General features: G+C 41.8%; 3 protein-coding genes across 8 annotated transcripts; 2 read left to right on the top strand and 1 right to left on the bottom strand.

The window, feature by feature from the left end:
• Positions 1–6,712: 6,712 nt before the first annotated feature.
• On the top strand, positions 6,713–43,010 carry arhgap29a (Rho GTPase activating protein 29a). 6 transcript variants are annotated; one of them, XM_056434082.1, is made up of 23 exons: positions 6,713–7,063; positions 8,232–8,628; positions 24,370–24,513; positions 27,295–27,391; positions 28,091–28,163; positions 28,556–28,616; positions 28,954–29,100; positions 30,250–30,314; positions 30,419–30,529; positions 30,637–30,717; positions 31,261–31,458; positions 32,081–32,218; positions 32,391–32,581; positions 34,539–34,708; positions 35,397–35,525; positions 37,591–37,689; positions 38,004–38,170; positions 39,027–39,215; positions 39,648–39,785; positions 40,077–40,312; positions 40,477–40,780; positions 40,892–40,997; positions 41,125–43,010. In XM_056434082.1, the coding sequence occupies exons 2-23, from the start codon at positions 8,331–8,333 to the stop codon at positions 42,048–42,050; spliced, it is 4,068 nt and encodes a 1,355-aa protein (XP_056290057.1). In that variant the 5' UTR covers positions 6,713–7,063; positions 8,232–8,330; the 3' UTR covers positions 42,051–43,010. The 6 variants fall into 6 exon arrangements, with proteins under 6 accessions (XP_056290057.1, XP_056290055.1, XP_056290052.1 ...); XM_056434080.1 differs by having other exon boundaries at positions 35,394–35,525; XM_056434077.1 differs by having other exon boundaries at positions 35,394–35,525; positions 40,889–40,997.
• A 368-nt stretch (positions 43,011–43,378) lies between these two features.
• LOC130205902 (retinal-specific phospholipid-transporting ATPase ABCA4-like) lies at positions 43,379–81,950 on the top strand. Its single transcript, XM_056433435.1, is given in 54 exon segments — positions 43,379–43,484; positions 43,924–44,035; positions 44,434–44,527; positions 44,626–44,767; positions 45,005–45,144; positions 46,853–46,980; positions 48,474–48,671; positions 51,332–51,421; positions 52,373–52,607; positions 53,180–53,319; positions 55,148–55,264; positions 61,511–61,708; positions 63,602–63,807; positions 63,890–64,063; positions 64,223–64,445; positions 65,541–65,762; positions 66,191–66,395; positions 66,480–66,557; positions 66,709–66,894; positions 67,417–67,594; positions 67,684–67,815; positions 67,913–68,052; positions 68,141–68,278; positions 69,446–69,624; positions 69,797–69,899; positions 70,307–70,512; positions 70,913–70,967; positions 71,120–71,200; positions 72,110–72,285; positions 72,726–72,850; positions 72,988–73,086; positions 73,176–73,365; positions 73,598–73,692; positions 73,990–74,022; positions 74,262–74,367; positions 74,504–74,578; positions 74,730–74,920; positions 75,073–75,250; positions 75,342–75,445; positions 75,936–75,968; positions 76,459–76,521; positions 76,523–76,604; positions 76,692–76,842; positions 77,267–77,320; positions 77,323–77,368; positions 77,526–77,646; positions 77,747–77,809; positions 77,907–78,013; positions 78,416–78,557; positions 79,041–79,175; positions 79,312–79,415; positions 79,482–79,574; positions 79,722–79,971; positions 80,704–81,950. Coding segments are annotated over 53 exon segments (6,990 nt in total). The 5' UTR covers positions 43,379–43,484; positions 43,924–43,969; the 3' UTR covers positions 80,824–81,950.
• An 85-nt stretch (positions 81,951–82,035) lies between these two features.
• On the bottom strand, positions 82,036–97,181 carry LOC130206664 (very-long-chain enoyl-CoA reductase-like). Its single transcript, XM_056434719.1, has 12 exons — positions 96,975–97,181; positions 88,599–88,649; positions 87,840–87,942; positions 86,805–86,908; positions 86,335–86,450; positions 84,947–85,052; positions 84,595–84,667; positions 84,459–84,502; positions 84,309–84,366; positions 83,076–83,164; positions 82,930–82,975; positions 82,036–82,845 (listed from the first exon to the last, which is right to left on the bottom strand). Exons 1-12 carry the CDS (start codon positions 97,179–97,181, stop codon positions 82,718–82,720), a joined length of 1,125 nt encoding a protein of 374 aa, XP_056290694.1. The 3' UTR covers positions 82,036–82,717.
• Positions 97,182–111,326: the final 14,145 nt, after the last annotated feature.

Here is a 111,326-nt window from a genome sequence, read left to right as displayed (position 1 = left end):
GTTCATTTGGGGGGCTTGCAGATGCATTGAATTTGATTTAATATAATAACATTTGGGTTTCCTTATATCAACTGTGTTTTTCTTTTACGACCATTTGAGCAGAGAGAGTTAACACCAGAATTCGCAGATCCGCCCATTCCCTTTTTGTGTGCGTATTGTACCTTTTCCACCTTGATTGAGTTGCTAAGGGCGAATGAAACAACATAACCAAAAGAATGACAACATTTAGTTTAGATGAAATACCGATCGCGTTTTCAGCCTATAGGCTATACGTTGTTTTCTAAATGTTTGAATGTGGAGTACGTGTGATCGAATACAATATTGTTGACAACACCAAAAAGCTACATAAAAAAGCTACCCTTATACTGGAGCTGCGAGCGTGGACTGGCACTTTATGACATTGCGTAATCACTGCCAGAAAGCAGGTCGAAGTACATCCGCCCCGGAGCGGGCGGCTCCAGAATCCTACATAGCGGAGTTATTTCCCCACAGACCCCCGATGGCAATGGCGGAGCCGCAAATCGTCATATTAAAAGTCATTGTAGCGGCACAATTTTTTTCAAGCTGTTATTTTAAGGTACAATTGTTACATAGTGTTGCTTTAAAATCAAGAAATCTTACGTTTGGTAAAAAATTATTTTGATTCGACTTTAAAAGAACCATTATCATCGTTACCATCATCTATCAATGTCTTGTAGCTTCAATTTCAAATAAAAATGTTGAAAATGCTTGAGAGGCTGAACACTGGTCATCTGTTTGAAACTGTCAATATTGCCACCTTGCAAATTCATTATTTTAAATGGTTTGAATTGAAATATAAAATAAAGGAAAGGGGGAGTTGCATTTAAAGATACATTTTTAGAAATCGGATCTCTTTTTAAAATGATATGATGATTTAAATATGTAAATATGTTGTTCCAGTATGATGCAAAGACAGGACAGGTCTTGCCTCATCCTCCACCAACCCGCTCCTTTTTTAGTATGAAACACTCCCTCAGTATGCCGCTTCTGAGCAGAGAACAGAGGCCGCGGTCGGCTTCGATTAATATCCACTGGATTCCATAATGCCACATAATTACAGAGGTTTTGTATATTGAACCCCTGTTGGGAAAACACTAATTTATTATACATATGCAGTTTTTGTGTTCATGGCTGACTTAAACAAGCACCCTCATCAAACGACGGTTATTTTGCTGAAGTATAGCTCGCATTCGTGCTGTGAGCTCTTTGGGATTGTTGTGCTTCTCAAGTAAAATTACCCCATTTCATTTAAGAAGTGCTGAGTTGTTACTTAAGAATCACTTGATCAGTTTTAAGCCACAATAGCTGCTCAAGGGACGGTTGTGTCAGTCCATCACTATCAGCTAATAATTGGATTGCCATTAAAAAAAAAGTACATCCATGGTCCACAGAGGATTCATTTGAACGGCTTTGGTGATGGTTTTACTTTTGTTTTTGTGGTTCTGTTTGTGGTGCAGCATCTCTATACGGGTCGGATGAATTATTGTGAAATGTGGAACGGATATGTGTTTTATTTAAGTAATTAAGTGTAATAACTTTGGGGGATCAGTCATCAATTTGTACAAGTTGATACACTTGCTGAAACAAGGCAATCAGCCTCAGCTGTTTGTGTGTGTTTAGTGCAATTAGCAAATGTTAGCATTAAAACATGAAGCCGTGATGTGTGCCCTACTCAGGCAGCTGGGATGGCTTAGTTGGGAGAGTGTGTCCCACCCTCGGACCAACCAGCGGGAAGCGATAATATGATTTCCCAGTGGGTTCCCAGCCACTCACAATGTGTCTGTTGGAATATTTTGTTTGTTCTTTTTTAAACAAGCTGAAGGCACCGCTGCCGAGAACTGAATACGAATTGGTCCCAAACTTAAAACTGTTTAATATTTTTATTATGATGTTATTATGAAGCCACATAGTATCTCAAACATTGTTTATCTTCTTCATTACAATGATGTATCACACTTAAGATGAGAACAACATGTGCACAAATAATAGCATTTACAAATGGAGACCTTACGTGTCAATGAGACAGATTCAATTCCATTGATTCAAACTTTTTTCATTTTAGCAAAAGACTTTGACCTTTATCTTTATAACATTTATTTTAGAGAAGCAAAGGCAAAACTTTGAAATAACATTTCATTAGCTAGAAATTTAAGCTTTAAAGTAAGCGTTGGGGAAAGAATCTCACTTGTTTTCTCCTTTCCAATACAATATTATTATGTTCAATAGCTAACACATGTCCCACAAAAGTGTAAGTGCATATTTTACATGTTACATTTTAAAAGTGAATAATATAGTGAATATGTTTTACACATTTCAATTGAGAACAGCACAAACGGGCTCTAACCAGAGCAGAAAGAGAAGTGGGAGGCCCCGGTGCACAACTCAGCAAGAAGACAAGTACATTAGAGTCTCTAGTTTGAGAAATAGATGCCTCACAGGTCCTCAACTGGCAGCTTCTTTAAATGGTACCCAAACGCCAGTGTCAACGTCGTCAGTGAAGAGGCGACTCCGGGATGCTGGCCTTCTAGGCAGAGTGGCAAAGAAAAAGCCATATCTGAGACTGGCCAATGAAAAGAAAAGATTGGTATGGGCAAAAGAACACAGGCATTGGACAGAGGAAGATTGGAAAAGGTGTTATGGACAGATGAATCCAAGTTTGAGGTGTTTGGATCACACAGAAGAACATTTGTGAGACGCAGAACAGGTGAAAAGATGCTGGAAGAGTGCCTGACACCATCTGTCAAGCATGGTGGAGGTAATGTGATGGTCTGGGGCTGCTTTGGTGCTGGTAAAGTGGGAGAGTTAACACCAGAATTCGCAGATCCGCCCATTCCCTTTTTGTGTGCGTATTGTACCTTTTCCACCTTGATTGAGTTGCTAAGGGCGAATGAAACAACATAACCAAAAGAATGACAACATTTAGTTTAGATGAAATACCGATCGCGTTTTCAGCCTATAGGCTATACGTTGTTTTCTAAATGTTTGAATGTGGAGTACGTGTGATCGAATACAATATTGTTGACAACACCAAAAAGCTACATAAAAAAGCTACCCTTATACTGGAGCTGCGAGCGTGGACTGGCACTTTATGACATTGCGTAATCACTGCCAGAAAGCAGGTCGAAGTACATCCGCCCCGGAGCGGGCGGCTCCAGAATCCTACATAGCGGAGTTATTTCCCCACAGACCCCCGATGGCAATGGCGGAGCCGCAAATCGTCATATTAAAAGTCATTGTAGCGGCACAATTTTTTTCAAGCTGTTATTTTAAGGTACAATTGTTACATAGTGTTGCTTTAAAATCAAGAAATCTTACGTTTGGTAAAAATTATTTTGATTCGACTTTAAAAGAACCATTATCATCGTTACCATCATCTATCAATGTCTTGTAGCTTCAATTTCAAATAAAATGTTGAAAATGCTTGAGAGGCTGAACACTGGTCATCTGTTTGAAACTGTCAATATTGCCACCTTGCAAATTCATTATTTTAAATGGTTTGAATTGAAATATAAAATAAAGGAAAGGGGGAGTTGCATTTAAAGATACATTTTTAGAAATCGGATCTCTTTTTAAAATGATATGATGATTTAAATATGTAAATATGTTGTTCCAGTATGATGCAAAGACAGGACAGGTCTTGCCTCATCCTCCACCAACCCGCTCCTTTTTTAGTATGAAACACTCCCTCAGTATGCCGCTTCTGAGCAGAGAACAGAGGCCGCGGTCGGCTTCGATTAATATCCACTGGATTCCATAATGCCACATAATTACAGAGGTTTTGTATATTGAACCCCTGTTGGGAAAACACTAATTTATTATACATATGCAGTTTTTGTGTTCATGGCTGACTTAAACAAGCACCCTCATCAAACGACGGTTATTTTGCTGAAGTATAGCTCGCATTCGTGCTGTGAGCTCTTTGGGATTGTTGTGCTTCTCAAGTAAAATTACCCCATTTCATTTAAGAAGTGCTGAGTTGTTACTTAAGAATCACTTGATCAGTTTTAAGCCACAATAGCTGCTCAAGGGACGGTTGTGTCAGTCCATCACTATCAGCTAATAATTGGATTGCCATTAAAAAAAAAGTACATCCATGGTCCACAGAGGATTCATTTGAACGGCTTTGGTGATGGTTTTACTTTTGTTTTTGTGGTTCTGTTTGTGGTGCAGCATCTCTATACGGGTCGGATGAATTATTGTGAAATGTGGAACGGATATGTGTTTTATTTAAGTAATTAAGTGTAATAACTTTGGGGGATCAGTCATCAATTTGTACAAGTTGATACACTTGCTGAAACAAGGCAATCAGCCTCAGCTGTTTGTGTGTGTTTAGTGCAATTAGCAAATGTTAGCATTAAAACATGAAGCCGTGATGTGTGCCCTACTCAGGCAGCTGGGATGGCTTAGTTGGGAGAGTGTGTCCCACCCTCGGACCAACCAGCGGGAAGCGATAATATGATTTCCCAGTGGGTTCCCAGCCACTCACAATGTGTCTGTTGGAATATTTTGTTTGTTCTTTTTTAAACAAGCTGAAGGCACCGCTGCCGAGAACTGAATACGAATTGGTCCCAAACTTAAAACTGTTTAATATTTTTATTATGATGTTATTATGAAGCCACATAGTATCTCAAACATTGTTTATCTTCTTCATTACAATGATGTATCACACTTAAGATGAGAACAACATGTGCACAAATAATAGCATTTACAAATGGAGACCTTACGTGTCAATGAGACAGATTCAATTCCATTGATTCAAACTTTTTTCATTTTAGCAAAAGACTTTGACCTTTATCTTTATAACATTTATTTTAGAGAAGCAAAGGCAAAACTTTGAAATAACATTTCATTAGCTAGAAATTTAAGCTTTAAAGTAAGCGTTGGGGAAAGAATCTCACTTGTTTTCTCCTTTCCAATACAATATTATTATGTTCAATAGCTAACACATGTCCCACAAAAGTGTAAGTGCATATTTTACATGTTACATTTTAAAAGTGAATAATATAGTGAATATGTTTTTACACATTTCAATTGAGAACAGCACAAACGGGCTCTAACCAGAGCAGAAAGAGAAGTGGGAGGCCCCGGTGCACAACTCAGCAAGAAGACAAGTACATTAGAGTCTCTAGTTTGAGAAATAGATGCCTCACAGGTCCTCAACTGGCAGCTTCTTTAAATGGTACCCGCAAAACGCCAGTGTCAACGTCGACAGTGAAGAGGCGACTCCGGGATGCTGGCCTTCTAGGCAGAGTGGCAAAGAAAAAGCCATATCTGAGACTGGCCAATGAAAAGAAAAGATTGGTATGGGCAAAAGAACACAGGCATTGGACAGAGGAAGATTGGAAAAAGGTGTTATGGACAGATGAATCCAAGTTTGAGGTGTTTGGATCACACAGAAGAACATTTGTGAGACGCAGAACAGGTGAAAAGATGCTGGAAGAGTGCCTGACACCATCTGTCAAGCATGGTGGAGGTAATGTGATGGTCTGGGGCTGCTTTGGTGCTGGTAAAGTGGGAGATTTGTACCAGGTAAAAGGGATTTTAAATAAGGAAGGCTATCACTCCATTTTGCAACGCCATGCCATACCCTGTGGGCAGCGCTTGATTGGAGCCAATTTCCTCCTCCAACAGGACAATGACCCAAAGCAAACCTCCACATTGTGCAAGAACTATTTAGGGAAGAAGCAGGCAGCTGGTATGCTGTCTGTAATGGAGTGGCCAGCACAGTCACCAGATCTCAACCCCATTGAGCTGTTGTGGGAGCAGCTTGACCGTATGGTCCGCAAGAAGTGCCCATCAAGCCAATCCAACTTGTGGCAGGTGCTTCAGGAAGCGTGGGGTGACATTTCAACAGATTACCTCAACAAATTAACAGATAGAATGCCAAAGGTCTGCAATGCTGTAATTGCTGCAAAAGGAGCATTCTTTGACGAAAGCAAAGTTTGAAGAAAAAAATGAATACTTCAAATACAAATCATTATTTCTAACCTTGTCAATGTCTTGACTATATTTTCTATACATTTTGCAACTCATTTGATAAATAAAAGTGTGAGTTTTCATGGAAAACACAAAATTGTCTGGGTGATCCCAAACTTTTGAACGGTAGTATATATATATATATATATATATATATATATATATGATGTCCATATATCCCAAGCACAACTGTGCTTTATTTGTAAAATATAAAGATTCACTCACTTGAGTATATTCGCGTCGGCCTTATTTGGCTGCATTACATTGATTTCACCAGCAGGTGTCAGTGATGAACCTTGCGTTACTACTTGAAACCTCCAGATTCATTTTAGGTGCAACTGGATACAATCCTTTTTGTTACCATATTAAGTTTAGGAAAGTAATGAAACAAAAAACCCAGATATTTTTTTTTATCAGGTGAATGTGCTCATGTCTAAAAGTGTCCTGCCTTCCTGTCTCTGTAACCGTAGTGTTGTATAATGCATCTTTATCTCTGTAAATTAAAGCAAATCAGGCTACTAAATGCATATGATTGGACTTTTATCAAGACTGCTCTCTTTCAGTGAAGTCCTGATATTTAAGGTTTCACATATTCCAGGCTGGTCGACTGGAGTCAATTTGAATAGAAATGACAGAGATAAAAGAGATGTTTGTGTTCACAATAAAAGTCATACAACACGTCACTCGGTAAACGCCGTTTGCAGAAATTGCCATTTATGACATTTATTTTGAAAGTCCTAACAGGAAGTTTCTTGCCGTATTGAGGGCTGCTTACCACTTTAACAACTCCAGACAGACACCTGTTGTCAAAGGAGGACGCCGCACAACATCTCCAACACGCTAACACACGTACGAGCGCACGCACGCGCACCCCCCCCCCCCCCGTTCCCAATCACAAGTCACCGCCTACATCACACGAGGAGAGGAGGCGACTCAACGCGGCGGCGCGCAGCGGGACGGTGAGGGGTTTGGGGAAGATAAGGAAAGCGCACTGCTTGTGGAATAATTTGTCCTTTTCAGGATTTTTTTCCCCTCCCGGCTGAAATGTTTCGGGATTCCACTGCAGGTGTGTAATGTTATCTGTTGATATTTTGTGTAACATTTGTTTGTGTTGCTACACAAACAAATATATTTAGGAAGAGCTAACGTTGGAGGACAGAGAGAGCGATGTTCATAGACGGTGGTTGTGAGCTAAGTTACTTTTTTACTGCGAAATTCACCAGAAGTCCGTTCAAGTATTACACATATCTTATGTGCTGCTTCTTTTACCGGCAAAAAGCAGACGTGTTCTGGAGGGCCAGCCACTTAAAACGTGTCTTTCCTCTCAACACAACATTCTGAAACGTGTACCTCCACACTGCTCCTCGGGTCCGAGCGTGAGCCGCGATGAGGCGGTCCGACTGGAGGCGAGTCTCCGTTTCATGATAAAAAGGCTCTTGGTAGAATGTGTGGATGCCGAATTAACTGACCGTCCGTAATCATCCGACGGGTTTAATTGGGACTTTATTCGTCTCGTTGTATTAAACAATAAGCAATACATCCCCACATGTTGGGCTTATTGAGCAGCGGTGTGGTTTTCTTCATGAGCGTGACCTGTACACGGGACGGCCGCTTACACTTGAACGCGTCGTAGATTGCGCTGCATTCAAGTCATTTTATCTACAGGTGGTTTTCCTCCTTTTTTCCCCCACATTGCTTTTTGCCAGCTTTGTGTTGGCAATCTAATGTTTGCACCAGTTGCAAAGAGGCTGTAGATTAATACAGTAGGAGTGCTCTTACATGTATGTCCTAGGTGAACGTACGACTAACTCCACTCCCAGGCAAATCACAGTTAAAGACTGGTTTGTGCTGCCTGATTTATTTTTGGGGCTGTAATTGGTATACTTATTGTATTAAGATCAAGAATGCGGAGACTTGTTAGCGCGACAACAACTTCCCCTCACACATTGTTCCAATCGGTATCATCCTGTGACATATCCCCATCGAGCTACACGTCTCAATCTATTGGGTGATCCATTCAAAACTCCCTGCACACGTGTTGTTGTTTATTTCAAGGGGAAATATAGAACATCCACATGTTGGATGTGGTCAACAGGGTTCTGATCCCCCATTTCCAGCTGTGAAGTCCAGGTCCGGCTGTGCGGGCGTCTGTCCTGCTTAAGAACCCGCCTGGTAACGTGGCCACCTGATGCAGTCGGTACCCTCATGCTGTTCCTCCTCCCTCTGTTTGGCAGACGTCTTCGTCCCCGTCGTGGTGCAGTGCTGGGTGTGAGAACGAAGCTGACCTGCAGGATAACCGTCCCCAGGCCTCAGGGCCCCTGGACCAACGAGACATGCTGGCTGCGTTGCTGCGCCAGAGTTCTGGAGGAGGAGGATGCGGCGGCGGCGGTGACGGCGGTGGATCCAAACTCTCTCTCGGCATCTCCCGACTCTCCAACTCCAGCTCGGGCTCGGCAGGCTCCGTTAGCGTGGGCCCCCGGGGGCCGGGAAGGGCCTCCAAGGACGGCTCGCTGAGCTCAGACGGCCCAGACGGCCGCGCCTCGGACCCAGTCTACATCATGCAGCTGGTCAGCGACGTGCGCACGTTCGCCGACGTGCTTCTGCAACTCAAAGAGGTTTTCGTCTCCAAAGGTATGTTTAGGAAGAGTTTAGCAACATCCACACTGTGTGATACCCTGCTGCGTTATTTGACCTTTCGGCCAACACAACGTGCTCTTCTAACCCCTCTACGACCCCTTAGTTGTGCTTCCGCCAATAACAACTCTTCAATTCTGACATGAAAACATCCCTTGTGGGGTTAAACCCTGCCCTCTCTGATTTGTTATCATTAGTTTTGCCTCATAATTAAGATGAGTGTCTCTTCCAGTCGAGGTGATAGTGTAAGCACAACCAAAAAGAGGTTTCTAACGGGATACAGCTGCCAGTCGACTCTTGTGTCCACACTGCTGCGTTCCCCACCGTGTGCACACGCTCTGTCCACCTGGTCGGTCCCGCTGTCCTTGGCTGCGCGGTCAGTCAACTCGCCTTATCGCACTTTTACTTTGGTTCTTGCCGTCCTTGTTTCCATCTGCGCTGCAACCCGTTTACGAGTCTCCCTAAAAGCTGCCGATGGAGGATTTGATAGATGGCTCTGCGGTAAGACGTCTCAACGTTCTGGTGAGCTTCTCAGTTCAACGTAGGAGTAACATTAACAGGACATGATAAGGGTTGTTTTACACTGTGGAAAAAAACGGCAGCAGGAACTTCCGAAGCTTTCTAGACGGAGTAAAACCCCCTCTAAGGCCGTAAATAATAGGCCTCCCTTCATCTGTGATGAAATAATTTCCAAACCACAGAGGAGTTTCGAGGCCGACTCCCGTCTGCGCGGCTGTGTATATTTTGTGTGGGTTGTTATCACATTCCTGACTTTGTATGTTCGGCGTTGGCTTTTGGACCAGACCCAGATCTGTTGATCCCCAACCCTGCGAAGGCAGGTCTAAATAAGATGAGGTCAGTAAAGGTACTTTACCCGGCTGGACACCTATTTTCTTTATTATTCTGAATCTTTTTAAGCTCGAGAGACTTTTCAGTGACCTGTGGCACGCCGACGATCAAAGCAGCAAGAGAGCCACGTCTGCAGCTTTTACGGAAGAGGAGATTTAAGCAAGAAATGTATGCGGAGCTTTCCCAGCTTGTGACACAGCTGTGATTGTGGTCTGTCCACCGGCAGATCAAAAGTGATCACGGAGCCAACGTGCACAGACAGTCGACTGTTATGTTCCGAGGCCGCATAGCTGTCATACTAGACACTTTGCGCTCGCTGCTCGTCATAAGAAACCGGTTTATAATCGCCTCTCCAAATAACAATTGCATAGAGCCTGAGAACATAATATGTCAAATGGGCAACAGAAAGAATGAACTCAAGATCAACACAATTTACAGGTCTGGTACACTTAAGCTCAATTATGCAAATGCAGCCACTGAGACGCCAACAGAGTGTTCCCATTAGTGGGCTTGTTTTGGCTAAATGCAGGAAAGGACAGATTTGGGGAAATTGGCGGATTCCACTGTAGAAAACAGAGCCGTCCACCCACCTCTGAGGAAAGCAGCAAAGAGACCTTTGTGTCCCCAAGTAGTTTCAAACTGCAGGGAAATGAAAAGAAGAAGAAGAAGAAAAAAAGTTAAGTTGGAGCGAATGTTTGACAAAACTGTGAATTTGACTTTGGGCCGCGATCCCACGCCGGCCTCATATTGATGTCTGTGGATTTAATTGTATTGGCCTTATCAAGAGGTCTGTTCTTGTCGTCAATGAGCGTCTTCCAAGTGCCATTGTTGAGGGATGGCCCTCTCCAGCCTCTTTAGGAGCGCTTGCTAGCAGATTGTTGGGAGTCACTGACTTGTGCTGTGATTTAAATCCCCCTCTAATTTACGACCGCATTGTCTCCGCAGAGCTCCGCAATAGTTCAAACCTCTCATTACCCGGGCCACTCTCTGCACCTCGCCGCTTCCTTTTTACCGCACGGGGCCAAATAGCTGAGGGCAATATCCCGCTCCGAGCCGTGTACCCCTCGCAACAAGTGCCCGCATTCGCGGTCCACGGCGCGAGGCTGGCACCCCATTGTCCCCGAGCATCTGCAGAGGGCGCGCCGCTGCTCGCTGGCCCCTTTTTGCAGAAATGAGACTTTCCCAAGTCAAGAATAGCTGTGGCCTGTGGGATTTCTCCCCTGGGAGGGTGAGAGAGAGAGGGGGGGGGGGGCGGGGGAGCAGCCGCAGCAATGAACATCAACCTTAAATGGCAATCGCAGTGCCGTCGCTGGTCGTTTGTGGTCGGAGGGCAATGACGCATGACTGGATTTTGTTTTAATTTTTTTAAACCCGCGCCTGAGCAACGACTGTTAAATGCTCTGAGCGCTCGGTGTCGGGTCAGCGTCGCCAGCGTGCGACAGATGATGGAACGTCGTTCCCTTAAGGTTGTGACCTTGTCCGGCGGCCACTTGGAAAGAGACGCGTCGGTATTTCGAGGCGATTATTATTTCGGAGGATCGGTCCCGACTGGGGTCGGCGAGGACGTTTGAAGACCAGGTGAGCCGTGGAGGTGGTCCCCGTGTGGCTTTTGTGTTTGCCGGTGAGCGAGGCCCCTAAAGCCCTCCATCGCTGGAGTCGCACAATACACATCTGACCTCGTTCCACATCGGCTATTTCAGGAATGCGGTTGTGTTGTTGCGGCTGTGTGACGGGGACAGGTGTGTCATCAGGGCTTTATTGCCGAGCAGGACGGCGGCCAATTGCGTGCGTCAGTCGCTGAGGAATTAAAAGGGCGCCAACAAAAAATTCAGTCAGTCGAGGACGAGGTGTTTCAGGAACTGATCCTTTTCTGTTTTTTTTTATGATAACAGGATACTGATGACAAGTTTATTTTTCTTCTTTTTCTCAATGTGATAACTTCATGATATTCCCTTTCCCCCCTCTGTTGTTTTTCTCTTATGTTGATGGGTTTTTCTGGGATACACTGTCACCACTGTGATTATCATCTTCCCCGCTAGATATCTTTAAATGAAGGCAAATCTGCTTAACGCAACCCGTTGTTTCATCTCACTGCACCTTCCACCTCCCTCGTCTCACTTCCTCTGCTCACCCACAGCTCAAACATCCACACATTGAAAACACGCCGACAGCGCAACATACATTTTGTTATCGAGTTTTGTTATTATAAGTCCATTATTTTTATAAATACAATTTGATTATCAACGCAGCGCTCACACTTCGGGACTATCCTAACCTGGCTGCTGCTGATAGTCGGGTTCTCCTGAATGTTGTGCCATCCCACCAGGCCTACTTCAGAGTAAGGATGGCTGTGGAATAAGCACGCTTGAAAGCAATTTAACTCAATTCAGTTCATTTTGTGTGTAGCCCAAAATTAAAATTTGCCTCCGAGGGCTTTACAATCTGTACACATACGACATCCCTGTCCCAGGACCTCACATCGGGTCAGGAACAACTCCCCAAAAAACATTTAAAAAACATTTCACAGGGAAAAAAGGGAAGGAACCTTCAGGAGAGCAACAGAGGAGGATCCCTCTCCAGGATGGACAGAAGCAATAGATGTCATGTGACCAGAAGGAATCATTACAGAGTTACATAAACACTCTCAATTAATATGACAGATGTATGAATGATGTGTCGCAATGGACCACGATCCAGATTTCCACAATCCATGAAACAGAAGGAGGAAGAGAGGCGGGGGTGGCGGCGGTGGCGGCATCAGCAGGACCAGGTGAACCTGATTCAGCCCTAACTATAAGCTCTGTCAAAGAGGAAAAGTCGTCTCTTACTCTCTTATGTGGTGTCTGACTGCCTCTCTCGGGAAGGTGGGCTGGGTTCCATAAAAGCTTTGATAACTGAAAAGGCTCTGGCTCAATCTTTTTTTTTTAAGACTAGGAACCACAAGTAGTCCCGCATTTAGTGAGCGCCGCTCTCTCGTGGGGCAATATGATCAATGATATGATCTATGATATGATATGATATTCCTTTATTTGTCAATATGGTTTTACAAGTTCCTTAAGATATGATGGAGCATCAGCAATCAAGGCTTTGTAGGTGAGAAAAATGTTAAATGTGATTCTTGGTTTTACAAGCAGCAGCTAATGCAGGAGTAATGTGATCTCTTTTCTTAATTGTTGTACATATTGCAGTTTAGTTTAGTTTATTAAGGATCCCCATTAGTTTACACCGTAGTGGAGACTATTCTTCCTGGGGTCCAGGCAAAAAAACATTACAATACAAATACATAAAATGCAGTACAGCATGATCAATTATCACAAAAACACAGACTTTGAAAACATTTACATTAAAAGTAAAATAATAATACCTAAAATAAGAACTACTATAATTTCCTTTCTGATTATTGCTGCCTTGCGTTTCCTTTTGAAATCACATTTATTTCTTGTTAGTCACATGAGGGGAGCACATTCCAGTGTGCAATGGCTCTGTACATTACTGATTTCTTAAGTGCATTTGTTCTGGGTAGAGGAAAAGTACAGTGACCATTTAGTGCCTGTCTAGTATTATAACCATGTCGTATTAGTTAGCAGATGAGCACTCCTTCGAATGGCATAGATACCATGAATCATTCTCACCACTGTACTATTAATCTGAGTGGACCATGACAGTGTTTCATCAATGGTGACACCCAACAGTTTGACTTCTTTAACCTGTTCCATAGTAGCACCCTTTAATGAGAGGCTTAATTTATTATCTGTCCTGAGAGCATAGTAATGCAGTAATCTAGTCCAGAAGTAAAAACCCTTGAACCAGTTTTTCTGCATCACGTTAAGACAAGATGTGCCTGATTATTTATTTTTTTAGATGTTACGTCGATGAAAAAATGCAGTCCTTGAGATTTGATTCACGTGGGAAATAAAGTCCCCATCAAAGATTAAGCTGAGATTTTTTACACTGGTGTTGGATGCCAGGGCAATGCCATATACAGAAACCACATCACCAGATAATTGATCCCTGAGGTGTTCAGGGCCGAGTAAAATAAATTCAATTTTGTCTGAGTTGAACATCAGGAAGTTGCAGGTCATCCATATTTTTATGTTTAAGACATGCTTTTGCTGATTTGCGACCACTTTCAAAAGGACACGGGACAAAGGGAAGACTAGAGATCGATCGGTCTGTAGTTAGCCAACACCTCTGGATCCAGAGTGAGCTTCTTCAGGAGAGGTTTAATTACAGCTACTTTGAAGGAATGTGGAACATGGCCTGTAGGCAAAGACACATTGATAATATCCAACAGAGAGCTGCCAATTAAAGGCAGAACGTCTTTAAGTAGCCTCGTCAGGATGGAGTCCAAGAGACTAGTTAGAAGTAGAAACTGTTGAAGACAATTGATCAGGGTTGGTAGGAGAAAAGCCATCCAAAAAATCACCAGGGTATACAGCAGTCACAGCTCCATCATTATCCACAGTTTAATTGCGTCAGTGTTGATGTATGACTCATACTTATATCAGCTGTGTGGTTTTTTTCCTTGAGTCATGAAGCACTGACTCATACGTAAGTCAGTATGGCTTGTGAATGCAGTTCTGGGTTTTAATGATTAACGGGCTCCTCCTAAGAATGGTCCGCAGGTGTCTCGTAATGTTCCTCACTGTAATGCACCTGAATCTTATGGCAGAGAGACGCATATTTATTTTTTTGGGTTTAATTTTACTTCACCCCTTAGATCATTGGCAGTAAAGAAAATGGTACAATGGTTGTGTTGATGTTGAAATTGACTTTACATTCATGTGCCTCTTGTTGAAGTGTGCCGTGGGAAATGAGTGTTTTTTTTCTTCTCTTTTTGGAAGCCCTGTTGACTATTCTGCAAAGATGCTGAAGCTTTGTGGGAAAGTGTTTCTGGTCTGGGTCCTTAAAGAAAATGCTTAAAAGTTATGTTAGCCATTTGTATCCTAAATCACCCCTTGTGAAATACCAGCCTAAAATTAGCCCTGCTTGGGCTTTTCACAAACCATTCCAGGCCTTCTTAATGACTGTAACTGTGCTCTGTTTAGACAGTCTGTCCCACTGGGTCTGGGATCCACTGTACAACCCTGCACGCTCCTCATTGCTTCCAAAAAGTTCCTTTTATGGCTCTTTTACTGCGCCCTTACTTGAAGCCTCTGTGTATTATCTCAAGCACCAGACAACTAGTCTTCCTTACCTTAAATTCTTCTCTTGAACATCATGTTACATTCTTTTTTGTTTTGCTAAGTCTTGATTTAATCATACTTTGGACACTTATCTCGCCAACTAGGCTGCCTAACAGGATTTATTGCATTACCCTAATTGTTGCGGGGTGACCTATGTTTAGACGCACAGCTATTGTCTCAACACTAATTGATGGTGTGCCCGGGTTAGATCTTTGGATTGCTGACGCCTGGGATTAAAGTGCATTGTGACATATGGCTGGTTCATTAATCCCCTCGGACGGGGGAAAGAAACCATGAAATCATAAATTGTAGCTGAAAATCTTTCTTTTAGCAAAGCACAATGCGTGCAATTATGTCCCGCTGCATACAGGTGGCACAACCATGTTGACTTGTCAAGTTTAATTGCCCGACTGTACTCGAAGATTTGTACGTTGTTTTCAAGTGAGCTCCCTCTCTGTGTGTTTCTCTCCTTCCTTCCCTCTGGTAAGATTTACGGTTATGGACCCTTTTTTTTCTCTCTTCTTTTGCTGTGGCAGCTTTGTTCCAGGAGGTTGTCGATGTCTGCCGCGCACTAAAATAAAGCTTTAGGATTCCCCCACTACAAATGAGAAGCCAAGGCCTGGGGGCTCTGATGAGGGGCTATACTTTTGAAACGTGGTCGTGGAGGCTTCTGTGAAGTCATAGGGATATTAATTGTTGAAGCATTCTCAGCATCTGGCATGGCAGATTTAAACGACACACATTTGGTTGCGTGATCAGAAGAACCTCCCCTCTTGCTCCATCGGATTAAGGCTTTGAAACGAAGACTGCAAATGTATCCTCGAAACGAGATTAAATATCCCTTGAATCTGTAGCCTCTATCCCTGCATTGGATTAAAGTCGTCTAGGATTAGACAAGACGGCACTTATTTGACATCCTTCATTTTTAAACCTCTGTGGTGCACATTGTACGTTCATTTGATTTAGAATCATCCACTAGTAGGGATGCAAAGTTTATGAATTTAATTGACTTTTTGCAATTTTTTTGATTTCTGACAACTCATTTGTAGAGTATAATTTATTTAAATTTAATTTAATTTAAGAGCTAAAAAAAAAAATGATGCTGTTGAAACTTCAATTTGAAACTAAAATAAATAATTTGAATCTTGAATAAAACAAACATTCAACATTGCTCCTCTGGCTCAACAAGCCATCACACATTGAGTCGAAGATTCTATAAAAGATGCACATTTTGCTCTATAAAGAAAAGGACGCTAAACATCCATTGCATTTAAAACTATTCTTAGACCAGCTGAAGTGAAAAACATGGGCTGCCCTGATCTCTTAAGTCTGTGTTTTGTTATGTGGTGAGAGGTAAGTCCACTGTCTATTCACTAGAACCGTGTTTGCTGAGTCAGCTTTGCAAGTAATAATTTGTAAATGCGAGTCATCAGCCATAGTTAACTTGCGTAGAGGATTGTTTTTTTCTCTCAGTTTCAGCATGTCACCAAGGTAAGTAATGGGTTTCATCATACTATTGTCATATGGAAAAAACGTGGCCAAACAGCCCAGGCACTAGCCCAACTGTGTTTACTCGGGTCACGACACAGGAATCCCAGCCGCCATATTCACTAGCATTGGAGGGAGGTTTTGGTAAATAGTTTCTTATGTTGTGTAGGAAGGGGCTATTTTTAGCATAATTGGCCTTTTTTTTTTAGCCCAGAGCCAACCTTGGGGCATGCTTGCATGTACCCGGGTCAGCCCCATGCTGGGTACAGCTCATAACTCGTTAAAGACCAATGGTGCTGATGATTGAGGAAGGAGGACAACCAGCCGGTCTCTCTGTCCACAACATTCTGTAAGTTTAGGAACCCAGTGCTGTGCTCGGTGAAAGGAACAGAGTTTGATGTGGAGGTAGACGGACTGAGCGTGAAGCAGAGCCAGGACCAATTGGAGTCTGTCCTGTCCTGTGAGACTCAAATTAGGCCCCATTGGGGTGTAGAAAGGCCAAGGGAGGAAGGTGGACTATTGGAGTGTGATTGAACTTGCCAAAGCATTCGACACACTAGCAGCAATACCCTCGTCTCTCTCTTGAATCTGCTTCTCCAGCCGGATTTCGGCTTTCTAGAACAAACCGTGTCTTTTCATCAGAGTTTCTCACTTTGCAACTTTCATCACTAGCAATGAGTGGAGAAAGGCTCATATACTGTATGGAGCAGGCCTCTTGGCTTTATATGTTTAGTGCCGTTGACAGGACTAGCCGATGTCGATCAGCAGTGCCTCCTCAGCCCTGAACACCTTCACTCCCATACGCCGTTCTCTCCTCAAGCTGGTAATTGTAACCATGGTAAGAAACAAAACAGTGCCCTGTGACTTAGGTTTTCTTGAATTCTCGATCTTTCAACTGAATGAATTATTATAATGCTTGGTATATTCCGTCCCAGTTCCTTTCCTTTAAACATTTTTAAAGTTTTTCTTGTGAAACAGTTCAATCGCACAAAGACGACTCTCTCAGGATTAGGATGCAAGTAAGCAAAACAGTGTCCTCTTGTTCATTTTAACAAGAGGAGCCCTCCCCACACCTCCCAGTTCTGCCGCTTGTCAGGTATACTAAAGGGCCCATCTTTGTACTTTGGACAGCTCTCCCAGCTCTCTGGCCTGCTGATGTTGCCTACATTACACAGCTTGGGGGAGCAACTGTTGTCTCTTCAGCCCAATGCCTGACGTTTGGCTGCCAGCTCGAGGATGCAAGGTGGGGGGGGATTTGCACTTTCTCTTAAAAAAAAAAAGCATAGTTGGAATGCCAGCCTTCAGAGCTTTGCATCAACAGTCGGCGTGATGGTGTTGATGTGGGGGGATATCCAGAGAAAGGTTGCCTGTCTTTCCTCACTGTGACAGACAGTTCCAAAGAGAAAGGGGGACAACAAATTATTCACTCCACACTGGGTATCTCATTTATATGCAAACAACTAAAGAGAGAAATATTCAAGGGTAAACGTGTCTGTTGACTAGAAAGAGATCTTTCAAAATGTTGCCTGGCCACACTAGGATTTAAGGATGATGATCAATTGGTTATGGGATCTTTTACTGGATTTTGCAATGTGTCGTTATGTCTTGTGTTCCTCTATAGCTGTCAAACTTAATGCCACGACATTTCCTAGCTTCAGCCTTTACTTGTTGTCCTCTGAGCTAACGGCTACAAGCCTCACAAAGGCAGTAACCTGCAGAGTGGGAACATGAAAGCCCCCCAGCTAGGTGGAAGGTGCTGTGCGTCTAGCCGAGGGCTCTCTCTTTTTAAACACCAGCTCTTTGTGCATGCAGTCATGGGAAAAAGAGCTTCAAAGGTGAAGCAACAGGGAATGCATAAGCATCGAAGTGTAGGAAGGCAAAGCTCTCCTGCCTTTTACCAGCTGCATGTAATCTGTTTATCCAAGTGGATCGCCGGTGGTCTGTCGACAGAGGTGGACCAGGGCCACTGACCACAGGAAGTATGCTGGAGGATATCAAGGGATGTATGGGCCACCCATTGCAGTGACCCTGCCCAAGTGTTAAAGGTTAAGTGGACCCATTTTACGAGACCCCCTTATAGTCAGGGCAAGAGGTCAAACTTGGATTGAAACAAAAAGGAATTTTTCGCAACGCACATAAATACCTTATTAAAGACTCAGTGCTCAGAGTGGTTATTATCAAAGAATGTGGCATTTCACCCTAGCCCATTGAAGAAAAATCAATTTCAACAAAGCAAAGGTTATTGAGTCACGTCGTGATTGATTGAAACATTTGGTTGCTTGTCTATTGAAGAAGGGGGCAAGTCTCAAAGGAGCCCCTTGAAACCTAGCCATACCATGTCTATTGATGAATGCACAATTTCTATAAAACAACTGCCACTACAGAGTTCTTGTTGGTTATTGAGGGGCGAGTAGCTGGAATGTCCAGCTGTGGTCTGACTCGATAGGACGCATTGAGAGGTTGTGACTGACATTTGTCATGGCTAGCCTGACATCCTGTTTAGCCCCCTCTGCCATGAGCCGCTTCCATTCGATCGGACATCACTGCAGACCCAGTTGTGACATGTTTAGTGATTTCACACGTACTTTGTGAAAATAAGCACCCCTCCGTTCCCTCAAATGTTTTGAAGCATAGATAATAAACTGCTCCCATGATTTGCAATGCATGACTGAGCATAGCTAGGGCCAGAGTGAAAGGAATGTTGCCAAGTCATATTGTGGCAGGCCCGAGTTGAAGTTTAGTGATAAAAGAATCAAGTCAGCGATGCTCCAAGTTTCCTGACAGACTTTTTTCTCATGGTGCTCATCAAGAAAAAGCAACACAATCTTTTTCATCATTGATGGCCACAATAATTAAATACACATCAAACAAACCAAATGTGGCCCGATAAAACATTTGAGTATCGCATGGATTGAAAGTCAGAATTGACACCGTTGCTTAAGACCAGTACATCCCACCTGGTTGGACTGTGTTAAAATTAGACCAGTGCATCAACCATGCAGTTTAATATTGGACCTGCAGAAAGGCTTGTACTTGATTGTTATAATGTGGAATTATATCTTTGGCATCCCACTCTAGTGACCTGGCGGTCAGTTGTCAAGAATATAGAGCTGGAGAATAGGACTCTGGCTCCTGGTTTCATGCTCAACAACATCGTCTCCCCACATGCTGCATAGACCAAATCAACTAGTGGGAGACTATCACCGTATCCTTGTATATGTGTAGCTCCATACCATTTAAATGTCAGAGTCTCTGCACCAGAAGAGCATCAGAATGTTTTGGTATTGAGGCGTCATCTTGATGGGGAGTGATCCGAAAATGTTTTCATTATGGATCCCCCTCCACCCCTCGCTTCTGCAACTCCCGTCCCCACTCCCAAACAAGAGGCTGGAATGTTGGGTTTCCATGACGCTAATGAAGTAAAAACCTGGCAATGTCTTACTGGCAGCCCCAGAGCAGCTCCTGATCCGCGGCCTCCTTCTCATCAGGTCTGATCCCTCTGTAGCCTTCATTCACCACGGCTTATTATGCCCAGGAATGTCTCTCACTCGCTCCCTCTCTCATAACCCCCACTACAGCAGGGATGTGGGGTGCAGGGGTAAATCTGGGACAAATCCCAAGGGAGCGTACTACCCCAAACCCCCCCTCCCCCTTCCAAAACTCCTCCTCTGTCACTCCTACGACTAACCATCACACATGGACAAAGACACACACACACACACACCAATCCCTCTTTCCTGTGAAAAGTGAAAAGCTGCTGTTGTGATTTATTGTTCCATAAATGCTTCATGTGGCAGGCCCATGAGGCGACCAGCCCACTGTTTGCTAGTGGCCCCAGGGACAATATTGAGTTTTCGGCACTTAAACAAGTCCCATCTGTGGTCTTCCCAGGGGAAAGCGGAACGAAGCAGCTTGTTTGTTTTCCAGTTTTCAGCCTGCTGATATTTGTCATTGCAACTTTTTCCACAAAATGTCCCTTTCCAAACTGTATCTGGTCCCGTCTTGACCATGGCAACACCACTGCTGAAACTTGTCGCTCTCGTCAGATGTGGGAACAAGTCTTCTCTTTGTGTCCCGTGCAGAATGGCAGTTGACGGGTTAAATAATCAGCCTCTGTACATTATCCTGTGTCCTGCTGGGCCGGTGGACGCAACCATAATGTCTCGCTAATTAGCCTTCATTTCTGATGGCCCAATAGGCCACACAACCGCCATTGAAGACTGGAGCCCATGGAGCTTTGCAGAGGAAGACCCTCTGTCTCGTGGGCATTCACGGTTTAGGCTTGTCCTTAATAAACCTCTAGGATGCCTCCAGGATTCAGTTACTCGGTCGATGAATGGGGCGCATAGGCTGTGTCGGGATGATTTGGGCCATTGTGTGTTTTTGTCATTGAAAGGATAATGTCCATAAATGGGATCTAAACTGAACAGGACCAATTAAGGGCTTACGGGTTGAAACGGCTCATTGTAAACGTTGACCCTGATCAAATTATTGTGGGTCCATGTCTCTGTATAAGGCCGGGGGAGACGATGTCTTTTGGGCAAACTGGTTATGTTACAGTTAAGGATCAACACTACAAAATCAGTAAGTTAAAGGAAATGCATTTATTAAAATACTGGGGTTTTGTGCATTTGTTTTAAAATGTAGTCTTTTTTGCAATCAACAATCCGAACATCTAAATGAAGTTTGTTTTCTGTAAATGCAGTTTTCCTGTTAAATATTTCAATTCCAGATCATTTTTCATTTGAGCCAGTTTAAAATTCAGAAGACACCATTCGTAAGGTTTATTTTGGAAACCGAATACAAAGAGCACATGTCGTACCACAACACAATCACTCACAAAACAAATCACACATTCTTTCTCTTTTACACAGGATTGTAATTGGAAAATAGCTGAATCCGTACATAGTAATCCAAGCGAATAATGAAGAGAATGACCTGTGTACAACCATGTGCATTGATCGCAGAGACGTTTTGAGCCTCAGTTTGGTGCGTGGCTGTGCCAGAAGCACACTGCTGGCCCTTCTCCTGCCTCGTGGGGAGTTGGGCAGCAGAAACAAAAGGACGAGAGGCTTTCATCATCAAAAACCACGAGGCCCTTGGCACTAGAAGGAGCTGTGCATGACATCTGATGAAGATGGATGAAAATGGTCGCTATGGTGAAGGATAGGACTCTCCAGGTCCTGAAGCTTTTGGCAAGCTACGGGCAACGGGGCATGTTGGCATGGGGCAGTTCATGTGGTAGTGGAACAGACTGGGATTTGTGATTGCCTTATGTAATCATTTTGGTGTGTAGCCCTGGGGGGGAAATAATAATAATAATAAAAAATAAGCCACAAAGATATCTATATTTTTATATAGATAGATAGATGTATACTTTATTGATATATTTTGCTAAGTCAAAGTGTTGCGGTGCTCCAGGTGTGTTCTGGGAGTTTAGTGATGGGTTGACGCGTTTGTGTGTGGATCCTTCGCAAGTGCTTGATATCCGCCTGGAATTGCATTGAGGCCAACTTGCGGGATCGTTTCTGTGAGTAACTGCACCCAATCACTCCAGCGCTTTGGGTTTATGTTAAGTGGGTCATTGTTGATTTGCAGGCTGCGCTGACGGGAATGCATTGAAGTTGTCAGCAAAGCAGCAACACGTATGGCCATTTGCCACATTATCATTCACAGTCTCATTCTTTGAGAGAAAAAGAGGCGTCCTGCCATAGTGCTGGAAGGAAGTTGAAACGTGGAAACAGAAAACACACGAGTGTGACGCTCTCCAGCTTTATGTTGACGTGGGGGGGATTTTGGCCGCCGCATGTTCTGTGCTTCACACCGTTTGTTTTCGTCATTGTTGTGACCCGTTGATCACATTTGAACGTGTCACCTGCTGGTCAGTTGGTGGTCAGTTGGCTGGATCTCTGGGCCAGGACTCCGTGAGCATTGTCATGGCGGCCAAACAGACCCAGCATTATTAGCCCCACTGGCGGCACTATTTGTCCCACTCCAAAAAAGAGGGCTGATGAATAAAAGACAAAATGGGAGACAGCTAAAGTCTTTCTGATCCCCCTACCATGAAGAGGTAATCCAGGGGTGATCGTCAGCACAAAGCTTTGACTGCCCGTATCCATTCTGTGTGTGTGTGTGTGTGTGTGTTTTTACATTTTTTTCCTGTTTACTCAAAAGTTAAAAGGAGATCTGACTTGGTATAAACTACATTTTACACATAATGATGATCTCATTTAAAGTATGACGAACAACCTGCCGAGCAGCCGACTGTATTGGAGTGAGATTGCAGCTTTGAGTGTGTTTTTTGTGTGCGTCTTCAGTTTCCTCTTGTGTTAATCATCTAAGCCAGCCACACTAGCTGTGTCAGATCCCTGTGACACTACAGCACTCTGTCTGTTTCTAGTTGTAAAAAGCAAAAAACACCTGAACTGTAGTTTTTGTTCTCATTTCCGTTTAGTCCTTCGTGACCTTAATCCTCAACAAGGTCAACTGATGGCAAAGTGTTTTTGTCCCTTCTTATACACTACCGTTCAAAAGTTTGGGGTCATCCAGACAATTTTGTGTCTTCCATGAAAACTCACTTTTTTTTATCAAATGAATTGAAAATTGAATAGAAAATATAGTCAAGACATTGACAAGGTTAGAAATAATGATTAATATTTGAAGTATTAATTTTGTTCTTCAAACTTCAAGCTCAAAGGAAGGCCAGTTGTATAGCTTATATCACCAGCATAACTGTTTTCAGCTGTGCTAACATAATTGCACAAGGGTTTTCTAATCAGATATTAGTCTTCTAAGGCGATTAGCAAACACAATGTACCATTAGAACACTGGAGTGATAGTTGATGGAAATGGGCCTCTATACACCTATGGAGATATTTCATTAGAAACCAGACGTTTCCACCTAGAATAGTCATTTACCACATTAACAATGTATAGAGTGTATTTTTGATTAATGTTATCTTTATTGAAAAAACAGTGCTTTTCTTTGAAAAATAAAGACATTTCTAAGTGACCCCAAACTTTTGAACGGTAGTGTAGATGGTGGTGACTCACTGTTAGTAAAGACCCATCTGGTCCACAACAACCACAGACCCGAGATGCCAAGTTTCCTGAGGTTAACAACTGCTAATTGCAGACGGAGCACATCAGGTCATGTTTAGTTATGCACTTAGCACTAGTTCAGCTCTTTGTGTAGGGTTGCCGAATTGTGTGCAATCCCTGCGCCGTGGCTACTATTCGTCTGTGCAACTACACCATAAAGCAATCTGTCATGGCTGCCACGGTCACTCTTTCAACCAACAAAGCTGGAATGTCATGTAGAAACCCTCGTGGTTGCACCATTCACATAAAGCGGGGAGAGTTCTAAATAGCTGCGTTCTGGGTTGAGTCTGCGCAGGTTTTATATCACATGAGTCATTGTTAAGTTGAAATACGGTAAATGTCCCGTAAAGAAACAATTCCTTGCATTAATTAATTGAAAGGCCTATATGCCCCATGTTCTATTGCAGGGGTCAGGAACCTTTTTGACTGGGAGAGCCATAAAAGCCAAATATTTCAAAATATATTTCATTGAGAGCCATATAGTATTTTTAACATATAATAAATTAAATATGTCTTGCTTTTAATGCGACTTCTGGTGCTGCATGATGCTACGGGGGGCGAGACGGAGAAGTGTTAACGCGACACGTAGAGACAGAATGACATGCTGTTGTGTAGATACAATCAATAACAGACATTTAGTTTAATAAAAGAACAAAGTCGTCTTTAAGAAAAGGGACCTTACATTACTTCTGCTGTAATCTGGAGCGATAGAGAAAATTACAGGGGGGCGGGCGGAGATTTTTTTTTTTTTTAAACTCAAAATTGTCTGGGAGCCATATGCCGTCACCGGAAGAGCCATAGATGGCTCGCGAGCCATAGGTTCCCGACCCCTGTTCTATAGCATTACAAACATGGCCAGTTGCTCATCACTTGGAGCAGAGAAACACTGGATGACACTGATCTCTTATCATCTCATGGGTCAAAGGTGAACCAGGCTAATGGATGAAGACCGACTAGATGCTTGGACACTGTCAGACAATGTTATGACTGTCTTCACCAGTTCCATCATGTTAAATAGTTAATTGACAGCCACACTTGTGCCTATTACAAGATAGACTGACTGCGACGCATACATGAACTGTTGCACTGAACGTGTGTCTTTCTAACCTTCCAGAGCACCAGGACTGCCTCCATCAGGCGGCGCACGAGCGTCTCGGGGAGCTGCTGCGAGTCTTAAAGTCCATAATCGGCAAGCACCAGAGCCTTAACTCGGTGGACATCCTCAGTTCAGCTGGAACCGTCATCGCAACGGTTAAAGGTGAGCTATGAAGGCCAGATCTCCCTTAAAGAAACGCATGCATAACTCACAGCTTCTCTGTAAAACATAGCAGCCACTCCTCCACTCTTCTGGCGGTCTGTTTTCTGTCTCTGCTTATCTAATCCCCCCCCCCCCCCCTCTTTCTCTCTCTCATCGCAGTGTTCTCTCTTGTACATTCACTGTTACCGTGTCCTCTCTCTCACACTGATTTCTCAAGTCTGACAAAGAACTTCCCAGGGAATGTTTCTGAATAGTTTTCTTATAGCCTCCAGGCAATTCAGCGCTTCTGCAGTCAATCAAGTGCTAAGAATGCAGCAGCGTGCTGTTTCACACCCAATACAGAGAGTAAGAAAATCATATTTGGGAGTGAGATGCCTGACTCGAGAGGCAGGGAGAAGCGGGTGTCTTTTGTGCTTTGTCTGCCAATCCTGAGGGAACTACAGCGTGGAATCGGATTCAATCTCTCATTCTGAGATTATGATCTGGCGTGCAGGTCCAATTCTTAACTTTGCCGAGAGACAAGAATTCCCCTCGTGTACCTCATGTCAATTTGCATTGCAGAGAAGGGTTTGAAGAGGCTTTTTGAAGAGCTTTCACCTCATGAGGAATGGTGACATGTGGCAGTGAAGAGAGCCTACAGAGGCTCTCTGCATAACTGAAGCTCACCGTAACTGAAATATTTGGAATAGGTTCCCACAAACATGGGTGTGTACAGGCATGTGTGCATGAAAGTCATATCTTCAGCAATGTGACGCTTTGCGTGTCATTTAAACATGTTGATGCACAATCGTATGACCTTCTTCATTAAAGAAGCCTTAGAATTGACAGTTTAGTAGGCGTTTCTGTAATAGGCCCTTTGATATCAAATTATTTGACGAGAGTACAATGTTCAGCGTTTTTTCAAACATGTCGTCTTAATAGCAGCTAAGTGTTAGTGTCATAATACATGAATACCAAGTCATGCGAACAGGTTTAATATTCACACCAGCTGTATTCATGTAGACTTTTTATCATTCTGTGCGGTGAAGCATGCCAAGGCGCCTTTCCTGCCCCTAGGTGGCCAGCGCCGCTCAGTCCTTGACCCTCACACAGCAACGAGGTGGCATCAGATGTACAGACAGACCAGTATTTTTGTCGAGCCACATCTCAAAGCTGCGGATGTTACACAACATTAAATGATATGTTGCTATTTGTGGAGGTTTGGTTTGCATGTGATTTGAGGAAAGAATGGAATCTTGTGATTTGTATAGATTTTTATAGTAGACTATGTATTTCTACTTCATTACACTCCAAGCTGAACCTCAATCCCTTCCTCCATCATGTGACATCACATATCCAGTCCCATGCCCAAGTAGTTGCACTGTCACATTATTCTGCATTGGAGGAGAAATTCCTCCTGGACCTGAATTCCGCGTAGGGCTTTGCAGCTGACGAGCGTTTTGAGAGTGTTGTGCTTTTCCACTGAAACAATACCATTTTCCCCGATGATGTAACTTCCACATTTGGACCACTGGTTGGGGCCTGAGCATTGTATTCCACCAAGCCTCAGGATGTCCTGTTGGGGGTAGGGTCTGGACAGAAGAGGAGGAGATGGAGCCACACACGAGAGTTGTGCGCTTTACATGGTGGCGGCTACCGGAGCTGGACTGGGCCCCATGGACACTGGACCTCCTTTTTGGATCCTTTTGTTCACCCGTCGGACATAAGCTTAATACTTCCTCTGAGTGAAGAATTTTTACATTTGATTTATGTATTAGTGCTCCTTTTGATGGATTAGTGCTCCTTTTGATGGATACCTTTGTATCCCCTCAAGAACAATAACTTGCTTGGTGGCCTGTTTAAAGTATTTGGACAGAAATCACCTGGAAGTATTGGTAACTGTTATGATAAAGACATCTAGTAGAAATACTGGAGAAAGTTCTGAGGTGGGTAATTGATAGTTTATATATATATGTGTGTGTGTGTGTAGCACAGTATAAAAGCCTTTCGGTAAGACCCGGATTCAATGCGTTCAAGCTACTGAGGAAGCCTTTTAGCGTTTGATAGGCAGGTGCTCTTCAACTTTCGAGGACTTGGCTAAAGAGGGAGGATTTTGGATTTTGAGCGCTGATGCTGTTGGGAGCTTTCTTACTGAAAGATAAGTTGGAGGTGAACTCGACCCAGCTTGAAGTTCCTCAACATTCCTTTTTTCTGCCTACTGCGTGGGTCTTTGAACTCTAGACATCTCCATTGTTCTATTGGAGAGGAAAGGCTGAGGAAATCACGGAGGCAGCGGACTGGTCGGTGACATCACTGATTTATTGCTTGGTGTTTCGGTGCATTTTCTGAGCATCTCTCTCCCAGTTTATTTTCTCTCTGCTCAGTCAGGACAGGAAGTTTATTGTGAAGACTGATTACAGCCGTATTTACACTGTTGTTTCCCCCCCATTCTGTCCTCAGTCATCACCGTTTAGATTTTCAGCAGGAAACTACTGCCTTTCCCGATTATAGCCAAATATAAATACACTTGAATTTGTTCGTATCTTTTCTGATTTAAGGTACAATGTTGTTTTTGGATGTCTCTGTGGGATTTTCAATTTTTAAATGTCTGAACATTTGAGATATGAAGACCAGAGCATGATTTGAAGAAAAGAGATTATGATGGAAATCATGCTTTTAATTATGAACCATGAGAATCGTAGCTGCAACACTGCTTTATCAGTGGAGCCAGTGCAGGATGTCTTCATAATGTGTGGTTCAGGTTTTCCACCCGCTCAACCCTACCTATTCCTTATTTGACAGGGGTGAATTTTAAGGAGGTGAACGAGGAGAACAAACCGAAGCTTTTCGGAGAGATCTACGCTGCTATTGACACATTGGCGTTCACCTTTGGCAATGTGTAAGTATTATGTCATAACTGGGATTGCAATTCCCGTGGCTTATTTCACTTCTGTGGGCTTTCTTTCTCAATCAAACTGCAGACAAGTTGTACTTTTATTCTTAACCAAGGGCAAGTTTCTCAATTCTGGGATTGCATAATTAATCTAGGTAAATGTGCAAGGCAGTAAACCGGTTACATAAAAGCACAAATTATTAATACACAATAGTAACAACCAACAATGTAGATATAGAGAATATTGAAAAAACAACTGAGCCTTAATATGGCAAACTGAAAATGAGAATAGATCCAAAACTAGATAACTAATTAGTTACAGGTTTCTTAATTTTATAATTAAAGTGACACTGATTTTGCACTTTTCAAAGTCAAATAAAAATTACCATGTCATTTCAGATTGGGCTTAAAGCGTTACAATTTTAAACAATTCTTGCATTACAAACTGGAAGAGTTTTAAACTTTGTTTGCAGGCAGCGCCTCAAGAAAGATGCTGTTGAGTTGGATTATGGGAAATGTAGGATCTCATGTGTTTGGGCCTGGTGTATGCTAGAGACTAAAAGTCAGGATATCTTAGCCTCTGCCGAATATATTCAGACAATTTTTAACCTCATGTGAGTCCATCTACTTCAATGAAAATCAATGAAGTCCACCTTGAAACTAAAACACAAATCCGTTTATTGATACTTGTCTGTTTTCCTTCAGAGTGTCTGACTTCCTTATGGGAGATGTAGAGAATGGATCGGTGTTGGGGCTCCCCCTAACTAAGAGAAGCAGGGTAAGAAAAGTACAATATCTATTGTTTAGTGGTTCTGTCCATCGTCCCCAAACAAACTAATCATTCAGCAGAAGGGAGGTATCAACTTGGCACCAACCACCCACCAGAACTCTACTTAGCATCACAGATCAGAGGCTGATAATGGTATATTCATATTATCTTCATACCTAAACATGCGTTTAGTGTTGGTTCATTCATCGTCTCATGAACGCCATGAGTTAAGGGGTTAAGTGAGCGCATGCGAGCTGCAAATGATAAATTGATATTGTTGTTTTCCTGTTGTCGGTTTCACATCAGCTCTGAGGAAGTCATGGTTCTGATAAGAGTAGTTTAAAGTGTCAGCAGAGCGTACGTCACATTGTTGATTCTTTTTTTTCTTCTTTTTTCTCCAGTCTTTTGAGAACCTCTCTGTGGAATCTGGAGGATCCGGTCCAGAGAAAGATGATCCGCCAGGTAAAACGAACACACATCTCCTGTACGCTGGCACTGCTCTATAAAAATGTTGGGCGGGGGGGGGGGGCTGTTTCACTTTTACTGAAGTGTTGTGGGGTCATCTGGGATAAAAGCACATGTAACTCTCAGGTCTTGATTACCAGCCACCTCAATCACTTAACACACTCAGCAGTCAGTCGCCTGTCAGCATTGCTTATCCTCAGATGGTATTAGCTCAGCCCACGCTCAGCCCAAGGTCAGCGGGGACTTCTCTCGCTGACATGGATGCAGCAGTGGTGATGGGCTTGCTTAAACCCAGATGTTTACATCCCTGGTGGGGTCGTGGTGGTTTTCACAGCGCTGTCGCAGCCGGTTCGTGCAGATGAGGTGGACAGGTCGCTGCAGCGGCAGGACAGCGGGGTGGAGTCGGCGCTGCTCTACGCCAAGGCCTGGTCCAAGTACACCAAAGAGCTGCTGGCGTGGGTGGAGAAGCGTCTCAGCACGGGTGAGTTGGGGCACAGCATTTGTGACCTGCAAAGGAGGCAACAGCAAGTCATGGACCATGTGCTTAACTTCGGTACCTCATTACATTACAAGTCTAGGGAGTCGCTACAGGGAGTCTTCATGTGCAGGTCATGCACAACATCCAAAACACTACAGGGAAAGTAAATAGATGTTTCTCATTGTTGTGATCAATTATAAGGATTAAAACAACGATTTTATTTAATGATCCCTCCTTGATGTGTTTTTTAGACATATAAGAAATACTCTGCTTCTAAAAATATATATATATTTTTCCCCACAAACAAAGTCCATTACCTCATTAAAAAAATCAAAAATTAGCTTCTAGAAAATTCTCTATTTGAATATCCAAATATTTTTTTATTTCAAACGGTTTCCTGCTCGACACGGTCTAATTGTGCTGTCACCGAGAATCTCTCTGCCTTCAGCAGATGAATGTGAAACAACCTTCTAGTTTCTAACTGCACGTCCAGCATTCTGCACCATGAAGGTCAAACATCCAAGTGATGGAACAATAAACAAAACCTATTTTTAAATGGAGGAGGACTTTAATGTTAACTGATTTTTTTGTTCGTTTACTTTCAGTAGTGTTAAATGTCTTAAAGGGATGGTTGTGATTTTTTTCACGTGGGATTGCAAGAGGTACTTTATCCATTACATTTTTCTCAGTCACCTGAGCTGGACTTGAAAGTCGTATCCAGGCTCAAGGTTGAGTGTGAAGTGTGAGGGCTTTTGTTTCGGCTCTCCGGTTAATGAATGGTCCGTCTAATGCTTCGTCACTTGGCCACTCAAACAGAGACACAAAGCACTCAGTCAAGCCATACAGAACATTTCTTATCGGGCAAACTTACATGCTGTTTGTTTAACACATCAACGTTGGTTAATGGTTTATGTACTGATTAATGATAGCGATTTTTTTAAAATTTTTATCGTGACTCAAGGACATTGTGCGCTTTAATCAGCAAATACTTTAGTCATTTTCATTTGGTCGTTTAAGGATGCTCATTACGTTGATACAATAAGAGTTTCTTTAGCACAATGCAAATATACGCACTCGCATGAATTACCTTTTGTCTGCCAGGAGAGAGTGCATGATATGAAATTCAACACAACTTTTTTGGTCTATTTGCAGATATTGAGTGTGCAAAGAGTTGCGCCAAAATGGCTGAATCTGCCAAGACGCTTGCAAGTCAACAGGTAAGTCGATGATGCAGTCATTTCACTCGCGCCAAAATCACAATTATGCTGCTGTCCTCCCGCTGTCAGGGATTAAGAGTACAACGCTCTCCTTCTCATTTAAGGATTTCATGCCTTTTCGTGAGATCTACATGGCTGCCTTCAAAAATGACATTGAATACAGCCAGCTGGTACTTCACACTGCAGCAGTACTCCAAAGCAACAAATTCGTGCAGGTAATCCTACAAAACAAAAGCTGCATTTCTGAACTGGGACTTGTTGGGGTTGTATAATGGAGCTAAGAGGACTGACTGTGTTGTGGGGGTTATGCGTTTCTTTCCAGCCTCTCCTGGCCAGAAAGAATGAGCTGGACAAACTACGAAAAGAGGTCAAGGAGCAGTGGCAGAGGGAGCAAAAGAAAATGGTGAGTCGATTTCTGTGGAGGGCCATGCACAAATGCGCACAGAATCTAAACGTTCCCCTGACCCGGGGGCTCGGTCCAAGGGCGCTCTTGAAATGCCTAAACCTAAACTTTAGTTTGTCATATCACCATGCAGCATGCCAAACAATCAGCCCATTCCACCTATGAGAGAATATGCATCATTAACTCTGCTAATAACACATAACAATTGTAAATGATTTGGAACTGAATAGCTGTTTAACATTTAATTAGTTGAGTACGACTAGTTAGGCGCCCACACATAAAAACAATCATTGAAATATGTTTGTGTTATGTATGTGATACTGTATACATTTAATTGGTTCTGGATAACATTGTTGAAATGTTCATTATGGTTGTTAAGTAATTATTACACATTATTATTGATTTAAAAGAGGATATATACACTTAAAATACATATCTTTGTGTTGGCATTGTTGGACCAGTCATTGATTTAGTAGTTTCAGTGGACGGATCCAGAGGCAGTTTGACCATCTGTGTTTTAATTCAATATGTGCGTGTCTCCAGAACGAGGCAGACGGTGCTCTGAAGAAGGCGCGGCTGCTGCAGGTCCAGCGGAAGGATGAGTATGAGAAGGCCAAGGTGTCCACCAGTCGCCTGGAGGAGGAACTGATAGGAGGAGGAGGAGGAGGAGCAGGAGGAGGAGCAGCGGCAGTCAAACAGCTAGAGAAGAGGCGCAGGCTGGAGGAGGAGGCCCAGCAGAAGGTACAGCACCTCCTACGGTTGGCCTGTGGCTCTGCTAATGTGGTACATTGCACATGTATGATGGCCCTGAACTCATCTTACAGTCTTCTTTAAAAACGCTGTTTCTGATGAATTACATTTTTGTATGTTGCAGTTGGTTTTCGTTCCATAATTACACCTAAAGATCATTGTTTGGCATTTCAATAGTACATTTTACTAGGGGTGTGGCTGGTGGAGCTGATGGTACACACACACACACACACACACACACACACACACACACACACACACACACACACACAATGTTCTTCATGCATATTCATGTTTTACTCTTCTTTGTTGGAATTGATTCGAAGTTGAAAGTACACAGACACAGAAAAAGGTGGAAAGTTATGATGAGGACTTTGGGCCATGCTCCAATATTTAATGCCATTTCCACAAATCAGGCGACCCAGAACAGAGACAAGCCCAGTTGCACTATTCTAGTACATCATGTCGACTAAACTGTGGCTCGCCAGGTCAGAGTTCATATCAGCTGTTTATATAAGCTGTCATCAACTATGGACCATGTGACTCAGTAGAACTAAACTGGCTCAAGTCCTATCTTATTAATGTGATATTAATGGTCTCCTTTCTGTTGAAGGCTGATGAGGCCAGGGAACACTGCACAGCATGTCAGATTGATGTCGGCGACAAGAGAGTTGATCTGGCCAATACCAAGAGTGAGATCGTCGCTCAGATCCGAGAGATGGTCTCCCAGTGTGACCTCACCCTCAAGGCCGTAAGTTACAATTTCTTATTTATTTCTTTTACTGAAAAAGTTAATCGCATTTTTTTGTTTTTAAAATGTTTCAACCAACTCTAATAACAGAAGTAAGTTGGACAGACTAATGGGGGGGCGGGGACACTCGATACCTGATACGCGGGTTAATGCTGCACGTCCCTTGTCTCAGGTGACGGTCAACTGGTTCCAGCTCCAGCAGGCCCAGGTTGTGTCTCTTCCCGTCAACCACCAGAGTCTGTGTGAGAACGCCAAACTGTACGAGCCGGGCCAGCGCTACATCGACTTTGTCCGGGCTCTACCCACCGACGGGCCTCACCTGGAGTCCCACTCGATTGATTCAGCCGTCACACAAAGCACAGGGTGAGACACCAAGACACTCCTGCTCAGGAGCACATGGGGTCAGAGGCTCGTGCTCTTGGCGGTTCAATCCCCGCCCTAGTCGATGTGTCCTTTAGCAAGACACTTAACCCTGAATTGCTCCCTGTAGCTGTGTCTAGGTTGAATGAATGCAACATGATTGTAAGCTGCTTTGGATAAAAGCGTCAGCGAAATGACATTTAATGTAATGGAGTCACAGTCCATCGTTTTATAGAGTAGGTAGATAGATATACAATAGAAGAACTGGAATATCTAATGCTTACTATTGAGGGATTGTGATGACATTTAACCACGCCAGCCTTCTCAGTTATCAGTGTTTGTTTAATTTCTCATATTTTATTTGTGTAAAACAGATGAAGTGGTAGCTCACAGATGAGAGGGCTTAACAGTTAAATTCAAAGTCATTTAATTCATTTTAAATGTTCTATCAATTTTAAAAGACTTCAGTCTCTCCACACGTCGTGTTATTATACAATTAGTATTTTTATACCAACAGTTCAAAGCTGGCATCTTAGGATTCTGTGGGAACGTGAATGTTTCTTCGCGGTCAACAGGTGTTGTAGATACAGTGAAATAACTGTAATGGCCGGTGATACTGTAGCCCTCACTGGTGAGAGGAGGATGGATTGAGTGAGGCAGCTTGTTTTGGAAAGCGTAAAACGATTGGGTTGGCCAGGGCTTCCTGTGGAAATGACTGCGGTCACGGGTGAGAGGGGCAGTGGGCTTCCCATCGGTGTGGCTTAACCTCTGTGAACGTTTTCAGTAGCTTTCAAGTTAAATACACAACAATGTGTCTGACTACCATGGAAAACATGGTTGTCATTTTACATTTCTCTCTCTCTCTCTTCTCTCTCTCTCTCTCCCACACACACTCACACACTGATGGAATTTAGAGAGTGCTTTGTTCTTACTTAGTTTTCACACCTCAACTCTGATCAAAAGAGTTCAGCTATGTTGAGAGGAAATGGAAAGATAGATAGATAGATATATACTTTATTAATCCCCAAGGGGAAATTTGTCGTCACAGTAGCAGCACCAATAAACTAAACACACAAGAATAAAAAATAAAATATAAAAAACAGGGATGAAAGATATAGGAGTATACAAAGTAAAATATTAAATAAAATATGTATGTATATGTATAACATATATGCATACACAATACACAGTACTAATGACAAATTAAATTAAATATAAAAATATTAAATATTAAATATAGACAGTGTGCAAAAAGCAAAGTGTGTGTATGTGTGTAGTGTAAATGAAATGTGTGTGTAGTGTAAATAAATGAAATGTGTGTAGTTAAAGTAAACACACAAACCCACACACGCATGCTCACATGCATCCACAGAATTGGTTTTAAAAAGGTTAATTATAGACCACTGATCTACATACTGTATATTGTGAAATACTTTAGGATACTTTGTTAACAATGACTGACCTGGATTTGCACATCGGCAGTTCAAGAGCCTATCAGATATCATCGTGAATTACAAATTAACTGCAGTCTTTGATGGTAAGGTGTGGCTGATCTCATAATATCATTGCTATTCAATGGATGTGTCCAGTAATGATGGGATTAGGAAATGCACTTTGCATTTTTATCACACAGTATTGGAATTAGAGATCTAATTTTAAATTAATCTAATGAGTGGGATGTAATTGCAAGACAACCCTTCTATACTGTATTGTTGCTGGTCTTAAATGTAAATGATGTGAAATGTCATATCCTTCAACACAAAAGACAAAATACATTTGATTGAATGCAATTGCTCTACTTGAGATGTCTCCCCTTTGTCCTGTTAAGATGATATATAAATTATTGTAGGCGATATAGATAAAATCGCTTTAACTTGTCTTATATGCATTCTTATAGTTAGTATAACTCTATGAAGAATGTCTAACATCATTATTTTCATTCCATCATTTTCCTCCCAAGGATGATGTTCAACAAGCGCTCGCTAAGTGGCAGCCACTCGTCCCACAGTAACCTGTCACAGGCCTCGGTGACCTCTGACCTCCTCGGTGCAGATGACATTGAAAGTCCCATCACTGCCCAGCATGCCAGGATTGCCGAAAGGCGCTGCAACAGTAGCACTGACATTCAAGGTACGCGGGCTTACATCTCGCCCCACAGCTCCATCTCTGACAGTCTTGTGATCGTTTAAGCAAGTGCCTGCTGCGATGTTTTAGTCCAGAGGGACAGTGATATCTTCTATATTGCCAACATGTTGTGTAGCCAAGTAGAAGACGATTGGCTTTGTGAGTAACATGTACACATTTTGAATTATGAAGTGAAGTGTGAAGGTAAGCGAAGCATTACACTGTGGCCCGTTTGCTCTATTGTTACCTCTTTTGTTCTGTTGTCCTTGTGCATTCAAGTATGATCCTCTCAGATCTTTGTAAGCAGCACTTCTTGCGCTAAGTGTTAGTGGTAAATGGGCTCTTGACTTTTAGGCCAATTTGAGGTGAAAAGAGTAGTACGCTACTGAACATTGCAATCACACATTGCAGGCTTTTTAATAATAATATTTAGATATTTTATTTGAATGCAGGTCTGTAAGATATGATCATTAAAAACAGATGTGCACCTTGCATACCCAATGAAACAAGTCTGATGATGACTTTCAAGGGCCATAAGTTCTTTTATGATCTGTACTGGAAACCAAGATTTCAGTAACATTTAGATTTTTTGCTTTGTCTGCAGAATAAGAAATGCAAAAGTAAAAACCATTTACGACACAAGGGGGCTGTAATATTGTGCACGACAGTGTTGTAATTTGTCTTTATCCAGCAGCACTGCGGATTCAGGCCTCGTTCCGTCCCTGGGCCTCGGGCAGCCAGGGTGGAGGTATGTGCAGCGACTCAGAAAGTGCTGGAGGGAGCAGTGAGTCCCGGTCCATGGACTCACCCACTGCAAGCCCAGGTATGCCCATTCAGGACAGCAGCTTATTTAACCCTTGTGTTGCCTTCGGGTCAATTTGACCCGATTCAATGTTTAACCCTCCTGTCGCCTTCGGGTCAATATGACCCGATTCAATGTTTAACCCTCCTGTTACCTTTATATTTACTAACATATTTTACCCTTGAGGTCAATATGACCCCAGCTATTAAAATCTCCAGAAAATTATTAGAATTAATATTGTTTTCCAAGTTTAAGTGTGAGGTACTTTATGTTTGTTTGTTGACTCCCGAAAGAACACCGACATTAAACATTGAATCGGGTCAAATTGACCCGAAGGCGACAGGAGGGTTAAATATTGAATCGGGTCAAAATGACCCGAAGGCAACACAAGGGTTAAAGAGTTTAAAGTTGACACACTTTAAACTCGTGTTTTTGACATTTTATTTTTCAATGGGCATGTTGTTATGAATTGATTATTGGCTTCAACCATACTTGCGTACACTATGCTGTAATCAGGGTTTATATTTCTTGCCCGCTTATGAAGAGACTAATTATATGACTGCTTTAATATTCTACATTTACATGCGGTTATGTTGAGATGTCAAATAAATAAAACCACATTTACCGCCAAACCAAGAAAGCCAAATCACCTGTTTTAACTCTGTTGTTACACAACACTTATCTGTAATTATCAGGGAGCAACTGCCTCACGTCATTGACAAAGACACCTCGCATTGCAGAAGAGAGGCAGCATAGGCATTCCTCAGTGCTGACTGTCTGAAGAACCCTGGGGCGTGCACATATTTCTTTTCTTCTGCTTATGAACTTGATGTTCAGACCAACTTTGTTGGTATGTCATCTCGGAGTCAAGTCGCTTAGCAATTACTCACAGCGGTGCCTCTTTGTCGTTGAACAGTAAGCGAATCTGCTCGTCTGCAACGCGCACAAACACACGTTTTGGTGCAGGTTGAGTTGTTGTGCAACAGTTCGGATGCGTCACAGACCATTTAATGACCTTTTGCACAAATCTGGATCCTCATCCGAGTGTTTGCAGAGGAGACTTTCTCACAAAATGTGTCTGTTCGCAAAGATTGATATGTGTTGCCCCAGGTGGGCGTCTAGAGTTCACAGTTAAAGAGACAACCTTCCACTAATTAAAATGTGACATATTATACACGCACTGTTAAATGTTTACTTGACTGAATTCAAAATCTTTGAAACTCATGTTTTAACTAGTGCTGTGAAAAATAACGCGTTAACTCAGTTAATTAAATTACAGGATTAATTAGTTAATTTTTTAAAACGCATTTAACGCATGCGCAGAATGAGCTTCCAATCCGTCTGTTGTTGGTCGTCTCTCCAGCAGCATGTCATTCTGTCTCTACATGTCGCGTTAACACGTCTCCGATCTCCGTCTCGCGCGCCGCAGAGCTCGGATGCCGGCGTGTGCGCGCACATCGGGACGAAAAAAAGTCACTTTCAGAGCACCGATGCTGGCGCGCGCACTGGTGAGCAAGTTATGTGCACCCCTGTGAATAAATGCAGGGCTCTCAAGTGTCTGCGCGCATCGGGACGGAGCAAAGAAAAGTCACTAGCACCCCCCCTAGTTTTAACACAAGGATTCTCTCGTTTACCAGTAAGATACAGACTCTCCTCGGCTGGGGAAGGGTGGTAGATTGACAATACATCTAGAAGAGGAGGTGAAACCTTCCAGCTCCCCCCCCCCCCCACACACGCATCCAACATCCCCCAGAGTGTGAACGGTGTAGGAAGTCATCCTGATGAGCCTCCTTAATGGGCTCATTAGAAGATCAACCATATTATTAAAATGACCAGTCAATGGAGGTGTGAATCGCCAACAATCTTCTCCTGGTAATTTGATTATCAACAGCATAAAGTCAACCACGCCTTTTCTCTTGGCACTTTAAATTCAGGAAGGTTGTCCCATTCCAGCTCACAGTAGTTCTCATTTCCAGTCCCACCACTGGACTGTAGAGTTGACCACAGGAGAGAGAAACAAGTAGAATTGTCTCCGATATAGCAGAGGAGATGTGGACTCACTGGTGTGTCCTGCCTTACTGCTCAGGAGACTTCAAGAGGAGGTTACCCAGAACCCCCTCAACCGGCACCATGTCGTCTGCTGATGACCTGGATGAGAGAGAGCCTGCTTCACCCTCTGATAACGGTGAGTCAAACTGAACACTGGGAATGTTCTCAATAGGATTTTAAATGGATTCCTAAACTAAATTGCTTCTGTCCATCCGGGGAGAGGGATCCTCCTCCGTTGCTCTCCTGAAGGTTTCTTCCCTTTTTCCCCTGTCTATTTCTTGGGAGTTTTTCCTGATCCGATGTGAGGTCCTGGGACAGGGATGTCGTATGTGTAATTTTGTGCAAATTTGTGATATTGGGCTATACAAAATAAACTGAATTGAATTGAACTAAATCCAAGAAGAAAGGAAACGTGTTCTCATGATTTGTCCTTTCTCTCCTTTCACTCAGCATGTTTGAGTGAGATGGTAATCGAAACGGCCAGCTCCCCGGGTCCCTTTAGAAACACCCAGATGTCCAAGGCGGCTCAAACCCACAAGCTGAGGAAGCTTAGAGCGCCATCCAAGTGTCGAGAGTGCGACAGCCTGGTGGTGTTTCATGGAGCAGAGTGCGAGGAGGTAACCTTGTTTATTTAGTTTTAGAAATAATGGAACCAAACACCCACCATGAGCCCCTAGTTGGACCTTTGCTAAACATAGTAAGTCCACAGAGTATTTCAAGTTCAACTTAACCACTGCCAAAGTTACACAGTGGTGTCTTTATCGCTCACGGTGAGCAAAAATGAAACAAAAACAAAAGAGCTAGACCAACTCGTCCCACATCAGAACTTTTGAATTAAGGGAAAAGTTGAAAGTGTCCACAGGCTCTCCTCGGAGACCAAATCCCACAACTGGTCCCAGTGGGGGATCGGCAGTGGAAACTGAAGACATTTTGTTCGTATTCGAAAGGGGTTGCCTCCATCTCCCCTGTGCCCCTCGGTTTATTTTAGATCCAGTTTCTTTCCATATTTAATAGGTACACTGATACACAAGACCATAACAGAACGGTTACTGGAAAAACATTTGTTTTAATTGGCTAAGTAATAGCTGTAGACACAAGACATACGAATATGTATTGGAATCACTCCATGGCATTCGTTCAAGGGGTTCCCAGACGTGAAACTTTCCGTGTCTTCGTTTTACGGGCTAGTTCACAAGAAAAACATGCCCAATCATCTTCATGCCCAAGCTAGAAGGAGTAAAGATGTTTTTTCTACATTAGTTGCATTTACAGTCGGTGGTTGTTTTTGATTGGCTGTGTAACTACAAACTTAAAGCGTTATCCTGGTTGTATTCCATTGCTTTAGCAACTATAATGATGAAAATGTTCAACTGGGAACAATTCAGTTCCATCCTCTATTTTCATCTCTGCCTGTCAGCAGTATGAAAAAGTCTTTCACTTTTATAACGAAGATACTTTCCCACATGTTCGCAGTGTTCCATAGCCTGCCATAAGAAGTGTCTGGAAACCCTGGCCATCCAGTGCGGCCACAAGAAGCTCCAGGGGAGGCTGCAGCTCTTCGGCATTGACTTCACACAGGCAGCTAAGAACAGTCATGACGGCATCCCCTTCATCATCAGGAAGTGCACATCAGAAATCGAGAGCCGAGCTCTCAACTTAAAGGTAGTTGCAGTCAAGTATAAGATAAGCATGTATGATATGGTGGTTCACAGTTAATATCCTGTTAGGGTGTTGCTTCTTCTTCTGGTTTGTCTTTGACCTTTTACAATACTGTAACAAATACATGTATAATGCAGTGGTTGGGCCGGTAGATGCTGCCAGTGTTAAAAGATGAATGATGTTTTCTATGGAATAATGACATCCTAGTTATATTTGAAAATAAAGCACACACTTGCTATTAAGTTTCCTCAATTCAAGATATTTTGTATAATTCTTTGACCCACATTCCTAAACCTAAAGATTGCACCCATTTGATTTAAATCCATAAACTGAATGGTGTACAGTGTATCCTATTAATGATAACCCAGCGTGCATCATGAAAATTGCATTTAATTTTCTTCTGTTTCGAATGACTTCATTTGTTGTGCTGTGAAGGGTATCTACCGCGTGAATGGTGCCAAGTCACGGGTAGAGAAACTTTGCCAGGCATTTGAGAATGGCAAGGACCTGGTGGAGCTCTCCGAACTTTATCCCCACGACATCAGCAACGTACTCAAACTCTACCTGAGACAGGTGGGCTGCTTTTGAAACCTTATCCTAAGCACAATAAATATTTTGTAAGTGGGTCATCCAAATGAGGATACGAGTTGGTTAAATGTTTTGCTTTACAGAACAAACTCACCGCAGTGGTGTTTATTTGCCTTAATATTGTTGGTACATAACTCCCCCTCTTATCCCCCAATTGCTTATATCATTTCTAATTCGGTCCCACTTGTCTAATTACTCAAATCATTCTATTGTCTCTGTTTATTATTAGCTACCTCGTTTCATTTGTTTTTCTCCCTGTCTTACGTTCCTCTGCAGCTTCCAGAGCCGCTCATCCTGTTCCGATATTATAACGACTTTATCGGCCTGGCCAAGGAAAGTCAGAGTGTCATTGTGGAGGAACTGGAAGCATTGAGACGCAGTCCCACCCAAGTGACCCCGGCCCAGGTCAGCGTGGATCTTAACCGGGTCCTCTTCAAGATCAAGGACCTCCTGAGGCAGCTGCCACGAGTTCATCACAAGATACTGCAGTTCCTCATCGAGCATCTGCATCGGTACAGCGGCCTCAGTGAATTCACCCATAAACACGCGTTTCATAAATGCGTCATTAAAATGATCACTTTACAAGTAGGCTTGTGCATTTCATGCTTTAAAATGTTCTTAGAAATCATTCAATAGAGGAAAGATGACTCCTAACAATAATCCGTCCTCTCTCCAGGGTGATGGAACAATCAGACGAGAATAAGATGACAGCCAGCAACCTGGGTATCATCTTTGGCCCAACGCTGATCAAACCGAGGCAGTCGGACGCTGAGGTCTCCCTCTCCTCCCTGGTGGATTACCCATATCAGGCACTCATTGTTGAACTTCTGATCAGACACTACCAGATGATCTTCGACACGCCCCTCAGTCCACTGAGTCGCACCTCGCCGCCAAAAATTGATGCTCAAGCTCGCCACGCCCACCACGAGAAGGAGCAGCAGCTGAGCAGGCACTCCAAGTCGCTGGGAGACATTAAGGAGGTAATTAGTTTATTTATTGTGTGGCATGTTTTCGCATCAATATCACTCACGGAACATTCAACCTTAAAATGGTTAATCATCGCTTTGCTGTCTGTCTTATCGTTGCAGCAGAGCTCTAAGGTGTATAAGAGGTACTCCTCCATAATTCCTTCATCCCACTTATTGTGTGAGGTCGAGGAGACCACGCCCCGCCTCATTGGAAGCGACTTTGAACCTGGTTAGTATTGTTACAAAGATAGTAAGCCCAATAATTGTATTTTTGGCTGCTGGGTATTGTCTATATGACCACACTGTTTTACTTAATATGTTAATATTCAAACAATTGTTTATCTTTCTATTCAAAGTTGATGAAGTGGATTTTGAGGCCTTTAATGGGGTTTTGGAATCAGGCGTCCCTGAGTTCCCAGGGGCCAGGGTCCCGCTTCGTCACCCTCGCAGCAAACTCTCCTCCCGGCCAGTGAGCCTGCCAGCTGAACGAATACTCAAAGTCCAAGTCGACGAGAACAACACGCGGAACGGCACCGATCAAGAAAGGAAGGGCGGCGGTTGCGACCAATCCGTCAACGAGGTGGACGAAACCGACACAACTAAATTGCGAGCGGGCCCGCATTACCGGCGTACATTTATTGAGACCCAGACGTTACGCAGAACATGGGACAAACAGTACAAGCATGATGCGGCTTCCAGGACTGTCAGAATTGTGGCCAGTTCTCCCACGGAGAGCACAGCAGTGGATGCCAGCAAGTCGCCGGCTTCTGTATCTTCATCATCTTTCTCCCTTGGCACTAGTAGGAGCATTAGCTCCATCTTCCCGAACAGACCATACACGGTTGCAGTGCGACCTAGCAGGAATTTAAGAAGGGAGGACAATGTAACCAGGTACATTCCTGTCACAACGGCTTTCAGGGCTCCCAGAACTCTACAGCCCCCCCCAGGGACCTTCTACAAGCCCCCGTCGGGGAGCAAAGTTAAAGAGATGCAGAACTGTGCATTAGCTAACAGTGCAGAGGAAGAGGAGGAGGAGGAAGAAGAAGAGGAGGAGGATGATGAGCACGAGGACGATGATGATGAGGAGGAGATGGGGATTGAGATAGAGGTGTCCGTAGATGAGCCTCCTGAGGAAGACGATGAGGCAGAGCAGGCAGCCATGTCTCAGTCTTCCAGCTCGAGCCCTGAGGAACTGAACCCCAACCAGGCCAAACCCCTGTACCAGAGACAACGGCCCAAGCGCCTCCAAGAGGTAGAACATCGAGAGGCTCATTTTGTGTGATCATCTGAGGGTCATCAGAGATATACAAAAAAAAAGTGTGCCATATTCTAATATACAAAGAGTAAGAAACATCTGGCAGTTGACTGCAATTTACAGATGTGCTTTGATGGAGGGCACCGTCTGGACAATTAAGTGGGCCTTCGGTCCTCAACAGACAAACAAGATGCACTTAAAATGCTGTATATTCTTTAACATGATTCACCAAGATTCCATCTACCAATCCCTTGTTCTGTATACTCTGACAACTGGTCAGGATATTTATAATTTTATTTTTTTAACTGTGCAATTACATTTTTATTTGAACATTTGTACCAAGTTCTTACGGGCTCACTATGTATGTTTATATACCAAAAATAAAATGTTTGAATCGATAGTGCATGTAGCCACCACACTGAACAAAGATGTGGTGCTCTTATAAATACTCTTCCACAAAACTCTTTCTACCTACTTGGAGTCTGAATATTTTTGGAGCTGTTACATTTAGACTGTAATTGCTAATGTTGCAAAACACTTCTGTATAAAGCAATATAATGACCATTGTTAAATGCTGTACTGGGTATCTGCATTGGCATTTGGTCATGTTATGAAGCACCAGTTTCAAAGGGCATACACCCACTTGTTTTTATACTGTTGAACTTGTATGGTGTCAACTCACAGATCTGAAAAGCTTTTAGAAATGCCACTGGATTGTATACTGATATTATCTTTCTTATTTTGATAACTTTTACATTTCTTAATAGCCAAAGCTGTTTTTCCTTTTTACAACTGAATTATTAGTTTTATCAGTAACTTAAACCTTACAGGTTCTTTATAACAGGAAGTACATCATTTATTTAAATGGTATCTGTTTTTCATGGTAATGTACAACGTTGACAGAATGTTGAAAGGTTCAGTGTAAAAAACAAAAACAGGTACATGAAACACCCTTTTGTAACTTATTAAAATATATCTGACAAATTTCATGACGGTGTGTCTTTTTCCATCCGAATAAAAAAATGTGCAGCAACTTTATTTAACTGAATAATTATTCCCATGATTACTATAGAAGTTAGGCAATTGTATTGTTTTCGCAAAAACAATTTTATCTGTTTTACAGTAAACTGCTTGATTTACCAAGCCTGATAATCGATAGAGATGCTAATATACGTTAAATTGCAATTCAATGTTTCATATTAAATGTGCACCAGTTGTAGGATTATAACCGGTGGGATTATGCAGTATAACGTAGGCCAGGTGGTTAGGTCATATGGGCCTCTGATAATGTTCTCATCGGTTACTAGTCTCCCAGCACTGAGAAGATTAAAATCAATCTGCTTAACTATTCACAAGGTCTGGATTCTAGCTGTGTAGCAACCCTGAGGAGCACTCGCTCGAATATGTGGCGTTACGCTTCATATATTGTGTATCGCTCCACAGTGCAAGTGTTCTTCTGAGGTGAGTGACATGATATTCTGGGTTAGAGCCATGCTTTGGGATGTATTCAATGTATAACTGTTGAGTAATGTGGGAGCAATAACGTGACACAATAGTTGCACCTGACCTAGAATTCTGTAATGTTGCATGTACTGGGAATGTGTGATATTCAGTGTAGTGACTTTAACCATGAATAGCTCGGGGGGGGGGGCGGGGGGGCGTTTGAGCATGTGGAAAGGTCTATTGTTACGCTGACCATGTGAAGTCTCTTGAGCTCCTTGACCTCATTACAGAGCTTTTACTAGCCCTCGCATGGAGTACTAACAGGATGAATGCATGGACACAAGGAGTTCATCCACAACATCTAGCTTTCCAAATACAAATGAGTCTTTATAGTTTTTTCTATGAATTGAGGTAGCTTCATTAAATTGTAAGTGTAATTTGGACGGGTTGAATACAGGTTTTTTGGCTGGTGCCAGCCCCTGCGGGGGTGAAGAAGAGGTGCCATGGGCTCAGGAAGAGAGGTCAAACTCCTGCTGTGGAAGAACTGGACCATTCGCAGGAGGCAGAGGGTAAAATCCACTCATCCATCAGTTCTACGCTCCATTTATCCCTCGGGTGGTTGCAGTTGCCTGAACTATAGGAATTACTTCTTAATTATGTTTTATAGTCCGCTAGTCCTTTTAAATGTACCTTTTTATGCTTAAAACAAAAATTTACAGTAGGAATATTAATGAGCCATAATGCATGTGAAGTGAAAATATCTAATCGACCTACACATTACTGGGGATTTATTAAAGAACTCTATTGTAGCTACTCATCTGAGTTTGTTTTCAGCTTTTTCATGGTGCTGGGGCATTATTGCCTCACACTCTAGAGTTCCCTTTTTCTACATCTTTTTCATCCAACAATCGCTTCCGAATACCTCACAAGATGCTGTTTTACAGTTTATGTTTTACTCTCCAACCAGATGCGTTTCTTCATGGAGATTATGTGGCCTGTTATGCTATTCATGGGGCTAGTGTGGCTGAGACGAGTGAATCCACTCTACCGTCAACATGAATGTATGAAAACATCAAACACATTTGATCTATGAAGTATGATGTCTTTTTCAAAAATATTCACAAAGGACTGAATACCAACAGTATCTACTTTCCCCCAGGCCACTTCCCCAACAAGGCCATGCCCTCCACAGGGATCCTGCCATGGATCCAGGGAATCTTCTGCAATGCCAACAACCCTTGTTTTCAATACCCCACCCGGGGTGAATCTCCCGGCCTGGTGTCCAACTACAACAACTCCATGTAAGCCTCACCCTGGGCATGTTGGAGGGAAGTTGTTTTTAACTGGAGGTGTTGAATTACATTTTGATCTGAGATGAAAGTGCAGAATTATGGCATGAAGTCGATGAGAATATGTTTCTGGTATAATGATGGAGTTGTTTCAAAGCATCGGTATATGCATACAATCGTATGTGAAGGTCAATGCTGTTAATCTGCTCTCCGATGAGAATAATGTGCGTGATTTGTTCTTGACTTCAGATTGGCTCGGTTTTACGCGGACGGCGAGGAGCTTCTTTTTAGTGACCCACAGTTTCTTCAGCTCGGGCGCCTCTGGAAAGAACTGAACGCTATGAGTAACTTCATGGACACCCTGCGCACCCATCCTGAACAGGTCTCAGGTCAGTGCTCCAGCCTTTCATCAACACAGTGCACACATATAATTGTCTGTAGAGGCAAACGCAACTTCAACTGGAGCAGATGTGACTTCTGGATTAGTTTTTTTTCTCACTTTAACGTTTCTATAAACGTTAATTTACAGCATGACTTTGTATTGCAAGCCATACTTAGTCTGCTACTGATTTGTTTCTGTTGTGATTGCTATTATAAAACATATAGGGGATTTCTATGGGCTAATGTTGAGGAATAAATATAATATAATATAAAGTCAAGCACCGTCTGGTCAAAAACAGCATCACAGTCTACATCATATTTTACACATTTTCCCATCAGTCATAGCTGTGAAGCCAATAGCAGGATCACATGACATGGGCTAAAGAAAGAAGCTGCTTAGTTTCACCACCAGTGTTTATTTGGTGGGAACGCAATTCACGCGCCCTCCATCCATGCGCCTCTCCATGAAAAAACAGACTGTAGAAACACAGATGCACCATGCAAACTGTTCCGTTAATGTCAACATATACATCTCTGTACTGTCTGTACAGTATGCTTCCCAGCCAAATGAACCTTTATGATGGGATTGGAATGAAGCCGAGTGCATTCCAGCCTGTGAATGATTACGTCTGGTTGCTCTCTATGCTGCCACTCTCATGGAGAAATATGTCGATGGCCGAACAGAGCTAACGGAGATATGGATCCACATTCCACACAAGTTCCCATGAGGCCCTGGGAAAGAAAACTGAATTACGTTGAGTACCAAGTTATGTAATTGTTGAAAAAAACCCTAATATTAAACAGAAAACCTTGAGTGAACATGTGTGTTTTATGTCCAAGGCCCTTGATTGTGTATGTTTACATGTTAAATGTATGCGCGCATGCACCTTTTGTCCATGCGTCTATTGCTATATTACCCATAATGACCTGTCCCTAAAGAAAGGCACGCTGTATGATGGCCAGTGATGGCACTTTGGATATTCTTAAAGGAATATAACTTTTATTTGCTTTCTGTTCTGAGTTGGATGAAAATAACAAGTTTCACTCAGCCTCATAAATATGAAGCTTAGCTTAGTACAAATACTGGAAGCAAGTGGGAAACAGCTAGCCTACCAGCACCTGGTAAATTCAATGATTCACTTGTTTTAACTTGTTTGTTTAATTCATACAAGAATCAAAGCATTCAAATGACAGTAAAGAGACTTTTGTTTCAATGATCAGTGCATTATAAATCTTCACTTGGTATGCGCAACCTCACCAGTCAGTTACCATCAACAGAGAAGGTATAATGTTGTTATTCGTCCTGTTGGCTCACTGCTCTGTCAGGTACTTTTGTCCCACCTCTTCTTGGATAGAAACAGGACTTATATTTACCTCTATTTCATTTCTAGCTTTTTGTTGTTGTTTCAAGAGGGTGCATGAAAAAAACCAATCCTTGTCAATCAAGAGCTGAACCTGGATGCTGGCCACACCAGCAATATGCTCGACGGAGAACTTTATCCATGCACAGGCATGTCACTGAATATAATGAGGGGGTGCAGAGGTAGAATTTCTTCATCCTATCTTCCTAAACTTTTAATACAACAGGTTTGTCACAACTTGCCCACAAAGTGTGTCACAACGTATAGTAGTTTGGGTAAATTCCTATATTGGTGACTGGTCTCCTGTTGTTTGAATTGGAGCATTTTCATTCACTCCCTCTGTCTCTCTATGTAGGCTGAGGCCTAAAGGTGGAGACTATCCTGAAAGACGACGAGACTCTGACATCATTCCTGCTTCGAGACATTCCTCTATCAGAGTCTGTGGTGTATCAGCTAGTCAATGCCCAAATCAGGCCTGAACAGGTAAGCACACGCACACGCACCTTCCTCCATCGCTTTAGGGAAGTTGACCATAAGAGCAGTGATTTCTCTCAGAAATTGAGCTACAACAAAACGTTTGGGCTCAGAGGTCATCTGGAACAAGTCACAGCCGATCACACACATTTGGAAATACAATAACTGTAGAGGATAGTGCTTGAGCCTAACACTCCCTGAGCCACTTCCCCTGTTACCCAACAGAGTTAGGTAGCGAAGTATACATGTGTCACATTTCAACATTATTTTAAACATTCGTTTCGTGTTGGAAACAAACGAAGAAGAGAGGACTATCTCCATCTGTCAGTGTTGACCCAACATTTTATTTTCCACACATTGCTCGAATCAATTCTTATGACTACAAAGTCTCTAAAAGTAAATGCCTTGTAGCGCCTCTGGGAACATCGACTCGCTGATTCAACGGTATAAGGAATGCTGCCTGAAGCTGTTCCGGTTGAACACTCATGTGTTCTCTTTGTTTATTTAAAATAAAATTGATGTCTCCATGCTTTCACTGGTAACACCTTATTAAACTTCACATCAGGCAAAGTCTGCAGGAATGTGGATTGACAGAACATTTTCATAAAGAGCTGAAAATGTCAGCAAGAGAGTCCTCAAACACTCGATGATTTGACAGTGGGACCTAAACTCTCATGGATTTGGCGGGAGCTTGCCACAAAGTCCATGAGAACGTGAGTGTGGAGATTGGAACAATTTGTCGAACTGCACACCTGTGCGTCACCGAAGTCTTCCACAAACTGTTAGCTTTACAGATAATGATAGCCATGTTATTGGTTTACACTCATTAATATGAGATGATATGTTAACGTTCATCATGCTAATTTTGGTCGAGTTGCTTTGGAGGAAGTCCAAAAGGAACTGGCGGTCAACAATAGCCGACGGACTTTGTGACTTTCTCTCTAGATTTAGGGACTTTTTGAGCTGGTAACTAGCTAACGTTGTTTTCATTGAAAAGGAGTTGGTTACATTGGGTTGAATATTTCGGTTGGATAATGAAAAAAATCTAACCTAAGCTACTCTAGCTAGTTTCTAAACATAACCAACCATAGCTTCAAGTGCACACAATATTTATAAATAAGCTGAAAGTGAAACTACGGTTTTTGTCAAAGGATTCTTTGGCATTGAAGAGAACACCAATACGTTTGTATTCAGTTCCCAGTCAGAAAGGGATGTCTAACGGCAAGGCAAAGCGGTGACAATATTCGCAATAGAGCTAAGACTTAAACTGATGGTGTTTGTTAGGTGAGCCTTCCAATTACGTAACTAAAATGTGCTTTGCTGCTGCCCCAGTTGCCCCAGTTGATGCAGCAGTTGACTCAGTTGATGCAGGAAACAACCAGATAGAAAATACTGCCCTGTGAAGTTCCCTAACAGATGTCCAAGTGCAATGATATCAGTATTTAATGCCTTCCAATTTAAACTAACGCATGTCTCCTGTCCACATCATTTTTTTCTTCCAGTTTGCCTTTGGGGTCCCAGCCTTGCATCTGAAGGACATTGCCTGCAGCCCGACCCTGCTGGAGAGATTCCTCATCTTCCCCGGCCGCAGAGGACTCTACGCTGTTCGCAATGCCATGTGCATCCTTACTCCTCAGCGGCTACAGATCATCGAGGACAAATTCTATGCTAATATCGACTTTTTCAAGCTCTTCAGACTGGTCAGTGTTGTCTGGGATATTGCCATCATGTATTATGTGCCACGGCTTATTGCTAAAAGCCACAGCGTATTATTGAATGGTTTAACATTTTTTCTAATTTAACTTATGAAGAAACACTGTACAATCCAAAGCGTTTATTCCACCCAAATTAAATTGGGAGCCCTTTTTCAACATTTCCACACTGCTCACACCAGTCGCAGCCATCCACTGTGGTCTGTATAAAGTTTATAGAAACATCATTTTAAATGAATAAAATGCGTACACAAGTTATCAATTTAGTTTATAAATTTGGAAGACCAGTATAGAGCTGTGGTTGGGCAGGTCCCATCTGGGCTGTGATGTTTTTTTTAGCTTATTTGCAAAAATGTTCAATGGCTTTTCACCAAATGCTGAGCCAACTGCTGTCATAAGGAAATATAGTATTAGGCAGGATATGACATTTGAAAAATAGTTATCAAACAGTGCCATGTAAGCGTTTATTAATTAATCTTGATGACAAGTCATAGAGCATTTGTTTTCTACCAATGAATGTAGAACACCCCCTTGTAGGAAACCTATTTAGGTTCCCAAATTACATCATATTTTCATTGTCTGCATTTTACAGCAACATTTCTTGTTCATCATACTTAATGCTATCCCTTATTACTCTGTCGCACAGCTTTAACTTTGTATCATATTTAGTACATTCCATGGATTAGCTCATGGTTTCGGTTCAGGCCTGACTTCACTTTGGCAGTTTGTACTCAAAACAGCTGAACCGAAACCTAACAAGTCCATACGGGCCCATCATACCGCAATGATGGCCAGGAACATACCAGGTGATAAACAGCTGGTGTTCTTTTTATTAGGACTCTGACTCAGAGGGTGGGACAAATTACATTTCTCAGAGAAATGCAAGTTGGCATGTGTCTTAAATAAATAAACTATAAACTACTATGCTCCAGGAATGTTGAACGTTGCATTACAATAACCCCAATATGTACATTATACATACGCATGAAAGATGTATTTTAAGTAGCAGTAATTTAATATTTCAAAAGGGCTGGAATATTTAACATATAGACACCACCTAGTAGGTTGTTGTATCAAAAGGATTATATGCAAAGTGGTTATAGTAATACAATAAGTAAAATACACAACCATAATAATTTACTACATGTGGGAACTTAAACTGAAACACTATTGGAAAGATTGAAAACAATAATAACAATTTCAACTCCAGTTGTTTACCTGTAACTTAATGTCTTATTCAAATACATTTTTAGATTAGATACACCAAGACAACATTTCAACCTGCAAAAAAAAAAGAAAAATGTAACCTCCAAAAATGATTGAACTAACACCACTTTATAGTCGCGAAGACCATATGACATTCATGCAAGGTCTTATTTACCTGCAAGAGGCTTGATTAAGACGGTGCTGAAGTTCGGCCAACATGCTTCAAATAGGTACGGGTGATGGGAAACAGCCATGAGCGTAAGCTGAGCAGGCAGAACGTGGCCTCTGTCTGTAATTGGCTTAGTGAAGAGACACTCCTCTCTTCAGTAACCAAAGGGCACTTTGAGTAAACACAGGCCACAATGAGACAGACGGCAACAATAGATGACCTCTGCCTCATCTTCATCCACGCACAATCACTTGGGACTAGGTCAACTGTGTTTAGTCTTCTGTCTGTCTTTGTCTTCCGCATCGAAAAGGCTCAAATGTATCTTGCCATCATTTCATGCCATCTTCTTCCCACTATGAATGAATTCCCTCATTTATTCTACATGGGTGATCTGGGTTCAGTGTATACACCCAAGAGCTGTGGGAACAGTTTGTTCACAATGTTCCCCCCCCCCCCCCCCCCAAAGCGGACGAGGACTTTTTTTCAACACCCCCAATTTTCAGGGTAGAGACAAATCCCTGATTTGCATTCACATAATGACGTGCCATCACGGACTCAAGATTCTTAATGCTTATAGTTTTATGCTCCTCAATTTAGACGGAAACGGTTTAAGAGCAAACTCTTGAGGAAGTTGTGCATGTCTGTCTGTGGCCACTGCTCTCTGATGATAATCTATATACAATATGTAACGGTGGAGGATGTCTCCTCTGGCAGTTCTGTGTCTAGGCCTCCTGCTGCTTCCTGGAACTATTGTGTTGTGAGTTGGCGAGAAGATCTCTGGGCCAACCAGCAGATCCTCAAGAGACAGCAATGCTCAGCAGATAATATATATACTGTGTATATATATATATATATATATATATGGTTCACTAAGACATGTTTTCGTCACTGCATATTTTCCCACCTAATTAATTAAAATTGTTTGTATATATCAGTTAATCATTCATTTAATTGACATCAATGACACATTTTTATGACATTTGACATAAACGAAACAAGATCATCACTGTGATGAATGTCTCTGCACTGCATCAGTTGAATTTACAAGACAGGACTTGATTTTAATAACGGCATGCATTCGAATACTTCCGACTGCAAGTTGGCCGGTATCGTCCTTTTCTTTTCGATCATCAAAACAAACAAAGTGACCCAAGGCGGGGGGATATTAGTAACTTCCTCTGTGTCAGGAAGACATTGTGTTTCTGAGAAATGTGTGATTTTGAGAAACAGAAAAGTACTAATATTAAAAATATGCATTCCTGTTTCTCTTCAGCTTCCTCTTGTGCTGGATAATCACTCTCAAGGCATTGAAATTCAACTCTGGGTGCAGGTCGTCTCTGCTGTCTCGGACAAACTGCGAGAGGTAAGGCATGGTCCAGTCCAAAAGTTCACCGCCTGCTATTTTTAGCTGTCAGGAAATTGTTGCTTCCCCTGCCTGAGCTTTCATGCAAACAGACAGTAGGGGGATATCATTTAGTGCGTAATAGGAAGGCTAAATCGAGAAAAGGTTAAGCCAAAAAAAACAGATATATCATCATTCTGGGACCATCCCAATGGAAACAACACCATGGCTGCAGGAACAGGTGTAGCCTCGATACGTGGAAAAGGTTAAACGTCAAGGGATCTGTTTTTTGTGTGTGTATATATATATATATATATTTGTGAAGTTGTATACATGTAAGTTAAGGTTTACCTGTATTTTTAAACATTCAGTGGGTGTGTTCATAAAAATGGTTTTGTTTGTTGTGGATGTTTCCATGGGTCGTGAAGTGTCGCTGACAGTCTGACGTCCTGTTGGCACGACACTTTGTCTTTGTCTTGACTTCAGACGATAGACAGTCTGTGGTCAAGACAACGTGTCTCTCCTATAGACCGTAGAGACAGGGGGTTAGCAAGGAATTAACTGAGGTTAAGACTTTTCTTCGCTTATAAAAGAACATGTCATGCTTCAGTTTATCTTTGTTGATCTACAAATTGTAAAAATAGCAAAGCATCAGGGTGAGCCCCCTGTTTTTTGCTCCTTGCAAACAGGTAGTCATGCAAATATAAAATAGTTTTCTGTGATCAGCCAGAGGTACTAATCAGAGCTCTGGCAAATTGCACACCATTGAATTGTTAAAATCGGGAGAAAAACATTACACTGTGGTCATTTTAAAGTACGATTTTGAACTGGCTTTTTATCAATGAACCATATTCTTGTCAATATAGTTGCTTATTGTGTGTACTTCTAATCCACTTGGACTGCTCCTTAACCCATCTTTAACACATATCTATTCTTATTTAAGCTCTGCTATACTTTCGTATCTCTCCACAGCTGTACCAGAGGAATAGCTCGAGGGAGCTTCTCCAGGTCATGACTCCTCTCTTCCAGAACAATCTGTCCTTCAGGGAGGTGATGGCCGCTGCCTCCAGCCTGGTATGTGGCTACACTGAGGGCACTTTCTCCCACGTCAACTCCTTTAACTGGTACGAGGACAATAACTACAAAGCTTTCCTGGGCATCAGCGGCCACAGGTCACAGGGCCAGTACACATATGACAACGGCACCAGTGAGTAGACACATCTATTACTATGTTAGTATGGCAGATGTTAGGCATTGGTCTGGTCTCAAGCTTTTGGCTTTACTTTGAAACTAGGGATTTGTTCTTGAGACTGGAACAATGCCTCTGTTATTTTTTGAAGTAACCCAACTCTAATTTGTGGCTTATAAAAGGGTCTCCTGGTTTAGTGTGTAAGACTCACTGGATTTGTACAGCACAACTTCATTTACGACTAAAAAGGAATGATTTCAGTCCAACCTGCGTCTTAATTTGCAAGATATCTTGAATCCTAAACATGTTGAATAGAAGTTAGTGGAAGGTTAGGCCAGAGTCAAAACAAAGTTCAAGTAGAATCAAGCTGAGGCCATTATGGCTCAAACTGTGTGGCCCCCTCCTGTAATGTGTCATATAGGAGCAAACATTTTATTCCTTCTTTCAACATTGAGGGCTCTTCATCTTATCTCTTCATTCATCTGATCTTCACCCTGCACAGTATGATAGATAATGATAGTATATTTGGATGAGCAAAACAAATATGTATCCAATGTATTCAGTACATACCACACAACCTTCCCCTGCAGCTCCTTTCTGCAATGATCTGATGAAAGAGCTGGAGTCCAACCCTGCCACCAGGATTGTGTGGCACTCTGTCAAGCCGATGCTGATGGGGCGGATCCTCTACGCTCCAGACTTGCAGGCCGCCCGGCAAATCATACGAAATGTAAGCAGCGTTGGCGACTCTGTGGATGCATTTTCTCCAAGCATGGTGGAAAACCATTGTTTCATACACTCATTCATGCAGGATTCTGATATTTCACTCAATTGCCTAATCTGATGCATTTGACCTTTTGGGTTATTATTTTCACTAGATGGTGGACTAACTAGGTAGTTGGTGGTAGTATTGAACAAACAAAGAAACAGATGGAGAGCTAATGAAAAATGTTTAAAGATAGATACAGATTCTCCAGATTACCATCTTTTAGATGATGTCTGTTACTCCATGACATCCGCATCTTTGATTTTCTTTGGTGCAATCAAGCCTACTGCAGTGAACAATGCATTCCCCTAAAAAGGGGATCGGCTTTCCTCATGTCATGTCCAGCCCTTTGTATCTAGATGTAGATACGTGTTGGTCAAAGCCCTTCAGGGGGGCAGCAGTCATGGATGGCTTGGTTGCAATGGAAGAACACGGGCTGATCGGCTGTGGTGACTACCACACAGTCCACTGGCGCCACGGTGTTTTCACTGTTATGTAAGCAGAAAGAGCCTGAAAGACGTGGGATCACGCACACAAAGAGAGAAAGAGACACACACACACACACACTTGTGTTTCCTCTTTCCTGACCTTTAATGCCCTCTTTGTTTTCCTCTTCCCTCAGATTGGGATCTTAATTGCTCTAAGAAAGTAATGACTAAGAGGTTAATCCATTGCCATACGAGACCAAAAACATGGCCTCTACAGGCGCTTTGTTATCTTCCTCTTAACTCTGTCATGCATCCGTTTGTTTCTGGAGAAACTCCAATTGACGCACATAAACCTATGTTTTCACACTGTTTGTGACTGCTCTTGTGTAATGAGGATCTATGAAGGGTGCCATCACTGCTATTTTATTTGGTTACTTTTGAACAAGCATTGTTAGATTTGAGTCTGACTAAACTCGCTACGAGGGCTCACTTTGTTGCACCTATGTACTGGAGGTATATGCTAAGTTAGGCAGAACATACCTCACTTCCCCTCCGAAGAAATCACCTCAAGAAAACCCCCAGGCCTCCTCCGGCTTTTGCTTGCCGTTAAACAGCCCCGGGGGAATGAGGAAGCACTCACTTGTGGGAACCTGACTGGGATTCACTGGGCAGGCTGAATGCATTCGGCCAGTTGTCACCAACAGCCTCCATTGTCACCCGGCTCCATTGTCCCCATTGTCCCCCAAAATCAGACACACACAAGAGGAAGGCGTTTAATTGGGTGTACTCTTGAGCGCTTTCATCCCCCACTGCCCATGACTGAATGCTGAAATAGCCAGCCTTTGGTATTTTTCACACAAGGCACTGTACCCACGCACATCCAGGGTTTTAATGATAAGCGTGCAGTAAATATTTGACTATTTGGCCCAGAGTGCATTTGGTGCGCAGTTGCTGGTTATCTGAAAAGGCCCGCGGGAATTCTTTGTGTGAGAATGTGTGTGTTGTCTTTGGGAAGCCTGTTTTCACAGATAGTTTAATGTGGGAATGTTCTGTAGCAGGAGATTAGAACTGTGACAATGTATGTATGTGAGTTTCTAAATGTTGTGAAGGCCTACATATGCAGACGTTTACATGAGTGGATTTTATTTGCATGTGTTCCCATATTTCTGAATTGTGTGCACCCAGATATGGGCTAGTTGTGTGCGCATGTTTGTTTTTGATAACAATTTCCTGTCCTTTCAATGTTGAGAAACCACATTTCTCTGACATGTGTACACACACACACACATGCACACACACACACACACATGCACACAATCCCCCCCCCCCCCCCCCACACACACTTCTTTCCATCACTCCTGCAGGCAAACACAACATTTGAGGAGTTGGAGAGGCTGAGGACGATGGGGAAGGCCTGGGAGGAAGTGGCTCCTCAGATCTGGGCTTTCTTCCAAGATGGAGTCCAAGTCAACATGATCCGGGTAGGACGGCAATATCGTGTGACTGAAGAGGTTTAAACCGTACGCCATAAGAAAAGAGGACACATACAGTGTGTTTGGTGTAAATAAATAAAACTCTTGTCAAATGCAACTGAATATAAGAAAAATCAATGAACACAACATAAGATTGCTGGATTCGACTCATTTAAAACTTACAGCAGATTTCAATTGGGGGGTAAAATGACATCCACTTACCAGTTTTACTGTGCCTATTACAGTAGATGTGATCAGGATCTACCATTGTTTCCATTCAGTTGACATTCAATGCCAAACAATTGGCCCTTTGAATGAGGTGATTGATGTCTTTTTCTCTGATCTTTTCCTCACTGATAATTCTAGCTGACGTCTCATCAGTTCACAAAGTTTCCTGTCTGAATATCTACCTTATCTTACTAAAATATGCCACTTCTTTTCCCTTTCCATCTCTCTGTCTCTTATTTTCTCCTTTTTACCTCCCTGTAAACCAAATCTACCGTCCTTATTCGCTCTCAGTAAATTTACATGAACTATCATTAATATCATTGATTAATATTAATCAGTTAATTCAATTTCCATCCATCCATCCATCCATTATCAATACCGCTTATCCTCATTCGGGTCGCGGGGCGCTGGAGCCGATCCCAGCTGACATTGGGCGAAGGCAGGGGACACCCTGGACAGGCCGCTAGTCCATCCAGGGCACATATTGTTGTGCACCGACAGATATGCTAGAGAGGTTCAGGTCATTTATGTTCGCTTTCTCTCATTCCAGGCTTCCTGATTGTTTTCACCTGTCATCACACCTGTCTCCTATGCTCATCAGTGTCAGCCCCGCCCCTGATTGGTCCCACCTGTGTCTTGTTACCATGTGCTTAAATTCCCCTGTCTCCCAGTGTTCCTTGTCAGTTCGTCTGGTCTTTTGCCATGATCAGGTCGGGTTATGTTGTGCTCTTGAAAAGTTTTTGATCCCTCACTACGTGAGCGCTTTCATTTTGTTCACTGCAGAACCGAAAAATAAAGTACTTACAAATACTTTATCTCTGTCTCCCGGGTCGTGCAATTGGGTCCTACTTCCTAAGTGTCTGAGATCGTAACAGAACGAACTGACCACATTATGGACCCAGCCGACCCAAGAACGCTTCACGCCGCTCTGTCGGTACAGGGCGTGACGATTTTTCATCACGAGGAAAAACTGGACAAAGTCAGCCGGAAATACAAGAGCTGAGAGGACGCCAGGCCGGGGTTCAGGAAGAATTATCTACACAGATGCAACAACTGGTTGCCCAAATGAATAATTTTTACACTCATCAACATACTGCTCCTCCGGTGACGTCATCCACAGCTGAGAATTTGCCTGTCAATACTCCTGCTGACGACCCAGGTCAGGCTGTTTCCTCCCGTTACGGCTGGCTCTTCCGGAGAGATTTTCCGGAGACTCTTCGAATTGCAGAGCCTTTCTGGTACAGTGTGATCTGCATTTTCAACACAACCCAGCAGCTTGTTATCTGAGCATGGTAAAGTGGCGTTTATTGTGTCTCATTTAACGGGAAGAGCTGCAGCCTGGGCTACTGCAGAATGGTCTAGAGACACCGAACTATGTTACTCATTGGCCGATTTCATAGAGACTATGAGGCGCATTTTTGACCACTCATCGCCTGCTACGGAGGCCAGCAGAAGACTGTTTCAAATACGTCAGCTCAACCGTCAGGTGGTTGATTATGCCATCGAGTTTCGTACAGCAGCAGCGGACAGCGGATGGAATGTTCCGGCTCTTCGTGACGCCTTCATGACAGGACTTCGGAACCGATAAAGGACCAGCTGGCTCCACTGGAGACACCGGGATCTGGAATCCCTCATCGCTGTGGCCATCCGGATCGATAACCGTCTTCGGGAAAGAGAGAGGGAGCGTCGACGCAACCGAGATGTTATTCCCAGCTTCCAGAATTCGCCTCGGAGGGTCGCGCCGCCAGCGGAGGATTTCCAGCTCATGTTACCGGACCATCTGAGGACTACACTTCCGAATGACTCCGGTGAACCCATGCAGCTTGGAAGAACCAGGCTTTCTCTGGAGGAGAGGCAGCGCCGTCACGGAGGGTTGCTGTTTCTACTGCGGCCAGCCGGGTCATCAACTCGCTTCATGCCGGGAAAGATCGTGCTCACCAGTCAAAGGAGGGCGCTGGTGAGCAAGTTTCCCAGACTTCCCTCCTCGACCTGTTACTCAGGTAGACATTTGTATTAACAATCAGACCATTGACCAAGGTGTGTTAATAGACTCAGGGGCTGACGAAAGCCTTATAGACTGGGGCCTAGTCAAACAGCTAAAATAAAACTGTCCCGCTATCTCATCCTGTTAGTGCCAGTGCCTTAGACGGCCGCTTGTTGTTCACAGTTACCCATTGCACTGAGCCCATACAGATTACTATAAATAAGGACCATACCGAGAGCATGCAATTTCATATTTTTGAGTCGACTCAGCACCCGATTATTTTGGGGTTTCCTTGGTTGAAGATCCACAATCCTCACATAGACTGGCCTTCAGGGAAAGTTAAGGAATGGGGAGAGGATTGTAAGGGCAGGTGTAAACTTTCGCAACCTGTTAATGCACCAACAGACTCTAGTAGGATCATTATAGATCACCCTGACTATCCTGATCTACACAAGGTACCTTCCTGTTACCATGATTTAAAAGAAGCGTTTAACAAGTCTAAAGCCTTGTCGCTACCTCCTCACCGAGATTTTGACTGTCCCATTGATCTCTTGCGGGAGCCCCCATTCCCAAGGGGAGACTTTACTCGATTTCGAGACCTGAGAGAACAGCAATGGATGAATACATCTCCTCTTCACTCAAATCAGGGATTATCCGTCCTTCATCGTCTCCAGCCGGAGCGGGATTCTTTTATGGTGGGAAAGAAAGACGGGTCTCTGAGACCTTGCATAGACTACAGTCCACTAAATGACATTACGGTGAAGAACCGCTATCCTCTGCCACTCATGTCATCTGCTTTTGAACTGCTTCACACGGCCAAGATATTCACCAAGTTGGATTTAAGAAATGCATATCACTTGGTTAGAATAAAACAAGGGGATGAGTGGAAGACTGGATTCAACACTCAGAATGGTCACTATGAGTACTTGGTAATGCCTTTTGGACTGTGCAATGCACCGCTGTTTTCAAGCTTTTGTGAATGAGGTTTTGCGGAATTCTTGAATATTTCAGTGTTTGTGTATCTGGATGACATACTGATTTTCTCCCCAGACGCTAAATCTCATGTTAACCATGTCCGCCAAGTTTTGCAGAAACTACTGGATAATCAGCTATATGTCAAGGCAGAGAAGTGCGAGTTCCACACAGAAGAGGTGTCTTTCTTAGGATACATAGTCTCACCTAATCATATCCAAATGGATCCTGCGAAAGTCAGTGCAGTATCCCAGTGGCCCACACCAGACTCCAGGAAAAAGGTTCAGCAGTTCCTAGGATTTGCTAACTTCTATAGGAAGTTTATTAGGAATTTCAGTTCTGTTGCTGCTCCTCTGCATGTTCTGACTTCTCCTAAGGTTCACTTCAAGTGGACCCCCAGGCGGATCTTGCTTTCAAACTTCTCAGAGATAGATTCACATCAGCTCCCATACTCACCATTCCAGATCCCCAGCGCCAGTTTATGGTCGAGGTGGATGCTTCCAATGAGGGAATTGGAGGAGTACTGTCTCAACGTTCTGCAGAAGACAACAAGATGCATCCATGTGCTTACCTGTCGCGGAAGTTGACAACGGCAGAGCGGAATTATGACGTGGGAAACAAGGAATTGTTAGCTGTAAAAGCTGCCCTCGAGGAATGGAGACACTGGCTGGAGGGTGCAGAGCAACCGTATTTAGTCTGGACAGATCACAAGAATCTAGAATATATAAGAAAGGCTAAGCGTCTCAACTCCCGTCAGGCCAGGTGGACACTTTTCTTTAGTAGATTCAACTTCACACTCTCTTTTCGTCCCGGGTCTCAGAATCAAAACCCGATGCTTTGTCTCGTCTTTACGATCCCGAACCACTTGCGGTAGAGCCCAAGACCATCCTTCCACTTAACCGGGTGATCGGAGCCTTTTCCTGGCAAGTGGAGTCAGACGTTAAAGAGGCAAATGTCATGAATCCAGCGCCTAGCGAGTGTCCCAACAATCTGCTGTTTGTTCCTGAGGCTCTTCACTCCAAGGTCATCCACTGGGCTCACTCATCTGTGCTTCGTGCCATCCGGGAGTAGCAAGAACAATGTTCAGGATTCAACAACGTTTCTGGTGGCCATCCATGAAGAAAAATGTGGCCGAGTATGTAGCGGCTTGTCCGGTGTGTGCGTGTAATAAGACCTCATCTCAAGTTAAGATGGGCTTGCTCCAGCCGCTGCCGATTCCCCATCGTCCTTGGTCACACATTTCGATGGATTTTGTGACAGGATTTCCCTCATCCAGAGGCAAGACTACGGTTCTAACAGTGGTTGATCGATTTTCAAAATGGCTCACTTCATCCCATTGACCAAGCTTCCTCTGCCAAAGTCACCGCAGAGGTCATGATGAATCACGTATTCAGGATCCATGGATTCCCTAATGACATTGTTTCCGACAGGGGTCCACAATTCATTTCCGCCTTCTGGAAAGAGTTTTGTCGACTCATAGGTGCCACCGTCAGCCTGTCATCAGGATATCACCCTCAGTCAAATGGACAGTCGGAGCGTCTGAACCAAGAACTAGAGACTACGCCACGTTGTCTCGTCTCCCGAACCAGACCACCTGGGTGACCACCTCACATGGGTCGAGGTTGCCCACAATACCCTTCCCACGGCGGCCACAGGTCTCTCTCCATTCCATTGTGTCAATGGTTTCCAGCCTCCACTTTTCCCTAACAACGAGGAAGAGGTGATGGTTCCATCGGCACATGCCATGATCAGACGTTGTCGCAGAGTTTGGGCTGGTGCTCGCCAGTCTCTTCTCCAGTTCAGCTCGGATGAAGGCTGTTGCGGTCGTTCATCGCAGGGTCGCGCACACCTACAGTCCAGGCCAAAAGGTTTGGCTCTCTACCAAAGACTTACCACTGCATGTCGCCTCAAAGAAACTGGCTCCGAGATTTGTGGGTCCGTTTCCAGTGTCCAGAGTCATCAACCCGGCGTCGACGCTTGCAACTCCCAGGACCTTGAGAGTGCACCCAACGTTTCACGTTAGTAGAATCAAGCCGGTGTGTGAGAGCACACTTGTTCCCGCCTCAAGCCCCTCCACCGCCCCAGTTCTTTGAAGGGGTGACGTTTACAAGGTCCGTAAGCTACTGGAGGTCCGTAATAGGGAGGGCAAGCAATTCCTGGTAGACTGGAAGGGTTACGGTCCTGAGGCTAGAAGCTGGATAGCTGCTTCATTTATCGTAGACAAGACTCTTATCCACGACTTTTACAATCAGCCTGGGCCATCAGGAGTTGGCCCTAGAGGGGTACTGTTGTGCACCGACAGATATGCTAGAGAGGTTCAGGTCATTTATGTTCGCTTTCTCTCATTCCAGGCTTCCTGATTGTTTTCACCTGTCATCACACCTGTCTCCTATGCTCATCAGTGTCAGCCCGCCCTGATTGGTCCCACCTGTGTCTTGTTACCATGTGCTTAAATTCCCCTGTCTCCCAGTGTTCCTTGTCAGTTTGTCTGGTCTTTTGCCATGATCAGGTCGGGTTATGTTGTGCTCTTGAAAAGTTTTTGATCCCTCACTACGTGAGCGCTTTCATTTTGTTCACTGCAGAACCGAAAAATAAAGTACTTACAAATACTTTATCTCTGTCTCCCGGGTCGTGCAATTGGGTCCTACTTCCTAAGTGTCTGAGATCGTAACACATATAGAGACATACAACCATTAATTCAATTTCAATTAAGTTTATTTTATATAGCCGAATAGCACAAATTACAAATTTTCCTCAGAGGGCTTTACAATCTGTACACATACGACATTCCTGTCCCAGGACCTCACATCGGATCAGGAAAAACTTCTCTGAACAACTTTTCCATTTCGAACCTTTTCTGTGACGGACGAATCTTCTAAACATGTTAATGCTTTGAATAAGTTATTTTTTTGTTTCTTTAAGGTTGCCTTATCTTTCCCCTTTCCTCTTGGTTTTGCGAAATGTTTGTTGTTGTGTTTGAAATATTTTCTTAAAAATAAGATCTTGTTCTTAATCGAAAAATAGAAAGAAAAAGAGGTAAATAAAGCCTATTTACCTCCTTTTGTGTTTAGGACACCATCTGCAATCCATCGGTGATGGATTTCATTGACAGGAGTCTGGAGGAGTCCCCGTTCTCCTCCAAACACATCCTCAACTTCCTGTACAACGGCCCACCAGAGGAGCGTCCGGCTGACGTGCCTGATTTTGATTGGCGGGACATCTTCAACCTCACCGACCGGTTCATCCGAATGCTCAACCAATACGGGGATGTGAGTAAAACACATCTATCGTTTTTGCATTTCTTTGGCTCAACTACTTCTGCCTAGAAGAATGTGTGTAACAATGCAGAATCGTACAGGCTCCACATTTCCAGAAGAGAATATGGTGTCACGATTGTTTTTGCAAACTTCTCCCATTGGGCTCTGGGCTGTTTTCCACATGTCACACACCTGAGTTTTAGGACAGGCCTATTCATTAAATAATCCAAATAAGACATGTCTTGTCACTTGTTCATTTCAAAACCCTCGTTGCCTTAATACCATGTGTTCAATACAGTTCTTAATGTGATGCAACAGTTAGATGAGCTGCCTTTGGGCTCTGCAATTTGTCTGCGGGAAATCTATCCAGGTGGGCGAGAGCCATAGCAGCAAACTGGCTGTCGAGTCTCTTTTGTCCTGCTGAAAAAAACAAAACAGAAACACATCATGAACCTTCTCTTGTGAGTGCCCTCCACATTTAGTGGACCAATGCATTTGAAACAAAGTTTAAATCACTCCTTTCCTTGCGGAGGCTAATCGGGATGAAGGGCCTATCACACGAGGGGGTGACATGGGGGGCACCTTGGGGCATGGCCGGGTGGATGGCTGGTGCCATTTGTTTTTGTCCAAGTTTAAGCTTACAGCACTTGAGTGTGACAGGGAGAGTGGGAACGACTGAGGCCGATTAGCTACAGCTGCCACTCCAACCACCATCCATTATAAAGCGACAACAATGACCGTGGGCTTGATGGCTGGTTGGCTGCACGTTGGTGCTCTGCATGCGTAACACACCACACAGTGGGGCTGCAGTGTTAGTGGGTACATGCTTGGGCAAATTAAGGGAAGGTGTTTTTAGATTTGAATAATTAGTTGTATGTGTTTAGTGTAAGTATACATGCATGGATTTTGGATGCACAGAAAATGTGTGTTTGGTTTAGAGCGGTATCTGTTGATGGTATCTCAAGGGTACATTTTTGTTTGGAGAGTTTCCTTTTGGATCACGGCCCTCCCTATTTGCATTAGGCTACAGTAAATGGCGATTTCAGACACGCTTTGCAGGAAAGAGACAACCACTGCGGAAGTTTCTCTGCAAATGTGGATGTTTATGTAGATCACAGTGACTTCAGCCAACACGAGCAGGGGTGGAAACGTCAGTGTATCCGTTGGTCAGTCCACCACTTTTGTCCAGACTAGTATTTTTAAAACTATGAAATGGTTTGCCATTTAGTTTTGTACAAACATTCATGGTCCCCAGAGGATGAATCCACGATGACTTTAGTAATCCTGTGTCCCGCCTCCAGTAGGTACATTTCCACCTATCATATATTTCAACATCCCCTGGATGAATATGTATTACAGACGTTCATATTTGTCACATTGACTTTGGTGTTCTTGAACTATATTGGCAACTTTTGGATGTTTTAATATTATAAAATCAGGTACATATTATTATTGCGAGTTTGTTAGCATGCTGAAGCAGCATTTAGCTCAAAGCACTTCTGGACCGACTCACAGAGCGGTGAGCATGGCGGTTTAGACAATTCACTGATCCATGGTTTAGCTCAATTCTAGTACTTTTTGTGTAAGAAACTCTTGTTTCACATGTATACACTTAATACTGGACATTTTTAAAAGCCAGTTTACGTGTCCATAAATTTGACTTATCAAGATTAGACATGTTTTTAAAAATCCTTGAAAAGTGCTTTTGATTGCTGGATTGTTGACCTTTATGGTTATAACTATGATACAGCGTATATTAGACTCAAGTTAGTGACCTAAAGGGAAACTGATTTTGTCTTCTTTGAAAGTGAAATCCAATATTCTGTTAACCGGACTTCACTTAAAATGTCCTCATCCTGTTCATTTATATGACGGTCTCCGTCTTGTTCCTTCTCTCTCACTCAGTGTGCCCTCCTGGATAAGTTTGTGGCTGTGCCTGACGAGGACACCGTCACGTATTGGGCCTTGGACTTGATGGAGCAGAGCAAGTTCTGGGCGGGCCTCGTCTTTGTGAATATGCACACTTGGACCACCAACGTCCCGTCCCATGTTACGTTCAAGATCCGTATGGATATTGATGCAGTGGAGCGCACTAATAAGGTCAAGGATAGGTAAGAATCAGAGTCAAATGGAAATGATGAGTTTATTATAATGATGATAGACGTAACGACTAAATATGTGTGTATTGCTCAGGTATTGGGATCCTGGCCCCAGAGCTGATCCTATGGATGACTTCCGCTATGTTTGGGGCGGCTTTGCTTACCTCCAGGACATAATAGAGCATGGGATCATCAAGACTCAGACGGGAAAGGAGTGGCCACTCGGCATTTACCTACAGCAAATGCCCTACCCTTATGTAGATGATCTGTAAGTGGTTGATAATTTAGCATTTAACAAAGTTCAATCATATATAACATCCATGGATGTTTGGTTGACTTTCTTAAATCACACATTTCTGGTTCTTCACCTCAGCATCGGTGTCACTCTCCCTCAACTTATTTCTCCTTCCCCTTTTTTAAAATCCAGCTTCATGCTGACATTGAACCGCTGTTTCCCCATCTTCATGGTTCTGGCCTGGGTCTACTCTGTGTCCATGATTGTGAAGAGTATTGTCCTAGAGAAGGAACTCCGGCTGAAGGAGACCCTGAAGGCTGTGGGGGTCACCAACGGCGTCATCTGGTCCACCTGGTTTATTGACAGCTTCCTCATGATGGGCACTAGTACCGCTCTCATCACCGTCATCATCATGGTGAGGAAGAAACTTCCAAAAAGAGCTTTTAAAGATCCTCATTCCTGCGCCTTCTAATTTGTTCCATTCGGACACTGTATATTTGAGCAGAAGACCTAATGCCGCTGTGAGTGGAACACTGAGAATGAAAAGTAAACAGTATATAAATATATATATATAAATGGAGCTCCTAGAGTGCAGGCTATCCTCTACTACGCCCTGACACATTTATGATTACTTAACCTTCCTGGAAGCTCATGAGTCTGTTCACAGAATAACTGAGCACGGTTCTGATCATGATAACTATCTCCCAGTTAGAGGCATTACCAGATCTTTTTCCTTGAAATGACAACTGGAGTGACTTACTGATTGCACACATATAAATCATTGATGGAAGAACTGTGAGTGCCATGACATCATGGGAATTATTTCAACACCTTTGCAGGAATGTACAAGCCAATGATTGCCTCCTTTATGTTGTAAGAGTCACAAGTGATCTCTTGTTGCCAGCCAGTGGCTCGACTGACATATTGTCGTAGGATAGGCTGGTGTGACCTCTAGTGGACGATATGTGATCACCAATGTTTTTCAGCTTACCCAAATAATGTCTATTTGCATGTTGCAACTACTTTTACAATACTGTTAAACATTACATGGTTTCTATATATTTCAAGTAGACTATGAACAAATGTCAATGCAGTTTTATACATAATATTAACAAGATAGTTCACATATGTTCCATTGCTATTCAGTGTGGAACATTTTCTAATCTAAGTTTTAAAAGTTGATCAATCAATTGCAACTTTCTCCAAAACAATGAAATCAGATGTTGGTAAAATTGATTAATATTCACTTGCCAAATAATTACAAATACATGTGTATTATTGTTTATTTATCAGAGACAGTGCACAATGCATATGTTTGTGGACATTTTTATCTATAGTCTATAGCTGGCAAGATAAAATTAGTTATATATGAAGAAAACCTTTCTGCTTGGTTCCCAACATTCATCCCTATGCCTCCTCATAAATCCACAGTATGTATGTTTGGTTTAATTCCGATGCATAGTCTGTGAATTACTACGAATCCCTGTTTCTCTCTGTCTCTGGCCTATAGGGAGGAAGGGTACTGAACTACAGCAACGGCGTCATCCTCTTCCTCTTTTTACTTACCTTCACCACGGCTACCATCATGCAATGCTTCCTCCTGAGTGTCTTCTTCAACCAGGCCAACCTGGCAGCCGCCTGCTGCGGCATCATTCACTTTGCCCTTTACCTCCCGCACATCTTCTGCTTCGCCTGGCAAGACCACATCACCAAGGACATGAAGATCTTAGTGGTGGGTGTCCCGTCTCAGCATCTCCTTCTATAAAGGGAACATGCTTCAATTGAAGAAATGTGAATATCATATATATATATATATATGCTACTATATATATATATATATATATATAGGCTTTACCTGCTCAGAATTGACTTATATGTGTGTTAACAGATACAGGAACTGATCTTGAAATTTCACGTAAATGTTTTAAAAGGAAACTCGTTATTGTTCCTTAATTGTGTCACATATTTATTAGATCCCAAGGCTTACAACTATGCTTAACTCAAGGCCCATCACAAATTCACACTAAACATTTTGGTCATTAGATTAAACACCAAATGAATGTTCATGTTAAAGTTATGTTAAAGTTCAGGCTATAGTTGGTGGAAGGACGGGCCTTAAAGGCAGAATCAAGATGAGTTTACCATTGCCTCTCCTCACAGAGTCTGTTCTCCCAAGTGGCGTTTGGCTTTGGGACGGAGTACCTGTCGCGGTACGAGGAGCAGGGCCTGGGTCTGCAGTGGGACAACATCCAGACCAGCCCTCTGGAGGGGGACGAGTTCTCCTTTCTCACCTCCATCTGCATGATGGGCCTGGACACTGTGCTGTATGCCGTGCTGGCCTGGTACCTGGACAATGTCTTTCCTGGTCAGTGTAAAAGAGAGAAATGAAGAGTTTAATACTATTTTAATTTATTTACTGTAGCTCATGTATTATAATTTTTTATTACAGGCCAGTATGGAATTGGTCGACCATTTTACTTCCCCCTCCTGCCCTGCTATTGGCTCAACAGTGTGGCTCCCGCTTCAGGTAAGCTTACTTGTTTACCATTTTCCATATTCCTGGTCTGTGCATAATATAATATAATATGTATTCTTAGAGGAGAGGCTGTTATCCGGTGACATAATGTTCCGATCTCAGTCCTAAGTCGAATTTAAAATCCTTTATTTTGTCGACAAAGACAACAACAAAGTGGAGATAGATACAAAGGGCTGTGATAACCTGACAAACAAAGAGCAAGGAGAGCAACAGCAGCAAGAGGAGGAGGATAACCAAGATCAGGAGAAAGACCAGGAGAAACCCAAGACTCTGGAAGAGACAGCGTCATGTGATCACCAGAATCAGGAGGAGAATCAGCTCAAAGACGGTGTGTACAAAGCGGATTTTGTTACACAGAGAGGTGCAATTTGTTAAATTCATAACCCAAACACTTTCCCATTGTTACTTTCTGTCAGGGTATAATATATCCACAATTCCATTGCAATTTTATTATTGCACATAAGAGCTACATTAGATTGCCTATCAGCATCTCTGCTTATTTCTAATATCTGAAAAAGCAATTACACTTCATAATCTATTGATTATGTTAATGTTATATCCCTCCAAGGAAACACTTTCAGGATTGAAGCCGTCCCTCTATTCGCTCTAACCTCCCCTCTCTGCCAATCAGAGTCATTGTGTGGGAACTCGGTGTCCTTGTGTGTGTTTGCACTTTCTGCTACATGTGAACACACACACTGCTTACTTTCATGCTTAGTTAATAAGTGATAAACTGTTCTTTAAACTGTTATGGCATTCCAGTCCCCTGTGTGAGGTACAATTAGATTTTGTAATTTTTTTAAGTTTTACAACTTTTTGTCTGTGTTCTGGTTGTCTTTGCTTTATGCAGGTCAGCCATTCTTTGAAGCAGAGCCAGCTGGCCTGGTGAAGGGAGTCTGTATTCAGAACCTGGTCAAGGTGTTCGGCAGTAGCTCCACACCGGCCGTGGATGGCCTGAGCATCAGCTTTTATGAGAGCCAGATTACTGCCCTTCTGGGCCAAAATGGTGCTGGGAAGACCACCACCATGTATGTCACACAGATGCATCCTCACAACCATAGGAACCATATAACCGTAACAGTCCATTTACTTCTCTCTTTCTGTCTCCTCATCCTAGGTCCATCTTGACCGGTATGTTCCCTCCCACCTCAGGGACAGCCACCATCTACGGCAAGGACATCCGCACAGACATGGACGGCATCCGTCTGTCTCTGGGAATGTGCCCTCAATACAACACCCTGTTTCAGCAGTACGTAGCTCTCCACACAGTGTGTTTCGTATCTACTGTTTGATATAATGTTTGATGTAACTGATTCTTTACCCCTCTTTCTCTTGTTTTCTGTCAGTATGACTGTCGCAGAACATATCCTCTTCTACTCGCAGTTGAAAGGCCGTTCAATCGCAGAGGCCATGGAGGAGTTGGAGAACATGCTGCAGGATCTGGGTCTTCCCCACAAGAGAGATGAACTGACCCAGAACCTCTCAGGTCTGTAAAGATGGTGCCCCCCCCCCCCCAATAATCTACTGCAAAGTGATTTTTAAATATATAGTACTTTTATGATGTTCCAATTCAGGGGGCATGCAGAGGAAGTTATCAGTTGCCTTGGCCTTTGTTGGTGGGGCCAAGGTGGTGATCCTGGATGAGCCCACTTCAGGGGTGGACCCCTACTCCAGGCGTTCCATTTGGGACCTGCTGCTCAAATACCGTGAAGGTAAGACTGATCCTTGCTGGCTAGAGGAAGGTATCGAAGCCTGAAGTCCTGGTGCTGTGGAGGTCTTGGACCCTCCGATAGAATATTTTTATATTATGATCAATATGAAATCATTATCCTCTTACAGTTAAATGCCAAATCTGAGTTGAAGTGGACACCATTCACCTGTTAAAATTAGGTAGCAGTTAATACTACTATATTTTGCTTAATATTCTTACCTTCTTATTATGAATTAGGTTTCATTATCAGATTTCTCTGCAACTACTTTTTCAATCTGCATAGAAACCAATTCAAGAGATCTGGGGTGAAAATAATCATAAACAAAGTATCAGTGTAGCTTGTGATACATGGAGAGGTGAGATGATGAACAAACACACATAATGCAACGTGGTGCTGAACAAAACTATTGAAACATGTCTGACAGTTCTCACTCTAAACATGTTCTTAACTTAATCTGTACAAATGCAAAGACTCTGTCTGAAGGTTTCTTCCCCTTTTCCCCGGTGAAAGGGTTTTTTCTATTTCTTGGGAGTTTTTCCTGATCTGATGTGAGGTCCTGGGACAGGGATGTCGTATGTGAACAGACTGTAAAACCCTCTGAGGCAAATTTGTCATTTGTGTGTCGAGTTGTATAAAATAAACTGAATGGATAGCAAAGATGTCATGCTTTTTTTGACATGCTGAAATGTCAGTCTTAATCTTTCAAAGCACACCAGTATTATTGTCAGGATGGCTGTTGTAGCCAGAGAGAGAGGACCCAAATGCTGACAACCCTCCACAGAATCTTTAATCTTCTTAACTCAAAATAACAGGCCAAACACAAACTAAACAGTACGAACCAACCCCGGGGAATGAGCCAAACAGGGTTTAAATACACAGGCAAGGTGCAGGTGATTGGACACCAGGTAACGAGACACAGGTGGACACAATGAGGGCGGGGCTAGCAATCACACAGGAGGAAACAATCAGGAACAGGGCAGACAATCACAGGGACAGGAAATGCAGGGAAACGGATGACAAAAGAGACGGGGACTTCAAAATAAGACACAAAACAAGACACAAAGACTCTGGATCATGATCACAATTACAGGATCTGGATTTAGCTAAAAAACAAAGATACTTTTTTCATGTGTCTCTCTTTACCGGCTCCACATCGTCCCCTTGCAGGGCGCACGGTGATCATGTCCACCCACCACATGGACGAAGCGGACCTGCTCAGTGACAGGGTGGCTATCATCTCTCAGGGCCGCCTCCACTGCTGCGGCTCTCCCATCTTCCTCAAGAACTGCTTCGGCGCTGGCTTCTACCTCACTCTTGTACGACGAATAAAAGACAATACTCCAAAGGTGGGAACCTGGAGCCTTGTGTGTGTGAATTTGGGTTAAACATGTATTTATTATCCTGCCAGAATGCATTTCTTGAATGGCAATAAGAGCATTTAGAGATGTCGATGTTAATTAGTCCAGAAATACACAAGTATGTACATATTATGGTTGATGATCACATTTTGTCTTTCAGGCCGGCTGTGTTCGTACAGATGATTGCTCCTGTAAATGTTCAACGTGTTCAAAGTTTAAAGTGGACCAGGAAGAGAGCCAGCCTCAAGACAGAGAGATGGATGGTAGGTTCCATTGTGTTATCTTAACTTCAAAGATATGTGTGTTTTGCCAAGTTCATGTCAATCTCCTTAAAGTTGTTTTTAGTCTTGCCATCTTCTAAATGAAGAGTGCAATAGAGCATACTCCCTTTGTCTCTTTTGCACTGGATTGTAATCCGTCTTCTTACTTTAGCTGCTCTACGGTGCTTGATTCAATCTTGTGATTTTAGACGCTCTTAATTTCCTGAGACCACATTTTGACTCGTGAGTCGTCAGATATTCTGTTTTCTTAGCTGCATCTTTTTTATTCATACTGTTCGTGAGGCTTACTTAACATTTCAGGATAAGAGAGGTGCAGGCCAGACTATACAATATCAAATTGAGATGGAAGTTGAAGTTGAGGAACATCATTCCCTACCTCTCTTCTTCAGGTAACATGGAAAGCATCACAGCCCTGATCCACCATCACGTGCCACAGGCTCGTCTCATCGAGACCATTGGCCAGGAGATGACCTACTTGCTGCCAAACAGAAACCTCCAGCCCAGAGCCTACGCCAGCCTCTTCAGGGAGCTGGAGGAAACCTTGGTGGACATCGGCCTCGGCAGCTTCGGTGTGTCTGACACATCGCTGGAAGAGGTGCATGGAAATAATAATAACTGTAGTAATCATTGGACTGCTTTTATTTAACAATTCCATTAAGTTGTGATTCATTAGGAAAATGTAAATAAGGTTGTTTATGTTGAGACATGGACACTGTAGTCCCAGGATTAAAGAAATTAGGCAATACATCAAACTGACAATCACTGTCCCTGAATACAACAGATTATGATTTATTATACAATTATAAATTATATTTTCATTTTATTTTCTAAAAAGCAATTTGATATCCAGGAGAGTTTTATTTGGACAATCTGTCATACGCATACTTTCTGACATTCACCTTTACAGTGATGAGGCTCCGTTTCATGAGGCTTTGTTTTGAAGAGCATCTGTTAATCTTGAATCCTGACAGTAAAAATAATCAATTTATTTGTAGATTTTCCTAAAGGTCACTGGTAATGGGAATGCAACCAGCAGGAAATGTGTACCAGGTAAAAAAAAAACGCAAAAAAGTATTTGTCGCACTTTCCCTGAACTTGTCTTTCTAGTGCTGTTGATTTGTGTGTCTGAATGTAAAAGTATAGCTCTTGTAGCCCCCTAATGTGAACTACATCCTTTGTATTCCATTCTCTAACTTTCCTAGACAAGAAATCATTGCGACAGATCTGTCGAGCTAGTCTCTGTGGGTTCAACAGAGTGGCAGTTGATATGGAACCACCAAAAGGTGACTTTCAGCTTTCAGCTAACAGCTCTGGACAAATGCAGCTGTTGTGGGAAAAGCAAATTGATTTTGGAGATTTAAGAGGGTTTACAGCACATTATGCATCATAACATGAAACCATTCAACCATCCGTCAAGTGACGGTCAACTAAGAAGTAAGACATGTTGGATGAGAAGATCGATACCACTCGCATGTGTTTACAGTGGATATGAGGCTACGGCCAGCAGCTGGTGAGCCTCGCCACCGGCTGTTGGCTGGTATAGTGCTGTCCCTGATCCCATCATAATACTGTTAGCGTATTGCCAAGTTATTATTCCCAAAACATGCTCTGGCACATAACACCCTGTTAGGGTACAATGTAACACTTTTGACTGGATTTAACTAATGCAACATAACCAAAGGAGCAAGAGCTGCGAGCAGGAGGATTTTTTTAATTGTTACTTTTCAATACAGCAATGCCAGGTGTCTTTTTCAGTCTTTGTCCGAAGCTAGGATAGCCGGCTGCTGGCACTAGCTTCATATCCATCGTAGTGACACAATGTGGAATCGTGAATTTCGCAGGATGTCTATAAAACTATTGCTTCAAACATTCTGTTATTCATTCCTGAAAACATGTTTTGGTAAAAGTGTTTTTCCTGTCAACAGTGTAATGCTTATGCTTGGGCATTGTGACTGCTTCTGTAGGCTATTCATCATAAATATATAATTTGTTCCGGAGCTTTCACTGGCTCATGAGTAACCTGTTAGGAGGAAGAACTCCCTCCCTGAGGCTAGTAGAACACTGCTGCTAAATGCTTTTTGATCACTGTTCACAGATGACATGCTTGGCTTGCTGGCGGACCTCTTTAATCTAGCATGTACACTTCCTGTGCAAGTAAGACTGTGCAACCTGACTTGAGTTGTATATTCCAGAGACAGATGGGGCTTTGCCCACCAATGATCATGGCCCGTGTGATGTCCCAGAAGGTACTGCGGGCAGGGGATCCCACCAGGTCCGAGGGCTGAGTCTCATCATCAAACAGTTCTTTGCTCTGCTGATCAAGAGGTTGCATCATGCAACACGCTCCTACAAAGACTTCTTTGCCCAGGTAACCTTGCTATAATTTATCAAACCACGGTCTAATGCAGCACTGTCAGTAATCTTAAAAACTGGAATAAGATCTACATTTGGAAACTAGGCTGATTTTATATATATATATGTATATATAGGTATATATGTGTATTGGTATATATGTGTGTATACATATATGTGTATATATATATTAATATATATATGTGTGTATATGTGTATAGGTATATATGTATATAGGTATATATATATATAGATGTATATGTGTATATGCATATATGTGTATATATGTGTATATTTATGTATATATATATATACATGTGTATATACTGTATATATGTATCTACGCATTATATTGCTATATTCAGTTTGAGTTGATTATCCAGCTATTACCTGGACCTTAATCCTAATCAGAGTTACATATTGTGTCTGTTTTTCAAATGTATCTGTTGTTGGTAGATCGTACTGCCAGCCAGTTTTGTTTTCCTGACACTGACCTTCACGCTGATTGTTCCACCTTTCGGAGAGTATCAAAGTCTGACTCTCAGTCCCTGGATGTATGGAAGACAGTATACCTTCTTCAGGTGAGATTAAGGGACAAAAGGTCACCCCATACTATTTAGCTGTTATCTGGAGACCTGCTAGTTTAATCTGAACAATACTTTCCATTGAATTGGACAAAAATGTTTCCAGATACACTTTATGATTCTGTCCTTTGCAGTAATGAGCGTCCTATGGATGCTCAGATGAGATACTTTGGTACGGTGCTGTTGGACAAGCCTGGCTTTGGGACTCGTTGCATGGTGGATGAACCACTGGAGTGAGTAGCCGTCACACATGTAGATCCTTTTTTACCCAGACTATACTCTGTGCTGTCTTCATTAGCAATTTTCTCCCACCCACCGGTAGAGATTTCCCATGCAACAACATCACCACGCAGTGGGAGATGCCCCTTGTAAACCCGGTCCTGATAGATATGCTGGCCAGCCAAAAATGGAACTTCCTCCAACCGTCTCCAGACTGTCAGTGCAGCACACCCAGGAAACTCACCATGCTCCCCGAGTGTCCTGCAGGAGCTGGAGGCCTGCCACCTCCACAGGTAGGTGGTTGTCTCACTAATATTTAATACAGCCCCACACACACACACACACACACACACACATACACACACATATGTACGCACCCACATCAACCCTTGCACACAAACATCAACACTTGCACACAATGTTGTGTATTTTGCATTGACCTCTGTTTCTGAAATCATACATTTGGAGGTCCACCCTGGCAGATACTCATATTAAATATACACTGTGTGTTATTTTGTGTATTAGAGGATTCAGTCAACAGGAGATGTTCTCATGGACCTAACAGGCAGAAACATCTCTGACTACCTGGTGAAGACCTACCCCAGCCTCATCAGAATCAGGTAACAGATTCTAAAGGAAGAAATTACTTTCTTGTCCAAAAATTAAAAACTGAATGCCAGCTGAGATGAAATGCATGTTACTTTCTCTAAAATCATCGATTTACTCTGGATTCTCTCCTCTATATTGATCCTAACTTTTAGAATGTTGAAATATGTTAGAGTTGCATAAAAAGTGAGGTTTATACAAGATATATACATGTAACAACACATTTAGAGAATTTTCAATGTAAAAGTACAAAAGTGTACATTTTCATATTTAATGTATATTTCTAAATTTGTAATGTTACTCTCTTTCAGCTTGAAGAGCAAATATTGGGTGAACGAACAAAGGTAATTTTCCATTTTTTTCCAACTGCTTTATTGTCAGATAACAGTTAAGTCCAAATAGGGTTATTTTATAATCATTTTGTATTTTTAGATATTTTATATTACATGGATGGATGTGTTATGTGTAGTGGTGGACTTCTCCCTCCAGTGGTTGTTATGGTCTGGTACAACTTTGGGCTTGAGTAGCTGGAGTTACAGTAAAGCGCTGGAGATGTCAGCAGGATTTTCCCTGTGATGTCCAGGTATGGAGGTATATCAGTGGGAGGACAGCTTCCTATTTTACAGGTGCAGCCAAAGACCATCCAGGATCTAGCAGCACAGCTGGGACGACTGCTCAATGTTACTGGGGTATGGCTTTAAAATGCAAAATGATATTCAGGCTTATATCTTTTGTGCATTTTTTTTATCCTGACCTCTGCGTGTTCATCACCTGGCTTTTCTGTTCATTTGTTTTTGTAATTGGGCCTTACATTGTTAGTTGCAGGGTAATTGCTCCAAACAAACCCTGAAGGACATGGGGACATTCCTCAAGTACATGGAGACTCAAGACAGTGTCAAGGTCAGTCCAATAAAGCCTCTCCATCAGGATGAAACCTTCATCACTGTGATCAGTCAATGGACTGTCCATACTTTTCTCAAAAGCAAACGCAGTAGTTAATCGATGCCATGTCTAGGTTATAAACATGAAACATTTATTTAACTTTCCCTAGGTGTGGTACAACAATAAGGGCTGGCATGCCATGGTTTCTTTCATGAACGTGGCCAACAACGCCATCCTGCGTGCAAACCTGCCCAAGGGAGCCAACTTGGACGAATATGGAATCACTGCCATCAACCACCCTCTCAATCTCACCAAAGAGCAGCTCTCAGATCACTGTGTGAGTGACCAATGGCTGGACATGTGTTCAAGCACATGTCAAACTCTGAAACATTACTCAAAGTTTGCAAGGAGTTTCTAATAAGAAGTGGCACCAGGTTGTGACATGAGAACAGCTTTGAGGGATCCAGTCAGGTTTTACATTTATTTTAAATGTTCCTCTGTCCTTTCCCCAGCCTAAACACCTCAGTGGATGCAGTGGTGGCCATCTGTGTCATCTTTGCCATGTCCTTCGTTCCAGCCAGCTTTGTCCTGTATTTGATTCAGGAGAGGGTCACCCAGGCCAAACATCTGCAGTTTGTCAGTGGTGTCAGTCCATTGGTCTACTGGATGTCCAACTTTCTCTGGGACATGGTACAGTGACCCTATTCCATGAAATAATGATGTTTATAATGTCAAGGCTTTCTGCTCCTCGTGGACATTGTTTTTATTGTTGTTTCTCCAGTTGAACTACTCCATCAGTGCAGCAATGGTGGTGGAAATATTCATCTTTTTTGATAAGAAGTGCTACACCTCTCCAACCAACCTCCAACCACTTACAGGATTTGAGTTCAGAAATTTCTGTATTTTAATGTAATGCAATAAAATAAATTTTAAAACAAATCAATTCAACAATTGTTCCAAAAAAATATTGCACTTTATTTGATTATTTAATATTTTAGCTTGGCTAACTTTTAACCTAAAATCTCTTAAATTTTCATAAATAATAAAAAATTATTTATTCAGAATTTAAAAAAAAAAAAGATTATGTTTGTTGGTTGCTTTGGTCAAGGCTCAGGAAACCTTTGCAGGAATTGTCAAGTGATTTGTTCAAGTGATTTGTAGTATACTTTTTCATGATATTTTGATATTCTTCTATTATAATATTTAGTTTTCTTAATTTTTTAAACTGTAAACTGTAATAATCAATAAATAAAAAGAAAATAAAAATGCAATTTTTCAGTTGATTTGTAATGAATCCAGAATGCATGACATTTTTGTTTTTTTAATTGCATTACAGAAAATAAAGAACTTCATCACAATATTCTAATTTTCTGAGACAGTCCTGTATATCTCTACTCATGCTTTATGGGTAGGTTTTTTTCTTCTCATTTTGTCATTAACTATTTGTTCAACAAAGGATATACAATGAGGGGCGAACTAAAAAGCTGAATGTTGAACATTTTCTAGCCTTGCTTCTGAGTTGACACTGCCAATAACCTTTGCCAATAAATATAGAAAAGGTTGTGAATATATGCAATATACCCTTTTCTTTCTGATCCCACAATATTCAGCTGTTTGGCTGGCTTGATCAGTCACTGGTATATGTCCATATGCCTCCCTTAGAAGATACTTTTCATTATCCAGAGCTACTGTCATCACCTGATTGTCGTTACACTCCTTTGGTTCAAGTTTACTCCAAAGTTGATGCAAGCTACTTCAATTGTGTTTGTTTACACTAATTCACAGAGCTGTTTGCAAAAAAACTAGTTTTTCTCGTATATCATTGTGCAGTGAATCAGTGGTGTCTGGTATTTTATCATCATGCATGACGTTTAAAAACAAATGTCTTTCTCTTTTAGGTGGTCTGTGACACCCATGATGTACCCCATGTCCTACATATTCAGTGTGCCCAGCACAGCCTACGTCTCTGTCATGCATCAACCTCTTCATTGGCATTAACAGTAGTGCCCTCACCTTCATCTTGGACCTTTTTGAGGGCACCACAGTAAGACCACAGGGCTTGGCTCTGTAAATCCCATCCCCCATGCTTCTTCCATACCACCATATCATCCTAATTTGGATTTCTCTCTAGGCTCTGTACAAATTCAACCAGCTGTTAAAGTCTGTGCTGCTCATCTTCCCCCAATACTGCCTGGGTCGAGGTCTCATTGATATGGCTATGAACCAGGCTGTGACTGATATCTATGCTCGCTTTGGTAAGTACACGTCACAGAACAGCCTCCAACTGTCCGCCATCATCTCAACACCCAAGATTAATGTTGGGTCACTGGCTGCATCAGAAATCAGATTGCTTATACTGTACATATGCCACCAAGGCCCAAGCCAACTGCAGAGTTTTAACACACTCAAGACTCCACTGCTGCACCAAACACTATGCAACAGTTTTGGTAACGGTGAACAATTACTCTCTTGAAAGGACTAAGTATGAATTATCGCAATACAATTACAATCACCGATTTGACTGACATATATTCAAGATGAACTATTCTAAGATGCCATCGTGACTTCATTGAAGTTTGAAAGTGCGACTGACAGGTATACAGGACTGTCTCAGAAAATTAGAATATTGTGATAAAGTTCTTTATTTTCTGTAATGCAATTAAAAAAACAAAAATGTCATGCATTCTGGATTCATTACAAATCATGACTGGGACTTTATTGGGAAGAACCTATTATTCTGTTGAATATTTAATAATTTTCTAATTGCCTTAACATTTTGTTCCAGTATCGCTTCTTCATGGATCACTGGTAAGTGTAGTCGTGAAGAAAGTCAATCGGCTTAAGTACTTAAGTAATTGCTCCTGAAAAATGTAAATGTTTGTAATAAAATTCACAGACAACACTTTCTAACTGTCATAGAATCACTAGAAGTTGATTGACTGAATTTTTATTTTTTTATTCGCAGGATATCAGATCGCCCAAGGCCTCCTATTTTGGGAGAAGATGTAGATGTGGCAGAGGAAAGAGAGCGACTCGATAGGAGTGAAAAAACTAACGACATTTTACGCATACGAGACCTGTCCAAGGTGAGACATTTTTCTTTTGGACCAAGGGCTAACATTGATGATCAAAAAAAGATTTCATAATCCAAAATATACTTACATTTTTGTTTTCATTGCTTGCTAGACATACACTGGAACAATCATCCCTGCTGTGGACCGAATCTGTGTTGCAGTATCACCCGGAGAGGTTTGCGTGCTTAAACCGATGCAATTCACTCCCCTGAGGAAGCTTTCTTCTCACTTGATTGTTCATCTGTCATGTTTGCTCTCTTAACCCTCTGCAGTGCTTTGGCCTACTGGGGGTGAATGGAGCAGGGAAGACCACAACATTTAAAATGTTGACTGGTGACATTGATGTCACCTCAGGAGAGGCCTCAGTCTCTGGTCACAGGTTAGCAATATATTGCTTTTACAAATAGCAATTAACACAAATGTAATTTAATACACATTTTGATCTTGAAATCCGCATTCTCTTTGTTTAACCCTCCTGTTACCTTTCGGGTCAATTTGACCCCATTCAATGTTTAATGTCGGTGTTCTTTGGGGTCAATTTGACCCCAGGCTGTTTTTCACTGTGTCAAACATATAAGAAATATCAACTTTTTTATATATTTAAAGGGCTATTTAGGTACTCAACAAACAAACATAAAGTACCTCACACTTAAACTTGGGAAACAATATTAATTCTAATAATTTTCTGGAGGTAATTGCTGGGGTCAAATTGACCCCGAGGGTAAAATATGTTAGTAAATGTGAAGGTAACAGGAGCAAGTGTTTTCCCCTAAATCTTTAGCATTTTATCCAACATCCTGGACGTCCACCAGAACATGGGATACTGCCCACAGATTGATGCCGTAGATGATCTGCTGACAGGTAGAGAACATCTGCACCTCTATGCCCGCCTCCGGGGAGTTCCTGAGTTGGAGATCAGCCGGGTGAGATGCAGCTTTTGCCATCAAATACAAATGTTTATACTGGACCTAACAGTTGCACAGAGGAATGACAAATGTGATGAGTGTACCTATAAATATATATATAATGTTTGTGTGTAAAATCAACACAGTGCATAAGCCTAACTTTTTAACCATCGGGCACCCCTTGTGATTATGTTACTGAAAAAACTGAAAGAGGTGATCTTTTTCTTTGCTTTGCAAGCAGAGTAAAGTAGCACACCCCTTACTGTCAGCATTAAGACAAAACGAGCCATTCTGACAAAGAGAGGAGCGTAGTGGGGCATTAATGCAGACAAATAATTTCAATAATGCCAACAGAGAAGAGATACCAGCAACCGGCCATTATAATCAACGAGTTATAATGTAATACTGTTGTTCAAAGAACGCCAGTTCAGGTAGAAACCCAGTGTATTTAGTTTGACTTAAATATAACAGGAGGGCTGACAGAATCCTCCTCATGCTCAGGTTGCAGAGTGGGCCATCCAGAAGCTGGGTCTGTTAGAGTACGCAGGCCAAAGCGTCGGGACCTACAGTGGCGGCAACAAGAGGAAACTCTCCACAGCCATCGCCATGATCGGCTGCCCCGCCCTGGTGCTGCTGGTGAGGCGCTCGCCTATCACAGGGCTTGGTTTGGATGAGAGGTTTAGGATGGGAAATGAAGAAAGGGGATAAACAAGATCCTCGATGTTTCTGTGTGTATGTTAATGTGTTTGTTGTTACTATTACTGTGTATTAGGATGAGCCCACGACAGGTATGGACCCCCTCTCCAGACGCTTCCTGTGGAACTCCATCATGAGCGTTATCCAGGATAGACGAGCTGTGGTCCTCACCTCACACAGGTAAACGATCTGCTGTGTGTGCGCATGCATATTCATGAGCTCTAATTTTGCCATCTGTCTTTCCAGTATGGAGGAATGTGAGGCGCTGTGTACCCGCTTAGCGATTATGGTTAATGGATCCTTCAAGTGTCTGGGAACCATTCAGCATCTTAAGTACAAGTCAGTGATTTTCCCTCGTCCCATATCACGGATTGCATTTCTGTAACATTCATCCAACAATTAAACATAAATCCAATCATATGAGCATTTTACGAAACTCCCACTATTTGCTTATTTTTCTTTTGTCTCGCATCAATGTAAACGTAGGTTTGGTGATGGCTACCTGGTGACCATGAAGATCAGGGCAGCCAAGCCCGGGTGTGCTCCAGATCTGAACGCTGCTGAAGCCTTCATGGAGAGCACGTTCCCCGGCTGCATCCAGAGAGAGAAACACTGCAACACTCTGCAGTACAAGATCTCCTCCTCCTCCCTGGGGAGGATCTTTCAAATGGTCCTGGCTAACAAAGACGAGCTCAAGATAGAGGATTACTCGGTGTCACAAACCACTCTTGACCAGGTAAATGAGGATAGGAAAACAAAGTATGTAATGTGAATTTAACAGGGGTTTACATGTATTCCTTTCACGTTTCTTTCAGGAGGATCAGATGGCTCAGTTAAAACCAGTCAAATTCGTCAAATTGTGAATAATTCACTATTTCTCTACTTTTAGCTATGATTTGGCTCCACGCATTTAGCTGAAACACTTCTGTACCTACATGCAGCCTCACAGAGGATTGCATTATGTTTCATATCTTTGATTTTTTGATTCGCTCTTTTATTTGACATATATGGAAAATTCTGCCAACTTAATTCAAACTGATCTTGCTACGTCGGCGACAGGCGTGGCCGGAGGCATTATGTTTCGGGGTCGTCCGTTCGGTCTTCTTGCGTAAACAAGCTATCTGAGAAACGCCTCGGTGTATAATAAATAATAATATAATAAACAAGGGCTTTGAATATCTTTGAATAGTTCTCACTGAAGCTTCAAAGCCCCCAACATGGTGTTAGGTACAGTATTATAGTGTACTGTGTCAAAGTATATAGTGCCATACAAATGTTGGAGTATATTTGATGTCTTTAAAATGTTGTTGTCTTGTGAATAATACAAACGTATCATGAAAAAGCCATAGACAGTATATCATGAAAAAGTCATAGTATAGTATTTCGTAAAAACAGTCATACTATATGCTACATCATAAACATATTGTAGTATGACTTGATCCTAATGTTTCTATGTACTTACTTGTAGGTTTTTGTGAATTTCGCCAAGCAACAGTCAAAAGAGGATGACATCATTGTGTTGCATCCAAAAGCTGCCGGAGCACAGCGATATGATGAAGCCACACCCTTCAAGGCTTTGGGGAAGTGAACTCATCTCACTGAGCCCAATTGGAAGACTTCCTTTGGTTTTCGTTTCCTTTTAGAAGCTGCTGTGTCTAAAGAATGCGCCCTCTGTGTGTGTGTGTGTGTGTGTGTGTGTGTGTGTGCTTCAAGGACTGAAAGCTAGTTGGCAGAACTTTCTCCTCAGCGGAGACAAAGTAGAGGATTCTCTGGAGTGTCATCATGAGGTCCTGCCTAGAGTCAAGCGACTGGTGCGGGATCAGTTTGGGGATCCTAAAAACACAGAAGATGAATCGCTTTTCTCATCTGCATTTGGAGAAGCCTTTGGAAAGAGGCTCTACTGTGGATCTACTGTGCGGTGTTAAGATCTGAAATGCAGTGTGTGAATGAGGCCGCCCTGTTGATGGGACGTGACACATGTCGTGTTTGACCGATGAACCGACGCGTGGAAATACTTTGCTTTTCCAGTAAATGGGGTTAGTGGGCTTTGAATTTGGAAAGTGTGGCGCATTTATTCACCTGCTGTGTGTTCCACGTTCTGCTCACCTTGTAGGCCTTGCAAACTAAATGAAACGGCTTGAGATTTATGACCAGCACCTTGACTTTGATTGATGACATGTCAAAAACGTTATATATCGGGGTTTAATGGGAATGTGACGAAAGCATTGGTCCTGTGTATTTTTGATTCAGATGCCAAGCAAGATAATCCTTTTTTGCCTTCAGTAGATATGTGTAATAATCACTCGCAGAAGCAAAGCCGTAGCACTTTATTGAGGCAGCTTTACCTGAAGCTTCATAATTCTTATACGAAGATGTTCTGCTAGTGCAACACAACTAATGATTTTGCTCTTGCTGCTATGTAATCATTTTTCTATTGTGTGATATTTTCTTGCCACCAATGTCTTTGCGCTTAATTATACACATGTTCAAGTTTGGTAAACTGTCTGCATTCCACCAGCACCTGGCGTGGTCAGAGGAACTCACCACCTGATGTTTCTGAGAGGGTATCATGTCAGATAAAGTACACACTTTCTGTAAGATATGGGCCTTTCCCCCCCAGACACTCTATTTGATTTGTTTTACTGGAAAAAAGCTTGATATTATTCAAATTTGTACAATTTTTACAGTTTAATAAAACCTGAGATGAGACAGTCATGGCTGGAGAACAACACTAATTATCGCTGAGTATTTGATAAGCCTTCTACACATTCATGACAGATCTTACACTTCTACAGTATAGTTTCCTTTTCTCTGAAGAACACAATCTGAGATGTACAGTGGAGAAGCTTAATTGCATAATTAAATGTCGGCTTTATCAGTTTAACTCCTGAGAACTTTGAAGTGATGTTGCACTCTCAAATGGATGCCATGACATTTTTAATTCAAGTCTGATTTTTTTTTTGGAAGGGCACTTTATAATGAGCTGGAGTACGTTTTATTTCTTTCACTTAACCGGCAAATTGTATTAGTGCTGTAAGCATTAATCATTAAATATAAGTGGCAGAATCTGTGGGTTAATACGCCATGAAAAATATTCACTTTGAATAGAGGTTGCTAAAATGCTGAGGTGCCATTTTCAACCTTAAATCATGTCCTGAAAATCCCCCAAAAAATAATGTGTAACCAATGTTAACACAAGCTATTATATGGCAGCAGTCAAGATAAATCTAATATCATGAACTTCAAATCACAATGCCAAATCAAATTTCTATGAAGAAACTAAGACTTATTGTAAATACAAATAACTACTCCAGTATATTGCTATCATATTATCACTCCCATTTCCACTACTTTCAGTTCATAGAACCAAACTTGCATAATGCTGTCCTCAGCAGCAGAAAACATCTTTGTTTGAATAAAAAACCCTTGTTGGGAGAATATACACTCGCCATATGCTCCAAGGATTCATGTTTGGTTCTCAGTCAGAGGATCAGCGGGATAATGGCCATCCGGAGGCTTGGATAGTGCTTAAACTCTCTGCTGTAGGCTCTGTGCTTCCCTTTGGCCCAGATGGTCATCTGAATGAACCCCAGTAATGTGTAAAACGCCACTAGAATACAAGCCATTGGAGTATTAGAACAAACACATTTTGGGGCAGTAAGTGGATCAACAGAACGTGATGTGCTGTACATACCTGGCAGACATTGAGTCATAATGGAAAAGCACACCCAAGCTCCAGCCTGCAGTATTTTTCAAATAAACAGGCAGGCAGAGAGGTAAACACACAAGTATGATTGACAGTCATTGCCATGAGGTATTACTATAAATGCTTTCTATTACCTCATACGTGTAATTTGGACAGGATACAAAGAAAAATAGCCACGTGAATGGATTCTTTGTTGGCTCAGGAAACTGTCTGCCTCTGGATCCTGAGAAATTATTTCGGGAAAAGTTTATAATAATATATTAGATTTATATAGCGCTTTATAATATTCTCAAAGACGCTTTAACATACAGGACTGTCTCAGAAAATTAGAATATTGTGATAAAGTTCTTTATTTTCTGTAATGCAATTAAAAAAACAAAAATGTCATGCATTCTGGATTCATTACAAATCAACTGAAATATTGCAAGCCTTTTTTTATTTTATATTGCTGATTATGGCTTACAGCTTAAGAAAACTCTAAAATCCTATCTCATAAAATTTTAATATTTCCTCAGACCAAGTAAAAAAAAAGATTTATAACAGCTGAGTGTTTGTCAAGGCTCAGGAAACCCTTGCAGGTGTTTCGAGTTAATTAGACAATTCAAGTGATTTGTTTAATACCCTACTAGTATACTTTTTCATGATATTCTAATATTTAGAGATAGGATATTTGAGTTTTCTTAAGCTGTAAACCATAATCAGCAATAAATCAGAATAAAAGGCTTGCAATATTTCAGTTGATTTGTAATGAATCCAGAATGCATGACATTTTTGTTTTTTTAATTGCATTACAGAAAATAAAGAACTTCATCACAATATTCTAATTTTCTGAGACAGTCCTGTAGTCGGGGGGGAAAACGGTGTGAGAAAGACAGACGGGAGACGAACGACAATAAGCGACATACACAGGCACAATCGCATACATACACATGGACTGACGGGTAGGAGGAAGGAGGGGGCGACGGGTAAGCAGATGAGAAAAAATGTGATTTGAGGCGGGACTGGAATGTGGTGAGGGAATCAGAGTCTCTGATGAGATTGGGGCGTGAGTTCCAGAGCTTGGGAGCTGCCCTGAAGAATGACTACGTTTAGGATTAAGTTAATAACACTTTAAATGAGTAGTTATTATAATGATACAAATACATTGTAGACACCCATGTCATCCATCTTTCCATGATGGATCAAACTAAATGGTGTTAGGATGGAATAATGAGCCAATGATCTAATGGGAACAAGTGCATGGTTTAAGATGATTTTATTCATTTCATCACACAGCATCTAAAGTAACTGATGGATTGGACAATGTCTTCAAAATGTGGTGTATTCCTCCTTTAAGTAATGTGGAAGTAAACAGAATAACAACTCACCATCCCCTCTGAGATTATTAAGAGTCAAGTGAATGGAGAAGTTTCCCAGCTCACATATCTGGATCATAAATGCGCATTTCACACCATACTGTCAAACATGCACGCGCACTCAATTTGACATTGGTGCTGAGTGAAAAACACTATACGTACCACAAATAGGATTAATGCATAGTTGACTTGTAGTTCTCCATATGCTGTGAGGAGAGAGAGGCATGATGTTGATAAGCTGCAGAAAATGGTGTGTGTGTGTGTGTGTGTGCGCGTATGTACACATGGGTTGACTTACATGGAGGTGTGTAAAGAGGGTGGTTGATATAGTAGGCCAACCAAGCTGAGAAACCCCAGTAATAGACACAATTCTGAGAGGAAAATTACAAAAACATGAATTACATGATGAACAACGAACCTCTCAATTGAAATCAAAAATGTTCTTACTTTGATGATATTTCTACTTTTGAACTAAAAAATTCGAACAAAATAGAAGACCTATCAAACCCTCGTCATCAGGACACTGCACTTGGACTGTTGTAAGCAGCACTTTGCATCGCTAACATCACTAAAACAATAGCTTGCATGGGAAAAGGGGTACACATTGAGGAAGTGTTGAGCACATCATCAGAGGGTAGTCAAGTCCTCACCCGGACGATTGTCCCGAGAGGCATGGTCCCATGGGAGAAACGATGCACGAAGATGGTCTCTATCAACCTCTTCATATAGTGGAAGGTGTGGCAGGCAAAGGCTCGTCTGAGAGGCAGAGAGGTGAGGATGAGGTCGGACGTAGAAGTGTGAGCACTGAACTCAAGCGCTTACATTCCTGTTGCGGTGTGCAACCTCACACTATTTCATGCAGTTGATTTAAAACTTGAAATGAGAAAAGATTCAATTTAAATGATCCATGAGTGACAGTGGGTCATCGGCGACGAAACATTAGTGATTTAGCAAAGAACGTGCAACTACGATATCGAGAAATAATTGAATAAATGACTGAGGAGTTATGATATACAGGACTGTCTCAGAAAATTAGAATATTGTGATAAAGTTCTTTATTTTCTGTAATGCAATTAAAAAAACAAAAATGTCATGCATTCTGGATTCATTACAAATCAACTGGCCTTTTTATTCTTTAATATTGCTGACAGCTTAAGAAAACTAAAATCCTATCTCATAAAATTTTATCAGACCAAGTAAAAAAACAGCTGAGTGTTTGTCAAGGCTCAGGAAACCCTTGCAGGTGTTTATTAGACAATTCAAGTGATTTGTTTAATACCCTACTAGTATACTTTTTCATGATATTCTAATATTTAGAGATAGGATATTTTAGTTTTCTTAAGCTGTAAGCCATAATCAGCAATATTAAAAGAATAAAAGGCTTTGATTTGTAATGAATCCAGAATGCATGAGTTTTAAAATAAAGAACTTCATCACAATATTCTAATTTTCTGAGACAGTCCTGTAGTATAAAAGATAACAAACAAAAAGGAATGGCAATAGTTAGAACTCCTTTTTTGTAAGGTTACCTTACAAAAAACCCGAGGGGAGAGAGTGTAGAACTGTAGATTGATAATCACATGAATAAAAGATTGTCCAAACCATCATTGATTCAAAAGTTATATTATCTCATGTCAATGTAGATGGTTACACTGACATGAGATAATACAGTTAGCATTCATATTCTGATTTGTTGCTGATTTCACTGAGTCCTTTTCGCAACAATAGATGAAATATAGAAAACGGAAAAAAACAACATCAAAGACTTAATAAATATAAATTATTAAAAAAGAGATCCACTTTTAGGAATATAAGCTCATTCACCTTCAGAGAATTAGATGAGAAGATTGATAGCACTTTCACATCTGTATGATAAATATGAAGCTATCGCAAAGACTGGAAACAGGGAGAGACTGAAACCAAATCTGCGTATGTTCTAGACACATGGAACTATTATTTTAAATTAGGTTATTTTTCTAGGATGCCACAGCATGAGAAAACCTGCGCTGTAGTTGGAAGTCTATTTCAGCCCATATACCTCACGACAGGATGAGGACTGGAGGTAAGGGCATACTCGTGTGAGTAAATGCAAGGGACTCGGAAATAGAAGAGGAGGTAGGTGAGAAGTGGTCCAATGCACTCTGCAAGAAACACCTGGAAACAAGGGCAGAGAAAGAGTTAACGCTACTACCTTACTGGTGTGGAGCCCCAAAGGGGTCATGGAGAAAAACGAAATTAATTCAGCATGAATGTATTTGTTTATTTCTCTCAATGACACCTTCTGGGCTCTATACCCTGTACTTTACTTACATTTGTATTCCTTGAGATATCTTGGACCAATGATGAATCACTTGAGTTATACATGTGTATTAGTCTTGTCATTACAAACAAGAAATAAGTCAACTGCCAACCCCAATATTATGAGTACATACACTTTCTATGCCAGATACTGATTTCCTTGTTCAGCTTTCTCTGTACATTGTTCATATTTGGTTTGACTCTTCTCACCATGGTCCAACCTAACTGTGGGCCGAGATCTCTGAAGTACATCGTGGCAGTCGTCCCGACGGGTAGATTCTGTAAGACTTCCTCGTCTCTGAGTGATTTTTCCTCTAAGAAGGATGAAGAAAAAAAAGCACTGGCAAATATTGGATTTCCAAATTCAACTAAATATGCTATCCAGTGGAAATCATTGTCTTTAGATTAACACACTTTGTAGAATTAAGAAATCACCACATTAATAGAATTATAATATAATTGAATTATGAATATGTACATCGAAGCAGTTGCGTGTAAAGTATAGCGGATTAAACTGAGTGATCAGTTCTTTCTGCAGCTCACAGGGGCCTGACAGCAGATAATACATTGTGCTAATTGAATGACATTTTTAGAATGTCATCAGGGGGAAACTGGCCCAGATCCATTAAAAGCCCTGCAGCATCATATGTCATGCTAGGTTTCTCTTTATGTACATAATGTGCTGCATTTACAGGCCTTTGGTCCACTCCAGAGCGAAAGTCATTCCAAATGTTACTATAAACATTCTCCGTGATTTAATTTTAAAATCTTCTGATGCATTTTCCAGTTACAGCAGTTGCCTTGCTGCTCATGCATGTCTCACGCCACAACTTGCATCAGTGTCCCGTGCAGTGCTTTGTGCGGTGGCACATATACACTTCTCAAAGTCAAAGTTCAAACACAATATGAGACTATAAACAAGATCTTGGATTCATGATGCTAAATCACACAACAGCATCTATTCCCCAAGAAATGTATTGTATGTGTGCTAAATAAGTAGAAGCCTAAAAACTAAACATAAACAATACTCTAAATGGTAGCAAGTTGAACTCCTCCCCTTTTCTTTTTGTTCAAAGCATCATCAAGTACTGAATTGTAAATATATATGAATGCTGTCCGCAGTTTACTGATACCATTTGAGTTATTTATAGCGGATGAAGTCTAAATTGTTCAGTCTTAAACATGAATAGCTACCACCCGCTGCAGTTTGGAGCAACACACAAACAAATACAGTAAATGACTTACTGGCATCGAGCATCAGGGCCTGTCTTGCTGGATACCAGTGAGGATCTGAGCAGATCACACACGCACACACACCCACACACACACACACACACACACACACATTTTAAGGGGTTGGATAGAGCTGGCTCTGCACACACAGTCTTAGGCCTCAAGCCCAATAATAATTGATCACGATGGAATAACGTTCTCTGATGGAATCTGATGGTCTCTGGCTTGGCAAACATTCGGTGATATTTCTGACCGGACACACACTAGGTGTGGTCGGAGTAAATGTACAATAAAAAATAAAAAAATAAAAACAAACAAACAATGTGACGGTATGATATCAATTCAAATTGATATCTCGATAGTGAGCTAACATCTCAAATGCCGGCAAATTTGATATAAAATGCACCAGATTACTTCACAAGATATCTGTATTGCAACCATCAGGGATCAAGATAAAACACAAGGCCAGCGGAAAAAACAAACACTGAACAATATATCATAGAACCAGAAATGTATGAATACTCACATGATTTGTGAAAGATGCTCTTCATGTCTCCTATTGTTGAATGTGGATCCACCTGAATGGGATACAACATATGAAGTATGAACCCTTGTTGTGTTATCAGTGAAGACGTTGACATTGCTTCTTGTGTCAAATGATGTGTTAATGAGAGTTGCCAGCTATGAAGAATATATATCGTCATACATGATGTTTCCCACCTAAGGCTCCCTGAGGGGTCAAAGTGCAGCCATGGCAATATGTCTGCGTACCTTATCTAAAAAACAAAGCTGCTCTTTGGTCTCGGCATCCAGAACCCTCACCTGAAGAAAACACAAGATGCACAACAGGAAGGAGATTTCAACACAAACGTTGGAGAGATTTTCATTCACGCTTCAAATTCATTCACTAGAACATCTGAACTTCTGTATTGGATGAAAATCTGCAGTGCACTCTTACACGCCACCTGCACGACAAAGCCACAGGCAGCAAAAGCTTGACCTACTTTCCCTTTGCTCTCAGAATAAGTTGTAAAGATTGTGCCTCTCCATTACCAGAAGGCTGGAAGTATGTGTACAGTATATGTGTGTAAAGAAGTTGATTCTATATGTATCTCTGTAACGTCTTATTTATATACGCCTGAGCTGATTTATACAATCGTGTTTTCTCATCAATAATCCAGCACGTTATCTCTTATAAAGCCTCCATCACAAGCCTTCATGATATTGTTACACATATTTCAATAAAGATCTACAACGTAGCCACGGAGGAACACTATGGTTTGAACCACATCTACACATCGGCTGTTCTTCAGAATGCTTCTCTTGCAAGAGCAAGCAACAGGGATGACCTTAAATTACATCGCAGAGCCTTTGAATGCAATGTGGACGGCTGGAAAGAAAGTTGGTCCCTGCATGGCTAAGCACAGCTGACACTTCTCAGTGGCCCCACTGCCGAGTGTGTCCAGTTTCCCTGACCAAGTAGAGTAATCTCCATCTGAGTGATGGGGCTGTTTGAGTCTGGGAGGTAAAATAATATTTCTGTTGTCCTGCTGCTCTCTTGCACACACATTTTTCATCTTAATTAGACCGTGTCAGTGGTGATGTCCAGCATATGCAAGGAGGAAGGTGGGCGGCGGCCCACAATTCGCCCTGAAAGCACTTCATACTGTGCTGCTCAGCAGAGCTGTCCTAGCTAAATTGGTTCCTTTACTGGACAGTGTAAAAACCCGCTAATGGATACCTAAAGATTTGCTGAGTGCACACACACACACACACACACACACACACACACACACACACACACACACACACACACACACACACACACACACACACACACACATACATACATACAGAGAGAGAGTGAGAGCAAGTGAGAGAGCTCCATCTGCTGTTTGAAGTAATTTCCTCTTGTTTCAGGATTCATTTCATTTTACAATATTCTGCTCATCAATTATTTATTGTTTTTAAAAAAGTACCCCACATTGCACCTGTAGATTTTAAACACGAGTAAGACAACTTGTCACTCTTTACGCTGTCTGTTTTGCATGCTGAGGTCTCAGTTAAGGGCATCCCGGGAGACGGGTTTGTTTGGCTCTCCATCCTTAACCTTCCCGACTGCATTCGAGAGGCACATGTTGTTGATGCATCCGCGTGTTCCCGGAGAGCACCGCGGGTGTCATTAGTGCTGTGTGTTGTAAAGTGGTGTGCACTCGGTTGTGCTGTGCCCTTGCAAATCTGATTATCAGACGCCCCTGTCCTCCCGTGGGAACACAGGGCAGTGCTGACAGCTTGTATCAGCACAGGTCACACGCAACATGCATACGTGCCTGTGAGGGATCTGTGTAGGTTTGGGGGATCGTCTATTTGTCTTGTCTTTAAATGTACAGTGCTAATATTGAGGCAGAGCAAAGGTTTAAAAACAATACTTTGACATATTAGAAAATACCTATAGTCTATTCATTGGAGAGTTCGATGATAAGATCAGACAGGAATGGCAAACATTTTCTCATTTAATCTTATGGGATCAGGCTTTGGAAAGATAAATCTTTTGCATAATCTAAATATTTGCTAATTTGCCATGCAGCCTTTTCGTGTTACTGAGAGCATGGCACACATCCCAGAGCATGCTGTAAATTAGCTTGAATTTAAGTGTGTCTGGTCTACTTCTCCATTAGTCGGCTACTCATAAGGCCCTGTGAGACAAGAGCCATATCATGAAAGTTGTGTTGACTCTGACACAAAAATGTCTCCTAAGGCTGCTGAACAGAGGGACTGCTGTCATACCAAGTCACGACTGTTAGCTCTTCACTGCGAGTCTCCCTCCATGTGATGAGAGAGTAAACATGTGGTCATCTGGACAGGTATTTATTGACAACAAAATAAATGATGCTCCACAAGCAAGTCTGAACTCACCTGATGGAACTGTGTTTGAAAAATACCTCAACCTCAATTATTTTTTGCAACAGTATTAATTATTTCCCAAATCCTGCTGTTTCTCTACCAAATGTTGCTCAAAGTGACTCATGCTTGAGCGAGGCCTTGTGACGTAAAATAAGCTCAAACTTTAAACCATCTATAAGAAAGTGGCAATTCAAAGTTCTACTAAGCTTAATACCTTACGTTTAGACTTACCTCAAAAAAAGTGGTCCGACTCATGGTGGTGGATTATTATTATATCCTCTGTGTACAGCGTGACAAATGACCTTAAACATCAGTATGCAAACACAACACGCACACGCACACTTGTAGTGAAGTATAGTTCCTATCCTATCGAGGACAATCCCTGGACTGACCCTGTATTTTTCCCAGCCTCTTTTCTGCTCTCTCTCTCTCTCTCTCTCTCTCTCTCTCTCTCTGAGACAGTGCTAGGACACAAAATCACCAGGGGCACTCCAGAAACCCGGCACATGCCCCCCCTGCTTCTCTTTCCTGCTGCTTTCTTCTATCTCTTTTGTAGCAGTTACTTCCCTGAAAGTGAGGCAGCTGAAAAGTAGAAGAACATGAGATGATTCATCACACAAGATGGCACAAAAGTTTAAAATCTCTTGAGGAACTAGGAATATTTAGGAACACAGCCCCAATAAAAAAGTACGCCAACTCAAGTAGAGCAAATGGATTCCATGTTTAAATCCACTTGTTAAAAATGTGAATAAACCCCACTAAATATATATGTAAATGTGCTTCTATTATCAGTACTCCTTCGTCCTCAGCTGCCGTGCTTGGTTGTGTCAGTAGAAGATGAGCCCACCAGCGCTGGACTGAGCACCAAAATACCCCACATAAGTAGAGGTGCAACTACTGGAGCTCAGACTGTAGCTTAAGCATGCTTGAAGTTAAAGTAGCAGGAGGCAGTTTATGAACGACGGTACACTGCGCTGTCAACAACAAGGACATACTTGTTTTCATTTCATTAATAGGATTACAAGACTGAAGTAGTCTGTGGCTCAGTCTGTAAATTCAATGACACGCTGACCATTAGCGTTTAATAATCCTGTCATGGGAGTCACCTAACACTCTCTACGTTTTATGGGAATCATGAATACTGCAAATTTAATTGAAATTTGCCTTCCAGCGTTTGCGATCCACTGTCGGGGACCATGAACCCTATAACTGTTCTTTAGTGCGCAGTTGTTCCTGTCACGCAGTTGTGAGAAGCAGGTGTTTCTAGCACACTCGCTCATTGTATTTGAACACTGTTCATGTTTATGACCCTTTTATTCATACTCTCTTCTCACATGCGTTTATTGATAGATTGTGTGGGTCTAGCAGGTTCAACAGTATAAAGAATGCCATAGCAGTAAGAGCTTTGAATCCAGAAGCTTATTATACTTGCTGAGTTTGATCTTTTGTTTTGTTTGTGCTGAATGAAAGAAGAGGGGAGATGTGTAGCCTCCCATTGCACTTGGGATGGATACATAACGGATCGTTCTTCCATGTGAGACGACAGTCGCTTCCATCCACATCTCAGTGCGTTTAACTTCAGAAAGGTATAACGACTTTATCAGCCTAGTGCACATTTGGACTTTACTTTGAGGCCACCCACAACAGTGAGGGTGGCCTCAAGGTAATTGATGCAGGGAAACAACATTTGTGCGTCTGTTGTAGACAAAGTGTGTGTTCACACAGCTAGAACCAGGCTGAACCTGTTTAAACGGAGTGTTTTATGGTCAAATGGCTTTATATTAGATGTATTTAGAGCTAAGATATGAGTGGAAAAACAAATGACTGATTGAGCTGTTTGTCAAGGAGACAAAGTGTCGTCAGCCCACTGTCATGCACAGCTTTGATGAGAAATGTCTTAAAATTGCATTTCATGTTTTCTTTACCTGCGTGGTGAGGTTTTCTTTGTCCTCTTTTCTTTCACATGCTCAGGTCTATTTGACTCCATTTGTCCCTTCAAATTGGATTCAAATCATGTTGAGCATGTATTCACTATGTTGTTGTTTTTCATTTTTTTTCATTTCATATCATTTAGCTGACGCTTTTTTCCAAAGCGACTTACAATCCTGTTACATTCATACACCGTAGACGCAGCTACAGGGAGACACTCAGGGTTAAGTGTCTTGCTCAAGGACACATCGACTCGGGCGGGGATTGAACCTCCAACCCCCTGATTGAAAGACGGACCTGCTGACCACTGACCCATAGTCGCCCATATGTATATGCCCAGATGTTGTGCTGCCTGAGGGGATTTAATTTGTGGGTGAAAAAGGTCAATACGGCGCTAGACAGGACCCTGAAGGCCTCAAGCAAACGCACACCAGGCAGGACACCGTGAGAAACGACCCAGAGAGACAGCAAAGAGACGTGTTGGTGAACACAAACATCTGTTATGCACTATGTCAGGAGAGAGGAGGAAAAGTCTTTGGATACGCCTATGTGACATATGTATGTGAGAGAAAGGAAGGCAGAATAAACTCATTTTAATCTCATTTTCATCTCCTTTAATCTCCTCATGCAATTTCAAACAGCAAAAATATATCTTTCAGTGGACTCTGTGAAATAAATCAACATTATAATTAAGGAGCGCTTGTCAGTCGGAGACCATAGCCTTTTAATATGAGACGTCTTTAAAATACCATGGTAGCAGTTAATTGGTACACCTCAAAACCCACTTTGGATACATAACAAAGGACTTTGAAATGGATACTATTATGTAGGCATTGAACTTTCAATTATAGTATTGTATAATCGTGATGCCAAATATGTGGGTTATTTCATGTCCCTTGAGATGATGGAGAAGTCGAGCTTAGGACACGGTACTGATAAGAACACAAAGTTTATTCTATTAGTGTGCGAAGACAGACATCTAGAATGACTGGAAACTTCAGGGTCCGGATGTGTATATAGGTATATAGACAGAGGAGAGGAGAGGCGTCATGTTCGATCTATGGCTGGCAATGGGTTTCGAGGCGGGCCCCCCCCCCCCCTCTCATGATCTAATGTATAACATCATCTCTGGTCCAGTCCATAATGGTATTCTATACCATGGACACCTTGTGGGCCTCTGGAATCTTTAAGAGCTGTAATGCAAAATACACGACAATAGAGAATCCAGGAAAGCAGAAGAATTGAAGATTTCTTTTCACACACTTAAGCTTTTACGACTGATTAATGACTGTGGAATCAGCGACTGTGTGTTAACTCTTTCAGGATACCTGAGCGACGGCTAAAAGGATGTTGAATCTAACTAACTTAATCCATGCAGTGGCCTGTTTGATCTTTTGTCTCACACTACCATCAGGTCAAAGTCCTGAGGTATCTGGAATGAGCCCTGCTATTTTCTCCAGCAACACAATCAGCCCAGGATGTTTACTTCCACATGAGAAATATTAAAAACCAAAAGGCATCTTAACATACATCAAAGAGGATGAAACCATTTCAGATTCCACGTGCATTCCTTGCATGGTGTGAGAGGTTCACTTAAATCTACACAGTAATGGAGGTTTACTCCAGATACAAAACCTATTGGATACACCTCCATCCTCAAATGAGCTCACAGACTTCCACCCTATGGGTTGATACTGTCCTCTGCTGGCCAGTATGACCAGTACCTTTCATCATTATCTGCTGTCTACTTCCAATTTGCATCACATAAAAGCTTAAGCCATAAAGTTAAGTTCTGGGTGATTGATTTTTCTGGTTGCTTTCAAGGAAAATACATGACTCTATACAATAATAATTTTTGTCAGTTGTTGGTATTTTTAAATATGCAATTCAATCGGGAGGGATTGTGTGATCTTAAAAGATTGTTGTGTTATTTAATATAGTGGAAATTTAATATTATCATAGCTTTGTGGATTATTAACTTTGAAAATGAGGAGAACATTTTAGGGAGAAGTTTGAGTGACCCAACCATGATGTTTCTCAGCAGTTTACAGCTCAGTCGGGACAGTTGCCTTCTATGAGCAGAATCAACAGCCAGGGCATTTCGCCTGCTGGTCCCGTGGGTCATTATTGGCTTTTATTATCAGTTATCTCTGTGGATGCCATCTCATTGTAGTTTGAGGGATTACAAAAAAAAATCTTTTTACCCACAGTATGCTATCCTGATATGGAGTTTGGATTAAAAAGGGGATGGAAGCTATAAATAAATGCGTCTCACATAAAGGTGAAGGGGTGTATCCACTGCAGCGATCTGAGGATATGCAGAACTAATCTGTCTGTAAAGTAAATACAGGACAGAGCTATCTGTTAGACAATGGAGTTACATGTAGGGGAGACTGTTGTAATACTTGAAGAACATGCACTGTGTATGAGACGTGTGTGTGCATTGCTGTTTATTTATGAAGTATCACAGGGTCAGCACCTTTAAATGTTTTACATTTACTCCTCAAGGGTTCATGAATTCCAAGTGATGCAACTAAATTTGGGCTTGCCACCATGGAGACTAATCAAATCAGGGACTTAATATCTCAATGGGCCGTTTAATGCGCATAACCAGTGCACTCAATATAAAAACCCTGATTCATCACAGACACAGAACGATTTCCATCTGCAAATGACTTCGCGCACTTTTATGAACCAAAGTATTCTTTTTGATCTAGCTGCATTGCAAAGGAAGGCTGAAATGAAAAACAAAACGTTTAAATAGCATTTAGGATGATAAATCACAACATACCTCCCTCAATAATCAAAGTCTTACAAGTTTCAATATTTACTTACAGGAAACATAAATAATTAAGATTCAGTAACTTATTCCTTAACTGGATTGCAGTCCACCCACTTTGTGATATAGCAAGGTCAGGGGCCTGCAGCAGTTCTCCCAGCTGCTCCCCATTTGAGCTTCATATGACAATATTTAAGGGGTACAGAGACATGGACTGGAATTCAAATAAGCTCGGTAGTTGCCTTTGATCTATAACAGTATTGCATTACAAATGGTGCGAACGTCAAGTATTTACTAAATAATTATATTGTAACAATTTAGCTATTCAACCTCTTTCCACTGCAGTGGTACTTTTGTAAACTACAATCTTTAAAGTTATCTACAGTTGAGACATTATATATTAGTCGTATATGGTCCACTGCACATTTCTTTTTATTGTGTTCTACCAATCAGATCACTCTGGGTGTCGTTTCAGAGCAGAGCAGACACTTGAAGCTCCATCTCAACGGATGATGAGTCAGCGACAATAACTCCATTTGGTGTTGTTTCAGGAAGTGAGTTCCCCGTCGCTCCCTTTAGTTTCACCAAGTGGACCCACAGGCCAGCTCCAAGAAATAAAGAAAGGTGCCAGACGCACCAAAAACGCTGACCTGGGCTAAATCCATAATGACCAAACTATATCCAAATGTTTCTTCCTCAGACAACAAGGTTTAGTCCACAAAGACCCCGGTGCAAGACGCTACCTGGGGCCTCCCCGGCCCTGCAAGACGCACAGGCCAGCCCTGAGGACTAAACCTCAAAGTCTCTGGATAAAAAGGTGGACAGGCCCCAGGTGCAAGACGCTACCTGGGGGGTCGCTCAGGACACAACATGTCTCAAGCAGGAGGATCCTTGACAAGGAATCCCTCCGAGCCGTCCCGTCAGACTCGGAGGCGTTTCTTTGGAGGAGGCGGGCAGCTGCTGCTGTCCTTCCTCTTGCTGCCCCGACTCTGAGTAGACCTCTTATTAAATCGACAGAGGTCCATCTCCCCGGTATTCGCTCACTCTCCAGCGGTTTTTCAGTTCAGTGCTGTGAGAGCGGTACACCGGAGAGATGAGGACAGGCTGGAGGGACAGCACTATTGGCAGGACTTGTACACAGCAGGAGCGAGAGAAAGAGTTCAGGCAATGCAGGAGGGCCCCACCAGGAGAGATCCTCTAAGAGACAACTGACTGTCTCACAACACCCAACACTGTTGGCGCCAGCAGGCAGTCGCGTGAGCGAGAGAGAAGACGACAGAGAGAACGGGGCCATCAGGATTCCTCACCAGGACCAGGTGACACCCCCCACTCAGACCCCCCCAACTAGACTCACACACACACACACACACACACACACACACACACACTGTAACTAATGTTTTTTATTGTGTTGTGTGTGTACTTGTTGCTCCTTTGCCCTTTTCCGACTGTTTTTGCATTCATTTTTTCACTGCACACCCTGTGTGTGTATGTGACAAATAAAAACATCTTGAATCTTGAATGACTCGGGTCACAGTCCTGCCGTCGACCTCGATGCGTCTGACAGAGTTTCTGCGGTCCGCCTTCAGGGCTCCCAGCTCCGCCTGCTCAGGAAGAGCTGGAGACACGACTGGAGCATGAGGAGAGCTGGAGCCTGCAGGGGGCACCACAAGACCTGATGGGGCCTCCATCAGAGGATCTGATGTGCTGTTCTCCCTCTCCTCCTGGTTCTGGAAGACCATACGCACTAGCCGTGTGATGTAGAACCAGGCACGTGTCCAGACATCTTGGGGGGCAGGTGCTCAAACCCAAAAAAGGGCACCCATCGACAAAATGATTTTTCTATTGTTCACTGTAACTTGAAGTGAGCACGTAACTGGTTGTTACGAAACACCTGAAACACATCGTGTCGTGAGACATGAGAGCTGAACAAAATGACATGACAATTTGTTTTTATTTACAAAACAATAGGAGCGAAAAAATGCCATATAATAAACAACTTACTAACCTCTCCCGCTTGGCTGAAAAGAGTAAACGCAAGAAAAAACAACACTTGTAATAACTAACTACTAACCGAGAGTGAGGTCATGCCGGGAAATATCAGACTGAGGCTTTATAACGTTTTTACGGAAGTCTGATATTTCCCGGCATGACCTCACTCTGGGTTAGTAAGTAGTTATTACAAGTGTTGTTTTTTCTTGCGTTTACTCTTTTCAGCCTCTGCAATTACTCATACAAGATTGATCTTTGTAAAACTGGAACAGACAAAACAAAGAGACACATAGGCTACCACAGAAAACAATGTGGCACATGGATAGCATGATACCGAGAGCTAGCATAGTTTAGTTGCTATTTTCTAGCTGTGAATTCTTGTGACATTTATAAAATGAATTAATAAATTCAACATACTTTCGAAATTGTCTAAATAGCATTTATAAAACAACACAAAGAAGATGCCTGCCTGTACATCTCTCCCTCTATTCTCTCGACATAACTAACATCAGTAAACAGTCAGTAAACAAGCCTTGTGAGGGCGGAGCAGGTCGAGGCGAAATTCTCACAAGAACTCAAATAAATGCCCCGACGGATATCCAAACACATTTGGGGGGAATTGATGACAGAGAGAGTAAGTTGTATTCTTAAATACTGATTAATGAAGAAAAAATGTGTCTACGTCCCTGGGAAATAAATCTTGAGCCGGAGAAGTGCCAGTTGTAGATTTACAATATCCTATGTTCATTTGTGTCTTTTCCCCAAGGCATGTGGTAGAATTGGCCGTGCTCAAAGAAGAAGAACAACTCATGTTGTCATTTAATTTCTGGATATATTGTATTTGTGTGATACTATATTGACTCTGTGCAGGTGTGTCTACATACAGATGTTCCAGATGTGTGTGTGTGTGTGTGTGTGTGTGTGTGTGTGTGTGTGTGTGTGTGTGTCTGGCTCGGCGAAATGAGGTGACCTCTTTGTATGTATTGTTTATGTATTTAATGTCCTGTACTCTAGGTGTATATAGTGGGAGGGTGGGGGGAGTGGGTTTGTTATCTGATATTCAATAAAAAGATGATAAACAATGGACATATCAGTTAATGTTTACTGTGTTATGTACCTTTCAATATTTCCAAATAAGAGAAGACATTATTTGTTTAAAAAAGAACAAAAGAAAAAAGATAATGGACAGTAATCATTTGACCTCTCTAACAGTTTCAAGAAGTTGAGAGGGGAAACGTAGCTGTCAAATAAATGAAGTAGTTTAGTCGGAAGACCATACACCTGCAAGCCCGCGTCATCTATTTCTCACCCATCTGCCAATCATCAAAGAGAAGTAGATGTGCAACCCATTAAAGCAAATAATAAGGCTCCATATGCTGCATGATTAATTACAACAAGATCATCATTATGATTTACAATATTCCACGATAACAAAGTAAATTACATTTAATTAATAATATTATATTATATTTATATTACTTTTAATGTGCTATATATGTAGCTTCGCATTGTGTACATTTTGTTTTCTTCTACTGTTGCAGTGTCTCATCATGCACTGTAAATGATCCCTCTTAAATAATAAGATAATAATATATAATATAATATATTTCATTTAGCATCCATTTTGGCTTTACAGCTCATACAGATTACTGATGAATAATAATAGAATAATAATAATAATAACAATAATAATAACTCATATCAATTATATTTTAATAATAGAATAATAATAATAATAACTCATATGAATCAATTATATTTAAAAAATATAGGGGAAATAATTAATATGTCTCTCTGTATTGCTCAATCGCACGCACGCACGCACGTCAGTCAATGCCATGGAAACCGGACCGAGGGTATTTAAGGCCGCGGACGTTCTGATTCTGCCCTTTGCACTTTGGACTTTGACACGAGCGGACCTCACCTGTGAACCCTCCTGTGAACCCTCCTGTGAACCCAAACCTGTGAAGGAAACTCTTGAGACTTTTGCACTGCTTGAGTCTTTTTGTTGGAAACAAAACTTGTTGTCTTACAGAACTACACGAGATCCGGACTACGAGAGACCGAGAACGAGGACGAGCCCCTGCTGAAGCGACCGGGCTGTGGTTTGGACCATAAGGTAAGACCATTTCTACATTTAATTTAGCATTTTTATTATTAACGTATCCCCTTGAATCCATAAAAGTGTTCTCAGTTTAGAAATCAGTGAAACCTTTTGAGTTTTAACGTTTATAATGTTGACAGGACATTTTGGGAAAACATATTTTGTGAAAAGTGACTCAGTCGATGATTCGTCGTGTAAAATGAGATTTGGGCTGCAGAATGTCTTGAAAATGTCGGGAGATGTGCGGAATGTGTTGACAATTAGTGCAAAGCCTCGGAACCCCTTTTCTTTTAGTTTTAAGGCATCAAAATGCCGAAATGTAACTTTGAAATTCCAAAAAAAGATGGCGCCTCAACCATTTTTATTGAATTCTCAAATGTACCCCGTAAAATGCATAAACTCGGCACCATGGTAACCATCGGGAACGCGCGGGCCGCCTGACCTGAGCTGCGCGTGACCCTGAGCTGCTCTGTTGTGAGTGTTGAAACGGGCCTTATTGTACACACGTCTGCTCCTTTTACTTTATCATATTAAAGTGATTTATTTCACATTAAAATGTTCTGTGCTCGTTGTCGCGGTGCTTTGTTTAAGTCGATTTAGCTGAGCGATTAAATATCTCTCTTGTTCTGCCTGTTTTGTGCCTACATGCCTAATATTTCTAGACTGAAATAATATCGGCATTATAATTATTATAACTATGAGGATTTTTTAGTTGTCTATTTTGTGGTGCACTCAAAAAAACAATTCAAGCCCTTCTTCGAGGTGACACATTTAAATATTGTTTGATACATTTAAATAAATCAATTACAAAACGAAGATATTTATATTGAATGGGTGTAACACAAAATGTATGAATACTTTCATTTATTAGATTTATTTAGGTTAGATGGTGTGCATATCAACTCAAAAATAAATGTGTTTCATTGAGGACTACCCTTTGCGCATGCGCCAGCTGAGAATGAGTTGTTTACATGAGGTGAAGACACTTTCAGGTCTGTACGGTGGTGAAGTGGCTAGCACTGTCGCCTCACAGCCAGAGGGCCGTGGGTTCAATTCCCAGTCGGGGCGTTCTTTCTGTGTGGAGTTTGCATATTTTGTTAGTTAGGTAGTTTGTATTTTGAGTTGGACAAACACAAATTAATTTAATTGAATGAATATTGTTATTTTAGATGTATTTGATTCAAATGAGTTGGACTAACTTAATTATATTTATTGCACTGATAAATTTGAGTTGAGTTGTTGGAAATATTGAATTATTGGATGGAAAAAATGCCATTGAGTCATCCCAATGATCATTGTTTGAGTGAGCCCCTCCCCCCTGGTGCCCTACGCCCTCGCAGTGTGCGCAAGCGCGAGCGGCGGCGGCTGTCTGTAATTGTAATGGACCTGTTTGGGGACCTGTTTTTAACTCAGAGCTATCGGTAAAACTTTAAGTATTTATATTATTCATTCCTCTGCCCTTCTTTTCTTTGAGAAAGAATCCAGATATTTAAGCAGGCGCACGCGCAAGCGCGCCGCATTGCCATGAGTACGACCTGCTGGAGGCATAACCAACCAGACGTTGAGCTCTCGGCCTTTGCACTTGACCTCAACCGAGCTTTGCCCTCTCGTTGACCAGAGCTGTGAAGCTAACTCCTCGAGCTGTTGACCGCTAGCTGAAAGTTATCCTTGAATCTCGTTCTAGTGACTGACTTCCTCCCGAGAAGCCTGAGAATGGAGGACCACCTGTACGCACGGGGCGACGCCAGAGGTAAGTTTTATATTTATATTAGCATTTTTGTTATTGGTTCTTACCTTAAAACCATTTAAAACGTTCTCAGTTGAGAAACTAGTGAAACCTTTTGAGTTTATAGTTGAACAGTTCACAATGTCAAGGGGCCTGTTTGAAAAATACAGATGTGGTGGAGGTTTCTCTGTGTAAAATGATTATTTAAGGACCGGAATGTCTTAAAAGTCGCTGGATATCTGTGGTATGTGTTAACTATTAGTGTAGTGTATTTAAAACAATGTTATTTTATTTAGAGGGTATCAAATATGACAGATTTTACATTTAAATTTCTGAAGAAAATTAATAAATTAATCATTAATTCTGAAATTGAATCATGCGTCAGCGTGACGTCATCACACCAGGTGTGTTAGAGGCGCATCTGATTGAGACAATGAGTTGGTTTGTTTTGACTGTTTGATTGAACGTCACTTATTCAACAAACATCGGCTCCTTTTAATTAATACTATCCCATAAACTATTTATTTGACAATTAACCCTCCTGTCGCACAATTAAAGGTTTATAAAGGGGAAAGTGAGAAGATATGAAACATTGTTTAGTCTGGAAGGTGTGGCTCACGAGTCTAAACAGTTGTATATTGACCTGCTAACTTATTGGTTAGCAGCTGGAATCTGAATCTATTATTGCTCAATGTAATCCAGAACTATTTTATGTAATGAAGAATCCTGTTTCAATGTTTCCCTGCAGCTGTTGGCGACTTCGTTGGAGCTGCGCCGCCACCCCCCCCTCCCAGCCCCCCGGCGGCAGCCATCGGCATCGACTACGGAGGTAAGAAATCAGAGCAATGCACAAAGGTTTACATAGGGGAAACGTGAGAAGATATGAAACATTGTTTAGTCTGGAAGGTGTGGCTCACGAGTCTAAACAGTTGCATAATGACCTGCTAACTGATTGATTAGCAGCTGGAATCTGAATCTATTATTGCTCAATGTAATCCAGAACGATTTTATTGAATGAAGAATCCTTAAATGTTTCCCTCCAGCTGGTGGCGACTACGATGGAGCTCCTGGCCTCCCTACGGCCATCAGGTTAGTCGAGGAAATTAACGCTGAACAAGATGAGTTTAACCATGTGCAGGTGGATTTGTTGCTCTTCTTTGCCCTTTAACAGCAGATGAGCTCCGGCTCCGACACCCAGACATCCGCCAGCCCGGCCGCAGGTAAGTTATCAGGTTAGTGATACACTTGTCCCTTTAAACTTACACTACACTGTTTAAAGTACTGTTATTGGTTTGTATGGGCACTTTATTTTATATTCTACTGTAAATGTAATGTTACAATTCTTGCACTTTGTTGATTGTTGATTGTTTAATGTTATTCTCTAATGTTGCACCACCCGCCATGACACATTCCTTGTATGTGAAAATATAGTTTACAATAGACAGACACACAATATATACAATAAAATTAGAAACCAGCTGTGGAACGTCCTGAAGCAGCTCCGGCCCGTCCCCCAGAAACCAGAAGAGTCCACCAGGAGCAGCAGGAAGAGGAGGAGCCCGACTGCCCGGCAGGACGGATAACGTGCAACCAGCCTTCCCTCGCGCCTGGCGGGGAAGGCTGGTTTTAACATGGTTATACTTACGAACATTAAGAAAAGTCTCCAAGTTTTTTATTTAGGTATCGATTGCTGTGATACAAGAAGAAACTTCCAGGATCTCCTTGACGACGACGAAGAAGATGACGAGGGAGGACCACATGAGAAGGATGAAGGACGAAGGACTACAGGACCAGAAGAAGATTGGCGGTTGCCTTTCTTTCAGTGGGCGGAGTAAGTAATCCCTCACTCAGACGACAGAAGTATCAGTAATACGATCCCATCACTGGAGGCCAGATCCAACCCAATAATGTAAAGGTTGTGGAGTTCAGTTCAAACGTATTCATGTCTGGTGTTTGTGTCTCACAGGGCAGGACTCCTCTGTCTCTCCCAGCTGGAGGTGGATGTCAACCAACCCGTCACCTTCAGCAGACCACGACACAAGTCAATCAGGACCCCCCCCGCCCGTCCACCCAAACCCCCGACACCGCCCGCCCCGCCCACACAGGAAGCAGCTGTGAAGAAGACGGACGCTTCAGCCTGAACAAGACATCATCATTCTTTCATTTGTCACATGGAATCCTGTATGTTCATGTAAACTGTGTACAATATGTAGATTGTTATCTCCTGATTTTAATGAATACATTTACCACAACATCAAAATGTCTTTTTATTCAAAACTACTGGGTCAGCAAATAGTTATGATGTTCACATTGGGTTATATCAACTTTAATGGTTGAGACTTATGCACTACAATGTTATAGTTTTTATATTTACTTATTGTGTTGATTCTTATTAATTAATGTCAGTAATATATTGTTAGTTTATGCCAGTGCTAATTCTTCATCTTCATAACGGGTAAATGATTAAACCAAAAATTATATTTTTGTTTTGTGTTTTGCCAAAAATAGCTTAAATGACCACAGATATTTTATCGTACAAAACATCCTACATGGCAAAACGTCAACATGCGTCATGTCAGTTGGCAACAATCAGTCACAAATACCAACATATCTTCACTCTAAATAATCCAACTAAAGCAATGCCTCATTTATATTTGCAAGAGTTTCATTGACAAAAATAGAAAATAAGAAAGTAAGTAACAGCAGTTTATGAAATGATGCTTTTATACCAAACTCCTAACTGGATGGAGAACATTGAAACAAAACCAAAGAACAGACAACATGGAGGAGGACGTCTCCACAGCCGCTGGACCTCAGCAGCATGAATGACGTCCTCTGGAGGCTGAGGACAGGAGACATGAGCCGGCACCTCGTCCAGCAGCTCCTGGAGAGTCTGGAAGCTCCTCGCCTCCCAGCAGCCGGACACAGGGCTCGGCCTTCTGGACTCGTTGAACGTGGCATGTCGGGTCCAACCTGAAGAAGGAATCAAACAGACTTTCATCGTCCCGTTCATCTTTGGGCCGACGGGCTTTCTGTAAGAACAACTCCAGTCTCACATCTAAAAAACAGAAAAAATAAACCGGAGCATGACGACCACAATAATGTGTATTTGACTTGAATACAGAAAGGGCACTTTTCTCATCCAGGGCAAAAGGGCAGGTGCTTGAGCACCACTAGGGCTCTACCTGCACGCGCCTGTGTAGAACCCTTGAAAGAAATGACGGGATACTCTTTGCAGCCTGTGATGAGGTTGTGGTAAAAGCTCATCACTGATCCCCCCATGGAGTCGAGGGTGTCTTCGCTCAGAGGACGGTTCCTCAGGTTGGTAAATACCAGCTGAAGGACGTCTTCTGGCATAGGAAGAGCAGCTGGAAGGAAAGTCAAGAAAAGGAAAACATTAGTCACGCTAGTCAGGATGAATTGACTGAACTCATCGAAGTTCGGATTAACAAGTTAAAATAAGAAAACATCAATATTCACAGTTGGTCAGAGTGGAAAACCTTATTTTAGATCATTTATTTGGTTTGAGTCAAGCATGAATGATGTGAAAACTTTACCACACAATATGATATCAAACAGAATACAATCAAATGTATTACTTTTTACCACTAAATATACAGGACAACAATATTAGAGCTCTCACTGACCCATTGAGATGGTGCAACACTGGTTTCAAATATTTGGGTATACAAATTGGCAAATCGGATGAACATATATTTAAATATAACTATATATAATTATTGGAACAAACCAAACTTAATCTTCAAAGATGGATAGATCTCCCTCTGTCTCTCATAGGCAGAATTAATACTATTAAAATGAACGTTTTACCTAAGTTTATTTACCTATTTCAATGTCTCTCTGTAAATGTTCCAAAGAGTTTCTTCAAAGAGCTTAACAAAATTATAACCCTTTTATATGGCAAAGGAAAAACCCCCGGGTTAAACTCATCTCTCTGCAGGCTCCATATTCAAGGGGAGGGCTTAACCTACCACATTTGAGAAATTATTATCTTGCCTCTCAGTACCGACCAATCTGGATCTGGCTGCATGCAGAGAACAGTGAAGTTAGATGGGTCTCAATAGAAAAACATGAGATGAAGTCCAAGCCGTTAAAGGACGTACCATTCATCGGTAAAACATTTTTTTTTGCCACACACAAATAATTCAATAATGCTGAACACATTTGCTGCTTGGCAGGAATCTCACTCACTCCTGGATATAAATATTTCTTTTCTTCGAAGGGCACCGCTGTGGGGTAATCCCAACCTCTCACACCACATAGCTGAGTCAGTGTTGCGGGGATGGAGGGATAGAGGAATTAAAACAGCTGCTGACTTATACATTAATGATACATTTGCTAGCCTCCAACAACTAAATGATAAATTCAACCTTCCCAAATATAGTTTCTTCAACTTCTTACAAATTAGAGACTGGGTTAAGGAGAAATCTAAAGAAATATTACCAGATATCCCAAAAGAAACTCCCCTTGAAACCCCATATGTAACAAATTATGCAGATCAACAAAAGGAATAATATCTTCAATATACGGTATCATCAACGGAAAGTCACCTGTTTATGATAAAAATAAAACATCTACAAAAGGGAAATGGGAAACAGACCTAGGATGTGTCTACGAGGAGGCAGACTGGTATCACCTATTGGAACAGGCACAGACGGTATTAATCTCCACAAAACACAAATTCAATTTAATATATTCCATAGGACATACTACACCCCTTACAGGTTACATAAAATGGACAGCAACATTTCCCCCAAATGTCAGAGATGTAAAGTGACAAACGGTGATCTTCTACATATGCTCTGGAGTTGCCCATTGATAGAAGAACTTTGGAAACGCGCCACTGAATTAACCTCAAGGATAATAGGAATTCAAATTGAACAGGACCCAAAGATATGGATTCTGGGGGACACAAGCTCTATCAATGCAAACTACTATCATAAATACTTTATCTTACTTGCGAGCACTGCAGTGAAAAAATTATTCTGATTAACTGGAAATCCGAAAAATCACCATCAATAAGACACTGGATTAATGAGCTTGTGTCCTACTGCACACCTGAAAAGATATTATATAATGTGAGAGGGAAGCAGGCAGCCTTTGGAAAAATCTGGGGCCCCTTTATAGATATTCTGCCATCTCTGGACTTGGCTGATCGTGGTGGTGTGAGATCGGCGTCAAATTAAGCCCGCTGCAGGTTATTTATTTTTTATTTTGGTTTTATTTTGTTGTGAGTGCTGTATTGCCAGGTACAAATGGGTTTTCTCCAGTAGGGGGAGATGGTAACCTAGCACTACCCAGTACAGGTGTCCTGCATAATCATTGGCTATAGACCAGGGATCTCTTAAATTGTTAAATTGCTCTCTTTCATGTTTATGTTTGATCATAGTTTCAGAGGTATCTTGCTGGTGAGGGCGACTCCTCTGCCGAACTCCTTCTTCTGTTCTTCCTATTTGTTTAGATGGAGTAAAGTGGACCGAAGGGGAACGTCTGCAGCAGGTGAAAGAGAATTTGACTGCTATGAACCGAGTATACAGAAAAGTAATGAATACAATGCATCATTACACAAAATACAAGTGAGTACTATCCAAAGAGTTACCGGTAGAACAAAAACCAAGAGAGAATAATACATGATGAAACTAATTTGACAATTATGCCTTTTTTTTTATCACATTAGTATATCCGTATTATTTACGAATAGCTGTTTTAGGATGAATGTGGGTATTACAATAAAGATGCATCACATTCAAGTATGAGGTGTAACTATTGAAGCTTTGACAAGTAGAAGTCATCACTATATGTGTGTATCTAGACTTTCTATCACTAAATTAGTTTTGATTTTAAGTAGAATCGAAGTAGAACATTTTGAAAGGATTTAAATACGTTATTGTTTCCGCAGTGTAGTCAAATATTTCTGGTTTGAATTCTTTCTCCCTCGCGTCACCAGTGAAGAACCAAATGAACAACTAATGTACTTACTAAAGCAACCTTTCATTTAAGTTTTTGGAAAACTAATGAATTGTTAAAAATAATTCTGTGAAATAACCTTAATTAAAACCCATTTGCATGAAGGATATCAAACAATGAAAGAAATGGAGGCAGGTTCTTAAATTAACTCAGTTATGTCACTGTGTTTTAAATTGTAGTTCCTTTTAACTTGTCTTGTTCTGTGTTTTTTATTTGTAACTATGTGTGTCATATGTTATTGTCTTGTCCAGGTCACCCTCGAAAAAGAGATTTTTAATCTCAATGGGTTTTAACCGGGTTAAATAAAGGTTTATTATTATTAATAATAATAATAATAATAATAATAAAATGCAAGTCAATTACCACAATGTCAGAGTGTTTAATTTGTCTGATCCAACACCATCCAACGCAGACCAAATCAATTCAGCCAAAATGAGTGCTTCTTGCAGAATAATAAGCACAATATGACCTGATGTAATTATAAATATGAGGTGATGCAGAGGTCATTATCTAATATGTTTGATATGTTTTTAGGTAGCTGCTGCAGAAACGTTTCCTCATTCACTTCATATGCATACTTTGTGATTGACTTTGACTCCATCAAATTTACAACATAAAAAACGTATGCTCTAATATTACAAATAATCACCAGGACTCGAGTGCCGGGGGTAAACACTGCGGCGGTATTGTCTGTTGTTCACAACACTGAAGTCTGCGTCACAACAAAGTCGAAGTAAACGTCTCGCCACATTAACTCCAGATATGAGGCGCTCATAAGGAGGAACGTTATCACTTCTTTTTGTTCCTGTGCCAGAGCTACAGGGAAAAGATATTAGTATTGCTGCGCCAGAGATCCCAAGTAATCAGTCGACGTATTACACCGTGGCAATGCAACCTCACACCATTGTTTCCATTTGTTTTATTCTCATAATTTCGTTTTCATTTTCCAGACAGATGGTAAAGTAATCAGTTGCATTGGCAGCCATCAGAAATGTTTGACTGCAGCCCCCAGACTGTGGAGGCAAGAACCAGCATCACATGTATGTACATGTGTAGATATCAGAGAATATCTACACATGTATCGTACATGGATGTGTATATTTATATCAGCAGCCCTAATGTACATGTATGTATTTATGTACTTATGTGTGTGCATAAGTATGCATGAATATGTACGTATTAATGTATATATATATATAAATGTATATATATATATACTTATATGTATGTGTGTATATATGTACATGTATGTGTGTGCATATATAAGTATGCATGAATATGTACGTATTAATGTATATATATATACATGTATATATATATTTGCTTATATGTATGTGTGTATATATGTACATGTATGTGTGTGCGAAGTAAAGACACACACACACACACAGTGTGTGTATGTGTCTACAAATTTAGACATTGCATTATATTCTTGTAGGAGTATTGTGAACACAAAGGTCACACGTTTAATCCCAGTAATCTTTGCTGGATGTAAATCTAGATGTTTCCCCCCTCTGGTAGTTTGATAATTAAAGTGAGAAGAGCGTGAGGGATTTCTCTGCTTCTCCGGCCCCTCGATTTTGGAAGAGGTCTTGACTTCTCATGTTTTTGCCACACTAGAATGGATTTCAGTCCACATCCATGTATGTGTTTGTTGATTTGGTGGATGCTGAAAGATCTATTGGACAAAGCCTCTGGATACCAGAATCACTGAATAACTTTAACTGAAGAACGACTTAAAAATGGATAAATGGAGTTAATACGATCTCCATAAACAAGCTTATTAATTAAATCTTTACCTACAGTGAAATACCTGTCTCAGAACATTATCTCTATTTACCCATACTATTAATATTAATATAACAAAATAATATATTCTGAAGAAACTTCCTAAACTTCCAACCTGTAGTTTCATTTCAAACACAAAGGTATTAATGCCTTTTCAGAGCCCTTGATGCTGTCAATAATACAGCAGTGTGGTAATGAATACGTGACTATTTATTTGGCCTTGATTTATTTCAAACAATTTCTACTTGAAATAAAATAAAATTATATTTACTTTAATAAGTATTCCTGATTAAGACAGAGGGAGAGGAAGATGAGAGACAGAAGATACAGGAATAAACTTTAATGTAGGCCGTTTTTCTCCCAAGTATTGGAGGTTGGAGCTCGTCAAGTGACGGCATCAGAGCCAGTGTAGCTCTTCACGTCACATAGCAGCTACAGCAGAATTATTTCTTCACGTTTATCCTCAATAATTCTTATTGCAGTAAAGTAAATGTGATTTTTAGTGTACAAAGTGCTAACAATATTATATATAATAGAGTTCTGACTTTCTTCTTTGGGATGAAAAGCCACACGCTCGATTTTGTTTCATTTTATTAACCATTTCCAACCATTCAACAATGGCGCTCCACTCCACTCCAACAAAAGAAAGTAAAGGATAAAACTGTATTGCCATGCCAGTAAGTGTTACCACTTACACATTTTCATGGAGCTCTGGGGTAATATTAACTTGCTAGCTTCCCTGAGTCTGATTAGTGGTCTGTGACTTCAAGTCAGTTTCTAAGCAGTTCCTTAGTCACATTTACAGGTACTAGGAGCCAAGTGGGATGAGTATGCATTTAAATTATTCCTTGGTCCTGCCTCCTTCTTTTTGCCTCCTGCCTCAAGGACCTGGCCTTATTGGTCCGGCCTTTTTTGCGATGCCTCCTGCCTCCGTGGCCCTGCCTCCTGCCATGATCTGAAGTGAAGGGATGTCGTATGTGTACAGATTGTAAAGGCTAATTTGGAATTCTTGATTTTGGGCTATGCAAAATAAACTTAAAATTTAATTAAATTGCTAATGTTTTTATTTTATTTTTTTATTCTCAAAATGTTTAAACGTTCAAAGCTAACTTAAAATTTAAATTTAAATTACCAACAGAAAAAATATATGTGTACAGACATGCTTAGACCATTCTACCACAGATTCTGATAAACTGGTATAATCTGGCTGAATGAAATCAATTATACAACAATAATTACATTATGTACAACAGCTAAATGATGGTGTTCGTACTGATGTATACTTACAGTAATGGCTGCATAACAAGAAGTATTCATTTTACGTCCTTATTGATTGATTTAGAAAACCATGCATCCCATGTCCTCTATTCCAGTCAAACAACTGGAGAGCCTCTCTGAGCTTTTAGCTTGAGGTGTTTGTGCTCTTCCTGTGTGTGTGTGTGTGTGTGTGTGTGTGTGTGTGTGTGTGTGTGTGTGTGTGTGCGCGTGTGTGTGTTGCTTTCCCTCAGGTTCTACAGTCCAAACACATTTAGGTGAGTTTCTGGTGTGTCCATTTAAATATAAGAGTTGTCTATTGATTTGCGTCAGCCATGTGATGGAATGCTGATTTTTCTAGACTCCCACCTCTCCCAATTATGATGTTAAGGACAAGTAGCTAAATAAATGGAGAAGAATGAATCCGTGGCTCAGTAGGGACATGTTTCACATGATAACCAGGACAGCTGGTTGTTGGCACACTTCAAGGATTTCTTAAAACAGCAATGATTGTTGTTTTGGTCCCTTATGGTGCAATATAACAACCTGTAAACACAGTCAAACATCATATAACCTCACAAAGTGATTGTGATGAATTAATTTGGAGTCATATTTCAATGAGCTAGAGCTAGAAGATGATAAAACGCTTCGCAGAGCTGAGGAAATCGCACACTATGCACTTGATCCACAACCTACAAATACATATTGACTGGTGGAGCTGTGAACCTTCATACATCTATACATTTAAAGTGTTTTACCTTAATAATGCATGCCTTGAATGTCTAAAACAATTAGCTTGAGAACAAAGTGCCACCGTCTATTTTATTTTAGTAGCTTGCAATATCTAATCAGTGCAGGAGTAGTTGTGCTTCCCACATAAAGTAGAAACAAGGTTTTCACAAACTGTAACCGTTAATAAATTACCGACTGATTTTAACAAAGATCATTTTCTAAAGTATGTTCTCTATCATCTACAATCCCCTGTTGAACTGATAGTTTGGATATGTCACTGCAAATCTAAAGATATTACTCTCG

Source organism: Pseudoliparis swirei, chromosome 16, assembly GCF_029220125.1.
Source record: "Pseudoliparis swirei isolate HS2019 ecotype Mariana Trench chromosome 16, NWPU_hadal_v1, whole genome shotgun sequence".
Classification (NCBI taxonomy): domain Eukaryota; kingdom Metazoa; phylum Chordata; class Actinopteri; order Perciformes; family Liparidae; genus Pseudoliparis; species Pseudoliparis swirei.
This window is presented reverse-complemented; position numbering and strand designations above follow the sequence as displayed.

Coding starts and splice junctions, on each gene's coding strand:
- arhgap29a (XM_056434077.1), top strand. CDS start 8,331: ATGCTGGCTGCGTTGCTGCGCCAGAGTTCTGGAGGAGGAGGATGCGGC. Junction 27,392..28,090: donor GCGTTCACCTTTGGCAATGT/GTAAGTATTATG, acceptor GTTTTCCTTCAG/AGTGTCTGACTTCCTTATGG. Junction 40,781..40,888: donor CGCTGGGAGACATTAAGGAG/GTAATTAGTTTA, acceptor TTATCGTTGCAG/CAGAGCTCTAAGGTGTATAA.
- LOC130206664 (XM_056434719.1), bottom strand. CDS start 97,181: ATGGTCTTCCAGAACCAGGAGGAGAGGGAGAACAGCACATCAGATCCT. Junction 87,943..88,598: donor AGCTTTGTTTTTTAGATAAG/GTACGCAGACAT, acceptor CCAACCCCTTAA/AATGTGTGTGTGTGTGTGTG. Junction 86,451..86,804: donor CACAGTTAGGTTGGACCATG/GTGAGAAGAGTC, acceptor CCTTGTTTCCAG/GTGTTTCTTGCAGAGTGCAT.